This window comes from Lethenteron reissneri, chromosome 3, assembly GCF_015708825.2.
Source record: "Lethenteron reissneri isolate LAM-NWPU_2019-01 chromosome 3, ASM1570882v1, whole genome shotgun sequence".
NCBI classification, from domain to species: domain Eukaryota; kingdom Metazoa; phylum Chordata; class Hyperoartia; order Petromyzontiformes; family Petromyzontidae; genus Lethenteron; species Lethenteron reissneri.
Window position 1 is genome coordinate 5,836,384 of NC_083781.1, and position 137,571 is coordinate 5,973,954.

The 137,571-nt window shown below is 46.8% G+C and overlaps 1 protein-coding gene across 1 annotated transcript; it reads right to left on the reverse strand.

Annotated features, from left to right (window-relative positions):
- Positions 1 to 3,073: 3,073 nt before the first annotated feature.
- LOC133347817 (cytoplasmic phosphatidylinositol transfer protein 1-like) lies at positions 3,074 to 106,622 on the reverse strand. The gene is made up of 9 exons (XM_061560459.1): positions 106,585 to 106,622; positions 89,114 to 89,347; positions 65,706 to 65,794; positions 59,122 to 59,129; positions 46,929 to 47,000; positions 44,063 to 44,158; positions 34,956 to 35,111; positions 34,202 to 34,265; positions 3,074 to 13,143 (listed from the first exon to the last, which is right to left on the reverse strand). The coding sequence occupies exons 1-9, from the start codon at positions 106,620 to 106,622 to the stop codon at positions 12,875 to 12,877; spliced, it is 1,026 nt and encodes a 341-aa protein (XP_061416443.1). The 3' UTR covers positions 3,074 to 12,874.
- Positions 106,623 to 137,571: the final 30,949 nt, after the last annotated feature.

Here is a 137,571-nt window from a genome sequence, read left to right on the forward strand (position 1 = left end):
ATACGAGGCAAGGTAGTTAACATCTCGCCATCGCGGCGTCCAAGCTGTCTCTCGAACACTCTCTCTCCCAGTCTTCACTGCGAAAAATTGGGAAGATTGTTTTCTTTTGTTCCTGTTTATACTTTTATCGATGACATGTATTGCAATTGAGAGACACTCATACATGATTGTAATTTTTTTCTGCATATCTACGTGATCTATGTTTCTGTATGAAACCATCAGTTTATGAAATCTTCAGTCTCTGTACATATTCGCCGTTCTTTAACAACTGAAGTTCCGTGGGTGTCTGCTAGTTATTATTATAAAGAGGGGGGGGGGGCGGCGAGGTGGTGCAGAGTTCGCGGTGATCCAGGTGGTCCAAAAGCCCCCACCGGTGGCTGTGTGTGCGGCAGGGAGAAGGACTTTGGCTGTCTTCGTATGAGGCGGCCGCGTGGCAAATGAAATTGCTCGCCATCGCAGCTTCACCACGGAGAGCCTGGCGCACGGCGCGATGCCATTTGGAGCGTTCCCTTGAACGAAAACGACGGTTCACCACGTCACGCGCTTTCAGATGCGCTTCTGCGGCCGTCTGGAATGCTCTTCCTTGCGATATTGGGAAGCCACTGGGAGCTGTGCGCTGTTAAATCGTCTAGGTTGAAAAGCTAATTTCTTTCGAACTGCTTTTTGCGTTTAGTTTGTTGTCTTCGCACCCCCCCCCCCCCCCCACGTCTCCGATACGCAGGGTTAGCTACGTACGGTGCGAAAAAAGTTCAACATACACTATATAACACTTTTAAACTGTAAACTTTTTTTTATTTTACCAGGTAAGGCCCATTTAGTTATGTTGCTCTTTTGCAGAAGCGACCTGGCCACAAATGACAGCTCAACGAAGTGGCTCATGACGTGGACATTTATAGCAGCCAACCACTCTTAACGCGTGTTGATAAATGTGGAGGGAAAAACCCGGGAGAAGGGGCATGCAAACTCCGAAAGTACTGCAGGCGTCAGGGTCGGGATCGGGATCGAAGCCACGACCTCCTGTGTACCCGGCGAGGTGGTTAAAATCGCGCGCACTCTCCACGCTGCCACCCCCGACACGCCCGTGTGTTGACCCGAGACCTGTCCTCGCTTGCGAGACCCGCGACCTCCCGCGCCTTCAACGACTCACCCCAGGTGACGTCATCGTGAAAGCCTCCACCGCCTCCGCCCAGGGCTCGTGAAATTAAAACGCACCTCCTGCTCAGGGCTTCTTGGTGATTAGCGCCTCGCCCCGTCGCCCCCACTGATGTCCTCTCTTCTCCCCCCTCCCTCTCCCTCCACCCCCAAAGGTGGTGTGCAGCAAGGCCGTAGCCATGGAGTCAACTTTGGGGGGGGGGCAAATCTTTCAGGGGGTCTGGAGGTCCCCCCCACCCAGAAAAAATATATTAAAAAAATCACTAACCCATAGGATGGACTTTTTATTAATTTTTTCCAATAATGTCTAATAGTGTATTGTATTACATTGCTCTGTTTTTGTTCTTTTTTACCTTTTCTTGTTTTATTGTATGTAATGGCAGATATTAGGGATTAATAAAGTACAACCATAACCACAATCATATAAACAGAAATATATTTTATAGCAATATATTGGGGGGGGGGGGGGCCTTGGTGTGCAGATACTACTGACTTTTGTATGTAGGGTGCGTAGGCACCCTACCTGCAAAATATTTTTTTGGGAGGGGGAGTGACATTTTTGGGGGGGGTTCGACAATTATTGGAAACCTGTTTAACACGTAGGAGGCTTTCGCGACCAATACCATCCATGTTTAGATCGCGTAAATATATAAATGTGTCGTTAAAACCCATCACCACTCGAGACAGCCAACTAGAAAGGGTTGTCACGTAAATAAAACGTGGCCAATTCGTCACTAGTACAGCACACCCGGTGTGTTGGAGAGCCAAGCCACAACATTTACAAACTGAGTAAGACGTTTCGCCAGTAATTACAACTAGCTTCATCAGGCGATACTTTTCTTCAAACCCGAAAACTGGAGAAACTCCGAATTAAGCTGACGAAACTGTTGTCTTCACTGGCGTTCCTCACAAGATGCAGAGATTCTAAGAGCGCAGAAGGGTGGTCAACACATCTACACATCTATATAAGGAACGAAACAGTAAGATTTCTCCAGAAATCTGGCTGTCGCCTGATGAAGCTCGTTGTAATTACTGGCGAAACGTCGTACTCAGATGGTAAATGTTGTGGCTTGGCTCTCCAACATACCGGTGTGCTGTACTAGTGACGAATTGGCACGTTCTGTTTACGTGACAACCCTTACTAGTTGGCTGTGTCGGGTGGTGGCGGGTTTTAACGACACATTTATATATTTATACGCGATCTAACCCAAAAAACTCTATTTTGGATTTTGGAAACCTGTTGGATCAACTTTTTACCCCCACATTTGTGGAGGTCCCACTTTCTGTAACTTTTTGATTCAGGCCTTCCGAAAGGCTCTTACCATTTAGTTGATAGATAAACGTAACGCCGGGCTTTAATGAATAGATTTAAACACAGCTCAGTCACGCAAGCACGAGGTCAAGTGAAGTGAGAAGGTTGAGGTATGGTCAAAACAATCAGTTGCATTCATGGCCAATGGACACTTACCATTACAATCTATTCCAATTATAAGACGAACGGCCTGTTGAAGATGGGCACATGGCATTATCCACATGTATGTACAGTGTGTTGAACCTTCGCACCGTTCGCAGCCAACCGCGCTAATCGGAGGTGCAAGGGAAGGACAACAAACTAAACACAAAAAAGCAGTTCGAAATAAATTTATTTTAAATCTAGATTAAAATGTACATAGCTCCAGTGGCTTCCTAATATCTGAAGGAAGAGCTTTCCAGACGGCCAACAAAAACACATCTGTAGAAGCCGATTTCAGTTTGGCTGAAAAAGCTCCCAGCACGTGCAGCAAAACGTCGGACATCGTGCCCAAGTAGCCGCGGCACATTGTAACCGCGAAAACCTACGCAGATCGTGTCCAACCACAATTAGTTTCAGTCCCCCTGTTACAATCACATATCTCCTTCAAGAATTACGCCACACAAGATAGCATAACGTGTAAATTTTATTCACAGTATATAAGACATACGGTTTACAATATTGAAAACACAAAACTGGGTTTGTTTAAATTTTGTAAAACTTTTTTTAGAGATTCTATCTTTTTTTCTTTTCCACCTACTTTGGTTCACTTGGGTCGAGTGTCACATCTGAATGTACCATAAAATGCCGTAGGTTTTCAAAATACCGTATTTACATTTACACCGAAATGCTCTTATATACAGTCCACCATGTAGCCGTCCCCGTTAAATAGTACCATGGCGTAACCGAACTATGAACCCCCCTCCCCCCTCCTTTAACAAAATAACGATTACACTATTTACATATATGAGGTGCAAAGACGTTGGTTTACCACGTCTCAAACGATGACCTAAAGATATTCATGCAAACTTGTATCTGTACTAGGGCATGCAAAGATGCATCTCACCCACCTCTAAAGACCTAAAACCTCCGTTATTAACCTTCCATTTAAGGGATAAAATAACAAAACAAGTAACACTGAAGCATTACTCCAAACACCTTAACACTATTATTAAGTACCGTGTCTGTGTGTGTGTCCCTCAATTCAATTTGAAGACCTTTAATAAGATGTAACGGTAAAACATCATCCCAACGCGTTGGTCCTCTACAGATAAGAAACCGCTGCCATCAAATAAAACACATTCCAATATTTGTTTAACTTTTCTATGTACAAAGACAAAGATTCCCCCATATAGCCTTAACAGACTGTTGGGGCAAGTGCTGTTAGCGAGCACCTATGAAGGCCGGCACGGCACACGAGGGGGTGGGTGGCCAACACCACGCCCGGCCGCCTTTGTCTCCCCAGTAGCGATATTTACACACCGCACCAGGTACTCATTTGAGCTCGAGTCGACCTAGGGGAGGTCCAGGACCGGTTCAGATAATCGTCACTGGTGTTGGCCGCGAGAGGGAATCGAACTCGGGTCACTGGGTTCTTAGTGCAGCGCGCTAACCGCTGCACCACCGCTCCCCTTCTGTACGTACACCATCCTCAATACCTCCGCTACAATGATGATGGTAATGATAGCCAATGTAACAACAGTAAGCCAGGACGCTGAGAAGCAGATTAGTACAAGCTTCAGCGCATCCCGCGTCCAAGATACGAAACAAAAAAACAATCGCGATAAACCTCACTCGCCCCTTATGTCTTTCTTAAATCCGGAAACCAGCAAGGTAATACTTTCAATGCGAAACAAGTCAAGAGCTACCCCTGCCCTTTGACATGGGGCCTCAACACGTGTGCATATCCTGCAGAGAATGGTGTCATTGGGAAAGTGGCGAGCGCCACATTTTTTTTAATCGCTCAAAGGTAACGGGGTAATTCAACTCACAAGTGCAAAAATTCAGTGGCCGGTTGCGCGCGCAAACTTTCCTGCGCACTTCGAAGCAAAAATAAAGCAGAGCTCCCAGCCTCTTTGTTTCAACGTTTGCACACACACACACACACCTCCCCTGTGATCCTTTTTCAGCCAATCGTTGTCACGTTACGGGGAAACTGAGATTTGATCGAGTACATTCCGATCGAGCGCTGCGATTTGTCTAAAAAAAACCCATGCGGTCACCAACTCATGGGATTGGCCGCTTGCCATTAGTTTGCTTTGATGCCCCATCCAATACTTAGAAATCAATGTGTTTAACACGGGAAAATAGGTGTGGTAATTGTCCCTTATTAAAACATCTGTTACACATTTATTTATGACCACACTCTAAAGTTACACCTATTTTTATCACGCAATTTATGGCAGACTGCCAATAAAAAACTAAAATGAGACATTTTTTATTATTAAATACAATTGTTGACATTTTCCATATAAACCCAAACTTTATAACAGTCAGGAGTGGTAATAATTTGTATGCGTGTACATGTATAATAACAAATTACTTAATTATTCAAAAACATATTCGACCAATATATTAATTTTGTCCCAAATATTGCTAATTCTTTTTGGCAAAGACACGGTTTTGCTGACATTTCTCGATCGCGAGCGTGAAACTAGCAACTCCCCTTAGTACGGATGCAAATTTCTGCAATGTTTGCATGTTTAGAGGTGAGGATGATGGGGGAATCTGGGGTTTCTTGTTCTTTCTCATTCGGCGAGTGGCACGATCGCATCTAAAATAAGTTGTTTTTCAATCTGTGGCAAGGCAGGCAATATTTTTACTTTGAACGAGCTCACTTTTGCAATTTTGTGGCAATTCTGAACTTTTAAGAGACACACAAAGTTTTTTTTTGTTACACGATGTATTTCTGTGCAACTTATTTATTCTCTTGAATGGACAGAAATATCCATAGTCACGCAGACTGAGTGGCGGCTCTGCTCACAGTTGGAAAGTCAAGAGTTCAATTCCCCGATCAGGATCGATTCAGCCAATTATTATCCCTCCTTCCTGGGTCGATAAAATAAGTATGACTTCGTGTGAGAAGTCAACGGTAGTGTTATGATCGAAATAGGATGGCCCAGCTCTGACAATGTGGACATTTCCCTAACCGGTTTAGGGTTGCCAAGAGAAATTAGTCCAGAGAAAATGTGTTCTAAATTTGAAGTTTTCGTGACTGCAAGAGTTCATACTCTTTGGTTTTTTCGGTAAAGTCACGTCGGTAAAAAATAAAAATAAATAAAAATAAAATAAAAAATAAATGTATTTTAATTTTATTTTTTATCTACGTGATTTTACCGAAAAAACCAAAGAGTATAGAAAATGTGTTGTTTGAGCAAGGAGGCACTTTGTTTTTCATTATGGAGGGAGGGTTCCCATCTCTAAGCTACAAAAAGCCAGGACATATGAGACGAAGGGAGAACTACTTGTAAATGCATTGTTTTAAACAGTGTGTCGTTAATATTGTGATGCCAAAATGACAATAACAGGGACTTTTCTTTTACACAGGACGACTGATTCCCCAGGACAGATACTACCTCAAAAAAGGAACGTTCCTGGGAAACTTAGGGTAGGTGGTAACACTAAATGGGACGTAGAGTTAAAATTAAACTTTATTTTATTTTACGAAGTAAAGCCCACTTAACTATATAGCTCTTTTTCAGAAGCGGCCTGTTCACATATGATAGCTCAACAAAGTGGCTTATCACGTGGAAATGCATAGCAGCCAAATACTCTAAACGCGTGTTTCTAAATGTGGGGGGAGAAACCGGAGGACCCGGAGAAAAATCCAGGCAACCACAGGCAGAAAGACATGCAAACTCCAAATATACAGCAGGCGTCAGGGTCGGCATCGAACCCACGACCTCCTGTATACCAGGCGAGGTAATTAACATCTCGCCACCGTGGCGCTGCGGTTAACTAATTGTATACCAGCTAGGAGGCGTATATTGCTATACATAAAAACCACACGCAGTTACCTGACCTGAATATTTTGCAGCAGTGCATTCTCTGGGCACAGGGCTGCATCACAGGCAACCCAGCGGATCGTGATCAATATTCGTCAAAACAGAGGAGAGTTTGAGGAGAGGGGGGGGGGTAAAAAAACCATGCCAGCATTTACAATCGGAGTGGAAGGGTTTGGTCTCAGATTCGATCCCAGCCTGATGGGAGCGAGGGAGGCTACGTTTTTAATATGACGAGTCAGCTGTCAAATTTCTCTTTTTCTGTTGTTGCTGTTGCTCCCTACCTTGCCATGCCAACGCAAAAAATCAGATCGATAGCGATACGTTGCGGCAATGTAGCTCGCAAGATTAAAAACCGCTTAACCCTTCCCAACCCGGTGAATCGAAAACAAACAGCGCAACTCCCGAAGAGATGCCTCTCCGCTTATACGTAAGTCACTATCGATAGACTAGTGTGAAAACGATCATCATCCAAGTCCATGTGTCAATACAGAGCAAGGGAAATAAACACTTGCACTCACACACACATAGAGCAATGCATTGCACTGTAAACCCATCAGTTGATAAGTGACATTGAACATTTAAAATAGACTAAGGTACCTCTGTAATTGGGAAAACATACCTCGCAGATAAAGGCAACTTAAAGCCATCTCGTTGAATCGATTGGTTAATACTCAACTTGCAAAATGAAACTCATCAATAACTAATAGTTGGCTTTATATAACAGCAGTAAGGGAGTAAAGAAATTGCGTTTAAGTATACAGTATACATGAAATAGGAGAAATACCAAACTACTGTCGTACTGATTCATATACTGTAGTTCAACTGCCAGTGCTTTCACCCTCGAATGCAGTAACTCAAACTCTCATTCTCAAGATCTATTTCGGTCGTTCCACGCTGCACATGCCACATGATTGCTAAACAGACCCACGTAGAGCGAGGGTGCTTATTCATGAGCATGTACCTCTCTATATCAGCTAGGAGACAAACAAAGAAAAATATCCCCCATATAGACATTGCAGACTGTTGGGGCAAGTGCTTTTAGCGAGCACCTATCAAGGCCGGCACGACTCATGCAGGGGGTGGTGGTGTGGCCATGACCACACCTGGCTGCATTTGTCTCCCCAGAGCTGATGCTTAGTGCACCAGGTACTTATTTAAGGCTCAGTCGACCTATGGGGAGGCCCAGGACCGGTTTAGAATTTGGTCACGAGAATTTTCGCGTGAATCGAACTCAAGGCGACCGGGTTTGTAGCGGCGAGCACTAATCGCTGCGCCACCACTCCGTATGGCACACATACACGCTTGAGATGTCAAAGTTGATCAGAATGAGCTCTCGACATGTCTCGCATAACACAAAGACAAAAGTCCCCCTTATAACCTTCACAGATTGTTGGGGAAAGTGCTGTTAATGAGCACCTATGAAGGCCGGCACGGCACACGAGGGGGTGGGTGGCCAACACCACGCCCGGCCGCCTTTGTCTCCCCAGTGGCGATGTTTGACACACCACACCAGGTACTCATTTGAGGCTGAGTCGACCTAGGGGAGGCCCAGGGCCGGTGCAGGTAATCGTCACTGGTGTTTGGCCGTGAGCGGGAAACACACCCACGCACACACACACAGAGGGTGTCTTAATTTATCAACGCTACGTGGGACGTGTTTGGAAATCATCAGGTATGTGCCGTTTGGAACCACTGAACGTTCAAATCTGTAAATTATGAGAAAAGCCACCATCATAACAGAAAACCTGTGTTGACCAGAAGAATAAGTTTAAAATAATACGCAGAAATGTGTACAAAAAGAGTAACCAGCCATAATTGTGCATGATGCCAAAACCATGAACAACAGTTATTGAATAATGAATGTGAATTTTAATGAAGGTAAACTGGTAGTAGAATTGGAAAGACGCACTGTAGTGGGCCAGGAAAAGTTTGAGAGATAACCCTGCCCTAACCTATGAGAAGAACAGGTGCGAAGACATTATTGGATTCCCAAACTTACTCGGATCATCAGCCACCTCACGCCTGCAAAATCTGTGTGGCTCTACGTGCCAAAAAATAGATAAGATTTAAAAAAAACCCATCCACACACAACGCCGGTAATTAAGCTGAGCTTTAATTAGCAAAATTTGTGGCTGCACAACTTGCCTCCGCCCGCGTGTGTGCTGTACGGAGGGCCAAATGCATCGGACGGGGAAGGAAGCGAGTGGAGCACCATCAATCATTCCACTCGCTTTATTGGCCGCGTCCTTACAGGGTGCACCAGGGGAAAGCGCAGGCACTTGCTTGTTTTGCTAATCAAAAGTGGAAGCCAAGATTCATGGCCTTCGCGAAGTTACGCTAGTTGTGCCAGACTGTTTAAGGGAGTTGGAACAGTCGTACTATATGGGGCACCACCAGCGACATTTAAATCCCAGGGGAAATCCAATTGGGGCTCAACCAAAATGACATCAACTTGAACAAGACATTGCACTCTACTTTCTGGTTGAATTGCCAAATCCCATTTCCAACCCAGAGAGGTCATGCTAATTTAGCTCAATGCATCCGGTACTGACTGATCGATGGGCCCTTGAGCCGCGTTTTGAATTTTCCATGGAGATATCGCATCCTCAAGACTGTGCGATCTAAACACACTCCGACCTCTGTTTAACAGAATGAATCTGCACACGTTTTCATTGAGATACGATGTATAATCTCAATGTCTCCTGTATTGATCACCACGCCAGTATTATTATTATTATCGTGTCGTGCGTTATTCATGCAATCGCTGCATTTTGTGCAATGTCATATTTTTACATTTAGAATGACGGAGAGGCAGTCAAAAGGAAACGCCAGACAGGGCACCTGAACACTGCAGAGATGGAGCCGTGAAAGTACCCCGTGTGTGGGAGACAAATGGACCGTTACATTGCGAGATATAATTATGGTTCGGGCAGGATGCCATCTAGCAGTGGCTAGAACAAGGCTTTTCACCTTAACACGTTATACTCCGCTGTGCATTTACATAGAATAACATCCTGCACCACTATACACACAGTAAATGTTAGCGAATGAGCTGAGGTCAGAGTGAGTGTGTGTATACAGTCCACGTGTATACACATGCCCACGGGTGGTCGAAAAGTGTTTTTTGCAACACGAAACTAAAGGTCTTGCCAAACCAACATTAATCTTGTATTGACACCCTATTTTTACGTTTTATTTTACCCTTATTCAACTGAAAAGAAATAAACGAGTTCACAACGGGAAATATTCACACCAGCCTTTGCTCTATTGGATAATTGAACCGCGAGGTTGAACCGCGAGGTTCAATTATAATAATGCGCCTGAGTTATTTATCATTACACTTCCTCCCGTCCTGTCTTCCAAAACTTTTCGACCGCCCCTCGCGTCTATCCGTGCACACGCACAGACACACACACACGCACAGACACGCACACGCACAGACACGCACAGACACACACACGCACGCACAGACACACACACGCACAGACACACACACGCACAGACACACACGCACGCACAGACACACACACGCACAGACACACACGCACGCACAGACACACACGCACAGACACACACGCACGCACAAACACACACACGCACAGACACACACACACGCACAGACACACACACGCACAGACACACGCTCGCACAGACACACGCACGCACAGACACACGCACAGACACACACACACGCACAGACACACACACGCACAGACACACACACACGCACAGACACACACACACACGCACAAACACACACACGCACAGACACACACACGCACAGACACACACGCACGCACAGACACACACGCACAGACACACACACGCACAGACACACACACGCACAGACACACACACGCACAGACACACACACGCACAGACACACACACACAGACACACACACACGGACGATTGCTCCACTGACCGTGCACGAGCAATGGGAGAGAACGGCTGACTCGCTTACTGGTTGAGCCAGTCCAGCCTGTCACGGGGTGCAAAGCCACCACGGAACCAACGATCCAACAACGTGGGCTCGTCTTTTCCAGTCGGAATTTTCACAAGAGCAATGATTAATGCCCCCACCCCCCAACCCACGGCCTTGCCGTAAAGTTTTGCCACATTGTGATCGGCACAAAATATGACCAGCAACACGGAGATGTTGTATATGCCCCCGTCAGTGTCGCGAAGTAAGAAATGGGAAAACTCTACAACTGGTGTCACTCAACGGCGGTGGCGACGCCATCGCACGCTGCTTCCTTTCAAAATGAATTACTCCCGTGGCAATCGACGAATTGCCATGTTCATGGGCCGTGATGCGATTAAAGAATCTATTGTTTTATATTGCCTCGTTCATTTTGCCTTCATTTAGCCGCGTGTGTCCTATTTTTGTTCGGCCCCATTCACTAAAATGTACGTTGTTTCCTACGCGGTGTATACATTGGAGACACAAGTGCCAGACTGTTGGCAATTTTGGCCTTAATAGGTGCTCGCAAACCAGCACTTTCCCCCACAGCTATAGAAGGTCTCTTTTGTAGGTGGAGCACTGTGTATTTAAATCAACACGTGTCTACTAAATGTTCAAACTCGCTTCACTAAGCAAACAATCAAGCACATTACAGATGGCACGCTTCACTGTAATTTGTCTTTAAACTGAGTCACAAATTGATCGTTGGTGTCATCCCTCAAGGGCCAGAGCAGAGTCCCTATTTTTTTTTCTCTTTCAACAGTCAGCCAATCGGTGGACATTTTGCAATCAACGCTTGTTAACGAATTTACAAGTGAGAGATATGTTGAACGCGTAAATGCAGGCTGCGCCAAAGCACTATAAGCCCGGAGCGAGCTACCAAACCATGCCTGTCACGGGCACTCATTTCAAGGTTAATCATCCACCTTGAGAGACCCATCATTGGCAACTGGAGCCAAATTAAATGAGAATGATATTTTGAGTGGATCCATGGCAGGAGAGGGCAATAATAATGGGGGAAGTTTATGGCTGTTTTGGACACCAATCATGTGGATTTTGCAGGCACCCACTGTACCGTGGCTTGCAGTTAGAGCACGCCGATCGGCCAGCACTCTCGCAATATTCCAGAAAAGGTCAGCGGCCCACGGGAGGCTGCCGATGAATTACAATTCTTTGACAAAAAAAAAAAACCGCTCCTCGCTTCACCCGTTCCCTTGTCCATCATCCGAGCCGCAGAATCAATCAGGGCAACATTTCTGTGGGGTACAATTTTCCCTGCTGGTCGTTTCCGCAAAAAAAAAATTAACACGCCGCATGCGACGCGAAGCACGCACGCACGTGTGTTTTGTAATATTTAACACGGATATTTTTTTTTTGTCCTGAATGGCTTGCAGTTAATTCAACAGGGCCACCTCGCCGCTAACCCCAGACACAGCGATTGTAGCGTCCACAGGCGGCTGCGCAATATGTGAGCAACAGGGCATCGCACGGGGGGGTATTTGTTATCAATGCCTAAGCAGCAATGTCCCTTTGTGATGCGGTCCTCCAAAAAATAATAAACTCTCTCGCGGTGGCGTTCAAGTGGCCGATATTGGGCCCGTGCCGTTTACCAATGAGCACAAAAAGCGTGAAAACAAGTGGACGAGGAGCTCTTAAAACACAAGGGGGTTTCTTTTGAGCGTGAAGGAAACAATGACTCAGTATGGACACTTGGGATGCCACTCAACAATGTACAAAACACTTAGAACGCTTGCATTATGCACATAAGCTTTAGTTTCTCTTTGTCAATCAAGACAATACTCAGCCTCCACTTGAGGATTATTTTAAATGGTTTTGGTTACTTGGCCACGATTAGAAAGGACTAGACCAAACCAGTGTAAAATGACGAATCTAGTCCAAAAGCCTTAACTAGGCTTTCAACAAACTACACTACGTGCTCTTCTCATGCATGCACCAACCAACGTTTCCGTCGATAGACTACCGGTATTCCGTTTCCCTCAGTGCCTATCTTAAACGTGACCTTTCGTGCTTTGCTACAAAGTCCTGAAACCTCACTTGAGCCTCGGTCTCTCACGGGCGAGCAAGACGACGCCCCCTCGGGTGCCCGCACAGCTCTCCTCGCAACGTACCGTTTCAACGTTCAACCATCCCGCTCTCGGCTACAAAAGTGGGGGAGCGAGGGGCAAGAGAGGGGAGGATGCGTAAAGGGGACACGGGGGCCGGCCGGGCGCTACCCGTCCTCCTTGCGGAGGAGCATGCCTCAACAGCGATTGCAGCACAAAGCAGAAATAGCATCTAGCGGGGGAAAGGGATAAGGGAATTTTAAAAGGAAAAAAAAAAATGACGAAGAGCAAAAACAAAAAAGCCCCCGACGGCTCCGCAGCTCGCCGGGGTCTTCGCCTGGACCAGGAGAAGAGAGAGAGAGAGAGAGGAAAAAGCCAGCGGGCGTCTCGCGTCCACCCGCTAGGTGTTTTTCTCGCGGAGCTGGGGCAAGGTGAGGGTTTCCGGAGCGGAGCTTTTCCGGGGACGGTCACGAGGCAGGCCGAGGAAGTCGGGAGCGTCGAGCGTGAGCGGAGTGGTGGGGGCGCTGGAGGGGCCGCCCCCCCGCCCGCTGCTGGAAGAGCCGGCGCTCGCGTCGCAGATGGAGATGGCCGGGGGCACGATGCCGATCTTCCGGTTGGTGGCCGCCTGGGTGGTCCTCTCGTACTCCCGCACGTCCTCCATGCTCATATCTGCACGGGGGGCAACGCGTGAGAACGGCGCGTTAGCGACAGCCCGGAAGCGGTGGGGGCGGGGGGGCTGTGGTTTAAAGGTGAAGGTTGGGGATGGGGTTTGCGGCTTCCACGACGCGGCCAATGTTAAACAAACGTAAAATAAACGTTCAACTCCAAACAGGTTCCGCTTTGAAGAAAAACCGCAACTGCTGCTAAATGTGGTACGGACTATTTTTCTATCTTTGCTATAAGAATTTAGAAAGGGGGGTGGGGGTGTGGGGGGTTAATCCCCCTCCAGCACCCCCCCCCCCCCCGAGGATGATTGGTGCACAGGCTGTGCATATATCTCGGCGATGAGCGACCTCAGGTTCACTCAGGCAGCAATCCTCCCACACTTGGGATGAATCAAAACTGTAAAGCAAATCACATGCGCGCTAGCTGTAAAACATGTACGTGTACGATTGTTTTATTTTCATACGTATTTAACCTTCATTAATTTAAAACAGCCAAAGGTACTCCATGCCAGAGTGAGTACGAGGCTTTGCCAATCTCCTATGGCAGTCAAAAGTCAGCGGTGGAAATTCCACATTCCCATTGACGAGGCCGAGTGCGGTCTATAGGATGACGACTAGTGACTGCCCACGAAGTGGCGTTCGTTGCTTTCGGTCCGGGAGAGGTGATGACCTGGGTCTAAAATCAACCGTATTGATTGATGGGAAATGCCTTCGTGTGTCTACTGCCGTGCCGTTAGAGGCTTACTGCATTGCATGGGGAGGCAATCGCAAAGAAAACAACGAGGCTTGTTGTGGTTCGGAGGAACTGAAAGCTCAATGAGCCACTCTTTCATCTCAATGGATGCGAAAGCACATTCCTGCGGAGGGAGCTAGTAGGAACGTTGGGTTGCTCGGTCAATGGCCAGGGTCAACGGCAGCGTGGTGTATTCCGCAAATATGGCCGACTGTGAGGGCGTACACAAGCCTTCCTGAGTAGGTTAAACGTTGAGTTTTATAAGGGCACCACGGGGTGACCAGCCCCTCCCCACCCAGCCCCACCTCCCACCCAGCCCCACCCTCCCCACCCTGCCCCTCCCCACCCAGCCCCTCCCCACCCTCCCAACCCAGCCCCTCCCCACCCTCCCCTCTCCACCCAGCCCCACCCCTCCCATTCTTGGATGCACGACGGACAGGCGGACACAATAATCCCCTGTGGGCTGGTGGAACCAGGTGGTTCCTACCAGTAACAATATCCTACGACGGTGCTGCGAAGTGCAGTGACGTAGGGAGAATGCGTTTGGGAATGAGGCGGCAACTTGAGAGTGGCACTTGTTAACTCGGTGACATGAGATTGGTCACAGCACGATCTGATCAGAGCTAACGATCTTAACCAAAATGACCAGCTTCACAATGCTGAAGCGCGCTAGGAAGCTATAGGATCGGTCGTGTGACACGCGAGCTAAGATTGTACACATGGGCCAAACACCCTGACGCACGCGCAAGATGCGTGAATCGCACCGCTATAAATAAACAGAACTGAATAAATCAAAGCCCGCTATCGCTTCGACACCTACATAGAATAAATAACGTGGCGGTGACGCGGCCCGGCAGCAACGCGTTCGTCGCTTGTTGCCAAGGTTGGCGGTTCGGATTCAGTGGCCGCCCCGATTAATACTGCGGGCGGAATAGGCATAATAACACTGCCACGCACCATCTGCTCCGCAGTGGACGTGAAAGATCCCCCGATGTCATTCGCAAGAGGCAGCCACGGTTTTCTGGCGTCAGGGGTCCAACTTTTGTCAAATTTGAAAGTGACATAAAACTTTCGTGACTGCAGGAATTCCTATTCTTGGTTCTTTCGGTAAACTCACGTAGATAGGGAGGGGAGGGAGGGAGGGGAGGGAGGAGAGGGGAGGGGCAGGATGGAGGGAGGCAGGGAGGGAGGGGAGGTGAGGGGAGGGAGAGAATTCCAAACGACTGGAGCCGTGACAGAGAACTGACATTCTGCCCTGTGTGCTTCGAGAGACGGGCATTGACCAGGAGGAGGAGAGAGGCCAGCTTGAGAAGCAGCGGTGGTTGTGCTTGTGCCCCACTTGCCGAAGCGTTCCTGACGAAAGGTAACACTAATAATGATGCTCGTTTATTGGCGTGTTCCAACCGAATGTTGACTCGACGTTGCTCTATCTCCGTCGCTCATCCCAATGTGATTGCTCTCAAGAGAAAAGTCACGGAGGAACCCCGGAGGTTGGCGTGTCCTTCGGATGACGAGGGCCAAGGTTTGGACGGCAAGCCACGGACTTCACACACACATTTCACCAGTGGCGGCTCCTGCAAAATCTCTCAGGGGGGGCAAATGTCTGGATGATTGATAAGGATAAGGTCCACCCATGCAATGGATAAATTAACAGCTTAAGCATGTAAAGGCAACTTCACTTCTTTAATATTAATGAAAATAAAGTGACTCTTACAATACATCTTGTTTGTTTCTATACTCACTATTAAAACAAACCACTCAAGTTTATTTTATTAAAGATTCCACTAGGTGGCGATAAATTATATTGTTGGATGAAACGTGCTTACGTATGATGACGTAAGCACGTATGATGACGTAAGCACGTTAGGGCGAGCCCTCCCAGAAGCCATAGAGAATGCATTGGAGCGCCCGCCGTTCGAAAAAAACATCTTTCAATGTAAGTCTATGGGGCCACTCGGGGCGATTCTCAGCCGGAGTGAAATCGCCCAAAAAACGTGACATGACGCTGATTTGACTATATACAGAGGCACAGTGACGGCTAGCGTGACTCTGTGGTTCAATTACATTGGTGGTGCGTCGCCCAATCGCCCTAATGAAGAAACCGCCCCTGCATTTCACACACACACACATCTCACACGGCTTCGTGAAGTTATCCCGGCGGTGCCGTCCGGCTCTCAGATCGCGTTTTCAGGTTGCACTGCGTCGTGTTTTTTTGTTTGTTAACGCCGATGTGTTGAACAACAACAACAACAACGGGCAGAAGCGACGTGCAATCGCAACGGGGAGAACAAACTTTGACTGGCGTTGTCACCTTGCCTCAACGGCTGAAGTTACCTTTTGCGCGAATTCATCACCCGCCCATTGTTGGATTCCACGATGACCGATCTCGTCATTGTTTATTCACCAGTTCGTGTGTTGTTATACCTGCTCGTGAAACGAATGGCCACGCAGCAATTTCACGCTCAATTTGCAAACGACGCAAACCATTAATGCGATGTTTACTTTTGAATTTACTTTGTGTATAGAGGGATGGCAGTGACAGTGAGGCCTGGACCCAGCAACCTGAGAATGTAGTTAATCCAATTTCTAGTCGTGTTCATTGAACATATCAATTCGTTTGGAGCTGCAGCGCTCAACCCACGGTTGGAACACTGCGAGTCTATATTCCGGTCGGTATTTGACTAAGCCCATCATCCCACTCAGGCGGATGAAATGGAAACCGCTTCGTGGAGGTTAAAAGTGGATGCCCTGTATCGATCATAATTATCTAACCCAGCGTTCTTCGCACATTTTCAGACGGGAGGCCACTTTCGCCGATAAGACATCGTCAGTGTGCGAGGGTGGCCACATCCGCCTGCCAGGGGTGTCGTCTATTGTCGGGGGGTCCCCACGTCAGGAGCCGCACTAAAGGCCACCAGGGACCGCCAGTGACCCCGAGGGCCTTGCCGTGAAGAACACCGCTCTGACCCTTCCCTTGACAATGCAGAAGACCCCGCCGCTTGCTCAGGGGCTGTGAACATCGCTCTATTTGTGGAGGAATCTAACAATTCCACTCCCAACCACGACCGCGACAATTGGCAGGCATAACTGTGCAGCCAATGGCATAGCATTATACTTTGTAAACAGTCTCCCGCGATGAAAATGCAATTCGCCCGGTTAGCAATGTTCTGTGAGAAGATTACAGTATTTACCTTTCACTAATTAAAGCAGACATCAGAGATGTCTCCAATAATGTGTGTACACAAGAGGAATCCCGCCGGGTACTGATCTCACAGCCACATTTGAATATTTACTCTGCTTGTCGTTTTCCAATTTGCCGCTCTGTCCTTTGTGAATGCTTCCCGAGACGAAATACATCCCCATATGCTACGGCGCTTCTTTGGGATAAAACCGCTGGAAGCCAAAAGTTGCTGCATAGACACCGAGAAGAGTCCCGCGCCTCCGATGAGCATGATTGACTACGTATGGTACGAGGTAAGTTCAACATGCATACATACAATCAAGAATATATGTTTGCATGCAGTGTTCACTTTACACCCGCAGCCACTAGAGGCCATACTATTCACTGCAATGTCAAAACAACAACAATTCATTCCGTGAAATGACTTGCGACAATTCATAGAATAGCCCAAGGGTGGTCGTGGCAGTGAGGGTGGGTAGTCGGGATAGTTGCACTCAAAATATTGTAATGACAAATGCAGTTGTCTGTGCACACTTATGACCAAGATTTAAGGCATGCGCATATGCAATTGGAAGTGTGTGTGTTGTCCCTTATTAAACTAATTGAAAGCTCAAAAAGAAAATAAATGTACATGTAATTTGCAAATGGAGATGCATCCAGTTATTAGTTTTCTACAATTTGGTCACGGTCAAAATGTCAGGCCTGAGCTGTAACAATTGCACACTGCATTCTAATATTCCAATCTCACCAGAGGATATTAATTTATCACTTATAATTTCAATGACATGTTGAGGTTGACACCCATATATACGTTATATTTATTTTTCAAAAAGACTCTCCACACGTTCGAACTATATAGTAGAAGTGGCAACAGATATAATGTGCAAGGAAGAACAATATTCAATGATGGTAAATGGCTTCCACTGCTGATTGACGCTACTGCTAAGTTGCACTTAACACCGAAGAGTTCAGTGAGCTTGGCGAAAGAAGACGATAACAAGGCTGACGCGGGTTCTTTTGAGAGATAACTCTCCTCCAGGGTTTCTGCTCAATCCAATAATACCACTCGCGACAAGTCACAACAGAGATCTGTAAACGTCGAAGTTTGGAGTCGGGATGGAACGTTGCCAACTGGGAATTTGTTACGCACGCACGCACGTGGTTACTACAGTACTGTCTTTCAACAACAACAACAACAACAAAAAGAGACAGGGTTGATTTATCTCTGATGTTTTCTCGGGTTGTACCCACGTGTTGTATTTGTCTGCTATAAATTTCCGCGTGATAAGCCACTTCGTTGAGCTATCATTTGTGGTCAGGTCGCTTCTGAAAAAAAGCTATACAGCTCAGTGGGCCTTACCTGGTAAAATGCAAATAGATTATCGTTGTCTGGCACAATAACCCACCTTTCGCTCCGCTGATTCGGTTTCTGATGGAGCTATCGTCACGCAGAGACACACATCAAACATCGTAGCCAACAACACGATGGTACAATCTGCGAGACACACTAGGAGACCTCGAACACTCGTAATGGTTCGCGTGGTTTCTGTAACTGCCACAACAGCGGTTTTCCCTGTATCTCAAATATTGGTCCATTTCACAATCTTCACCTTCAAATCCTCCTCGTGCTTCGCTTCTTAACAAGCAGGCGAGGCACAATGATAGGGAGAACATCTATTTTGCTTTTCTTTTTACCAGCAGTGAGCCACTTCAAAAGTCAGAAAAAAACACATGTAACTAATTGTATGTATGCATATCTACGGGACCTTTTTGCCAGTATCAACAATTATGAAAAATAAGAATAGGTTTTACCCTATCTGGCAATGAAAAAAGGTGTTAAGATGTTCAAAACAACACATCCTTTTGCAAGGCATCAAGTCTGCATTAACCACACATATGTGTGTTAAAACATGCCAAACAAACATGCTATGATCATTTCTGCATTGCTTTTGAAACCACAGACAGCAGCTTTCAGTGTTAGACCAGAGAACGCCAAAAGGCAAACAGTATAAAGACAAAGCAAGCATTGGAACACTTATGGCTCGGATCAAGCAGTTATATCTATGGGACTTTTTTGCCAGTGTTGTCAGAAAGGGTAAAACCTATTCTTATTTTTCATCATGTAGAATTTATGTATATTGAACCTATATTCCTGCTTCTTTCAGTAAAGTCACGTAGAAGGGAAACAATAAAATAATCTATATATATAAAATCGTGCATGTCTGTCTGTCTGTGTATGTGTGTGTGGATTTCGGACCATACGCACTTTCATTGGACGGCGGTTGCCCCTGGCAACAGCTAACGACGCCTTCGCCGCTTTCATTGGACGGCGGTTGCCCCTGGCAACGAGTAGCAACTTTTCTCCGCGGGGTGGACGCCATTTTTAATAGCGCGGGGGGGGGGGGGGAGGGGGACCGGCACCCGTACCCAGCGTTCGCCGGGTGGGAAAATCAGGCAAGGCGGGAGGCTCTGCACGGTGCTAGGCCTCGACACCCAACACGCCACTCTGAGGTAAATTCATACAAATTTCACGTCCTCTACAGAGTGGCGAGGGAGGCAGAGTGGCGAGGGAGGGACTCAGCCTCAAAACGAGTAACTGGTGTGGCGTATTAACATCGCCACTGGGGAGACAAAGGCGGCCGGGCGTGGTGGATACAAGTCCCAGGCAAAGCCGGGTCATGACTATGTGTGTATGTGTTTATGTGTATGTCTGTGTGTCTGTATGTATGTGTGTATGTATGTGTCTGTATGTGTTTGTGTGTATGTATGTGTGTGTCTGTATGTATATGTGTGTGTATTGTGTATGTGTTTGTGTGTATGTATGTGTGTGTTTGTATGTATGTGTATGTCTGTGTGTATGCATGTGTGTGTATGTGTTTGTGTGTATGTGCGTGTATGTATGTGTGTGAATGTATGTGTCTGCAGCAAGCGCGTGTATGTGTACCTATGGACGCGCGCGCGTGTGTTGTGTAGGGGGAGCGGTAGTGTAGCGGTTAGCGCGCTGCGCTATGAACCTGGCGACCCGGGTTCGATTCCCGCTCACGGCTAACACCAGTGACGATTATCTGAACCGGTCCTGGGCCTCCCCTAGGTCGACTCAGCCTTAAATGAGTACCTGGTGCGGTGTGTAAACATCGCCACTAGGGAGACAAAGGCGGTCGGGCGTGGTGCTGGCCACCCACCCCCTCGTGTACCGTTCCGGCCTTCATAGGTGCTCGCTAACAGCACTTGCCCCTACAGTCTGTTCAGGCTATACGGGGGATCTTTGTCTTTGTCTTTTGTGTCTGTGTGTGTGTGTCTGTGTGTGTGTCTGTGTGTGTGCGTGTGTGGTGTGTAGGGGGAACGGTAGTGTAGTGCTTAGCGTGCTGCCTGTGTGTGTCTGTGTGTGTGTCTGTGTGTGTGCGTGTGTGGTGTGTGGGGAGCGGTAGTGTAGTGGTTAGCGTGCTGTCTGTGTGTCTGTGTGTTTGTCTGTGTCTGTCTGTGTGTTTCTGCGTGTGTCTGTGTGTGTGTCTGTGCGTCTGTGTGTGTGAGGAGCGGTGGGTGTAGTGGTTAACGCTACGCTGCGCTACCAACCCGGCGAACCGAGTTCGATTCCCGCTCATGGCCACCACCGGTCAAGATTATTTGAACCTCCCATAGGTCGACTCAGCCTCAAACGAGTAACTGGTGTGGCGTATTAACATCGCCACTGGGGAGACAAAGGCGGCCGGCCGTGGTGGATACAAGTCCCGGGCGAAGCCGGGTAGTACAGCTAGTTAAAATATAAAACAATAAATGTTCTTACTGTGGTTTTCACACCTGGTGATGATTGCTTGTGTTGCAATCGAAACGTCGTGAGAATTTTTTTTATTTTATTGTTTCCCTTCTACGTGACTTTACCGAAAGAACCAAGAATATGAATCCCTGCTGTCACGAAAGCTTTATATATTGAACTTATTTCGGACCGTACAGAGACAACCCTGCTAATCGGAGGTGCCGGGAAAGGACAACAGAAATTACATCTCACTCCGCTGAAATAAACTCCCCAATGTGAGAACAAGGAGGTGCACGTGCAAGACGTGTAATGACACCTGCCCTTACAAAATGGCAAGAAGTGTGTTCCCAGTGTTGGTGTTTCTCTGCCGTTAGAAGGGTATGTGGGAGACTATACATCTCCTAAGCATGTGGATGAAAAAAGGTTGGGTCTATTTTTCTTTCATTCTGCCACACATTAAAACTCATTACATTCCCCGGTAACTTGTAGAATTGTGCAGCATACACAACCGGAGTGTTTGTGTACGTGTTTGCTTTCTGGGACTTAATCCCAACAGTTCATCGCTAGTCCCAAACGTAAACTCAATACAAGTCCCTTCGTTGTATATTTACTGCAATAAAAATTCTATACTCGATAAGCCTCAGAGTCCTTTTTTTTAACCAAATGCCAAATTCAAGTGTGAGTAATAATCTGATGGCCCAAGTCTTTTACAAATAAGTAAACAAGGTGATGAAATATCCATCATGTAAAGTAATTATTACCCCCCCATCACATCGTAAATCACAGCATGCCCACTGCAAATGCCACCTTATTTGTACAAACAAGGAGACAGCAGGGACGATTTGCTAAATTGCACAAACATTGACAGAGCACCCATTGAGTGAGTCAAAGTTTTCTCCAACCTGCATTTCAGCAATAACACGAAGCAATAACACGAAAATCTCAACTTTTGACATATAAAATGCTGTTCCCACTTAAAATTCAATTTTCTTTACAGAATACTGAACTGTCATTAGACTAAACTTTGCATCAAATGTCACATCCTTTCAGTTTGTGTGGTGAGATGCTGGCATTTTGAAATAAGCATTATAGTCGATTCTGTCCATCCAAGTCATGTACGTTTAACATGTGGGCTTTCACGACCAACATTATTCACAATCGAGGCTTTTTTGGTTCTATCGAGTAAATATAAATGTGTCGTTAAACCCGCCACCACAAGACACAGCCATTTAGCCAGGTTTGTCACGTAAACAAAACGTGACAATTAGTTACTAGTCCAGCACACCGCTTGTGTGTTTAAGAGTAAACCCACAACATTTACAATTCGAGTACGACGTTCCGCTGCTAATTACAACCAGCCTCGTCAGGCGACGGCCAGGATTGTGGATAAATCCTACTCCTCTGTTGGTCTCTATCGTGAGTGATGTATGTGTGGATATAAAAAAAAACACACCAAGAAAACCAAGTCACATCCAAGCGGGATTTGCCACCTGTCAAACGTGCGGAATATAACGTTGCATCGGATCGACAGGCACGGGCGGCTTTACAAAGAATGACAGCGAAAAGGATCAACGACCTCCTAAACCGTGACCCCTAACCTTTTTAGACACTCCTGCTCAGACCGCCCCAGAACAACGTCAAGGGACGAACCAAATCCACATCCCCGTGCTCTGGCAGCAGGGTGACAAGCAGGGCCCAGGGCTGACGGCCTATTGCGACTGCGATCCTGAACGTCGCTGTGACCGGGTTTTTTTTTTTTTACGCCACCGACTACATTATAGACTGCCAGTGTAGAGGATTACCGCGAGGACCGGACGAGGGGCGAGCGCGGGAAGGGGGACGGAAAAGTAGGAGCCCTGAAGAAGGGGGACCGGAAGAGGAGAGGAGGAGAGAGAGGAGAGCGAGAGAGAGAGTGAGCGAGAGGTGGGGGTTTACATAAAGCAAAGTTATATTTGTTTTAAATTACGAAATGATGAACGAAGCAATGTGCCGACTACACCGAGCATCTTCTTGTTTCCACTGATCGTAAAAATAAAAAAGGAGAAAGAGGAGAGAGCACTTGTCGAAAAAGAAACATTACCATAGAAAACAGGGGGAACATAGACATAGAGAAGGGAGAGAGGGGGTACAGAGAGAGGGAAGGGGTAAGAAGGAGGAGAGCAGAGCGTAAAATCTTTCGTGAAATCTTTCATTTAAAAAAAGGGGGGGGGCACATAAAGCAAAGCATTGAAAAAAACTAAAATAAAAACCTAAATGATGAATGAAGCAAAGTGCCGACTACACCGAGCATCTTCTTGTTTCCTCTGATCGTAAAAAAAAGAGAGGAGAGAAAGTTGGAGAAAGACGTCCCATAGGGAGCGGGGAAAAGGGGGGCTGTAGCGGAGACATGCGGGGTAGCTTGGAGAGAGAGAGGGAGTGAGGAGGGAGAATGGGACGTGTGGGGGTAGCGAGTGCCCGTGACGAGAGGAAGTGTGGAGACAGAGAGAAGGAATAAACGGCGGGCAGCCCTGAACAGAATCTGATCTCCGTGTGATCCTTGATACGCGGGGACGAAGTCCTGCTCTACACCAGCACGCTCACCGAGGTTAAGAACCAGGCTACAGTCTACATTATAGACTGGCAGTACACTCACCCAGCTTAATAACCAGGCTACAGTCTACGTTATAGACTGGCAGTACACTCACCCAGCTTAATAACCAGGCTACAGTATAGATTATAGACTGGCAGTACACTCAAACAGCTTAATAACCAGGCTACAGTCTACGTTACAGACTGGTAGTACGCTCACCCAGCTTAATAACCAGGCTACAGTCTACGTTAGTGTTTTTTTGTTTTTTATTATTTGTATTTTATTTTTATTATTTCTATTCACTTTATTTATTATTATTATTATTTTTCTATCTACGTGACTTCATCGAAAAAAACAAAGAATATGAATTCCTGCAGTCACGAACGTTTTAATCCAAAATTTAAAAACGTTACTTTTGATATCACTGTGACATGCGATTCAAGTTCATATTATACTCCTAAATGAAAAAGGATATTTCGATTTAAAGCTTTCGTGACTGCAGGGATTCATCTTCTTGGTTCTTTCGGTAAAGTCACGTAGAAGGGAAGTAATAAAATAATACAAATAAAACATAATAAAATAATTCTCTGGCCGAAACGTCGTGAGAATAATTTTATTATGTTTTATTTTTATTATTTTATTACTTCCCTTCTACGTGACTTTACCGAAAGAACCAAGAAGATAAAAGGATATTCTTTGATTATTGAAAAACAAGCAACAGTACATCATTGCAGGCCACATGCACAGCAAAGCCTGGATTATATCTGTTCTCAAAGTCGTAACTACATAATGTTATAAGACGTTGACAATTGCGACTTATCCTTCGTGTATCATTGACTGCCATAGCCATGACTTTGACCAAATCCATACTCTTCGGTTCTTTCGGTAAAGTCACGTAGGTGAAAACATAATAATAATAAAATAATAATAAAATTGTATTCTTCTATTTTTTTTCACCTATGTGACTTTATCGAAAGAACCAAAGAGTATGGATCCTTGCAGTCACGAAAACTTCAAATCTAGAATTTGACCAAATCACCGTGATGCTAAGCAGCGTTTGAGCCTGGGTAGTGCATGGATGGGGAGCCACCACCACCACCATGCGCAAGAGACGGGTGCAGTAGGCGTTATGGGCAGTAGAGAGCATCGCAGCAGAATCCACTCTGATTCTGCACTCCCACCACCTTCGCCAACCCGCACTGACCAGCGTGGTGAAGTATGGTTGAACAACTCTCTCACGACTGGGCATTGCATGAGAGGGCCCTCATCCGGCAGTGGACTGACAGAATTTTCAGATTTCGATTTAAAGCTTTCGTGACTGCAGGGATTCATCTTCTTGATTCTTTCGGCTGCTTGCGTTGTGGTCGAAACGTCGTGAGAATTATTTTATTAAGTTTTATTTTAATTATTGTATTATTTCCATTCTACGTGACTTTACCGAAAGAACCAAGAAGAATTTTCAGACTTTTCTTTTGCTATCCGTTGCACACGGTTGCACTTTATTTTTCGCTCGGTTGCAATTTACTTTGCCCAGTCGGTGTTGGCTGCTGAGGACGTGACATGTTTATTTTTTCATTCCTATTTCTCCGTGGCCCTCCCTTCCCCCCCATGTACCGCTCCCGGTTCTGCTGTAATGGTGCACCGATGCACACTTACTTGAGGGCGATATTGGCACGTAAAACAAAGATGGATTGCTTGATTGAATGTTATTGAAATACTGCAACCAATTCAGTGCAATTAACCTTTTTGCTAAAGATAAAGTCACAGAATACTTAAAAGTGTCATTACATCAAAGAGTTCAGTTAACTAAAAGTCACATAATTTTCCCTGCAGCGTGATAATGTATTTTCTGGTCATTAAACATTGCTCAAAGAGAGACTGCTGCTGGATTAGACGGACCAGTGTCTAATAATGCCACAAGTCATAGGGAATGATTGTAAGTTTACTATTCAATCACCCCGATTCGTAGGAAAATTAAGCAATAGTCGTTCATTCGAATGTTGGTTTGCAGATATTATCTATCAATTTTCGACGACGAACTTTAATTATAGTCCTTGCAAGTCAACACATGCTGGCTTTAGAACGTCAAGGCAACACAAATAACACGGATGTGCATTTGATTGTGAAAACAAAGGTGGTAATGTTGCTAGACACATCGTCGTGCGGAGACACATTTTGCGACTGTGTAAATACCTGCTACAATAAAGGATACCGGTATTATTATCTGCTGGGCAAAATTGAATTATCTCGGTAAACAAAGGCCAACATTACATTCACTGTATCAGTGCTCTGCAAAATCTCAGATGAAAAATAACACCCACATTGAGACACGTGCCCTTATCCGGCCCTTTGAGAGATAAATGCAACAAAGTCATCTCCACCACTGATGAATAAAGAAGTTGCTTCACCTTTTCCAGCAACAATACAGGTGTTAAGATGTTCACACACCAAAATAGACACCTATTACAAAAAAGAAAAAAGTCTGTATTAACCACACGCGCTTGTGGTAAGAAAATTCAAACAGACCCTAACCCTAATTGTCCTTGAAACAAAAAGGGCCTACACCAGACACGGCCTCCTTTCTGGCCGTGTCTCACAGGTATTAGACCAGAGAACGCTAAACGGCGAACAGCACAAAGGCAAAGCTAATATCAGGGTACCACGGCTAAGCCAGCACTCTCTCACGTCAACGAGCATGTTTAAATAAGAGCTGGCATAGCTGGTGGTTGAGAGAGAGCCAGGGAGGGCATTGAGAAAAGGGGGGGGTGGGACGTGGCAGATCCAACAATTTAAGAGCATGTGACAAGGTGAACAGCTGAAAAGGTCGAAATACGCCTTGCGCAAAAACGCTGGCGTCATCATGCCCTCGTTTGGAGAGGCCAGGACATTAGGCGTTTTCCCACAAAGGTGCCCATTCTAAACATTGGCAATGCCCCATTGAAATAGCTAAATATATAACTCCCCTTCTGATGTCTGTCTCCACGTACAAATAAACGTAATGTCTTCAACTTGCCGTCGGCCACACAAAAGTATTGTCTTCAACGTTCCATCGGCCACACGGCATTCCGATCAGCAGCATTAGTTCAACACAAACACATTCTGAAGTGGTTTCGACATTCAATGTCTCATCGGCAGGACCAGGCTCGCTTAAATCAATGCCTGTGAGCTGCCCCGCTGTTTATAGACAAAGTCCCTTTTATATTAGTTCGTGTTATTTACACAGTGAACGGCAACATTTTTTTCAGAAACTAGTCACGCAAAGGCTGTCGACACACAGGAAGGAAATAGAACGGTGAGAGCACGAGCGCGAATCACAATTTACTGAACGGAAGCAAAAGGTCAGCAATAGGACGAGGAAGAAGAAGGAGGGAGGAGGAGGAGGTCGTCCTGGATTTTCCGACAGCGCAACGGAGACGCCGGCAACGTACATTGTTCTTCTGCGTCTCGCGGCCGTCACTGCTGTCGATCAGCTCGGCCTGGCTCTCGACGGGAGAGACCTGAACTCCGATTTTGAGATTGGTTTTCTCGTGCATGTTCCGCTCGTACTCACGGACGTCCTCCAGACTCATGTCTGCAAAAAAGTATGTTCCAGAGTGTCCAACAAAATGCAGACTTCGCCTTTTTTTTTTTTAACTCCCGCGCCGCCACGGTGGACGCTGATGTCCAAGAGGAGGAGGAGGAGGGGGGGTTGTGGAGCCATTCGGTTTCCGAGTGCTCGGAGCATCGAAGGAAGGGAAAATAGGGCCACCAAAGCGTCGGCAAGAACCGTGCGAGAAAGGAGGAAAGGCAAGCAAGCCAAGGTAGTTAGTCCGGCCCACTACCACCCCCCGAAGCAGCTTCTTGCTTAGCGCTTAGGAACAAAGCTTTCGGACAAGACGAGGGGGGGTGAAGGAGCAGAGTCAGGGTTGGAGGTAGCCTTGCGTTCATCCAACGTAAAACAGGAGGAGCCATCGCCAAGGGTAAGAGTGCAGGGAATCGTTGCGGCGTTGCAGGAAAGTGCTTCTACGGTTCCATTGCGTCCAGGAAGGGAGTAGGAAACAGCCTCGTTGCAGACCAAGAAAAGCTTTTCGGAAAAGTCGTTATTGGAAGCGAAGGATCACTGCTGCGCTGCAGGCCTGCGGGGCGCACCCACGTGCGCCCGTCGAGGTTACGAAGAACGCATCTTGCTCGTGTCGTCGTCCGCGGCGGAGGGGGGGAGCGGGCGGGGGGCGGGAGCGTTTTACAGCACGCGCCTCATGCCAGTGGTGGCTGCTTTCCGGTGGTCGTACATCAACGACGTCACCACGGCGCTCGTGCCAGGCTAGGTGCACGTTAAGGTCACGTGAAGTGTCGAACGCCCGCCGGCAGGTCACAGGGCAGACCCAGCAAGTGCCACATGGGTCGACTGACTGAGATGACTGCTGGCCGATGCGCCATCTGTGCCCCCCCCCTTACTGGCACCCTTACAAGGCACCACCTCACGGCCGCAGCAACGCAGCCGCTTCTCCCCCCCCACGTGGTACTCGGAACGGCGGGGTGCGGTTTTTTGGGGGAAAAGCCCCCGGGCGTGCGAGAGTTCACGTTGCAAGTGACCACGGGCAAATTAAATCGATAGGAAGAGATTTCAATTGGCCGAGGCGGCATGGAACGTGAGTTGAGAAGTTATTGCCGCAGAGATTGATCTCGCTCATTGTTTGATACCCCCCCCCCTTTTCCATCCTTTCCTCCTCCACCACGAAATTGCTCCTGAATATGTTCTCAATGAGTCCAAGCTGCCGATGAGAACAATCTCTGCAGAGCAAGCGGATTTTTATTTATTTTGGGGGCCGCTCAGCCGTCGTGTTTAATTAAATGGGGCCGAAATCGATGAATAGAAATCGATGGGACGAAATCAGTCAACCACGACGACAGTGCCGCGAGGAACGAATCGTTAAATAAATGGCATCGATGACCGCCCTCCACACCCGCCAGCCCGTTGTCCCCCCCACTTTGAGTTGTCAATTCCGGAGCAGTCAGGCACTCTGGGTCCAAGCCTTGCAAGCCACACACCGTCGGTCCATTGTATAATTACGAGCAATAATCCAGAGGCAGCCTAAGAGGTGTTAATGCTTGTGTTTTTAGAAGAAGAAGAAAAAGAAAAAGGGGCATTAGGAGCCCTTTCTCTGCAGCCAGACAGGCGTTAATGGGAAATTCAAATGCGATAGACGGAGCTCAGTCCTAATAAGCCTTTGTCAAGTCGTGCATGCATTATGCATGGGGCAAAGCAGAAGGGAAATGAATATCTCATTAAGGAAAGACAATAACTGTCACAACCGCCGTTACACGACTGTGCAATACATTTCCGCGCAAACACAAAATAAACTTTGCACGCATTTCGCTTTTCGCCGTAACCGCGCTGACGTTCGACGCTTGCGCGCGAGTGTGAAACGCCTGGCGGGTGAGCGAATGAAAAGTTTCGTTTTGTTCTTGGGGTTTTATCTTTCGTGAAGCGCCTCCCACCCAACTTCCCCGTTCTCCATTCAGCTGGGCCCTGACGCACGCGCTAGTCCAAAACGCAAGAGGTAACAGCCACGTGTAGTTCGCCAGCATCCCACCTGCACCCTGCGTACGGGATCCATCGGTGGCTTTCTGGGGGTGTGCGAGACGTGGCCAGATTTGTTTTTTTTTTAGAAGGTAAATCGTCGAAAGCAGGTTGAGCACGGCCCACGTAAGTACAACTACATTGTTTCACCAAACCGACGGACCTGTTCTTCACCTGAGGACGGCTGCTTGCGTTGTGGCCAAAACGTCGTGAGAATTATTCTATTATGTTTTATTTTTATCATTTTATTATTTCCCTTCTACGTGACTTTACCGAAAGAACCAATAAGATATGTATTTGTTAACATTATATTTTTTTTACAAAAATACTATTGAGAATCCAAGGAGTGCCGGCTGCAGTTAAGGTTAAGAACCACTCGCTGCCTCATGCAATCAATATGCCGGACCTTTGTATGAAATTTCGAAATGCAGGTGTTTTCACGTTTCTTTCCGCGATGCTCATCGCCCGCTTGATAACTTCAGAATGCTGATGCTGATTAAAGTTTTGTTTCTATTCAACCCCCCCCCCCCCATTACTTACGGATTGGTGTTATTTTACAGGTGCACAACGACGCGTCTCGTTAAAATATATTAAAACCCTTCACAATGATGCACCCGTCTAATCGCGTGCGAGCCGAGAATTCTTTTTTTGACGTCACATCATTTAGACCCGCCGTGGAGCGAGCGCGCGCCGTGCACACTAACGAGTGAATGCAAAACAAGGCGGTACAGGGCGAGACAGAAATGGAATCGACGATTGCATTTTTCGACCCTGACACCGCGGCCACAATTTCGTCGAATCGTCGGGGTTTTAGTGAATCGTTACAATCTCTGGCGCGGTTTGTAAATGGAAATATGCGGCCATCCTAAGCAAAATCGTTGCTTATATGTAAGTCGTAAAAAAAAAAACATTTACGGAACAACAACAAAAAAATGCACTGCTGTGCCTGTCACAAGCAGCAGGAATTCTGAGCTCAGATAACAAGGTCAATGACATCACACGTGACACCTCGATAAAAAATCCATAGCCCTGACTTTGCTCGCTCTCCGCTACGGAAACGAGCACGTGTTCCATTGGAAACTTCATTACTCATGCTCCAATTAACATCGCCGTCTTGTTTAACCCGTAGTTCACCAATTGAGCAATTTAATGTTACAATTCGCCACTCGCTGCTATCCGAACAAAAGTGATTTTTGTTTTTTCTTGATTTGAAGCTTTCGTGACTGCAGGAATCCATACTCTTTGGTTCTTTCGGTAAAGTCACGTAGGGATAATTTTGTTTATTTTTTTGTTTGTTTTATTTTTCTACCTACGTGACTTTACCGAAAGAACCAAATAGCATGATTTTTGTTGTTGTTGTTGTAAACATTCAATTGTTTTTCTTAATTATTATCCGACACCACATTAGGGTTAGGCACCGGTGATGTAACAGCGTGTGAACTAATATGGCAGATCATATTATCCATGCGGTTATCCAAGAATGCTTATCCCGTGAGAACAAGTGCGGATAACAGGATATATTTACTGAAGAACTCTTACTTGCCAAAGAAAAATGCGTAAAATAAGGAGTTCTCCTGTATCATGCTAAATTCGGCATCTCGTTAATTTCATCCAAATTTATGATCCTGATTGCAGTGATGAAAATTCCACATTCCTATGCTGGGGGGGGGGGGGTAGGTGGGGTGGTCAGTCTCGTCGCAAGACAACCACTGTTAACTTATCATAAAGCGGTCCTACTTTTATCGACCTCGAGATGGATGATGGGCAAAGGCAACCCACAAGTGGAATAAAAGCGTTGTCACTTTTTCAATTGTGGACCCTTAGCCCCCGTCGCGCTACGGCACCACTGTCGCAGACGACAGCACGCAGGAGAATTTAATTGGGAGGAGAATAACATTGCACGACCACTCTCGAAAAGTTGCATTTTATTCTTGCAAACATTGAAAACATTTAAATGTCAGAATCTAGTATATTTGAGCGCGCGCATCCCCGGGCGCGGCTATCACAACGCTGGGACTCGCGAATCGAGCTCCCAAACGGCGGTGGAAACGATGCCAATTTGCGCCGCGCTCCCCAATTAACTCAAACGACTTCGGTTCAATTTCTCCACGAGTGGCGTTGCGGGCGAAGATTTCCAAAACTACCCCCCACTGACCCGCGTACGAGAGTGCGTGCGTTGTGTTCGTGAAATGCCACCGACAAGGGCGCGATAGACAAAACTCTGCCAGTGACTGCCACATCACGGAATGCTCGCCGATGCATTTGACCTTTTTCACGTGCGGGCACAGGCCAAAGTCATTTGCAACAAGGTCGTTGATCCGGGCTCTAAAAATTGATGCGAAATTATGCGTCGATACAGCGGGTTTTTTTTCTTTCTTTCTCCGAATGGCAGGTCATGAATACTGCACTAAGTTTCGTCGGCAATGATGTTCCCAATATTCTAATGACATTGGTAACGTTTTGGTTTCCGAATGCTACATGTTCATTTGCATGTGCGCGTGTGTTTATTTTATACGTGTGTATGTTGTGAAGTCTCACTGAATATTTACCGTCACTGGAGTAGGCACGTAACTGGCACCCACAGCCAGAGGTTACACTCGATCTGACGAGCCGGGTACAGAGACAGCTTCCTGACCTGACCCCGTGCGTTCATGCACATGTACACACATGTTGGTTCGCACGCAACATGAACGTGCTATCGATTTCACCTACGGCACTCGACAAAAGTGGCGAGAAGGAAGTGGAGGAGGAGGGGAGGGGCAGCTTGCCTCCGCAAGTGCCGAGGAGCCCCCGAAGCAGAGGGTTAGACTTCAAGGAGGCTTCACTTAAGAAGCACATAACATGGGTTCGACTTCCCGGCTCAGGCCAAAGGGGAATAAAATGAAGTCAATTGGCTCCTGCTCACCTGCCCGCAGGAATTTCGGTGTAGGAGGATACACGCCATTGTTCTCACCTGTAGGCAGCCAGGTAAAAGTTGGGGTGGCGGAAGGGAGGGTCAGGGTAGCGATAGCACCCTTACCACTGTGGCCATATGTGGCCTACGCATTGCCCACATTTGACAAAGTTCAGCTGTGATGCTTTGAACATCGAAAAGCCATCGTTGTTTTGATTCCCAAAAGATGCTTTCCAGTGAACTGAAATGATTTTTTTTTGTGATCGTCAGTAGTGCGGGGAAGTTCAGTCACGCGAGTGACGCAGCTTTTGGCAAAGTGTCGCACATGAGACCGACAGTCTCTGCAGGAACACGCAGCCTGGGTCAGAGCTCAAGACGGCAACGTTTTTTGAATGGAGGCCAGAGGGAAGGAAGCTGGTGTGAGCGAAGCGAGCGATCTCTCTGTTCACAGACAGCGGCAGGGCCCAGCCACGGGACGATCCAGCCGGTCGGGATGAAGTTCCTGACCTTGTGAGCCCTTGGAACGGAATTGCTCACGCGAGCGGTGCTCCATCCCAGGAGGCGGATGACGAGACGACGGCGCCCATCCAAATTAATTGTGGTTGCTGTGTTGGCGAAGCGTGCGTGGAGATGTAGGTGTCTGGGACGGTGGTGGCAGTGGGGCCGTTCGACCAATTTGAACAGCATGGAGTGCACCGCCCGAACAGCGTTTAAACCGCAACATTGGCTGCGGACATGAGCTGCCGATTGCCCCTTCTGTTGCAGACTCTTCGTCAGAATTTGTGACCTTTTCTAATATTATTCAAAAAATGTCACCCTTGCAAAATAGAGGCTACAGTCTCATTGGGCCATCTCCTGGTTGTAAGTCACAATCATGTATGTAAGTGTGTGTGTTGATCTTTCTTCGCAACAAACATAGCCAATCATGCTCTTCAGAGGTGCGCGGGAATGACAACAAAGTAAATATGAAAAGCAGTTCTAAAGAAATTAGTTTTCAATCCAGATCATTTAGAAGTGCACAGCTTCAGTGGCTTCCTAACATGATAAGGAAGAGCGTTCCAGACGGCCGCAAAAGCGCACAATGCAGTGACCCTCTTTGTTCGATAGCTCGCCAAAAGCCACCGCGAGGATGACCAGAGTTGGTGCGATTTTTTTTTCTTCGTGACCAGACAAGCAAGACACTTCTTCTTGGTTATTTCGGTAAAGTCACGTAGAAGGGAAGTAATAAAATAATAAAAATAAAACATAACATTCTTCACCTGAAGACGGCTGCTTGCGTTGTAGCCGAAACGTCGTGAGAATTATTTTATTTTATTATGTTTTATTTTTATTATTTTATTACTTCCCTTCTACGTGACTTTACCGAAAGAACCAAGAAGATGAATCCCTGCAGTCACGAAAGCTTTAAATCGAAATTTAAAAGCAAGACACTGTCATTCATTTGTGGCCAAGCACTTCGAGTGTAATGAGTGCGACCTCATGATGAATTCCTTCGGCAACCGAAAGCCAATGCAGCTCGGTGGAGACTGGACGGACACGGTCGAATGTTGTACATGCAGCAGCTTGGTAAAACAATTTTTTGCCAGACATCCCATAGAGTAGTGAGTTGCAATTATCCCTATCAACCATGGTCAATCCACTGCTGGAAGAAGGCCTTGCCAAGAAGGCACCACAACCACCAACTCTCATTATCCTGTGATGTGCTCATTCACCTTGCACCTGCACGTGAACTGACTTGGCTTATATATCATTTTTATTATTTTAATTACCAGCGAAACGTCGTATTCAAATTGTAAATGTTGTGGATTTACTTTTCAACACACCGGTGGGCTGAAGTAGCAACTAATTGCCGCGGTGTTTACGTGACAAACCTTACTGGCCGTGTCGGGTGGTGGAGGGTTACGACACATTTATACTTACGCGATCTAACCCAAAATACTTTCATAATGAATAACATTGGTCGCGAAAGCCCGCTACATCTTAAACCTACAACCTTCTCACTAAATCGACCGGGCAGCGCGCCCCCCCCCCCCCCCCCCGCTCAGCCCCACATGATATCAATGCGGGAGTGAACAATAACATCACGTGTTCAAACTAGCTCGTGCGTTTCCTCAGCCACTTGCAATCCAAGCGCGGACGTTCGCGAAGGGCCATGCAACCCCCGGGAATCGAAAACCCCGTCGCTAGCTCGTGGCGAAAAGCTTCGACCGGAGGAAAGCTCAACGCTGGGAAGCCCAGACCCCGGGGCCTCCGTGTTCCGCCATCGGCACGCGCTGGGGGCTCCCTCCGTCTTGGGTCACGAATGTTGAATTCTTTGTTGAACGTCTCCCACGGGGTGGGGGAGGGGGGGATCCGGTGCGCAGCGGACTCACCGTACCACTCGTCGATCCAGGCAAACGCCTGCCTGTGCCCCACCATCAGCACATCCCGCACCACCTGCTTGCGGGGCGCACACACACCAGCACGCGTTGTGAGCATGCACGCTTGCGCGCGGGTACGCGGCACAGAACCAAAGGCAAAGATTCACCCCCCCCACCCCCCCCCCGTATAGCCTGAACAGACTGTTGGGGCAAAGTGCTGTTAGGGAGCACCTATGAAGGCCGGAACGGCACACGAGGGGGTGGGTGGCCAGCACCACGCCCGGCTGTCATTGACTCCCCAGCGGTGATGATTTTACACACCGCACCAGGTTCTCATTTGAGGCTGAGTTGACCTAGGGAAGGTCCCGGTTCAGATAATCGTCACTGGTCGTTGCCATGAGTGGGAATTGAACCCGGTTCGCCGTGTTTGTAGCGCAGTACACTAACTACCAGAGGTGTGGACTCGAGTCATGTGACTTGGACTCGAGTCAGACTCGAGTCATGAATTTGATGACTTCAGACTCGACTTGGACTTGCATAACAATGACTTTGTCCCACCTCTGCTAACTACTACACTACCGCTCCCCATGCGGCACACCGAAAACAAAGATCGCCCATATAGCCTTAACAGACTGTTGGGGCAAGTGCTGTTAGCCCGCCGGCAGGAGGTCACGGGACAGACCCAGGTGCCATGGGTTGACTGACACACACATTGCACACACGCGTGCACACCACGCGTGTTACGGAGCAGCGGGGGATTTCTCACCTTGTGCACGAACTGCTCCACGCGCGTCTGCAGGCCCCACACCTCGAACTTGACGGTGACGAGCTTGTAGGAGCACATGATGGGCCCCAGCGTGTCCCTCCAGCCCTCGGCCAGGGGGCCCCGTCCCGTCTTGAGAGACTTGAACTGCCTCACATCCTGCGGGTGTGGGAAGCGCGCAACAGTGGGGGAGGGGGGGGGGCGCAGTGGGGGGGAGGTGGGGGTCATACAACTCAGCCCTTCGATCGCCGCTCGGAAGAGGGAGAATTCTAGTGGCGTTCGTGATCCGGCAGATCGTTCAAGCCGCGCGATCAATTCGTGATTTTGAGGTCATCACGCCCATTCGTGTACCCGAGTGGGAAAACAACGGAGGAGCAGCATCGTTTCCCTGCTATGAACTGCTGCAGATCGCATCCGTCCATGAAACAGGGCGCGTTTCCGCGATAGCCTTGCGCCGTATGAACAGCGCCACTACCAAATGAACGAATGGTTGGATTTGATATCACGATCGTGGTGGTAAGTTGCTTCTCCGTGGCGGGGCTAACAGCAGTTCTGACCGAAGGGTCTCGCCCTGTGCGTCGGAGGTTTGAAAACCGATGGAGTGCAGCCACAGGGAACCACTTTTCACGCGACTCAATGGATAGAAAAAGCGCTGGGGCCTTCGTGCGTTGTGCAAAGGACATCAACAGTTCCTGAAGAACTGCATTGTGGTCCTCTTGTCTTAGATCACCTCCATGAAGTAAACATTTGAGCAGATGCGACCAACTCTCGGCAGCATTGGCTGACATGCAGTTATTCAGGAACTGTTGATGAGTTTTGCACAAGCCAGCAAAAAGCATGTTTCTGGTGGTTGTATGAAACTTGGTGCTTCAGCCCGAACTGATTTTTCTGTCATGGTGATGGGTTTGCTTGTCATTTACATATTTGAATTACTCTGTGGGTGCAGCAAGGGAATGTGTACAACGTTTTTCCAGCTAATTGGATGTAATGCCTTTCGTAGGAATGATTAATAACAATGCATTTTGTACCACACAAAAGGAACCGCACAGATCTCTGCAATTAGTTAATAAATGTACGAGTACAGCAATGAGCTGAACAAGACGAATGTGATGAGAAAATTGCAGGACAGTGAAATTGATTTATTGACCGTAGATCTTTGATGAGTCGAAATGTTTTATTGGAATTTGCCGGGTTTTAAGCGACTTCCGAGAAAACAATAGAACCATTGGTGGGCCCCAGGTGGTGACATTTTAAGTCACTCAACAGATCGTCATATATTTTTCATTACCTAGAGTACTCTGGTTTTCCATTATGGATGACTTCGCCTCTGCTGGGAGGGTCTCCGTACGAGCATGCAACACGAATTACACACATGCTATTTATAGCTATTGGACATCAGCGAACAAGAGCTTTGTATCCATAATACGGGTTTTTTTTTTGGGTTAAATCACGTAAAAATATAAATGTGTCGTTAAACCCGCCACCACTCGACACAGCCAATAAGAAAGGTTTGTCATGTAAAGAGAACGTGACAATTCGTTATTAGTACAGCACACCGGTGTGTTGGAGGGCAAAGCCACAACATTTACAATCTAAGTACGACGTTTCACCAGTAATTACAATTAGCTTCATCAGGCGACAGCCAGATTTCTGGAGAAATCCTCCTGTTTCGTTCCTTATTTAGAGGGGTAGATGTGATGATGACAAGACTCGTGTGGTCATTTTGCACAAAGTGGGGGGGGGGGGGGGAGGGATTCATGAATGCATATGACTATGGGTATCCATTGCCTTTTGGGTTATGTATAGGGTAATCAACGTACATTATGCATGCGCATTATGCAAGCCCATTGTTCTTGTACTTCCTGTCGATTATATTCTTGGGTCTTTCGGTAAAGTCACGTAGATAGGTTAAAAGAAAATAACAAAAAATAACAAAAAACTACGACGTTTCGATTGCAACATAAACGGTCGTCTTCAGGAAAAGAGGGTTTAGCTTCCAAGGCAAATTGTTTATAAGGGTTTGAAATGGGCGTAGCCCAAATGTCAGCAGCCAATGATAATGTAAGTGGTGGGCAGCCAACCCAATGGTGGTTGGTTTTCCACCAATCAAAGGGCTGCCAGGTGAAAATTGGCATGTTAAAGAGAGATTAGCATGTTAATGGGAGATCGCAGAGCCCAAGAATATAAATTCCTGCATTCACGAAAGCTTTATGTCAATATTTCTCCCGTCAATTATTTGTACTAAAATAGCCTACCAACGGTAATCCTTATGGAAATATGGTGACCTGTATAGGCATGTATTTAAATAATGTATTATTTGATGATTTGCTTCCATGCAGCACTAAGTATGTAGTTATCTGAATGGTTAAAATTATTTTAAATTCTCTAAATTTCGATAGATTCTCGAATTAGTTTTGGCCAGTAGTAACTAGTTTCCAACAGAACTTCAACATTATCAAAATCAATTGAGTGTCCTTGTTGGCACGCTTGTTCTGCCACTGCCGACAGTTGTATTTGGGAGTGTTTAATATTTATTTGGTGTCCTTTAGTCTCGTGCTGATCATCCGACCTGTCTGCCCAACATAGCATTTGCCACACGTGCAATTAATCCAGTACACACCTTCTGTTGATAGCTTCGGTAATACATCTTTTGTACTAGAAAAACATTTCTGTATTTTATGTACCATGCCAAATCTGATTCGGATGTTTTGTTTTACCAAACATCTGGCCAGTTTATCAGTTACTCCCACAATGTATGGTATTTTAATAGTGTTAATTACTTGGTCAGTTTCAACTCTTGTGTTATATGATTTGGTTTTGTTGATTTGTGCATCATTGTAACCATTCAATTGCAGCACTGCTTTAACATTTTTAACATGTTTAATTTCACTTCTCAGACTATCGCCATCTGACACTTTCTAAGCTCGATGTATGAGCGTCTTCATGAGAGCGGATTTCTGTGCGGGGTGGTGGTGTGACTGCATTCAGATTGGTGTCAGTATGCATTTTCTTTCGGTAAACGCGGTGTGCTATTTTACCATTTCGACCGTGGCTGGTCGGATTCCTCCAGTATAATAGAAAAAAATAAGTCTGAACCTTTGCCCCCTTTGTTGAAATTCAAGGATTTCTTTGTGGCTCCCGGCTGTGTATTCGCTTTGTGCCGCTCGTTGTTCGGCACGATGTCCAACGTTTCGTTCCACATGCTCAAAGCTGTATTGAGCTTCTCAATTTTTTCTTCGATCAGTTCCTGAAGAAGCTCCCAGCACGTGAGGCGAAACGTCGGACGTAGTGCCAAACAACCACACAGCAGTACAACCCAAAAAACGCATCGGACCACTTTACGGCACGACCACGAACACCTTCGAAAGCGGCACGTCCTCCTCCTTCGTTCGCCTGATTCTGAAAGGGCCTAAAATATTCCTTTAAAAACCCAACTACGATTCATGCAGGATAAAAAAAAACATAAACTACGTACGGGATGTTATGCAACGTCAAATTCATATATAAAACGTACTTTTTGCCTAAATAATATATTTTTTCAAACCACAATGGTCAAAGGAGCCAACGATCGACCGCAATTTTCCATTCAATATTTTTCTATCCGTGTCGCGAATTTTGCTGCCAGCAGCTCGTTTCCGGATCACTGGCTGCGCCGCGTACCGTGATTATTACAGCGTCGCGCGCCCGACTCCGGGCAGGGTTTAATTACGCGAGAATTAGGGCCAGTGACTATTTTTTGTTTGTTTATTGATTTTTCCACTAAGGGGGTCGGGAAAGAAATTAGATATGTATTTTTTTGTAACGAAAAAGACTCTGGTAACGCCACGAAACGATCGCGGCATCACGGATAAAGACCATGCCAGCCCAAAATCATTTTTATTTCAGCAACAACAACGTAAAAAAGACACGCGCCAACACTCTTTGGCACTCACTGGAAAACAGTTTTCTCGGCACACTATTTTTTGCCGCCGACCGTAATTGGGCACTCTTGTGCGACTCCCTCCTAAATAGCTGTTGGCAAAAACGAGAGAAGAAAATATTACCCCGGTTACTCGGCAACGTACCCCACGCCTTTTACGTAACGAGGGAGGGCTGGTGAAGCAATTGGTATTCAGCGCTGGGGCGTAAATACGTTGCAGGCAACGGGTCACCGTCACCAGACGCTGAGAAGTGGGCTGGCGTTAGTAATCCCATTACGTTACTGCGCTTTTAAGCGCTTATCTGATTTTAGAGACACTCGGCACCTCGGGTTAAAGTGAGTGCAGCCGATGAGAATGGACGTGGGGTTATATACTTCAACGCCACACGGATAAGAGGCAAAGGTGCAGCCCTGCAATGCCTCGTGCTTAGGCCTGCAATGGTCTAGCTTGCTAACTGTTACACAGACAGAAAGCATCCTACGACTGCACGAAGAAGAGCGTTTAGCAAAGTATCTGCCCGTGGATGAAATTGAATATTATTTAACTTCTGGCTAAGGAAACTGACAGGGCTCGTATGCACGTGCGTGCTGGGTTCATATTATTATTTTTATAATTATCACTTTGCAGGATCGTGAGAGATGATAACTTGGGGCAGGCCTTCATCCAGAAGTGGATGAAATGGCTCATGATGACGGCGATGATGATACAGAACCCCTCATTATTTATTTAATGATTCGCCCACAATCCACAAGATAGATTGCCACGTGATCTTATATTGCAGTGATGCTGTTTCAGACGTAAGATGAACGCAATGTAATCATGATAATGATACATTGACAGCCCCTGTCAATCCACTGCTGGATGAAGGCCCTCCCTATGGCATGCCAATCCTTGGGATTGTTTCACGATACTCCACCACGCCGGGAGTGTGGGTTGAAGGCAGGAGATGGGGGGAAAGACCAGAATTGGTGCAGATGTAATACCGTTGACGACTCTTGACGCCGGAGTTGGAGGCACACGGGTTTATTTCACAGCACAACAGTGGGCATATAACACTCGAGGGGGTATCGGCCCCCTCACCCGGCTAGCTGGAAAATACACACGCTAGCTACCCTAGCCTGCCTCTTAGTCCTCCTTCTAACGGGCTAGGGGAGGCTATCTGGCCCGATACTGGTAAGTCGGGCCCGGTACCCGGAGTCCCAGACCTGCTCTGACAAGAGCACCGGCTCTGGCTCTCGGAACCACGCCGCTGGCTCGATCCTGTTCGGCCCTGATAAGGACGTCGAACTAGGGGAGTCCAGGGCTTCTAGCTAAGATGTCTTCAGTCTTCTCGTTAGCTTAACATTTCTCCTCGAGCCCTCTGACACATCCCCTTTTATACTCAACCCCCGCTGAGGGGTGGGGCCCCGGGCTGCCTGGTGCGGACGTCGTTGAGAGCACCACCCCCCCCGTGCACTCATGTAGCCCCGCCCACTGTGTTTGTTTCCCATAAGCTGCCATGCATAACGGCTCTCTCTCTAACACCCCTACACAGGTATCACTCACGACTGATGTTAGCTTTGGCGGGGAATCAAACTCAGGTTTGCTTGGTTCACAATGCAGTGCGCTAGAACGCTGCGCTACCGCTCCACCCCCGGCAGAATGTGCTCCACATTTATTTTAACAAAAAAGCAATTACAAAAAGTATGAAGTTAATCAGATTACATTATTTTTTTTGTCGAGACTAAATGTCCCATTCCGTTTCATTACTTTCGTGACATTGAATAATTACTCCGACATAAGAGGCTGAGCTTGAAAAGGAACCCTCCAACGGCTGCTCGTATTTTGCAAAATGCAGCTTTGATTATAGGCGATGTAGTGCAGTTTCTTCCAGCTGTCTAAGTAGAGTACACTATTTATATTTTAATTATTATTATATAACCAGGTAAGGTCCACTGAGCTATATATATTTTTTTCAGAAGCGACCTGGCCACAAATGATAGCTCAACGAAGTGGTCTATGTGGACGTGTACAGCAGGCAAAAAACTCTAACCGCGTGTTTTTAAATGTGGAGGGAAAGACCTGAAGACCCGGAGAAAAATCCACGTGACCACAGGGAGAGAGACACGCAAACTCCAAATATACAGCAGGCATCAGGGTCAGGATCGAACCCACGATCTCCAGCATATATATTGATATAAATTCTCTGAATACGTATTCTCCTTGGGGTTCGGATTCGCTCATGAAATCATGAATGGATCATAAACGTGGCAAAGGTGCAGCCCTGCAATTAATTCTTCACGCCACTGCTGACGGAAGGGTCTCCCCGCTGGAGGGAGCTAAAAAATAATTCCTCTCGAGCGCCTTCTGTTCCATGCTGGCCAGATGTCTTTTAACCGGTGGGAGCACGCACACTTTACTCCATGAAATGTGACATGACGATCGTCGAACTGTAGTGTAGCCATGAATAGCAAAGCCGCCGGCGATACTTATGATTCATTATTGTATTAAAATGTCTATTTCTCTGCGGCACGTTAAATAATGTTCTGCAAATGCAATACGTCGACAGAAGTTAGTACCCTACTGCTGCACGTCACTCACCAACACCAAAGATTACATTCGTTTCGGATTCTGCATCTCTGATTAACGTCGTTGGCTACGTATGGTGTGAAAGAAGTTCAACATACATACATATAAATTGAATTTCATAGACGGCCGGTCACTAGAGCAAGCACTGTCATGCGCAGTTGACAATTTTGCCGGCACATTACCGCACACAAGGCCACTTTCGCGAGAGAGGGATGCGGAAGGTTTAAGGTGTGGGATCTTTAAATCCGGCAAGTGGATAAGACAGGGCGACTTAATGTTCTTCGTGCAGGACAACCCGGAGCATCATGCTTCAGTCGCCATGCAGCTCGGAAGCAGAATTTTGTTTCAAACTCCGCAACCCGCGTCTGCAGAGGTGTGAGCTCTCATAAATGCAAAAAATGCTCATAAATGCCATTTCTTTATTTTTAGCCATGAAAATAACATTAATTAAAATTGTTAACAAAACTCGGGTAAAAAAAAAATCACCTCCCACTGCGATCCACAATGCATAATTGTTTTCTTTGGATTCAACGCACAGGGTGCCATGGTGGCGAGATATTAATTAACTACCTTGCCTGGTATATACACGAGAGGTCGTGGGTTCGATCCAGACCCTGATACCTGTATATTTGGAATTTGCGTGTTCTCCACCGCGGTCATGTGTTTTTTTTTGTCTCTGAGTCCTTTGGTTTTTTTCTCCACATTTAGAAACATGCGTTGAGAGCATTTGGCTGCCATCCGTTTTCACGTGATAAACCACTTCGTTGAGCGATCATTTGTGGCCATGTCGCTTCTGAAACACAGCTCACTGGTAAAACAAAAAACATGTACGTATATATATCACGTGTGCGTGGCAGCCATTTGTATGGAAATACCACAACATTTACAGTTTCACGCTTCAACACACCGGTGGGCTAAAGCAGTGAACTATTTGTCTTTTGTCAACGTGACACTTTTTTACTGATTGGCCGTGTCTGGTGGTGGAGGGTTACGACACATTTATAAATAACGCGATCTAAACCCAAAAACGTTGATTATGAATAATATTGGTCGCGAAAGCCTACGTGTTAAACTGGAAATAATAATGATGAAAAGACGAGAGAGCAAGTGTGGCTGATTGCCCAATCCATGTGTGGGTTGTTAGATCCAGTTCTGTGAAGGTGCTTATTTTCAATAGAAAATGTAGTATTCACCCATAAACCTAAATACTTAAGAAGGACTTGTCCTAAAATCTCCAAACCCCCATTGAGCCTTTGATAAATAAATGAAAAAAATAAAATTGACGTAAATGAATGCTCCAGTGAAAACCCAAACGAACATTATCGACAATTCATTTGGCAATCCGGTACCAATGACACGCAGAGCAAATGAATCTCGCGTTATCGCAGCCATCGCCCACCAGCAAAGCAATCAGTGGGAGACCTGTGGCTTTTCACTTGGGTGAGTGAGTGAGTGAGTGACACACTCACGTCCACCTTGGGTTTCCCGGTTTCAAGAGTCGCGTTGCAGGCGGCTCAATTGATTGAACGTAATGGGAGAGCAGCGACGTTGCTCGAGCTGTACAATGCCACACAGAACTAAGGGAATCCAAGCATTGGTACTGGGTAGATAGAACATTATCCACCCGGTGCCAATGACATTCGAAGGAATTAAATCTCCCGTTATCGCATCCATCGCCCACCAGCAAAGCAATCAGAGGGAGACCTGTGGCTTTCACTTGGGTGAGTGAGTGACACACTCAAGTCCACTTCAAGTGATTGAACGCAATAGGAGAGCGGCGACATTGCCAGAGCTGTACAATACCAAACAGAACTAAGGAAATCCACGCAGTTTTTTCCACGAGGTACCAATCACAGTGCTTAGGTGCATCACACGCCATCTTCTCGTTCCGGACGTTCAGTTCAACCACCTGTCCACGTAACCCGCAATTGGAAAAAGAAACTCCCGAGACAGAGTATACATTGGCCAACGAGGCATTGCTGAAAGCAGCCCGTCCTGGCTGGACACATCCCTGAAAGAAAGCTCGTCTTAGACCTATCCGTCGTGTCACAATCGATAAACGCTCGCTCCTTCTCTGCAGACGGGCAAGCGCTGCGTTTGCAGAAGTTAGCGGCGGGGTTTCCTGTTGCTTCTCACAGAGTTGTTGTTTTTATCGTCTCTTGTTGCCAGCGTTGTTCATAGCCCGGGCGTGGAACTGGGCAAAATACAACGCGAGGATATATTTCTTGTTCCTTTGTTTGTTTGGCTAACACGTCAAGAAATGACGGCACCTTGCTCGCGTACTTTGATGGTAAGCAACTGGACTCAATCTTCCTGGTTCGGCGGTTGAAGCAGGCAAGTTGTGTAAATCCCTTCCCCCCCTCCTCCGCCAACCGCCTCTCTGTACGCCGGTTCATCGATCGGCGGGTTACGTGTGGTGGGCTAAAGTGAGGGGTACTTGCAAGTCTTCACAAAGAAGCCTGTCCAGTGTGGAAGAGTAGGCAAAATACCCTTTAAGAGGTGTTCTCCGAAGCTCTGTTCATGGTGGAGGCCCATCGCCCCCCCCCCCCCCCCCCACCAGCAGTGTTGTGAATACGACATTTCAGGGCTGCACCTTTATCTTGTTGAATAATGAGACCTCACCTCAGATTCCTTGTAGTAGCGCTCCGGAAGTTCATCGTACGCAATGTCCACCTTGCAAGTTTCTCTCTCCATGTTATTTGTCTCGCTGTCGAACACCTACGGACAAAAAGGGGAGAGAAATCGACACCGCGGCATTTGCTGTCCGCTCCGGACGAGGGGTAATTGCTAAACACAGAAGTTTTGTTGAATCGCCGCGATAAAACGTTTGCTCCTCGAGTCTCGTGCAAACCTTGCCTTTTGTAAGTCTCGTGTGTGCGGTGCAAGTTTTCTTGAAAGGCACTTAAAAGATGATGCCGGACAAACACATTCGTAACATTACAATAACAATGCGCATTGTTTATCGTGAAACAATCCCAAGGATTGGCATGCCATAGGGAGGGCCTTCATCCAGCAGTGGATTAACAGGGGCTGTCAATGCCCCACTGAATCTTAAGAGTAATTCATGAGGGTCTTGTTTTATGAAATTTGGGCATCGCAGTACTCGGAGGAAACACGACAGATGTGAGGGGACAATTTGATGCACTTGCCGTACTGCCACCTCACAAGCCAAGCAGGTTTAAGATCGAAACCGGAGCGTTTCACCACTAATCTGGCTGTCGCCTGATGAGGCTGGTTGTAATTAGCAGCGAAACGTCGTACTCGAACTGTAAATGTTGTGGGTTTACTCTCCAACACACCGCGCTGTTCTGAACGAGGAACGAAATTGGCACGTTTTGTTTACGTGACAAACCTTAGTAAGTGGCTGTGTCGGGTGGTGACGGGTTTAACGACGCATTTATATTCACGCGATCTAACCCACAAACCTCTATCATGGATAATGTTGGTCGCGAAAGCCTACTAGGTGGTAAACAGGTTTGGGAGTTTCACAGCATTCGTGTGATCCACCAATCCTAGCTTCCAAAGTGCTGGATCGTCAGCACGTGTTACCGTGGCACGCTCATCAGCGTTCAACTTTTGTGTACGAAAAAAAACAGGTGAAGGTTCAGCCCGTGAAAGTTATTTTCAAGCCACTGCTGGTGGAATGACCTCCACTAAAGGCAGCTCCAGAGATCCCCTCGACAAGGTCAATTGGCCTACTCTTCCACGCTGACCAGACATCTTGGGAGGAGGTGAAAGCGCCGACATTTTACTCCGTGATCTGCCGATTGACCAATTGTAGTGGGCACATTTACACCGTTGGTTGGACGGAGACAGGGGGCATCATCGGTCATTGGTTCAACTGCCGTGCCAGGAGAACGAATCAAATTGCATGACCTCTGGAGTGCGAGTACAATGTGCTGACCATTACACCATGGCACGATATTATAATTAATATGCATATCGAAATCATACATATTATTGGGAGCTTTGGCAAGACGTGGGCCAATGTGCACATGGTCGTATGTGTTTATCGTGATCATGGAAAAGCACAAATATGGTTGCATGCACTGAAGCTGTCATTTCAGCAATTTATAACGAATTGAGCAAGCGAGTCCCAACACACGTCACATGTATATGTGACGATCTTCCGTTTAAAATAAAAATAACAGCCATTCCACTTTGTGAACTATGATCCAAACGCTTGCTTTGTTTGGATGCCGTATTTCATGGACCCCGTGATGTAATAACCTTGATAAACAAACAAAAAAATAGATAAAGTGCCTCTCTCTCGACACGAGCACGCGGTGACCCTCGCCTCAGTTAGTGGCCCTGAGTCAGCGGCTCACATTCCACAGTCCTCAGGCGAGAACAGGTCTCTGTGTGACAACCGCTGCCGATTCCCCAGAAAAAAAATGGGGTACTCGCGTTCTTGGCCGCAGCGGGACGATAGGCTGGATAGAGCCCCGAATGAGTCTAGCGCTATGCGCCACTGTGCCACGTGGCTGGTTAACGAATGCGCCTTTTCAGGAGAGAGACACATCTCACTTTCTTTTGTTTATGAAGGTCATTAAAGGCCCTCATGGTGGCAGGATGTTGACTACCTTCCCTGGTTGTATAGGAATGTATGGGTTCGATCCTGACCCTTACACGTGTATATGTTTGGAGTTTGAATGTTTTCTTTCCATGGTTGTGTGGATTTTTCTCCGGGTGCTCCGGTTTTTTCCCTCCACATTTAGAATCAACGTGCGTTTAAAGTATTTGGCGGCTATAAATTGTCCACATGATGAAACGCCACTTTGTTGAGCTATCATTTTTGGCCAGGTCGCTTCTGAAAAAGAGCTACATAGTTCAGTGGGGCCTTAACCTGGTAAAATAATATTTTTGGGGGTTTTACACCTTATTAATGGGTACATATCGATTTAAAGCTTTCGTGACACCTCTGTTCTTCACCTGAGGACGGCTGCTTGTGTTGTGGCCGAAATGTCGTGAGAATTTTATAATGTAGTATTTTTATTATTTTATAATTTCTCTTCTACGTGAAATTACCGAAAGATACAAAAATATAATGGGTACATACATTATCAGCCATTGTCAATCCGCTACTGGGTGAAGGCCCACCCACCACCCCCAAAGCCGTCGCCGTCCCTCACGATCCTGCAACGTAACAAATCCACCTGGCACCTGCGCGTACGAGAGCCCGACGCCCATCGCTCTGTCTCCGCGGAGGATGCCCTCTCAGACGCGGCCCTATTCCTCGACTGCCACCCCGCCCATGTCCTTGACCGTCGGCCAGGGTGCGCGCGCGCGACGACGCGATGTTGACGAGCGACGCGATGTCGCTCAGTACCGCAAAAGTGTCCCTCTTCCTGACCTCTCGAAAACCCTCGCGAAAAAATTATCTCGCGATGCCACTACCGCTGGTCAGGTCACCGGGGAGATGCGACTCAACGTGCCCACAGCGGCAGCAGCAGAAGGGGCGGCACTTTACGCGCTGCCGCTAACGTACGTGGTCGTTGCAGCCGTTGTTGTCCTCGTACTTGGTCTCGATGTAGATGGAGAACTTGGGCAGGAACGAGCACTGGAGGAACGGAGAGGGGAGACGAGGAAAGTGAGAAAGCACGCGGCCCATTTGTCAACTCGAACGGCACCCTGTGCGCCGGGATTGCGCCAACGCAGCCCGCCGGGTGAGACTCGACGATTTATCCAAAACTGAATCCAAACCTTGCGTGAGAAACTGACCAAATCCTCGGGTCAATAATAATAATTCCTCTTTGGGGATAAGTGGCTTTGTCGGACGCGTGCGCGTGCCCGTGCCTGCGCGCGCGTACGTTTTTCGTTTCCCCTTCCCTTGCCGCGAGTGCCTCCACCGTCGCTTGACGCAATTCGGCGTTCCTCCCTTGCTCCTCTGCCTTCGAGCGGGAGGTGATTGTTTATTGGCTTTCGTGGGTAATATATCCAGGCTCGCTTCCTTGCCTCTTCTCATCAGGCCTTTCCAACCTCCCCCCCCCCCCCCTCGCGGGCAGCCCTTTCATCCCTAATGATCCTGACCATTTCGGTTACGGGAAAACGTGACAGCCACGTGCAGGACACGTTCTTACCCAGCAGGAAGGGCTGACACTCACCCCAACACACAACCCACAAGTCAGTGCTTCATTTCAACTGGAGCCGTCCGGAACGCTGTTCCAGAATCTACTGTGGCCATGTCCCATCCAGCTCAGCTAATTTTGTCCTCATTGTACCCTAAATTCCTATAAACATGTTCATGTGATTCTAGGAATATAGAGTACAATAACAATATACGACAATCATAAATAGGTGCACCTTGCACTCCAGTGGTAGCGCCTCGTGCCGATAATCCCTACTCCCTACTCCAAGCCAGGCATCAGCAGCGTTCAGGGAAAATATCGAGCGACAAATCAAGCCCTGCGTACAGCACAATGTTGCGTATCCAACCAGTGCGCGTATCCGCCCCGATCAATTAACCACTCCCACCCAGTGTGCAGAATGTGTGCGTGGTGTTACTGTCATAATTCTACTCTATCTCACATCTGCCTATACGTTGGTCCCCAGCAAACCAGCACGGTTATTAAAGTCACGAACACGGCCAAGGGGAGGTAATGTATTTACCGCTCACTGCAGAGGTTTACCAATCAAGTCCCCGGGTGCCCTGGTAAACACTGTGGGTGAATTAACCGTACATTTGCGCCATCTGCTTTAGCAGTGGATGTCAAAAATCTCGTGTTCCACCGTTCGACAAAGAGCAGGCCTCGCGTAAGCTGAGGCAATTTTTGTTAAATTTTACGGCAAATGACTTGATTGGAATATCACGTAGCAACATCGCCCCCCTACTGACAACACCGATGTCCACCTGCAGGCCAATGCTGCGTGCACATCGCGCCGCACAGGGGCAGCTGTGAAGATCAGGGGGTCACCTAGGCTAAAGGAATATATAACTATACAGCTTGGCATTGGAATGTACGTTGAACATCTTTTTTACCGTACGTAGCCAACAGTGCAATCAAGAGGTCACAAATTTGACTCGTTCACCTGGCACGGCGGTTGAACCAATATTCCGATGCCCCCCCCCCCAACCACCCTCCCTGCCTCTGTCCTACCAACAGTGTCAATTTATGCACCACAATTAAAAACGAGACGTGATGTAAGGCGCTTCTATTAGTTGCTGGCGGGTTTAAGCTGGCAATGAAAGCAAGCACAAATTTCCTTAACAGACGATGGCAAATGCATTTTCCAAGGCCGCCTGTCCCAAACAGACCAAGCATATGGCCCACAATAGGTGAGTTACGCCACGTTCCCGCGACAGCCGCTCTCGGCAATGTGCTCGCGCGTTGCAATTAGACACGCACCGAAATTCTCCAAAAGCCCGTCATTATTTTCATACAGATGGTTTGCACCATAACATCAATTAGGGAAAATGTCAGTCGGCTTTGCCAGCGGCTTGCACCTGCATGAGAGCTTGTCACATTGTATCCATCTCCAGAGCAGGACAAATGTTTTTTTTACGATTTAGCATTTTGAGTTCGTCTACAAACAACAATACCACCAGCTGGGCGTGGTGGTGGTTGTTGTTGTTGTTGTTCGTGTTGTTGTCGTATCCTCTACTTAAACTGGAGATGCAAGACAACCCATCGAGACAATTGATAAACCATCCCTTGTTTTGCAAGGGCGACCTGCGTTACACCAATAACAAGCGGCGGCGCACGCCCGTTCCGGCTTCGTGTGGCGGGCTGATTAGCAACGCGAGCTGCGTCGATGTCGAGGCTGCTGAGTCGGTTGAGGGCTGCGGGAGCGACGTTGTTAATTGATTATCTGAAAAGTCGACGGTCAACGAGCGACGCGTCGGGCGCCGTTGGACGATGTGTGTTCCACGTCTTGGTTTCGATAGCCGCAGTCGCAATGCAGGGGAGGAGTGGGGGGGTGCGACTACGTTCCGATGCGGATCAAAGCAGACCGTGTCTTCTTTGGCGGGGCCATCCCAACAGGTTTCCCCGCGATGGGATTGATCGGTGACGAGGCTCTTGTCCAGGGCGTTGGCTTTGTCTCGTGCCGCTCTCCACTCCGACTCGACATTAAAGGAGGGCGCAGTATCGAGAGCTTTCACCTGGTCCCAGAAGTGCTTTGCCGGATGTCAGGTTCCGCTTGATTTAGAAGGCTCTGATTTGCCGCCGTGATGCTGTGGAAAGCGAGCGTAGTTTGTGCTCCTCTTCTGACCTTCGGGGGGTGCGGTGTGGGCTAGAGTAGATAGCCATTCCGTCGGAACACGCCTGTATACAGAGCTCCGGAAGGTGGGTTGATGGATCATGAGAAGATCATCGGCGTGTGACTTCCGTGTGCAGGCCTGCAATGTGGCCCGTAGATTGCGGTGTACCGATTCGATCGTCGGTCTGTGAGTGGATCATTGAGTGCTGTCACCTCATGCGCGTGGGTTTTATTCTGAGCTCTCTCGCGGCATCCCACGTGCGAAATACTCAATGGAGAATTGGCGAAACGTCTTAAGCAGGACCCTCCGCAAATAAACTCTTCAGAAGCGTTGAGATGTTGCCACGTAAACGGACTACTTTACAGCCCTCTGTCAATCGACTGCTGGATGAATGTCTTCGCACACCATGTCAGTCATGAGGATGTAAACTATACTTCGCCACGCTGGTCAATGCGGGGTGGTGATGGCAGTCCCCAGCAGTGGCCAGGAATCAAACTGAGATCACCGGTGTAATGGTGCATTGCGCTAACCACTGCTACCACCACTACCCCCCAGAAACATATCTCCTCGGTCTAAAAAAAAAAAAGACTTATTTTTTTTATAGAAAAATCATTAATTAAAGATTGAATAAAAAAACTCGCAACCCAATAAAATATAAAGAAAAATATTAATTCTGTTTAATGTCTCATCATCAATAAAGTGCATGATTAATATGCCAGCATATCGGTTTTCCATACCAGTCACATGCGGTTGCATTTGTTTTAGGGTGCAACCCCTGGACTGGTTTTGATCTTCTGGCTCTCAACGGCAGAGTCAGTCTTGTAAAGCAAAATGCTGCTGGATTGTCAGACGTTATAAGCACGAGCACTCCATATAAACAATGGGGCCCTGTTCAATACAGACATCTATTCTCTGTAATAACTTCATTCTGTATCTATGGGACCATATTTGGCAGTATCAAACGAATTAAGAATAGGTTTTACCCTTTCTGGCAATAAAATAGGCATACATGTTTGTGTGGTTAACATCTTAACACTTAAATCTTGACTTAAAATTTTCGTGACTGCAGGAATTCATATTCTTTGGGTCTTTCGGTAAAGTCACGTAGATAGGTTGAAATTTATATATTTTTAAATTAATTTGAACCTATCTACGTGACTTTACCCAAAGACTATCTTAACACTTGTTTTATTTCTAGATTTGAAGCTTTTGTGACTGCAAGGATTCATACTATTTGTTTTTTTTCGGTAAAGTCACGTAGGTAAAAAATTAAACGGTCTGCATCAGCAGTAGGCCATGCTTTCCCACCTGAAGACGGACGCACGTGTTGCGCCCGAAACGTCGTGATTTAATTTAGTTGTTTTCATTTATTTAATTATATTTTTTACCTACGTGACTTGTTTTATTGCCAGAAAGGGTAAATATTCTTAGGTTTTTCGGTAAAGTCACGTAGGTAAAAAATTAAAATTAATAAAAGTAAAATAAAAAATAAAATAAAAATCACGACGTTTCGGAGGCAACACAAGCTTCCGTCTTCAGGTGGAACCGTCACTCTCACTTGATACAGCTATCGTGCTGTGACGGTTCCACCTGAAGACGGAAGCTTGTGTAGCCTCCAAAACGTCGTGATTTTTATTTTATTTTTAATTTACTAATTTTAATTTGTATTTTTTACCTAAGTGACTTTACCGAAAAACCTAAGAATATGAATCCTTGCAGTCACGAAAGCTTCAAATCTAGAATTAAAAGAAAGGGTAAAACCTATTTTTAAATCCTTTATATTAAGTTCACTAGCTTGCTTGCTTGCGCGCTTACGACCGTGCAAACCTTTCGGTCGTTTTTTAACCCACTTCCCGTGATCCAATCGAGCTGACATTTTGCACACAGACTCGTTGTGCGAGACAATTAATGTGCGTGAAATTTTTTTCCCAAAATGTTACACTGTTTAGGGAAAACAAATAAAATATTTAATTACGAATTGTTTAATACTGCAGACAATCATCTGACCCATAGGTGGCAGCCATCTCAAGCCAGAGGACGAGAGGATTCTAGCCGCCACGCATATAAAGGATTTAGAGTGAAAAACTTTGTTTTTACGGGTTATACTTATTTGTAGTTCATTGTGTGTCGCTTTTGAACATTGTGTGGGTAAAAGCTTCTCCAAAGCACATCTTCTGCTGTCCGTCTCTACACGTTGGCTTTTGCAGACTAAAAAATTCTGCAGCGGAATAGAACACAGAGTGGGCCTCTGTCTCGGTGCTGCATAGGAATATCTCCATTCACGATTGCGGTGCGCGACAGTTAGTGCCCTCATTAGAGAGAGCATGGCAACACTCACAGAGGAATGCGTGCAGAGATTCCTGCCTTCGCTTTGCATGAAGCATCATGGAGCCCCCACAGAGGGTTCAACAATGGTGCAGGGGGGGTAAAATTTAAATTATATTTGTAAACATGCCGAGTTTTTTATTTATTCCATTCATAGATAAAAAATATATATTTTCCTTCACGTTATATTTTTTTGCATCAAATAAATTTTGCATTTCATTTGCAACCCTGACTTGCCGTTGCCATATCGGATTTGAATGTGTGCCCTATTATACATTTTTTCTGGCACGTTTTAAACAAATATGCCACGTGGGACTCAGTTATTTGGATGACACCAGGATTCCGTCCAATAACAAATCATGTGAAATATAATGGAAACCGAGGAATTAATGAAAAATAAATGTCTGCCTTGATGTTGATTCATCTCCATCATCATCAGAAGCCATGATCAAACCACTGCTGTACGAAGATCTTCCCAATGCGTTGTCATCTCTCGTGCTTCTTTCATGTAACAATCCACTTCTTCCCTGCACTTGAGCTCATTTGAAGTTGGCTGCTTTCAGCCAATATCTGGAATTTGTATTTATTGCAGGTCTGAGGTCCACCATTCCAGTGGTATTGTCCTGAATTCTTCTGACAGTGGTTTTAGCGCAAATGCGATAATGTTTGACCATTGAGAACCTATTTGGCCAGTTCAGTACGAGCAGATGTGTGCAGGCATACATACACACACACAAATACAAAGATCCCTCATATGGCCTTAACAAACTATTTGGGCAAGTGTTGTGAGTGAGCACCTATGAAGGCCGGCACAGCTCACAAAGGGGTGAGTGACCAACACCACGCCCGGCCGCCTTTGTCTCCCCCAATGTTTGACACACCACACCAGGTACTCATTTGAGTCGACCTAGGGGAGGCCCAGGACCGGTTTAGATCAATCGTCACCGGTGTTGGCCGTGACCGGGAATCGAACTTGGGTCGCCAGGTTCGTAGTGCAGTGCGCTAATCCCCTACACTATCCGCTCCTGACATACACACACAGACACTGGGCAGACAGTCGTTTTATATATATATAAATATACAAACAAATAAAGCCAGCGACTGTTAAGGAAAGAAATTGCTACATGTGAAAAACATAAATCAACAAGTGAAAGGACTAGCAGACTATTTTTTTAACCAAACCACTTTCATTCACGTCACTTTGTGCCGGGTGCTTTTGAAGCCTGTTTACAATGTTTACAACACTGCACGGTTATTCGATAATTTAACAGCAAAACGCTTTGGTGGATCACGTCAGAGCAAAAACAATAAAATGCGGAGTGTAGAGGGGGGGGGTAGCAAAAGCGGCATTAAACAGATGTGACGTGAAACCAAAAAGTGCACACTTTTTTGCGCGCAGCGAGCTTTTTCACTTTTTTTGCGCGCAAACGACGTGGCCCCGGCCCCACCCCCCACCCCACCCCCCACATCGCCAGGCTCCCATCGCCGTCGGCACACACTGTGCGCGGTGATTTCTTTTCCCTGGCCCGAATCGAGGGTCACACCGACCTCCACGTGGACACAGCTCACAGGTCACACGCCGGCGTCTGCTGCTCACGGAGCCGTGCGCACGTGCCATCATCAGACGCAATAATATTTCGAAACCCCCCCCCCGCCCCAAAAAAAAAAATTACGCTTAAAATATTAGCGGCGTTTTAAAGCAGTTAATGGAATTGTTTTCTTTCAAAGTGTCCGTGCCTTGCCTTTATATAATTTCGGTTAGTTTGCGCCGTGCTCTTTATGAATCGGCACCTACAATTTGTGTCAATTAAAATGTGCCGCCTAATTCACGCTCGGTCGATCTGAATTGAAAATGCTTTTGACCATCGCCTCGAACCAAGCATCAATTTGGGCCTTGCATACTTTATATTTTTGCGATTACGTTTATAACTGTTCAAAACGTTCAAGTGAAAATCTCACGCTAAATCGGCGCCCTACTGGCATAATATACCAATTCACAGGCTGGTGCTTGTGTACACCTTGACCCACGTGGGGACAGCTGCCACTCGGGGTCCCCTTGACTAGACTTTCCACAGGCCAATAGAATGGCCGAGATGAGATGTGATGCAAAGTACTCCGAGATACCAAGGCATTTAAGTGAGAGCCACTATCCATGCAGATGTTTAACTGTTATCCTTAAAGTAGGGGTTTATTTATTTTACCATTGATGGGATTTTTTTCCAGCATCTGCCTTTGCATTTGCCTTTCTAAGCAAGACTTGTAGTCTCAATGGGCTCCCAAATTGATGTAAATAGCTTTCCTACAGGGCTTTTAGTGACAGCATTGACGAGCAGAAACGATCATGTTCGGGTATCGTATGCATGTAAATTTGATCCACATGTAACAATATTGATCCAGTATACCGATGAGGAATTGATAAATATCCCCAAGGGGTGACTACAAACATATCTGGGGCCTGTTCCTTTGTTTACATGGCCCCTACCCTGCGGAATTCCCTACTTCATAAAAAAAATGCCTTACCTGTTTAACCTGGCTTCTACAGGCAAAAATCACATTTCTTCCGCAGATTGTAAGGTTGTAGATAAATACCGAGGTCGCGGTCTGCTAGCCACAACAGGGCTTCAGGAGAGATTTGGTGTAGGTGTTGCTATCCCTCCTCCATTGCAGACGACAGTGGTTCACGATTTGGCCCAGTGCTTTACTATGTTGATGGTATGGTTGTCAATTAACCTGATTATAATGATTATAATTGGATGGTTTTACAGTTTTAATAATAATTTACACACAGTGGCCTTGGTTTTATGAAAGGCACCTTCAAATAAAGCAAGTTTGACCGATTGGGGATTGATTAATAGGCGTGGCACAGGAGGAACATTTCTAAAATAATTAGTGTGAGGTGACCGGGGTGGCTCAGGGTGTCAGAACGGTGAGCCGGAATAACCGAGATGATGGGACACAAATCCAGAGAGCCACCGCTGTTATATGACGTTAGTATGTTGAACTTCTTTCATGCCGTACGTAGCCAAACATGCTAATTGAAGGTAAGGGTAAAGGACAACAAACTAAACACAAAAAAGCAGTTCGAAAGAAATTAGTTTTCAATCTAGATTTTTTAAATGCATAGAGCTCCAGTGGCTTCCGCATATCGGAACAGCATTCCAGACGGCCGCAGAAGCGCACCTGAAAGCGTGCGACGCAGTGACCGCCCTTGTTCGACGGTCAGCCAAAAGCCGCTGCTGCAAGGCTAAACAGCTGCAGCGAGTCAATCGACTTAGGACAGTCACCAAGACTACACAAACGTATTTATAATTCGTTCAGCACTTAATTTTAATAAATTGTATTTATCTTTCCGACTCTATTCCACTGTTTTGAGACTGCCAGCGAGGATGAGGGTCTATCCAATGCTTGAATGCAATTTTTAAATCCTTTATATTAAGTTCACTTGCTTGCTTGCATGCTTGCGTGCTTGCTTGCGCGCTTACGACCGTGCAAATCTTTCGGTCGTTTTTTTAACCCACTTCCCGTGATCCAATCGAGCTGACATTTTGCACACAGACTCGTTGTGCTTGACAATTATGTTTATTGAAAATTTTTTCCAAAATTTGACACTGTTTAGGGAAAAAAAATATTTAATTACCAATTGCTTAATTGTGGCAGACAATCATTTGACCCATAGGTGGCAGCCATCTCAAGCCAGAGGACGAGAGGACTGTAGCCGCCCGTTTCATGATGACGCAAATGTTGACTAACCACATGGCATGAAATCCCTGCCCCCACTGTACAATGGAGACTATTTATAGAGCAGTTAAATTGAAGCCGCCAGGTTCTTGAAAGTGGTAAAACGGGTCAATGCTAGTGCCCTCGGGAATATACGGGGCATGTCAAGAGGTGATCTTTGATTTTTAAATCCTTTATATTAACTTCACTTGCTTGCTTGCTTACTCAAGAAAAACAGAAATGAATAATAAAATGAAACCGACACCACGCATATAAAGGATTTATAGTGAAAAACTTTGTTTTTACGGGTTAATTTTTATACCAATTGGTATATTTACAAAAAAAGGTGTTGTGTGCGGGTAAACGCTTGTCTATTGAACCAATGCCACGATCCACAGAATGTTAACATTTAGTACAGGTAGTTGTATAATGTGATAAATGTTAAGAATAAGAACATCTGCGGATGATGGCACTGAAGTATAAAGATCCACCGGTGTGCACCTTGATTTATAAACATGTTCCTTCGGAGTGGGCAGGTAGGAACTTGGTTGGACAGCACATTCGTGCACGACAGAAAACTCGCGGTCACGTGACGCACTTCAACCAATCCGGGAGCGTACATGTTTGGGAGGGGCTATGCACGACAGATAGACAGACAAATAATCCCTGGTGGGCAGCGTGGAACTGTTGTTTCTACCTGTATTAACAATTAAAGTCTGACGTCTGTTGATTTTCGTCCACGTCTTGCAGGATATCAGCGTTAGGTTTATACAGTAAAAGTGGAAAATGTATTTATTTTCCTTTCAAATGCTTGATATTATGGTTGCCCAGTCTTAATCCCTGAGGCTGTTCGGATATAATTGTGATTTGAAAAAAATCACGGCATTTTCATTTTATTCAGGAATTCAAATACGCACGCAGCCATACAAACACAACAGTGATCCGTGTTGCCAGTAGTCAGTGTTCATGCCACTGCTGCTGTGAGTCAGCTTCTTCACGTTGCATTTCTGCCAGAGGTCACAATCGGTTACCTGATACCCTACCCGATACCTGGCTACCCGTACCCGGCCGGGTACGGGTATGGGTACCCGTTTGCGACCCTGGTGCGGCCGGGTACGGATACGGGTAGGCCGTGAGTCACTGGTGAGTAACTGTTTGTCACTCATTTCCCAACGTCTTGTCTCTTCTAACAATTAAAGTTCCTAGAATCAACCCACCTGCGCCTGCAACATGGCTTCATCCCAGAGGTCGCAATCGGGTACCCGATATCCGTACCCTACCCGATACCCGGCTACCCGTACCCGGCCGGGTAGTGGGTAGCCGGGTACGGGTACCCGTTTGCGACCCTGGTGCGGCCGGGTACGGGTACGGGTAAGGAATCAAAACTCGTTTGCGACCTCTGATTTCTGCATGACGAGCGATCACTGTGCGGACACCCGGGTCTACCAATTGTGTCTACATGGGTGCACGCGTATTTGAATTCCTAAGTAAAATTAAAACGCTGTGATTTATTTAAAATCACAATTATACCCGAACAGCCTCAGGGCTTAGACTGGACAACTATTACATCAAGCATGTAAGAGGAAAATAAATGTATTTTCCAGTAAAATGTTCGTTTTCCTGTATGTTCTGTATAAACCTAACGCTGAGACACAGACAAATATCACGCTTGCTATCTTCCAGCAGAAGTCAGAGTTTAAAATTGACTAAGCGTGTGGACGTGTTCATGGCATTTATTTATTTATTGCACCACCGCCCAATACCAGTGGTGCCACTAGCCCGCTTTGGGGATAAGAAGAAATATGCTTTATTTGGGGATTTGACATCTGACGGCAACAAATATTTTATTCTGGATGAATTTCACAATTTTCTTACATCACAGTTAGGTGAAATAAGCAAGTCAATAGACTGATAACAGTAAAACAAATATTTATACTCTCATCAGAAAAATGTGCCCTTTTAGATTTGTAGGATTCGATTTCCAGCTGGAACAGTATTTGGCGCGACGCTAATTTTTTTGTCACGACTCCAGCGCCTCTTGGAGCTTCATTGGGCCCATCACTTTGTCTTGGATTTTACTCTTGCCTAGCACTACCACTGCCCCACACCTTTTCCGTTCGGAGATAAGCACGTGGCCGTGTTTGACCTTGGAGCATTTCCTGAGGGTTTTCTAAGCTCACGTTGGTCCAACGTTCACGTGGCAACCAGCGGTCAAGGGAGCACGGGTTTGTGACTAAGCGTGCGGGCGTGGAACTCTCACTAAATATGACAAGGGTTGTTAACTGGCACTTTTAGTTGCAGAAAATCTGATTATTAAAGCGGAGTGAATAAATCTTACAGTGTTTGTCAAGGTGTTCCTACATTACACACATGAATTTGTCCCATCGGTGATGTAACACTTCAATATCCCAAGCACGACATTCTTCATGACATGTATATGCACATTTTATGAGCTTTCACATCGTCGTCACTTTATACCAACTCACTTCAGTTTTTCGTTTTACATTCTTAAGCAAAAACGGTCTCCGGAGCATGAGAGACGTGTCACAAAATCATGCAGTTGAACTCAGAAATTGCAGTTATTTTATTTAAAATTTTCCTTCGTAAAAAAAAACTTCGCAATGGAACAATGTCCACCTTCCCAGAGCATGCACTGAGATTACTAAGAGTATTTGGCTACTAGAAATGTCCAAATAATGGGCCACTCTGTTGAGCTATTATTTGTGGCCAAGTCGCTTCTGAAAAATAAGTTCATACCTCAGTGGGCTTTGCCTGGTAGGATGGGGATGGTTTAGTTTCATTTGTATGTGTTTGGGTGATTTGTTTACCTGTCTTGTACTTTGCACTACCATCATGTTTTTGTACTGTTTGTTGCTGGAACGATGTTAACCGCTCCTACCGGACATCTGTGAAAAATAACTTTATCGCCCATCGGATTCCTCCAGGAGAAATAATATGATTCTGATTCTGTGTGACACACTGTTCACTGCCATCTTGGAAATACCCAGACTGCTTTGCACAGCTGTGATACCACTTCACACCAGGCAAGAAGCGGTTAATATTGTTGTGGTGGCTGTGGGTGTTAATAATGTGATTCATAACAGGTACGGAATATCTTGATTTGAAGCTTTCGTGGCTGCAGGAATCCATATTCTTTGGTAAAATTACGACCGCTTGTGTAGCGATCGAAATGTCGTGATTTGTTTAATTTTATTTTATTTCTAACTACGTGACTTTACCGAAAGAACCAAAGAGTATGGGTACGGAATATGAAACTATATACCACGAGTGTCAATATAAAACAGACCGCACCCACGTGACGTTTTATGTCCGTGGTGGACGCTACTCGTGGTGGACGCAAGTGGCATTTGCCACTCCCAGGTGACATCTCACGAACCCCCTTGGCTCTGTTTGGCACAAGAACTCCTTGAGTACTTACCGTGTACTCTGTTGTTTCCACCAGCAGGCAGCACCAGCGGCAGGTTTGAACGCGAGGAACATCCGAGAACAAACACGGCATGAAAAGACAAAGAGAAATTGCAATTATTAACATCATTGTTGCTGCTGCTGCCGCGTATGAACGTGCAATCAATTCACGGCGTTATATACACCGCAGCCGCTCCGATATAATTACATTTGTTTAACCTCTCTAGCCTCTTAATAGCGCTCGATAAATGAACACGTTACGTTGTTGTGTCGAGGCTATTTTATTGTTGCTTCAAACGAACAGCAAAGAAGGTAAACATGTCAAAATAACACGGGGAGGTGTGTGAACGCAGCAGCGAGTAGACGGTGCGTGCGTACGACGATTGGAGTGATGCCTATCGGCGGATACCTGGGAGAGATCCGATAACACGGCAAAGAGATTGGAATTAAATTACACAAGCTGCCTTACCGTACAAACAGTTCGTTGTCATCCCCCCCCCCCCCCGCTCGCACCCTCGATGAGCACGGATGGCCACGTACGGTGCGAAAGAAGTTCAACATACGTACGTAATAATTGTATGCGCCGTACAATTATTGGCGTTCGAAATATTAACCCTTCCACCAAGTGGCCAAAGTAGGTTGACGCATATATTAAGATCAAAGGGCTCGCATAAAGCGCATGCATAATGTACGTTGACTCACTAATCCCCCCTCCACTTTGCGCAAGAGTGCAGAAGAGCGGTCACCACATCTACGCCTCTATATATAAGGAACGAAACAGGTGGACTTCTCCACGAATCTGGCTGTCGCCTGATGAAGCTAGTTGTAATTACTGGCGAAACGTCGTATTCGGATTGTAAATGTTGTGGCTTGGCTCTCCAACACACCGGTGTGCTGTACTAGTACACTACACTATACACTACACTATACAATACACGACTATACACTACACTATACAATACACTATACAATACACAACTATACACTACACTACTACACTATACACTAGTGTTGTACTAGTGACAAATTGGCCACGTTCTGTTTACGTGACAACCCTTACTAGTTGGCTGTGTCGGGCGGTGGCGGGTTTAACGATACATTTATATATTTACGCGATCTAACCCAAAAACACCTCTATAATAGATTATCAATGCTGATACAGTTAGTAATTTATTTTCCCTTCACTAAATACATTCGTAAACTGTACCCATCCTCCCCCCCCTCCCAACACATCATCAGCCAGCCGAGGTCATTCCACTACTGGATAGAAGGCCTGCGCAATGCACAACCATCCCCCGCGATCCAGCGATGTCACACAATCCATCCAGCAGCTGCACACGAGCTGATTTCATCACTCTATCTCCTCCGCCATCACATGCGGAAATTATATTTTCATTTGCTGATATGGTCTAATGGAATATTTTCCACTCAGGTGGCTGTAACATGAGAACTCGCCAAAGCAACGTTGTCGTTGTAATTCGATAGACGTTGAGGTAAAAGTTAAATACGAAACGCATTTGTCACGACATTTATGAAATTCGGGCTGAAAACGAATATTCATTCTTGCAAAAAGTTGCTCGCGAAATGTGAACTCGAGGCGATGTATTTCGATTTAAAGCTTTCGTGACTGCAGGGATTCATCTTCTTGGTTCTTTCGGTAAAGTCACGTAGAATGGAAGTAATAAAATAATACAAATAAAACATCATAAAATAATTCTCACGACGTTTCGGCCACAACGCAAGCAGCCGTCCTCAGGTGAAGAAATTCATTCTTCTTGAAGAAATTCATTCTTCACCTGAGGACGGCTGCTTGCGTTGTGGCCGAAACGTCGTGAGAATTATTTTATGATGTTTTATTTTTATTATTTTATTACTTCCATTCTACGTGACTTTACCGAAAGAACCAAGAAGATCGAGTCGATGTTTTGAGCGGCGTAATAAACGGGACGAAAAGTTAATTCGTATTCCCTTCGTTGCTCTTCTCTTTATCTCTTCCTTCTTGCTGTTGCGATTTTTGCTGTCCCACTCTTGCGCATGAGAAGTCATCCTTGCCACCTTTGAGAACTCAACCGGTTAAACCAAACACGAGTAAATCTTTATACTATTGTCTTTGAAGAGCTCAACTTATTGAACACGTCCCCAAGCCCGTATCTCGTCATTCTGAACACAAACCACGGACTCAAGCGCAATTGCCCGCCGTCTTCGCCGCGAGCGCTCAACTTGCTGCCGAAAGCCTACGAGTTAAAAGTCAAATGCAGGGTTGGCTCAAGCCGAAATCGAAGTTCGCATGGTCAATAAATGTAGAACCACTTCGTGGAATGTCTGCCAGCAGTGGCTCATAGCTAAGGCTTGATGAGACTAACCACTCGGGGTTCACAGTCTCCGTGGCTCACCCGTACATGTGGAATGATAAGAGATTTGGAATGGCTGGCAGTGGATTCTCACGCAGAGACCCACTGACTCGTGCTTAAGAGATTTATGTATTTCTGAGCATACCCATTCTCCTTTCAAATACAAATTAAGTCATTACATCCTGTGCTTGCCTCATGATTGCTAAACATGTTCCACATGATGCACAGAGCACAAATTCATTTGAAACAGCCCACGCAACAATGACAAATATCCCCCGTATAGCCTCAACAGACTATTAGGGCAAGTGCTGTTGGCGAGCACCTATGAAGGCTAGCACCACACTCGGCCGCTTTTGTCCCCCTAGTGGCAATGTTTACACACCACACCAGGTACTCATTTGAGGCTGAGTCGACCTTGAGGAGGCCCAGGACGGGTTCAGATAATCGTCACTGGTTTTGGCCGTGAGTGGGAATCGAATTCGGGTCCCCGTAGCGCTAACCGCTACACTACCGCACACACACACACACATTGAAGACCTCTCCGTCTTCATTTGAATTTGGCATCTCCACATTACGTGACGTGTTTGGCAAGCATCGGCCACGTGCAGCATGTAAGAACTCAATTTGTATTTGAACAGAGGTCTGTACCGTGGTGGGTCACAAGGGATGTGATTTGGAGAAACCGCGTCCGATGGAGAGACAAGTCGCTAACCATGAGAATGGAATCGTATCTGCACGTTTGCACCGTTGCAACGAACGCTCATTTGAACGCAGGGACACTAACTTTAGACTTGAAAATGTGTTCCGTCATGACTCTGTAATCAAGAATTATAACAGTTTGCCCTCCCAGAAACCTGCCACAGCCCCCCCGCCCCCCCTCTCTCTCTCTCGAGCTGTCACCCAATTTGTATTCTCGGAAACTGAATCTAGCACGAACATGATTTGCCGAGCAGAGGGGGCACGGGGTGCGGGGGGATGGGGTTAAATATTATTTCTCAGTCGCTTGATGACTGGGAATAGTCGTCGAATGTTTGTGTGCATGTCCGAATAATTTCCGACAAAAATTTAATTGCGATATTGTTTGCCTCCTCTTTCATTCTATTTTTATTTCGCTCGCAGCGCACGCGATGTTGCCGCGATGAAAAATCCAAACATTGTTGCACCATTAGCAAAGCCAATTTATTTATTCTAAATTTTCTTACAGAGCAATTGCATGTAGCCGCTTTCTTAATTCATATTTCAAAATAATTAAAGTACCCTGATGCATAATACAATATTCATTCGTTTATTATCCCTAAGCCAAAACAAATTGGTTTCTGACAGTGTGGCATTACATGTAATACATTTAATGTAACATTTTAAATTCAGCCTCTTGCCTACATTACAGTCATTCGGCATTCAGCGGCGAGCTTCTGCAGAAATAAAAATAGCAACGCGGCTGATCCATGTAGCGCCGTCTGAAATCCCACGCAAGGTCAACCTCATCCCTGACCTGGCCAAATTTTCACAAAACCTGGATATTGCTTTTCCATTACTGAAGCGCGCCCCGGCCGTGCACTACATTATTATTGAATCAATACGTTATCGATACCGGCAGCCCCTTTCATCAGCCACAGGGGTCGAAGTGTGGTCAGGATTACGATTAGAGCAATGCTTCTGCAATGGGGGCGAAGGCAATCGTCTCAATTTTGAATGTGGGGGGGGGGGTCTAAAGCAACAGTGGAATGGGATGAAAGCGACCGTCGGCAGTCATGGTCTCGGCCTAGTTCAGGGTCGGCAAGCTGCGGCTCCGGAACTTGCTGAGGAACCGCTTTGCGACAGTTATTTATTAAGGGTCCACTGTCTCCCGTATTCATGACATGCATTGCCGCTCTTAAAACATTGAGGTTTTTTTTGACAGTTATATTGGTTGGCGACCCCTGGTCTAGTTGGTGACGACCCCGTGTAATTCTAGTCGAGCCTCGGTCTGAGGAGTTCCTCTGGCGGTTCTCTTTGTCTAAGTCGGATGATGAAGCCAAACATTTAGTCCGCTCTCTCCCCACCCATCCTCCAGAATATTATCAGGTCAGCCAATCAGTAAAAATGTAAATGCGTACGATATATCTAGCCAATTGCCATTTTTGGTCTTCCTCAATAATAATGATCATTTGAACTTGTAAGACGCCGCTGCACGGCATTCGCTCAGTCTTAAAGATAGAGAACAACTCAGAGGATGCAGGGACAAGTGGGAAAGTGAGCCATGCGGTGGGCAGGGGAAAAATTCCCTCCCCTCCAAGCTCTGTGGTCCTCTCACATGAAGGTGTTATTGGCCAATTGATGTGTGTTTACATATTGGAGGGAAACCAGAGCAGTCGAGAGGAAATGCATGCGTACGAGGGTGCAAACACGCCATCTCATACAGATGGAACAAATGTGGTCCACCTATTTGCTGTGCTGCCTTCTCCTGGCAAGCCAGAGTATGGTATCTCCTCGACACCCACGAGCTGGGAGTTTTTTCACAACACCATTTGTGCGGTGATCCACCGACACTCGCTGCCTCCACAGTGCTGGAATTACACGTCTGCATAGCCACCGCCATTTTAGTTTTCTCGTTCAAGGCCGCAGTGTTGTTGAACAATGTGTTGAGTTTGTTTCGTTCGTTTTGCTTGTGCACCACTGCCAATGCAGCAGCAGTAGCAAATAGAGGTAGAACCCCTCTTAACGACGGTAATTGGTTCCACGAAACCGGTCATTAAATGATTTGGTCGTTAAGCGAATATAGGAAACAGAAGTTAAAGGCTTAAATTCGTTCCGATAGCATCGTAAAAATTTTCATCCAAAAAGTGCACTTAATAAAAAAAATAAACAATGGGTATTAAAACATAAATATACTAAAAACATGATAAACACATACTATTAAAAGAAACATGGTTAATTAATGCATTAATTCATATTTACTGTACTTATAACAGCATGTTGTTAACAGGAGAATGGTCGGTAAGCGGACATATTGGGCTCTATGGAGGAACTACACTACTATACCCTACACTATACACTACACTATACACTACACTATTATACACTACACTACTATACACTACACTATACACTACACTATTATACACTACACTACTATACACTACACTATACACTACACTACTATACACTACTATACACTACACTACTATACACTACACTACTATACACTACACTACTATACACTACTATACACTACACTACTATACACTACACTATACACTACACATTGGGCTCTATGGAGGCCCGTCGTTAATCAATTAGTCATTCACAGGGGTGGTCGTTAAGTGGGGTTCTACTCTACAATACTATACACTACTATTCACTACACAATACATTACAGTACTATACACTACACACTACATATTGGGCTCTATAGAGACCCCGTCGTTAAGCGACTAGTCCTTCACAGGGGTGCTCAGTGTAGATGGTGCTCTGCTGTGATGACTAAATAACAGCATCAGCAATCGGATTGTCAATGCTGTCGCATGGCCTACACATGCATTGACAGCTGCTATCCTTGCATTAACCTGAGCAGCCAACAATGACCGCCCCCACACCCCCGCGCCCCATCCCCCTCCTTTTTTGTCCCGAACGCTTAAAAAAAAGAACATCCCAATGTATTTTTAGGAAAGTATTCTTGGCAAAAAATAAATGTTGAACAGACGAAAATCTTATTCAGGCACCGAATGCGCGTTAATGTCATGGAACATCTCACTGGAACCCGGCTTTTAGCATGATAATGCAAGTATCGTGCAAAGTAACTTAGCAAAGTGCCCCATGGATTTAAAAGGTTTTCATTCATTGTGGACACTCGTGAATAAAATTGGACAAACGCTAAAAGGTTTGCAAAGAAGCGTGCAGAGATGCGTACTCAGAATTCAAGTGAGAGAAAGAAAGAAAGAGGAGGTGTGTGGAGTATAGAACGTGTGGAGGTGAACACGAATTTTAAAGGAAGAGGGTTTTTGGCAGGACACATCGCGACGATGGCCGTTGGTCACCAATAATGACAGCCGAGGAAGGAAACGCGTCCGAAAGGATGCCCACAAAAGGAGAGAGATGGAGCAACGAATTCAGTTCTTGTGCAGGTGCTAGCTTCACTGTTGCATCATAGGACCGTGGGAGGACGGTGATGGCTTTGGGGAGGCCTTGACCCAGCAGCAGATTGACCACGGCCCATGGTGGAGATGATGTTTCGAACAGCGGCGTGGAGATGGCAGCGGGCACTGACCTGTGATGGTGTACGGGTAGTAGTTCCATGCCTTCTCCGTCACGTAGAATATCCTGGGCACAACCGCCTGGGCCCAGCTCGGCAATTTACTGTCAACGTACAAAGACAAAGACGCAGAGAGACAAACACACACATACACACGGATATTGCAGTTAGCCCTCCAGAAAACGGACGAAAAGCGCCGTTCGCAAGTGCCTTCTCAGGCCAGCAAAGCCATATGAGAGTGGTGGTGTGGCCAATGCCAAACGCGACCACCTTTGTCTCTCTAGTGCTGATGTTTGCAATGCTGCAGCAGGTACCCATTTAAGGCTGAGTCAACCAAGGGGAGGTCCGGGGCACACAGTATTCAGATTTCACTTGCCAGTAATGTTTGTCCACGCCTTTGGAATCGAACACAGGCTCGTGGCAAATTGCACGAATCGTTGTGCAGGTGCTACGCACATACAAAGACAGGGATCCCTTATGTAGCCTCTAGAGGCTGTTGGGGCAAGTACTGTTAGCTAAAACCTATGAGGGCCAACACAATACGTGAGGGGGTGGTGAGGCCAGGACCATGCCAATCACCATACCTGGCTGCATTTGTCTCCCCAGCGCTGATGATCACGCACCATACCTGGTACTAAATTCAAGGCTGAGTCGACCTAGGCAGGGCCCAGGACCGGTTCAGATATTCGTCAATGGTGTTCGGCGTGAGCGGGAAGCGAACTCGGGTTACCGGATTCGTAGCGCACTCCACGAAGGTCTGAGGTCCACTATTCCAGTGGCGTTGACCTGTTTCCTTTTGGCAGTTGTTTTGGCGCAAATGAGACCATGTTTGACCATTGAGACCAAATTTTGGTCAGTTCAGTAGAGGCATGCGTGCATGCATACATACACACACAAAGACAAAGATCTCCTATATAGCCTTAACAGACTGTGGAGGCAAGTGTTGTTAGCGAGCACCTATGAAGGCCGGAACGGCACGCGAGGGGGTGGGTGGCCAGCACCACACCTGGCCGCCTTTGTCTCCCCAGTGGCGATATTTACATACCACACCAGGTACCCATTTGAGGCTGAGTCGACCTAAGGGAGGAGGCCCCCAGGACTGGTTCAGATACTCGTTACCGGTGTTGGCCATGAACGGGAATCGAACTCGGGTCGCCGGCTTCGTAGGGCAGTCGCGCTAACCGCGACGCCACCGCTCCCCGCTGACGCACGTGCATAAACACACGCGTGCGTGCGCGCCTTGCACACACTGAGCAGAGTCGTACCATAAACACAAGAGTCTCGTAGAAAATTACAAACGATAATGGCGAGTGCTGTCATCCCTCCCACGTTTCGGTTTTAATTGTCCAATTTCGCTGCATTTTAGCGTTGATCTGCTACAGGATAGCCCTGGGCTCGAGCTTGCCACTGACACATATAGGTCAGAGCTGCCGAGAGCTACATGATAGGCAAAGGTTTTTTTTTGTCTCTCGCATTTATGTTCAACATTGGAATCTTTACACAAATAGATCGTTGACATTTTTGCATTGGGCCGTTTCGCCCCCCAACCACCACCCACCACCCACCACCCCCCAAGCCCACGCCCGCCACCTCCTCCACACAAAAAAAACCACCCAAATTGGCATGCAAGGTTTCACAAAGTAAGCCATTCTACGTCGACGAGAGCGTCGAAGAGAAGCGAGGGCACGCCGACTCACAAACACGCCCGACGCATCGCGAACAGCAATGGCGAACGCGTCTCCGGAGCGGCACGAGCGCTGCTCGCAAAAACAGGGGGCCCGGGGATGCGTTCTCAGCCGAGTGCCGAATATCGTGAGCGCGTGCGTTTTCGCACTTCTCATTCGACCATTGCTAAAAGGTGCGCGCCCTTTCCGCGTGGTCGCCGCGCTCCAGAAAATGTTGTTGTATTTTTGATGGAGGCGCGGAGGTGGTGGTGGGTGTGCAAGGAAAGATATTCACTGCAAGGCCCTCTCACCGCACGCTGCGGTGCTGGGGTCTTGCTTCACGACCACTGCGAACAATAACAATGCGGATTCATACGGTGTCCAAATGCCACCACATTTCAACATGGTGAAACGGAACACATTAAAATCCAACGCTTTCTCTAAATGATGAAGAAACCCGCAGAGTAACAGGGAAATGCATACGGGCTAGAAATCTTACTACAATTAAAAAAATAATCTACGCCTCCAGTTTCCTGGCTGGCTGCTGGCTGGGCTCCTCTCCACCCCAACAATGTTAGTAGCCGTGGGTCGTTACCACGGAAACCAGCTGGGTAACTGGCTTCCGTTTAACACGTAAACATTGAAACGGGGGAGGAAGTAGTTTGGAAGACAAAGGCTGTGGAATGGCTTACACAATTAAACGTAAAATTGTAGCCTGCTGATTTTTTGTCAAACACCATACGAAAGAATACGATGCACAGAATCTTGAAATGTGGTCAGAAAGTGTGAAATTCTGGTCGAGAAATAACATTTTGGATGATCCGAAAAAGCTCGCGTTTCGTATTGATCTGAAAGTACGACGTCACGGGAGATCGCATCACGTATTACATGGCGTCGGGTCATTTCACTGTTAGCACGAATACATATATTGCATCCTATAAATTATCGGACAATTTGAAGGGAAAAAAATTAAATCTGCAGTTGTCACTCAAAAATGTGAAAATCTGAAGGCCTACATTTTCATGTTTAAAATTCATCCCTGGTCTGCTTTGACCCTGGCCAGGATTTAAAATCGTGGCCTAGTGGCCTTGAGCCCACCGCTCCACCAGCCACAGACCCCCAGCTGCAAATGCGTGTTTCACATTCCAGGAATAGCATCGTTGTCAGTGCAAGTGGTAGGGCTGCATCTCGAATCAAATCAGCTGATTTGTATTTCTCCACCGCAAATCCCTTGCCCTTCCGGTGTGATAAATCGGTCTGAAAATCCAGGGGGAACTGAATCGGAATCACAACCGCTTTCCCCCCCCCTAACGCACACCGGAATTTTGCATACGGCCAAACTTGCGGCGAGGTCAATCTCTGTTGTCACCGAGGGTATTTTATCCACTAATCTCCCACGGATGTCTTCCCGATGGGTAATTGTTATTCAAAACGAACCACGCTATTTCCAGCTCAGCCTTGAGATTATGTACAAGTGAAGGAGATGCAAATAATGCCACAAAGCTGGCTTTTGTGCCGAACCTATCTCTAACAAATCTTGCTTATTTTTGATTTGTAGTTCACGATGTGCAATAATAATAATAAGGTATTGTCATTTCCCCCCCCCCCCCAATTAATTCCAATTATGCTATTAGCATCGTGCTCTTGAGATGGTGAAATAATTTTGGATCTGTCACAGAGCCCTTGTCAACCATTGCGTCGGGAAACAGCTGCAAAAGTGGTTTATTTGTTTTCTTCCCACGGGACTTCTGCCCCCAAAAAAGTCCTTCAGGTGGCTTTTGTTTCTACATATATAACCACCAATGTTTTAATTTCAGGCATTCTACTCCGATCTCGTGTCACCGTGCCTCTTTTGTCCAGCTAACGTCCTGGTGTGTTACGAGTGACAGGGTTTATAAACAAGGTGCGGTCTTGTGCCAGCTTAGCCAAAGAGAGAACCCTCACAACTCTCTCCCCCTGTTTGCTTTCATTCTTGGACTCACATCCAGAGATGATGTTTAGCTAAATAAGTAATATTAAAGAAAACTTTTTTTTAAACACGCTTTTATGAAATGTACTAGTAATGGCAGAACTCCACGACCCCAGGACGTGGCCCCGAAGCTTGCCATAACGTAAGGGACCGTGGCCAATTACAGCCAACGTCAGTTGACCGTGGACAATTAGACCCAAGCCGAAACATAACACATAAAAAATAATATTAAAAAGCATATATTTTTTAATGATAGAATATAGTATTGTCATCTGTATGACATAAGTATACCAAGTTTGCAGTCGATACCACATTGGGAAGTGGGTTAAAATTGAGTTACAAGATTTGAGGATACAACAACGACAACAACAGAGTGAGTTAAAAGAAAGCGTGTAAAAAAAATAAACATTTTAGAATGACAATTCAACACGGCGAGTGAAGGCCAAAAAAAGTATTGCCTTTTTTTTTTTAGATGACTTTTTGTTCGTATTGAAACGACAGGAGAGTTTTGATATTCATTCATGGGGAATGTCACAAGTGCTGTTCATCAACACCGTCTGCATCGCTTTTCTATTCACTTGCGCCAACAGGGAACCTGGGCCAACGCTCCATCACGGTAAAAAGATCGATCAAATGTCAAGCAGCCATTAGCAAACAGAACCCTGCCTGCGCAAAGTGGGGTCATTTACAAAATGTTGCCTACGTAGCCATCCCTGAAAGAGGGTGAAGAGATTGAATTGTGAGAGGTCCTGGGTTTGCACCGTGGTTCGGACAGCGTAAGTCCAATGGCATGGCCTCGGATTTTCACAGGCTTCGGAATGAATGTCTTGATACATGTTGCGAATACGGACTTTCAACTGCTTCGTCGTACAATACTCAATGACGCAATGCCCGATCCAGAAATACGAAGGAGACATCGTGGCGGTATTCTCAGCTCGCTACTTTTGATGTGGTCACCTGGCTTGACCACCTGAATGCGAAATTGTAATTGTCGCTCTGCATCTACATCAGCTGTACGAAAGAAAAATAAGTATAACCCGTAAAAACAAAGTTTTTCACTATAAATCCTTTATATGCGTGGCAGCTAGAGTCATCTCCTCCTCTGGCTTGAGATGGCTGCCACCTATGGGTCAGATGATTGTCTGCCAGTATTAAGCAATTGGTAATTAAATATTTAATTTGTTTTCCCTAAACAGTGTAAAATTTTGGAATGTTTTTTTCACGAACATTAATTGTCTCGCACAACGAGTCTGTGTGCAAAATGTCAGCTCGATTGGATCACGGGAAGTAAGTTAAAAAACGACCGAAAGATTTGCACGGTCGTAAGCAAGCAAGCAAGCACGCAAGCACGCAAGCAAGCAAGCGAACTTAATATAAAGGATTTAATAAAGGATTTAAGAAGAAGAATTTCTTGATCGTGTCCAATAATTGTGCGCGTAACATTTCATAATAAAACCAAACAAGTTACGGGGGAAATCTGGAGGCATCACTTTTGGGTTTTACTCATTGTAATCTCTGGATCCACCCCCCCCCCCCCGTTCACCCACCCAAATGATGAGCTCTCTGGCTGCTACCGGTTTACTCCTAGATGAAGCAAAAACGTGGCCTGGCTGACGAACAGAGAGGACTGAGCCAATCAATGCACAAGAACCCACAACAACCCACAACAACCGACAGCAACCGACAACGCGATGTGATCGAGGGAGAGAGAGGGAGCGAGTTGCTTCATTCACATTCCCGAAGAGAAGGACTCCTAACACGTGCACCTAAAACGTCGGACATCGTGCCGAGCAAAGCGCAAGCGGTACAACAGGAAAGTTTATCGGGCGGGGGGAGGGGGGGCGGGGGGGGGGGGGTGGAGAACCGTGCGGCACAACCGCGAGAACCTGAGCGGCGGTATCCAATGGCCTTGTTTTTTTTCTCTCCTCACGACGAACACTCCCACTGGATATTTTAAATCCGCGCAATAATTAGCAGCTGGTGCGTTCACGTTGCGGCGGGTGTCCCCAGAGCGCGCGAAACGTAATTGCTCCCGTTTGAAGCGTGCGCACAATCTCGAGACGCCACCTCCGAGAAACAAACGGGCGCAGTCTGACAGCTGCTCGCTCTGCGACTGAGCGCGGTTTTCAAACCAACCAACAAGCGCCTTGGGCTTCGGGCTCGGGAGATATTCTTCTTCACCATCGGGCTAAGTGGAGGCAGCCGGCTCTCCCCGGGGCCGCGGAATCCCCAATCCCCGCCGGCGCTAGAGGGCCCGCATGGCGCGGCTCCCGAGAGACGCTGGGTGGCCACGCGAAGCTAAAACTCTTCACGAAGCGCCTATCTCTCTCTCTCTGTCTCAGTCTTTTGTGCGTGTGCGCGTTCAGCCCGAGACCGCGAGCCAGCCAACTTCGGCGCGCTCAGGGAGGCTGTTTGTCGTGTGCGGGCCGGGACGACGCCCTCGCGTCTCTCGCCTACAACTCCGGACTCGCTATCGGAGAACTCAACGTCTTTGTGTATTCATCGCCCCAATGTCGGGGACGGCATTGGCAGCATCCGATGAGTTTTGGCAGCGCCACGTTGAGACCCGTAATAGTGTTGTTGAGAGTGCTAATGTGGTCGGGGTTCAACTCAGCCAACCGGCGTGCTGCTTTTTCACGGGTTTTTGCCGTATAGGTCCCCGATGTGTTGCCCGTGTTGTATCGCGCGCTGCTCGGCACGATGAGGCCGCCTATGGTTTTTTTTGCTTCGCGTCCTGAAGGAGCCCCTACAGGGTGTGCAGCAGTGTCAAGCGTCGGACTCCACGCCGAACAACGTGCGGCCAGAAAATACAAGCCGAGAAGACGCCGGAGAGGTGACTCGGCCAGTCGTCACCCTGCGATCGTCGCATTGCATTTCGCTTAGTGTAAGGTCAACAAACAGCCATTACAACGAGAGAGGCAGAACATCTGCGACAAGGAAGAAGGAAAAATCCATGACCGGCTCAGGGCCACCAACGAAGTTAGCGAAATATTTGAAGTATTTTTGTTTTCCCCCTGCGCCGACCTACGAACCCAAAACCGTTCCAGTGTTCTAAAATAGGCGGAGCGAAACCGCACCGTGCGAATCAAAATGAACGTGGCGGGGTTTGGGCCCGTGTTTCCGGGCGCTGGTGTTTCGTTCCCGAGACACCTCAAGTGCCACCGGTTACGTTCCCGTCAAGCCTCCTCCTGGTCGAGTCGATCTCGTCAAACTTGGTCCGAAACGAGCAAAAAAAATAGAAACGACAGACCCTCAAACACTTTCGTGCCGCTGATCCCCGCTCCGCCCCCACCCTCACCCCGGCCTGAAAGAATCCGTGTTGTTCTGGAAGCTTCAGAAGCGGTGCGTGAAATTCTAAAGCGTTTGATCCGTAAATTCGGCAAAACGCGTAGTGGTTTAGACCGGCCCTTAGCTCAAAGCACGCCTCCGCAAGTACTTTTGAACCCAAAACGCGAGCAGATTGTAATTTGTACGCCCGTAATTTTACACGCAGTGCATATAATGTGTATGTAGTGTATGAAATTACTATGCGCCGTTGCTGCAGATGCTCCCGTCAATTTATTACCGCTCTCGTTGAGAACCTGTTTTTTTTTTCCTTCTTCACAAACGTGTTATTGCAGCCAATTCAGATACACGAATGGATAATAAAATACCCTCGTGCCGGCGGATATAACCAAATGTGTCATACTGCGGAAAAATAAACCCAATTTTACAATTCGGTTGGGACACTCTTAAGCCAACGCAACGTCAGTTGGATCAAGATCATATTTTACGTGCAAATGATGTCAAGTAAATTACTATGGAATGACAGATATGACAAGTATTTATCTTAAACTACTTAAAACTATTTTTTCCTTTGGCAGGCAAGGCCCCACTGAGCTTTATCACCCTTTTTTAGAAGCGGCCTGGCCACAAATTATAGCTCAACAAAGTGGCTCATCATGTGGAAACGTGTAGCAGCCAAATAATCTCAACGCATGTTTATAAATGTGGAGGGAAAACCGGAATACCAGGAGAAAAATCCACACGACCACGGGAAGAGAGAGAGAGAACACACAAACTGCAACCATACAGGGGTCATGGTCGGGTTGAAACCCACGACCTCCTGTATACCAGGCGAGGTAGTTAACACCTCGCCACCGTGGCGAAATGTTAACGAAATCTGGGGGGAGTGATAGGGGTTAGCGCACCGCGCTATGAACCTGGCGACCCGCATTCGATTATTCCCAGCCACAGCCAACATCAGTAGGGAGAGAAATGTACACGCGCTCTCTCTCCCCACGCCTCACCCCCCCCACCGCCACCGCCCCCAACTTCACCGACCCACACTGATCAACGTTGTGCAGAATCGTCAGACAAACTCGAACGTAGAGAGCCCACGTCTTCATACAGCAGCGCATCGACAAAGGAGCTGCAAATTATTATTATTATTATCATTATTTTCAATATCGTCCAACAATGGAGTAAATGCGCACATTGCACAGTGTTGCAGTTGTGGAAGCGTGCGTCGGCACCATTTGTCACAATTGAAAAGGGGAAGAAAAACCCGTGGGCAGCTTTGCCCCACGCCATGTCTACCGCACCTCCAACCAAGACAATGAGTTGATGCCCATAATTGCGGATGACAATGGCACCTATTCACCAGGATAAGTGGTTCCTCATTTCCGTGGCCTATCTCTGTTTTGCAGACGGGCCGCGATTACGCGCACAACCACTGTCATTACCAAAACGATTCATAGTTTCACGATGAGATTTGCATTAATTACATTTGAACCTGGCGCACGGCACAACGTAATAATAATAATTTGCATTTGCAAAGGGGCATTATCATCCGTAGATTCCCAATGCACGCCGTGTATGGACTGCAGGAGAAACTCTGCAGGTTAACCTGCCAGAGGTGGGGAGTGAAGGCCAACTTAAAGAGTTTTCAAGACGTGAAAATAAGAAATCAGATGCAATTCTTCAAACGATACATTTTTAGCGCACTTTACAAACTAATATACTTATCATGCAAGCAGTACAGAAGCGATGGTTCAGTGGTTAGCAGACTTTGCGACTAACTAGGGCGACCCGAGTTGAGTTCCCAGTTATGGCGCCACTGTGGTGAGATATTAACTACCTCTCTTGGTATACAGGAGGTCGTGAGTTTCATCCCGAACCATGAACACCCTGTTTATTTGGAGTCTACGTGTCTCTCTCCCCATGGTCACGTAGATTTTTCTCCGGGCCGTCCGGTTTTTCACTCCACATTTAGTAACGTGCATTTAGAGTTATCTGGCTGCTATAGATGTCCACTTGATAAGCCACTTCGTTGAGCTATCATCTGCGGCCAGGTCGCTTCTGAAAAAAGAGCTATACAGTTTATACTCTTAAATAGTTCGCATCACTCCGATTGTCTTCATCACCAAAGGCAACGCGTTCCATAGTCTGAGAGCTGCACTGTCAAAAGCCCCATCACCCCAGGAACAGAGCCTTGGCCTCAAGAGTACTGAGAATAATACGATCGGAATATCTCAGGGACATCGTTGGAGAATAAACATGCATCAGTTCCTGCAGATATTGTGAGGCTAACCCATTGAAAGCCGTGTAAGTCAGCAGTCAGATCTTATAGTCCACACGATACTTGACTGGCAGCCAATGCAGAGGCAAGAGAACGAGGCGTGATGTTTGAAATGGTGTGCGCGTAATACACTGTGGGCCGCTGCATTCTGAACAAACCGGAGTCTACCCAGCACCTTACTCGGGATCCCGAAGTTGGCTAGGGCACGTGTAGGGAGCCAGGGATTTCAAATAAGTTCAACCAAAGAGAGGTGACCGCATGGCTCAGAGGTCAGGGTGCCGATTTGGCACCGCCGTGATCCTGGGTTCGAATACAGGCAGTTCAACTGTGGTTAAGCCGGCTTCTCAAATGCAGAGATCTCAGCCTAGTCACCAGTGAATGGACAGCAAACCGCGACATGAACTTAGATTTGTCACTTATTTGGATAAGTTCCAGCACTATATTTTGAAAATATATCAGTTTCACTATTATGCGATGGACATTTGTTCTCAGTGGCAGAGCGAGTGGGAAAGTGCTGCCCCCTATTGTGCAGACCAGAGGGTGGCTGAATGAATCTTAGCAGTAGCCCTGTGACATCCGGTTCCGTGGGCTTGCACCGCTTTGTGAGTTCTGAATTGGGTTCCATGACACTGACAGCAAAATTGGGATGAAAGCGGGAAAAACACATACAACAGCTATAACAAGCAGAGTAAGATGTACCAACATGGAGGACGGGAGGCGGGAGGCGATGGCAACACTCACTCAATCAATATTTATTCTACGTGCCAATATCGGCGCCAGCGAAGTAGGCACCGGTGCACATTAGAGCAGAACGGGAACGGAACAGGAGTGCAGCACTCAGTGACACAGCGCAGACAGATGCCACTTTGCAGCGGCGCTCCGCTCAATTGTTCTTTATTTATTGACGAGCGTGCTACCCGGCGTTTTGCGAACGCAAATAAAGCGCGCTCGTGAATTACCGCGATGAGAAATGTCATTGTTGCGTTTCATATTCAAACCGACCGTCGCAGAGCGTCATGGCAATTTCCGCACCGTAAACACGCGCCGCTCCCTAATTACATTTACGAGGTGCCCTATTAGAGAAATTGCTCTCCCGTTTTGAAAGGCTTCTTGTTGTTCTCTGGCAGGACGATTAAACAAAAACACCAGAATAATTTTGTTATTATTATCATCATCATCATTGGTTTCATTAGTAATACTTAAATATATTTGTTATCAATTACAGGAGACTGTCCGTTGTCTGCGCTAATGACTGGGAGGATGACCGTGGATAACTAAAAATTACGGATAATACAAACGTAGAAATTTTCCACGGATCTCTATGCCAAAAACCACTAATACTGTATAGGTATACTACAGATCGACCGATCGATGCGCGTGCTCAGTGATAACACTTTCCTGCTCCCGCACAGAAGACTTTGCCCACTAAGTGGATAGCAGAGCCACGCCAATCCAAATCTAGCAAACTCCGCCCAATGTTGTAAAGATATGCAACTACTGTACTGTAGAGGTGATCACGAAGATTTCAAATTAAGCGCAGCAACATTTTTGGTCGGTTTAAGTACGTGACTTGTAATACACATTAAAAAAAATTACAATGTAGAACTGTTTTCGATTATTAATTTGGGCTTAAGGGAAAATCCACGACTTATTAATTCATGTCAAAATCTCAGGTGTCTGGTTAATCAACAAATCGGATAAACCGCTCGCGGAAAATCGAGAGTCTACTGTATAAAAAAACACTAATATATCATTTTAAATTAAAACATGGACATTATTTAAAATATGTATTTTGCCCCAAAAACAAACTTTGACTTAATTTGCTGAACAAGTCACACATCGACATTCGATTTTGATCAATTATTCGGAAACTTAAAAAGTATACTTCAAGTGTCCTGCAGGTTTTCTAACCAGAGACACCAAAAGTCGGTGTCTCCCTGCCTCCCAACACGCAATGCGAAAGCGATCATCTCCACCGGTGGTTTCTCAGCAAGTACTGGAAATTTCACGTTGCCATGGCAGGCACTCAGTCTTTCCATAGCAGGGTTGGCTACGTATGGTACGAAAGTGGTTCAACATGAATATGTACACCGGAAGGGCACTTTGAACGTCTCACAAAGTGGCACCTCTATCGAACCACGAGGTGTGATGACAGTCCATTCCTGACTGGGAGTTGAACTCCTTCCCTCGTGAGAATGTGAGTCGATTACTCGGACCGCAGCACCACCACATCACGCAGATTATTTAGACAACCATGATGTTTGTTTAAACAGACGAAATAAATATCCCCCAAAAAGCATTAACAGACTGTTTGGGCAAGTGCTGTTAGCGAGCACCTATGAAGGCCGGCACAGCACACGAGGGGGTGGGTGGCCAACACCACGCCCGGCTGCCTTTGTCTTCCCAGTGGTGGTGTTTACACACTCATTTGAAGCTAAGTCGGCCTAGGGGAGGCCTATAACGGTTCGGATAATCGTCACTGGTGTTGGCCATGAGAGGGAATCGAACTCGGGTTTCATAGTGCAGTGCGCTAACATGCTCACACACACACATTCTCACATACATGCTCACACACACAAGCAAATGCTCACACACACACATGCTCACACACACATGCCCACACACACACACATGCTCACACACACACACATGCTCACAAAGACATGCTCACACACACACACGCTCACACACACATGCTCACACACACATGCTGACACACACACACATGCTCACACACGCACACATGCTCACACACACACACACGTGACTTGATGGTGGGGCACGATGGAACGGCATTCCACAAGGCCAATCTCTCCCCCACGTGTTTCTATGCTGTGGTTCTAGCATCGTGGGTCCCCGGCAAACTCAGGTTCGGGACACCGATCTCGCGCGAGTGGCTGTGTATGTACGCAAGTTATGTTGAACTTAAATTTCGATGTAAAGCTTTCGTGACTGCAGGGATTCATCTTCTTGGTTCTTTCGGTAAAGTCACGTAGAAGGGAAATAATAAAATAATAAAAATAAAACATAATAAAATAATTCTCACGACGTATCGGCCACAACGCAAGCAGCCGTCCTCAGGTGAAGACCAGGTCTGTCGGGGAGACAGCGTCTGAACTTCTTTCGCACCGTACGTAGCCAACCGTGCCAATCGGAGGTGCGGGGAAGGACAATAAACTGAACGCAAAAAGCCATTAAAAATGTAATTAGTTTTCAATCTAGATTTAAAAGTGTACAGCTCCAGTGGCTTCCTAATATCGGAGAGGAAGAGCGTTCCAGACGGCCGCAGAAGCGCATCTGATAGTGCGCAATGCGGTGGCCGTCTTTGCTACGAGGATGACCGGAGCTCCTTGACGAAATCAGCGAGGTTTTGTGGTTCATTTGCGTGTGGCACGAGGCCTTGCGCCTGTGCATGCGGCGTTCAATCGGCGAGTGCGTTCGTTTTCAGTGGTTATTATTATTATTTGTCTAAGTATTATGACGCTTGTCTTTCCAGGGAAGCCTCACTCAGTCTCGTGACTCCTTTTACCAGGAGGGTCCTGCCAAGTTTTCGCGTGGAGGGAAAGCGACGATTGCTGCTACGGCGTAAAATCCCATTCGAGAGTCATTTATTTCGGGTGATTAAAAAACGAATGCGTCAAATGTTTGATCACGATTGTACGTCGGCGCACAATTGGCCTGTCCTTGCGAAGGACGTCAAGGGATCTTTGAAGTCCACCGTGAAGGAGACGGCGCGTGTTCGCCTAACGAAACACCCGCAGCGGTGCTGGCACACACACCACGTTACGAACCCGCCCACCGGAGTTCAAATCCTACCCGCGACCAACTCGCATGATCGACACGGCAAGAGCGGGGGCCTTAATCCAGCAGTGGATTAACAAAGCGCCGCGAAGCACGAAGTCCCAACGGTTCTCCCTTTATACGCCACGGCAAATTGTCGACCGCTTGCGCGAAGTGCGCACCTCCTCCGCGAGTGGTTGCTGTAACAACGGGCAGCAGATCCTGTCAGCCGTCGCTCGTCCGCGGACGGGCGGGCGGGCGATCTGAGAGAGATCCCACAAGCCTTTGGCAAGCCGCATCGACGGCAACGGTCGTTGCTATGCAATTCCTTCACAAAGGTTCACGCAGGGACAATCTACCCAAAAGTCCCCCTCCTCCTCTTCTCCCCTCACGCGCTTCCTCCATTGCCTCCTCCTCCTCATCCTCATCCACCAACACCCACCCCTTCTCCCTTCTTTCTTCTGCCCCATCCTCCCCTCCCTTGTACTGCTTGCCGCTCACCCCCCTCCCCACACCCAGCTCGTCCGCCCCCCTCATCCCCAACGCATGCCACACCGAGATGAATAATTCATGCCGGTGCGAGTCTTGCATTGCGGCTCTGACATCTGCCTTGCGCGCAGCTTTGCATTTAGATACACGGCGCCCTCAACAGAGGGCCGCGCGCGCGAGCGATGCCTTCGCTCGTGTCCCACGACAAACAAACGAAACGAGTCGAGGAGATTTCCTGACGTATCGAGCGTCAAATTGCCGCTCATTTTGCAAATGTTTATGACCCTTAAGCCGGTGATGGAAATTCTACCTTCTCGCAAAGGTGGTTGCTCATTGCATCGACGACCCTCCGAGGAATGATGGGCTCAAGTTAACACCTGAAGCAGGATTTGAACTCGCAGACTTCAGATTGCGAGCCTCTCGCGCCCTGCCGCTTGAGGCTCAGAGCGAGGACTTGCTGCGGAGTGCTCAGCCCAAGGCGCTCCGGCCACAGCACCACGGCCACACCGCTTCTTGGTCACACCGCTCCTTGGCCACAGCGCTCTGGTCACAGCGGTTTCGACCACAGCTCCCGAGCTACAATTCCCCAGCCACAGCTCGCTGGCCACAGCGCGCCTGCCACATCGTTCCTTCTTTCTAGATTTGAAGTTTTCGTGACTGCAAGGATCCATACTTTTTGTTTTTTTCGGTTAAGGTTCCATCTGAAGACGGAGGCTTGTGTTGCTTCCGAAACGTCGTGATTGAATTTAGTTGTTTTCATTTTAATTTATTTCATTTTTTATCTACGTCACTTTAAATTTCGATTTAAAGCTTTTGTGACTGCAGGGATTCATCTTCTTGGTTCTTTTGGTAAAGTCACGTAGAAGGGAAATAATAAAATAATAAAATATAACATAATAAAATAATAAAATAATATAGTAAAATAATATTATTTTATTATTTCCCTTCTACGTGACTTAACGTCACTTTACTGAAAAAAAAAATAGCTCAGCGTGCCTGCCACAGCGTGCCTGCCACATCGTTCCGGCCGCAGCGCACCGACCACAGCGCGACGGCGCTGATCGTGCGAGCCGCGAGCAAAGCGAGCCGAGCGGCGTACGTGGACACGCGCCGACCCCGCGGGGCACGGGCGTCGCGCCCGAGAGTTCCAGAGCGTTCACCTCGGTGCTACACAATCACAAAATGAAATTCCAATTTCATTATCAGGGCAGCGCATTCATTCGCTCGCTTCCCTTTGAAAAAAAACCCGTAAAATTGTCGCCAGAGGTCAAGACAGCACGCGAATAATTGCAACTCCGGCGTGGTTCAGGCCCTTTGCTAACATCAGTGGCCAGAGAAGATTCAAACCGACTGGCTTCTCCAAACGCGCGATGATCAGCGTAGTGAGGTATTGGTCCAACAACCCCCGTGACCAACACGGTCTGTGTGTGTCTGTGTGGGGGGGGGGGGGGGGCAGTTCCCCATCGGGCAGTGGATTGCCGCAGAGCTGTATTCCATCATCATTATCATCATCATTATTTAAAACGTGACATTTCGCGACACGTGAAGCACGCGTGTTGTCCAGGCCCTCGCCAGCATCATGTTTTCGAGTTACGAGGGTAATCGGTGCTGCTCGCAATTTCCGAGAGAGGGGAGGACAAGGCGCGCGCGTGTCACTACCGTTGGAGAGCGCATGGAGCATGCGTACGCGCATCGAGACGTAAATTCGCCGCGAATCACGAGGTCACCCGGCGCTCGACGCAGACACACGCGCGTTCAAAAGTCCCACGACGCCCGAAACGCGACGCATCCTCGCACCCAAATCAGCCCGCGCGATAAATACGTTGAGGGGCGAATAGTTTACAGGCCCCGTCGCCAATCCACCCGTGAATGAGGCCTCTCTCTCTCCTCTCTCTCTCCTCTCTCTCCTCTCTCTCCTCTCTCTCCACACCACGTGGGTCGTGCGAGTTGTTGGCCATACTTCGCCGTTGTTGTCACTGCAGATTTGTAAAGGGATTGGCTAAGGGTGAGGGGGTTGTACCAGCAAATGTTATTGTTGTTGTTGTAGTGTTCTTTACAAAATCCACTGCTGGACGGAGGCCTCATCGCACCGTGCCAAATCATACTTCACCACCGCGGTCAGTGCGGGGTTTGGCGAGTGGGGGGGGGGGGGGTGCGGTGTTCAGGACCTGTTTGGATATCGCTCGCCGCCACTGACGTTGGCCGTGGAACGGGAATCCAACTCGCGACGTCGCCGGGTTTGTTCGCAGCGCAGCGCGCTATTCACTGGGCCAGCGCTGGCACGCGATCCGTGTTATTAATTCTTAGAATTTGCAACGCCGGCCCCCTGCCAGTTGACGATGATGTCAAAGCAAACCGCGCGCTCGCAAACGCAACGCCCGCGTGGCAAGGTGTCGCAAAATGTTCGTGCTCAAGCGAAGAAAATTGCGAGCCAAGGAAGACGTAATGAAATATCAGGATTTAATAGTCGCGTTTCCTGAGTAATGGTGTGAAAAAGAATATCAATCATTTGAAGGAATAATTTGAAAAATGTTAATGTCTCATCGGTGCTAGCTTTTCAATCTTCCCATAAAGGAGAAATCATCTTACTCTTTGTTTTTTTTTTGGTAAAGTCACGTAGGTAATTTTTTTAAATGAAAAAACAACTAAATTAAATCACGACGTTTCGGAGGCAACGCAAGCTTCCGTCTTCAGGTGGAACCGTCGCAGCAAAATTACTGTATCAAGTGAAGAGAGCTCTAAGAGACACGACATCTTATCCATCCGCAGTGCTGCGAACATCGCAGATCCCATTGTTTGCTCCTATTACCATCGCAGATCCTGTTATCTGCGATGTTAGCCAGAAAATGTCCTCCAATCCTCCACGAAAAAATTGCGGATACTAGGATGAATTTCGACCAATAAACTCCTCATTACCACAATTGTTTTTTGCAGACGAAAGGCGGCTGTTCCTGCAAATCACGATTCGAAAAGCTTCACAAATAATAGGTGTTTTTTTTTCGCAGACTCTAAAGCTCACACGGATAATAAAATCAAATATTTGTGTATAATAGGCAGGGCTTCTATGAGTCGCAGGTAATTGGGGTCACAGAAAAGAGGAATTTATCCTGTGATTATTTTGCAATGGACGCATACAGCACGGATAACAAGACGGCATTTGGTCGCGTATGTGAACATTCGCTTCGCACGTTCATTTTTGCGAGATCGGCCGAACAAACATTACCCTCGTTCGGGGTTGCCAAAAAACCCAAGCGGAGCTCGAGTGAAAGTGAAACACGTAAATATAAACAACCAACAACAAAAACCACGCAGAATGTCCCCTTTTCGACAGCTCTTCCAATGTGCTGATTGCATATTATCCGACGATTTCAGAGCACCATTTGCAACACTGCCACAGCGGAAAGGGGGATAAGCTCGTCATTGAAAGCCTGTCAATGTCAGGCGGGCTCCGTTCCAGCCACTTATCTAAACAGTTTAGGCATTTCCACTGAATCCCAAGTGGTTTCCCATATAAATCAATAGCGTGGTGCCGGGGGGATGGGTGGGGCGGGGGAGCCATCTCACACGCTGAACCTTTGCAGTGCACCAGAAGGAAAACCGTGGCTATTTCCAGACCAAATCACTCGGGAGAGGCGGGCATGGCGCATTCGCTCACTCGGGCGGTGGTGAGTTATTTGCTTTTTTAGGTGTTTTTTTTTTACACATTTGCCGAGAAAGGGCCAAGCAGAGGCCCACAGCGTCAAATGGCCAGCAATAAATATCAACGCCGCGGTTGTAGCGGCATAAGAGGTTGTTTTTTTTTTCTTTCAGATAAGTAATAAGAGCTTGGTAATGAGAGATGACAGGAGGGAGAATCAAAAGTCAAAAGGCAGCGCAAGGGGGAAGAAGCAGAAATAGAAGTGTTGTGACTGGCGGTGTAGGGATTGAGCGAGTGGGTAAGTGAACGAGTGAGCGGATAAGTGGGGTAGCGGTGGCGAAGAGGTTAGCGCGCTGCGCTAAGAAGCCCGCCGGCCCGGGTTCGATTCCTCGCTCACGCCCAAATCCAGTGACGATTATTTGAACCCGTGCTGGGCCTCCCCTAGGTCTACTCAGCCTCAAATGAGTACCTGGTGCGGTGTGTAAACATCACCACTGGGGAGACAAAGGCGGTCGGGCGTGATGCTAGCAAACCCGCCCTCTCGTGTGCCGTGCTGTCCTTTTATAGGTGCTCGCTAACAGCACTTGCCCCAAAAGTGTGTTAAGGCTATACGGGGGATCTTTGTCTTTAAAGTATGTGTGTGGGTGAGTGGGTGGATAGAGGGAGGTAAACGGGCGCGGCACGGGCTAGATAGGAAATGGAGTGATGTGATACAAGAGGACGTGGAGCTAAGTGGACTTGCTGATGACTGGTACCAGCGGTGATGTCAAGATCAGCCTCTCTGGAGGAGGCCCGTGAAGAATGCTACTGGGCAGTTGGAGGCCACTACTTAATGGCGAATGGCGGTTGTTTTGAGTGGGTGTGCGTGTGTGGGGAGCGGTGGTGTAGCGGTTAACGCACTGCACTATGGGAGACAAAGGCGGTCGGGCGTGGTGCTGGCCACCGACCCCCTCGTGTGCCGTTGCGGCCTTCATAGGTGCTCGCTAACAGCACTTGCCCCTACAGTCTGTTAAGGCTATACGGGAAATATTTGTCTTTGTGTATGTGAGTGTGTGAGTGGGTGAGTGTGTGAGTGAGTGGAAGAGTGCATTGTTTAACCTGCAGTGTGGTGGTGGCTGAACACAGTGTGGATGAGACGAAGTCTGGTCTACACCCAACTTGAGTCCTCGAGTGAAGAGACGGAGGAATCACCGAGCAATGCTCGCGGGGAACACCAACGACGCTCGTAGCGATAGAACAGCGACGAGGAGGCGGAAGACCGCCGGCGGTGGCGAGATGTGCAAGCGGAGCAAAACAAAACAACCCGAGCACGCGATTTGAAACGCTTTTCGTCGCGCGAGCCACCAGTGAAACGAAACTTGCAGGGCACCGACCCCCCCCCCCCCCCCACCAGCCGACCTCCCGAGAACCGAGAACGAGGCGGCGCTTGGTCGTCGTTTGCACGTTGCCACCGCGCCGGAAGAGAGAGAGAGAGAAATAAAATGCAACGTGAAAGCATTTCACATTCAATTCCTCGCCGCTGCACTTTTTGCGCAAATATCTGGCGGGGGTGGATTACACAAGTGTCTAAAACTAAAGTAAACTATTTTTCTTTTCTTTACCAGGTAAGACTGACTGAGCAATGTAGCTCTTTCTCAGAAGCGACCTTCAAATGATAACCCAGCAAAGTGGCTTTATGATCTAGAAATGTATAGCAGCCAAATACTTCACGTGTTTCTAAATGTGGAGTGGGAAAAAAACGGAGGAAAAATCTACGCATACATGGGAAGAGAGACAAGCAAACTCCAAATATACAGCAGGCGTCAGGGTCGGGATCGAACCCACGACCTCCTGTATACCAGGCGAGGTGGTTGACATCTCCGAGCCACCGTGATGATGATGATGAGAGAGAGAGAGACATGCAAACTCCAAATATACAGCAGGCGTCAGGGTCGGGATCGAACCCACGACCTCCTGCATACCAGGCGAGGGAGTTAACATCTCCTAGCCACCGTGGCGAAAATATTCCTGCGGAGCTGGCGTGTGTGGGAGGACGTGACACCACGTTCCTGGCAAGGGGTGGTATTGACAGCGCGCGGTTTCTCCGCGTCCCAGATGATGCCCCGTTTCACCCGCAAACGCCTCTTTTGCTTGGCCATCTTCGAGACGCAAAGGCGGAGCACGGCGATTGTAAAGTCGGAAAGAGATCGGGTGACCATCGCGTCTTCATTTCAGGACGTACGGCTGCGCGCGCGCGAATATATTTTCACACGTTCCATATATAAACGTCGAAAAATTCCTGCTCATGCCGATCATATGGGTTTGGTGAGGGTTGAAGAGATGCGCTCCTGCGATCCGTCAACTCTGATGCGAAATAACTAAGGTGGCAATATGCCTCATCCTCCTCTGATTTTTGTCTCTGCGCATAGTGTGCACGAGTAACCTTCACACATCCCTTTGGTCGCACGGCCACCTGGGAATACGTAATTTCAGCATTATTGCTTCGAGTTTAATTCCAGCAAACTCCTGGGGACGTCGTCCATTGTCTCATCAGCAGAGTCATGCTTGCTTAACCCCAATGCTGCTGACCTATAAACCAGATTTATAGTCTCGTGCAAGGACCCTCTCTCTTTGAGAAATGACCCAAGAATCCATACACAAGGAACTCGTGGAAACCCGAGTATCGGGACTTAGTATGACTTCACCGATTGAAAAAAAAATCTACATTCTTTTCTCATTTCCGTGCCTCCGTCGCGGCTTATTGCGCGCAATAAAGGCACCTTTTACATGTCGCGTTGAGTCTCATTGTTGTGATCGGACATACGTAGGGCATATTGTAAAGCAGCGCTGCCATGTGTTAAGGGCGCAATGAGCCCCGCGTTCAGCGACTCCGTTCGACCAGCCCACGCATTGCTGATGAAATCACCAAAGGGCATTCATAATTGAACACATCTTTAGTCAATCGACCACTGAATAAAAGAATCACCCATTCATGCGGTGGTTTGACCGTACTTCACCACATTTGGTCAGCGCGAATTGGTGAAGCAGAAACTTTCACTGGAGGCGCGCTCCATTTTTATTCGAGTGCACGCACGTATGCCACATGTAACATGTAGACTACTACAACAACTGCTCACAAAGCGGCAAGTATTGTACATCGTCACTTCTGAGTTACAAATGTGACTAGGTAACCGAGAAACAAAAACAAGAACCTAACGTCCCTCTGAAATCATCAGATTTTTAAAAAAATCAGAATCTCTATTTAGACTGAAGGAGGAATACAATAAGCAATGAAGCTCTTGTTCACAGATGTCCAGTTTGGAGCGGGTCATCAAGTTGCAACAACAATAAAAAAAACGATGGGAGTGCAAAGTATAGGAAAGTTAAGCAAGTCACTATAAAGAAAGTAAATATGAGTGGAAATTGCTAAGGTATATCAATTCCTGCCGATTTTTCAAGAATAACATGCAAGTTTGGGCAAGGCAGCAAAACAACAATAACAACAGTCCCAGACTACAGCAAGACAACACAGAGTAAATAAACAAAACTGCACATTAAAATCGAGCTATCCATAGTACACGTGTATCGATAGTTGAAATAAAAGATGAAGGCGCAGCCCCGCAATTGCTCGCTCACACCACTGCCGACAGAAGGGCCTCTACTAGAGGGAGCTCTACAGAGTACCGGGGTTCCTCTACTTACGAACATTCGACTTACGAACTTTCAGAGATACGAACAAACTTGTCTGTTTCGGACCGAGAGTCGTAAGTTAAACTGCCGCGCTATAGATGGCGGTGGTGGCATTTACATCCGCAGAACGTGAAGAACCAGTGGCATCTTCATCTACAGGAGACTAGACAACGTCTAAAGCCACTCCCCTGTGGTTAGTGTACATGCAATACAACGTGTTTGGAATCTACAGGCATAAAGTTTGTCTTACAAATAAATCGACTGACGAACAGACCTCTGGAACCTAACTCGTTCGTAAAGGAGAGGAGTCCCTGTATTTGGCCGAATTAAATCTTCCACGCTGACCGCATATCTTGGAAGAGGTGGGAATAGCCACACCCCACCACACGTGACCTGCTGACCTAGCAAACTGTGCAGAATACATTTACGCAGCTGTGTGGACAGAGGCGTTCGGATAAATAACAAAAACACGTGCACAGTCGTTTAAATGGAATTAAACCGACGCCCTTTCCATTGCAAGTCCAGCGCGCGAACCATGAACACCATGGCAGTCCCATTCTCACATTTGTGGAAATATTGAATAAAAAAATATAAGCTAACCAGGTGGCCCAGTGAGCCGATGGGCCCAGAACACGCATCAAGTCAAGAATGCAAAAGCACGAGGCTCTCAGGACGATGGAACCAGTGCAGCTCTGCGCTGTCCCCCCCGCCACCACTGCCCATCTGTGCACCTGGGCTCAATTAGTCGGCAGCCAGGGTAGACAGCAGTCTAGCGGCTCGTGGGGCTTCCAGGGGAGTGGAATGACAGTCGAGCCACGTGCAGCGGGAGAGCAGGAGAAGCACAACGCTAAACGATTCGGTGGTGTGGATTCGTACGGCGGCATCTCAAATTGCGACGGCGTCTCAAGACACCGCGCAGAAACGGAGCGCGTTACGCGTCGCGTCTGGGGAGGTTTTGCCAGTCGCAGGCCGCGGAGAAGGGAAAGGTCCCAAGCGTGGACTGAGAGTCGATGGCAAAGATGGCTGGGCATTGCAGACCTCGGGGGGGGGGGTAGCAGCAGAGGGGAATGAGTTGGCCCCTCATTCAACGAAGGTTGACTGGAGACGAGGACGGAGATGCCTTGGTTGCTGGAGCGGAGATTGGATGGAGGGGGGGGTAGAGCGAGGTGAGATGGGGAGAGGTAGGCGAGTGGCGGGGAGGGCATTGGATTTATCTGAGAAGAGGAGGAGGGGGGAGGGGGAATGTGGGCGGAGGTGAGTCTACTGAAGATTCCGAAGACGGATGATTGTGAGCTTGAAATCGATCCGGCATTCGATTGGGAGTCGGCGGAGCGATCTGAGCAACGGAATGAGTTGGTCTCGTTTACAGGGGAGGTGTTGTGGGATCATCTGGGGTTTGGAGATGGGCGCTTAGGGGAGGTGGGGGGAAGGGGGCAGAGGAAGGAGCTGCAGTGGTCGAGTGCGGGGTTGTTGGTGAAGGCACGGGGATGAGGGATGTCCCGACAGGACAGCAGGCTGGGCGAGGCGATAACAGATGCGGGGGGAGAGGTCGCGCGACGCACGCGTACTCTGTACGTGTGTATGTTGGACTTCTCTCGCGCCGGACGTAGCCAACCGTGCTCATCGGAGGACGACAAACTGAATACAAAAGCAGTTCTAAAGAAATTAGTTTTCAATCTAGATGATGATGTTTTAAATGTGCACAGCTCCAGTGGCTTCCTAATATCGGAAGGAAGAGCGTTCCAGGCGGCCGCAGAAGCGCATCTAAAAGCACGCGATGCGGTGATTGTATTTGTTCGATGACTCGCCAAAAGTGTAGTGTATAGCGTAGTGTATAGTGTTTAGTGTAGTGTATAGTGGTGTATCGTGTAGTGTATAGTGTAGTGTGTTTAGTATATAGTGTAGTGTATAGTAATGTATCATGTAGTGTATTGTGTTTAGTATATAGTGTAGTGTATAGTAATGTATCATGTAGTGTATAGTGTGTAGTGTATAGTATGTAGTTTATAGTGTGTAGTGTATACTGTAGTGTATAGTGCAGTGTATATTAGTGTAGTGCATTGTAGTGCATAGCAGTGCAGAGTAGAACCCCTCTCAAAGACCACCGCTGTTAACGACTCATCGCTTAACGACGGGCCTCCATAGAGCCCAATATGTAGTGTATAGTGTAGTGTATAGTGTAGTATAAAGCATAGTGTATAGCGTAGTGTATAATGTATAGTGTGTAGTGTATAGTAGTATATAGTGTAGTATATAGTGTAGTATAAAGCACAGTGTATAGCGTAGTGTATAAAGTATAGTGTGTAGTGTATAGTAGTATATAGTGTAGTATATAGTGTAGTATAAAGCATAGTGTATAGCGTAGTGTATAATGTATAGTGTGTAGTGTATAGTAGTATATAGTGTAGTGTATAGTGTGTAGTGTATAGTGTAGTGTATCGTGTGTAGTGTATAGTGTAGTATATAGTGTATAGTAGTGTATAGTAGTGTATAATGTATAGTGTATAGTATATAGTAGTATATAGTGTAGTGTATAGTGTATAAAGCATCTGAAAGCGCTCGACGCGGCGATCATCTTTGTTCGACGACCGGCCAAAAGCCGCCGCCGTCGCTGCCGTGACGACCGCAGTTCGCTCTCCCACCGCCGCCACTCACCTGGAGAGATGAACGCGTTTCTCCGTGTACTGTCCCGTGCCGTGCACCGGGTCCTCGTATGGCTTGTTGTGCACCACCTCCACGCCCTCGCCCTTCTCGCTCTGCTCGTGGCTGTGCTTGCTGATCATGTAGAGCTGCCCGATGCGGTACTGCACGCCGGAGAGAGGAGTTGGGGTGGGGGGCGCAAAGGGGGCCACATGACGGCTGTCATTAAACCGAGGTGTCCACTCCCCCCTTTGAGATCACAAGAGACGCACGCCGGAGGGCGAGGACGCGATGCTTCGAGGCGTTCGCTTCGAGACAAAGGATGGGGGGGGGGGGAAATGTTCATAGACGGCCACTGTGTGCCGATTGATATAACGATGATAACAATGACGACCACAAAAAATTAACCCGTAAAAACTAAGTTTTTCACTATAAATCCTTTATATGCGTGGCATCGGTTTTATTTTATTATTCATTTCTGTGTTTCTTGAGTAAGAGTTTCATTTATATCACATTGGTATTTTAAATTAAATATATTTATTTTTTCCTAAAAAGTGGAAAATTTTGGAAAAAAAATTTCACGAAAATAAATTGTCACGCACAACGAGTCTGTGTGCAAAATGTCAGCTCGATTGGATCACGGTAAGTGGGTTAAAAAACGACCGAAAAATTTGCACGGTCGTAAGAGCGCAAGCAAGTGAACTTAATATAAAGGATAAAAAAACCCTCATACGGCCGTAACTTTAATTAGGTGTCCGTTGCAAGCTATCGTCTCTCGGGGTTCTTTCTCAAAAAGAAAATGTATATTTGTATATAAAGGTACGAATCACGACTCTCGCAAGGTAAAATGAATCATCCTCGTCTGATGTTATATATTGTTAAATGGTAACTTCATCATTAGACCTCCGTTGCCAGTACTAGAATATAATAATAGGGGTTTTCCCCTTTTTTCTGGCAACAAAACTGAAACACTTTTACAAGGATTCATGTCTGCATTAACCACAATACTTGTGGTCAAAATGCAAAAAAAACACACTCTGATCAATATATGCATTGTCCTTGAAACTGATTGGTCCACACCAGAGACGGCTGTCTTTTGAGCCTCGTCTCAATTAGTGCTCGACCAGAGGACGCCAAAACTTCACTTCAGCATCACCATCACCATCCATTTGATGTATTCTCCCGGCTATAAGGGCCTCGGGAAAGTAAGACGCACCCGCCCAGAACTTGTGTCAATCAAGTTACAAACGTGTGGTGTCACACAAATACAAAGATCCCCCATATAGCCTTAACAGACTGTAGGGACAAGTGCTGTTAGCGAGCACCTATAAAGGCCGGCACGGCACACGAGGGGGTGGGTGGCCAACATCACGCCCGGCCGCCTTTGTCTCACTAGCAGAGATGTTCACACATTGCACCAGGTACTAATTTGCGGCTGAATCGACCTAGGGGAGGCCCAGGACCGGTTCAGATAATCGTCACTGGTGTTTGCTGTGAGCGGAAATCGAACCCTGGTCGCCAGGTTCGTAGTGCAGCGCACTAACCGCTGCACTACCGCTCTCCCCACACACACACACACACCACCGACCCGATATGAGACGCATCCAACAACTTTTGCGTTACAATACTGGGGATGGGGGAGGGAAGTGCATCCTATGACCGGCAGAATACGGTAAATCAATGTGCAGGACCGTTTTTTTGGGCAATCTGTGTGTGTTGAACTTCTTTCGCACCGCACGTAGCCAACCGTGCCAATCGGAGGTGCGGGCAGAGGTTCCGTGATGCTAGCGCGTCCTCATTAATTTGTTTGTCGCGTTGTTTAATCCAGTCTCGGTGCTGCTGCCGGTCGGCACTTGACTTGCAGCCTGAAGGCTGCGTGAGGTGAAATCCCAATCAAGCTCAGTTCATCATCATCAGCCCACTACAGTATGTCCAAAAATAAAATCGATTCTCACTGTGTGAAGTCAAGCAATGTTACATATAAGCCACGCATCCCTGAATGTTACGATACATCAAAAGAAATACGTGCACATCGCTCCGAGATATGAAACTTCGGACGATGAGTAATATATCTTTAGAGAATGATCCGAATGTGATGGCACGTGATTGCCTCCCTTGCTGCACCTCCCAACACAATTGGTGACACGTGGCATCGGATCACATCACTGTTGTGCGAGCACGGAAGCAACGTACGTTAACGGATTGCAAATTATTGTTTTTTTTTTAAACGATTTGAAAATCTGGAGAGAAAGAGAGAAAAAAAAAGATCAGAAATTGCCTTTAAAAATCTGAAACCCTAAATGCACCCCTCGCTATAGGATACACGAACTCCAACCGTGGGATTGTGGAGTTCCCCCCCCCTCAACCCCAGGGGCCACCAGTGGAGTTAATCGCTGCTCCGTGCTCGTTACCGAGGGGAAACACTTTACTTGATTTCCTCGTTTTGCTCAACGGTTGACGTCAACGGCGCTCGAGTAAGAAGACAGTCGGCCTGCCAAGATTGGCTCCGCTCACGATTCGGTGAATCGGGGGGGGGGGGGGGGAGTTGAGATTTGACTCGAGAATATTTTTTGTTGATTTTTTTTACATCCTCAGCCCGATTACAACGGTAGAGACGAGGGCTTTTCTTTTTTTGTTATTAAGTAACGATTATTGCCACCAAAATTCTAAAAAGTCCAAGTGTTCCTTCGCTCATGCAAAGAGGCGGCACTCCGTGCGGCCAGTTGGTGGAAGTTCCACGTTCTTGTGGAGAGGACCGGTACATCCATACCCTCGCCACTTGCTTATTTCTCAGAAAGTGGTAGCACAATGTATTACCCCCCCCCCCCCCGCTGCCCTCCTCTCATTCAACGATAGGCTGAGCCAACCACCTGAAAGGCATTTGACTACGTACGGCGCGAAAGAAATTCAACGTACACATACATACACGGCGAGCAGCTCGCTCTGACCACGGAGTTAGGCGGCTGGCCAGAAACAATGTCAATGGAGAATGTTAACAAGAATAAAGCGCTCGTCTCGTCGACAAACATGAGCTGACATGGGACACAGCTGATGAATGGAATTGTGATTAAGCATTCCGTGAAGCGCGTAAATAAATCCCGACGTTTAACTTGTTTAATCAAATGCAGCGCTATGATGCAGAGCTGGAAGCCGAAAGGTAGGGGCCAGGGTGCGCCACACACGAGGAAGTACAGCACGTTCTGTTTCTCTCCTGCGAACTCGCGAAACGCGTCCGTGAACACTGCCCCTTGAAACCTTTTAAAACATTCAAAACCTGGTGTGTTGATTGCTCGTACGTGAGGTGCCACCGCCACATCCGGTCGTGGGAGCGGCCGCCGCGGTTCAATTACGACGTTTGTTTACGCGAAGCTCACGCCACGGTATTTATAAAAAAAATACCCGTAAAAACAAAGTTTTTCACTATAATTCCTTTATATGCGTGGCATCGGTTTTCATTTAATTATTCATTTCTGTTTTTTCTTGAGTAAGAGTTTCATTTTTATCACATTGGTATTTTAAATTAAACATGAAATTTTTTATTTCCTAAAAAGTGGAACATTTTTTTTTTTATTTTCACGAAAACAAATTGTCACGCACAACGAGTCTGTGTGCAAAATGTCAGCTCGATTGGATCACGGGAAGTGGGTTAAAAACGACAGAAAGATTTGCACGGTCGTAAGCGCGCAAGCAAGCGAGCAAGTGAACTTAATACAAAGGATTTAAAAACACGCGCGATAAATCAACGAACGAACGAACGAAAGAGTACGCGCGCGTGCGTGCGTGCGTTCGTTGCGTCCATTGCTCCGCCCGAACGATCAGTGCGTGTGAACGGTGCTTCGAGGGCACCCTGCGAACCCATCGCTTGCGTGTCTCTTCGTCTTCGGGTGGCTCTGCGTCGGTCAAGGCGGGCAAGCGATGAGAACACTCGTCGCGGCGATCATAACGTGACAATAGGACAGGGCTGGAAGGCCGAATGGTTTCCAACAGCGCGCAGATATGCGGTGCCGCTCAACCTTTGTGCATTGAACTGGTGATGTTTGCAGGGACTGTTGTTGTTGGGGTTTTTTTTTTTTAATCCTTTATATTAAGTTCACTTGCTTGCTTGCTTGCTTACGACCGTGCAAATATTTCGGTCGTTTTTTAACCCACTTCCCGTGATCCAATCGAGCTGACATTTTCCACACAGACTCGTTGTGCGTGACAATTAATTTTCGTGAAATTTTTTTCCCAAAATTTGACACTGTTTAGGGAATTTTTTAAAAAATATTTCATTACCAAATGCTTAATGCTGGCAGACAATCATCTGACCCATAGGTGGCAGCCATCTCAAGCCAGAGGACGAGAGGACTCTAGCCGCCACGCATATAAAGGATTTAGAGTGAAAAAAATTGTTTTTACGGGTTCATTTTTTTGTTACACGATGCAGAAAATTTTGAGCGATTTTTTTTCTTTCTTTTGGGGACACGTGTTGTTCGAAACGGGATTTTCTGGCGTGCACTATTTTTCTGTTCCCACGACGGGATTTTCGAGTTTTTTTACAGATTAGATTCATGGCGCCCATTAGCCAAGCTTATGTCCTCGTGTCCGCTAATGGGCGCCCCGCGCATAGCGTGGAAGTGGGGCACTGCACATATATGGTTCCCTGAGGCAGACTTTTCAAAAGTGAGCATATGGTGACTTGAGTGTGATCACGAGTCCGAATAAGGCGGTGGTTCTTCTTATTCTTCTTCACCTGGGGTGCACGCAACTCCCTGGGGGTACGAAATGCCCTTTCTGGGGGTGCGAGACGTGGCCAGATTAATTTAGAAGGTAAATCATCGAAAACACAAATTGAGCACGGACATGTAAGTTACAACTTACTTTGTTTTTATCAAAACCCCTGTGTATTTATTAACATTGGAATTTTTGTTGAACTATTGAGAACTGGGGTTCAAAGGCTGCAGGAAAGATTAAAAACCACTGGAATAAGTTCTGGAGTTGTCTCTGTTCCTCTGGTGACTGACCACAAGACGACAACGATGCGATTCTTCTGTTAGGCTGAAAACAAGGTGCTACACCGATGCTATACCCACTGAATCAAGCCAAATGTTTCAAGTGTGGGGGGTTAAGTGTGGGGGTTTAAGTGTGGGGGGTTTAAGTGTGTACCTAAGCTCAAGAAAATCCCATCGACGCTTACTTCCCTCAGAGGCACCGAGCTAGTGAGGGTAAGTCCACATTCCTATGACAGGTAGCAATCCACCCATTATATATATTTTTTAAAAACACAGTGTAGTATGTAGTGTTTAAAAATCCTGTCTATTTCAGCTCAAACTGTGGTCATGCCATGGCTCAGTCTGTTACACCCCATCCCCCGCCCCTGATGCATTCAATTGTGGTATTGACACCTTGTCATTGACATCTTGTGGTATCGAAACCTTGTCATGAGATAAAATCTCGTGTAACCCCAGCTCGCCCCGCCCTCCGCTCCCCACCAATGCCACCTTCCACGCCCGTGTGGTGGGAGCACGCCTGCGGAGGCGATTCCTGACAGCATTTTTTCCTGTCAAAACCTTCAGGTGCCATTAACAAAAACCCTTGTCACAGTAGGGGGCGCACCTTCCCATATACAGCAAGCAGGAATTCATATTCTTTGGGTCTTTCGGTAAAGTCACGTAGATAGGTCCAAAGAAAAGAACAAACATTTTTTTGTTATTTAAACCTGTCTACGTGACTTTACCGAAAGACCCAAAGAATATGCTATAGGATTGTCGATTGACGGGTGAAATTGACGTTTGTAATTCTCAGCGTTGGAGTTTCGCAACAACAACAAAAAACGAAGTGAATGGTGTAATGGATTTTTGTTGTGGTGTAATCATTGGTTACCGGGGCTCAGATCAACAGCTCAGGGACACATGCGAACCTGGCTTGACACCTTGTCATTGACAAGTCGCCCGCTAATTGATGATGATCACAGGTGACTGAAACTGCCAGCTCCCGGTGCTGGACCCTCTGAGGCTCCTGCTCCTTATTCTTTGGTTCTTTCGGTAAAATCACGTAGATAGAATAAAAAGGAATAAAAAATAAAGTACAAAAATAAAAAATATATAGTCACGTAGATACAAAAAAAAAATTAAGTGAATAAAAATATATTTGTGTTAACTTAAAGAACCAAATAATATGAATTCCTGCAGTCACCAAAATCTTAAGTCAAAATTTAATCCCCTGCACCTATCGGGGAACGGTGCTTGAGCACAAATTACTGACCGAGATAAGGACGCGCCAAATGCGCCACTCTTGTCAATGCACCACGTGAACTTTGCCTTAGAAAAGGAATTTTTAACAATGGGTCTGACATGTTTTTTTTTATCAAGGCGTCTCGAGCAACAAGGTGGCAGCCCTTCGGATTTACAATGCCCTTCGTAAGACGTGGCAAAATGCAGTTAACAAAGTGAATTTATTTGATTATTCTTTTTGCAAATTATCGTCTCCCACTCCATTTGCAACTGCCTGGCAATTTCAAACGCCTGCCAGGGCATTTGCACATCCACTTTGGCAGAGTGCACACGGCAGCGCGCTGATTCCCTGCACAAAGTATTGGGCAACAGCGGTGAATTGAACTGTCAACTCCGTGCAAACTGGCCGGGTGGCGAGCGCTCTTACTGCTGAGTTATCGGCTGCGTCGTTAAGTCACCCACTAATGCAGCATAACGGGACGATGTTAACTACCTCGTCTGGTGTACAGGAGGTCGTGGGTTCGAACCCGACCCTGACGACGCCTGCTGTATATTTGGAGTTTGCGTGTTCTATCTCCCCGCGGTCGCCTGAATTTTTCTCTGGGTCGTCCGGTTTTTCCCTCCACATTTAGAAACACATGTTTAGAGTATTTGGCTGCTACACATGTCCACGTGATAAGCCACTTCATTGGGCTATCATTTGTGAGAGCCAGGTGGCTTCTGAAAGAGAGCTATATAGCTCAGTGGGCCTTTCCTGGTAAAATAAAAATGAGTTTTAGTATAATTTTAATCCAGCATGACTATCGCGAGAATTAACAGTCCTGTCTTCCGGAGTTTTAACGGGCACGCACAATTAAGGTACAGGCACTAGTCCACTGAAGCCATTAAAATCCGCCTCCGTCCGCGCACAATTAAAATTAATTTCTGGCATTTAAGTGGCTCATTAAATTAATTGCACTCAACGGCCTCTTGGTTTAGCGTGTCTGCCTCAGGTTAACTTGGGTGACGAGTCAATACATTTTGCTTGTATTCACCTGCCCGACCGCTGAACATTCCACCCAATGATGCGTGCGGCAGCACACATGTGGCTTTCAGACACGGGTGGGAAAAAAAATCACTCGGCCTTTGCGCGTTTTGACAAAAACCACCAGCGGTTCCTGCAGAAGTGAATTGTGGCCCTTTTGCGTAATACACAAAGTCTGCGTGCTTGTTACACGCTTTTGCGTGTTGTTTGAAACTCGTGTTTTTTCGGGCCTGCTCTATTTCGTACCTCTTATGACTGGGTGTTTCTATTATATTAAAGATCTGATCGCAGATGTGAACTAGCAAAACCAGGCGGGCACTTCTTTTTAGAACCCTCAACTCAACAACCAGAAGGTCACGAGTTCGAGTCCTGCTCCCGGTCGATAAAAACAGGTACCACTTTTATAAACACCGGCCTCCACAATGGCACTGTGGGAATGTCTCACGATTGAATCAGTGCTACCAAAGGAGAGAGATGGGTCCGACACCGTTGCCCCCTGATCCGAAGTTTTAAAAAAGAGACTCATGAGACCATAAAAAACAAGCAACTGCAGCGGCGGGCGTGCATAGACACTCCCAATGAAACTGGTCGAGGTGCAGCCCTGCAATTGCTCGCCCACACCACTGCTGGCGGAAGGACCTCCACGAGTCGGCGCTCTTAGAGAGAACTGGGGAGGGCATTCGGCTAAGGTAAATCTTCCACGCTGGCCGCTCGTCTGGGAAAAAGGTGGGAATGCCCACGTGGTGTTTGGCCCACGCTCCACCCCGCCACACGTGACCTGCCGAGCGACTAGTCGTGCTGTACCCACTTAGGGGGCCGTCCATAAATGACGTCACGCGATTTTGGACGATTTTTTTTATCCTCCCCACCCCTCGTCACACGGCGTCACAAAAAGTCAGACCCCCCACCTCAAATATGACGTCACAAAGCTCTGCCCCCCCCTCCCCAAAAAATTAAACATGCTTCAAATCGCTTTAAACTATTGTCATTGTAGTGCGTATTTAACGTGGCGCTGCACTCTGATGTTGTAGGAGAAAACATTTATTTAAAAAGTCAATTTAATTAAGTAGAACGTGTTGTCTATATTTATTGAAAGTTGAGCATTTTGACGTGACGTCACATTTCTCAACCCCCCCCCCTCGTCACACATCGTCACAAATGTCTGACCCTCCCCTCCCCCCAGGTGCGTGACGTCATGTATGGACGGCCCCTTAAGCAGCTGGGTGGATAAAAAGTTGCAACCACTATTTCAATCCAATAAAAGAGCCCCTGGAGAGGGCTATTTTGGCCTACTCTTCCACGCTGTCCAGACGTCTCGGAAGAGGTGGAAGTATCCACACTTGACCCCAGCACACACAACGACCCGCCAAGCGGCCCAACTTGTTCCGTTGTTTTGACTGCCACGCCGGGAGATTGAATCGAACTGGCGACCTCTGAAGTCCAGTGTGCTGACCGTTACGCAAAGGAAGCGTGTCTATTCAGCCGCTCACAATAACGACGTTTAAATCGCACTGCTGTAAGACAAACTACTAAACTATGTTTTTATATTAGCAGGTAAGGCCCGCATGTTTCTAAATGTGGAGGGAAAAACCGAAAGACCTGGAGAAAAATTAACGCGACCAGGGGGAGAACACGCATACTCCAAATATACAGGAATCAGTGTGGTGATCGAACTCACGACTATCCTGTATACCAGGCGAGGTAGTTAACATCTCGCCACAGTGGCGCCCCGGATGATATGCACGAGGCTGATGTTTTGGGCAGTGGACCCCCGTCAACGGCAGTGGTCCTCATTGGAAAATAAGTATAACCCGTGAAAACAAAGTTTTTCACTATAAATCCTTTATATGCGTGGCGGCTAGAGTCCTCTCGTCCTCTGGCTTGAAATGGCTGCCACCTATGGGTCAGATGATTGGCTGCCAGTATTAAGCAATTGGTAATTAAATATTTAATTTGTTTTCCCTAAACAGCGTAAAATTTTGAAAAAAAATTTTTACGAACATTAATTGTCTCGCACAACGAGTCTGTGTGCAAAATGTCAGCTCGATTGGATCACGGGAAGTGGGTTAAAAAACGACCGAAAGATTTGCACGGTCGTAAGCAAGCAAGCAAGCACGCAAGCACGCAAGCAAGCAAGCAAACTTAATATAAAGGATTTAAAAACAAAAGACGGCGGACCCCGACGATTCAAAACGTGCGAGCGCTCGCGATGTGCGTTTGTCGCCGCCCGTTGCAGACAGACGCATGCCCATGGCCATTAGCAGCCACGACACCCGTGCCAATTAAACCCGAGGAACGGCGCTGCACTCGCCCGGCGTCTTGTTATTTCCCTTCCTCGGGGTTAAACAGAGCCACAAGTCAGCCACTTGATAGACGGGCCACGCTCTACTCCCACACACACACGCACGCGCGCGCGTGCTCGCAGCAACAACCACCACAAGGCACGCGCGCGCGGCGAACACAACCGAGCGGAGGGTAACGGGTGAACCGCGGCGAAATCGCTGTCGCCACAAACATGCCGGCGATGTATTCACATTTCCATTGTCGGTGGGATTCTGCGTTAACTCAAGGGGATGCTTGCCGCTTGAGCACCAATTCAAGGGGGGTGGGGGTGGGGTGGTCCTCGTCGTCGAGCGAGATGAAACCTTGGCCACGTTTTCAAACCATGAATCATCTTCAGACGCTGTCTTTCCGACAGACCTGTTCTTCACCTGAGGACGGCTGCTTGCGTTGTGGCCGAAACGTCGTGAGAATTATGTTATTATGTTTTATTTTTATTATTTTATTATTTCCCTTCTACATGACTTTACCGAAAGAACCAAGAAGAAGAACATCTTTGTTCAGTTTAACACGTAGGCTTTCGCGACAAATATTGTCCATGAACTAAACAATTTTTTATTTTATTTTACCAGGTAAGGCCCACTGAGCTATATAGCTCTTTTCAGAAGCCACCTGGCCACAAACAATAGCTCGCCGAAGTGGCTTATCGCGTGGAAATTTAAAGCATCCAAATACTTCGACCACGGGGAAAACATGCAAACTCCACACACAGGAGGTGTCAGGGTCGGGATCTAACCCAATGCCTTCTATATATATATAAGCAGACCAAGTATAAGCAGAACTCCATTTCGTGTCTCAACATGTAAACAGAAATTATTGTTTTAGTCCATCGGCCTATTTGCCTTCCAGACCAAACACCATCAAGCAGCACTGATTTTAAGCAATCAAAATCTGGACCGGCCTTCGTCCCGTTGGGTCTCACTGGCGGATGTTGGCCTGTTAAACAAACATCGCTGGAATACCGGGTGCCACTGGTAAGAGTGCTCCACGGAAAATATGGGAAGCCAGTGCAAAAAGAGCGATGAGTTTCTATGCTGTCCATTCGTAAAATAACTATTAACGTTTTATTGATGACACGAAAGCTTCCGATAGAGTGAAGCGTGACGAATTCATGATAATGAATGTATGATTTCGATGGAAGAGGCCTGATAGTAAAATGGAATTGATATTGGGAGCAAACAGCAGCCGTGGTATTATATGGGGGGGAGGGGGGGGGCTTAGTGAGTGTCTGTGCATAAGGAGAGGAGTCAGACAAGGCCGTGTTATCACCGGATTTGTTTTCTACATCTCAAGAGAGGCACAGGAGTTACATGCAGCAGCAGCAGCAGAGGTTGGTGGTTTTAAAATATAAATAGCTTGAGATATTACTGACGGGCATTGTATCAATAGCATCACCTGAGAGCGATTGGGGACAAAGAACGTGCCAGATAAAATAATGTTAGGTTCGAAAGAGAGGATTTGGGATCAAGTGTGAAAATAACACAAAGCAGAAAATTATTCCTGAACGTCAAGTACAAAGCAGTGACACCAGCGTTACGCACGTGGAGCATTGCGACTATTTGGGCAGTGTGCTAACGGCAGATGGAAGGTGCGTCACGGAGAGGCGAACGCACACGAATAGCACTTGCGGACAATATATGTCAGAGAATGTGATCCGTAATTTAAAAATAAGAATTTGTGAATGACAACAATAAGTGGAATATTGCGGCGTTGCATACGGCCCTGTTATTACTGGTAGGAACCTCCTGGTTACTACAGCCCACAGGGGATTATTGTGTCCGTCCGTCCTGCATCCAAAAATGGGAGGAGTGGGGCTGGGTGGAAAGGGGAGGGTGGGGAGGGGCTGGGTGGGGAGGGTGGTGAGGGGCTGGGTGGGGAGGGTGGGGCTGGGTGGGGGGTGGGAGGGGTGGGGCTGGGTGGGGAGGGGCTGGTCACCCCGTGGTGTCCTTATAAAACTCAACGTTTAACCTACTCACGCCGGCTTGTGCCCTCCCTCACAGTCGGCCATATTTGCGGAATACACCACGCCGCCGTTGACCCTGGCCATTGACCGAGCAACCCAACGTTCCTACCAGCTCCCTCCGCAGGAATGTGTTCCCATACGGATGTGAAAGCTGGACAATTACAAATACTCTACAGAGCAAACTGAAAGCAAAAGAGTTGTGGTGTGGAAGGAGGGTGTTACAAATGTCATATATAGACAAGATGAGTAACTTACATCCGTTAAGGATAGCAGCTGGGTACATAAAAAAATATGAATATAAAAATTTATTAGAGAAAGGCACGTTAGATTTCTTGGACATGTAATGAGAAAACAAGAGATTGAATATGAATGTGTGTCGACTGGGAAAAGGGGAAGACAACGAATGATATACGTGAGCAATTTGAATAATCGAATGCAGCTGGGAGGAGTATCCACTGCAACGTGATATCATGGACAGAGTCAAATGGAAAGAAGGCCACGATCGCCAACGTCTTTGAAAAAGGACACGGGACACACAGGGAGAGAGAGAGAGCATTAACTCAAAGCACATCACCTCTTAAATTATTCAATTCCTGGCTGAGGGTGGGGGCTCAGCCCGTCGTTCCGGATGAAATGGATTCCACTGCACGGGGTGTCCGTAGTGGCATTGTGACGGAGATACTAGGACCTGCCACATGAATGTAGAATTTCCACCAGTGCCTCAGGGCCAGCGGTGGAGTCGAGAATGGTTCCATAGCTTGTTTGAACAGCGAGACACTTTGACCGTTTACATCAACATTTGTAATCGCAATAACCTGTATGCGTTGTCACAGCAAAACAATAATAATTGGTGTGGGATTGGCCAAATGTAGCCTTGCTGTTTCCCCATTTCCCTTACCGATGCCTTATCTGCCGAGCTGAAGCCTGCACTCGCTGCTAATTCAATTCCAGATATCGCTGATAAAATCGTTAGCATTATTCATTTCTAGTTACAAGTCAATTTCACGTCCCGAGTACGAGCTTGTGACTGATGGCCCCCGAGTACGAAGGGAATCCGCCAGTTGCCTTCCAATGTCGACCTGGGAACGTGTGAATGACACGCACAGAAACTCACACAGAGATACACACACAGAGACAAAGATCCCCCGTATAGCCTTAACAGACTGTAGGGGCAAGTGCTGTTAGCGAGCACCTATGAAGGCCGGAACGGTACACGAGGGGGTGGGTGGCCAGCACCACGCCCGACCGCCTTTGTCTCCCCAGTGGCGATGTTTACACACCGCACCAGGTACTCATTTAAGGCTGAGTCGACCTAGGGGAGGCCCAGGACCGGTTCAGATAATCGTCACTGGTGTTGGCCGTGAGCGGGAATCGAACCCGGGTCGCCAGGTTCATAGCGCAGCGCGCTAACCGCTACACTACCTTTCCCCACACACAGAGACACACACAGAGAGACACACACACAGACACAAACACACACACACACACCGTGTACTCTGTCACATGAAAACGCACGCACGCTCGTGGAGGAACGTGCGTGTTGCCCGGTAGGCTCCGCAGTGTTCTCGGCACTCGATGTCTTCCCGATAAAAGCAGACGAGCAGCGACAGCGCGCTCTGCCACATGCAACAACATCGCCACCGTCAAAGCTAAGCCACGGGTGTGCGGGTTCCACTGGCAGTTCAATATTTAAAGACAGTGGTAACGGTGCCGGATGAAGCGAGTGCGGGGCGTGTGGCATATGTTGTTATAAAGGGGCCATAATAAATAAAAAAAAACACGTAAATATTAAAACACAAATTTGTAACTTGCATAGTAAACTCATTGTTATTTTTGTATTTGCTATACAGCCAGATAATACGATAAATAGCTAGCCTTAAACACCCAGTCGTTCACAAAAGTTGAAGGCGTTATAGTACTATAGCAATAGAGCAAGTGCAGAATCACTGAACCGGAATTGATAGCTTGAAAGCATTTAGCGCGGGGACCCTTGAGAGTGCTGCGACCGTAGCAACATGTGTAGCTACTTTTGCTACGAGGATAATCCGACACCGAGTGGTAACACGTTCCGTCGTATTTGCTTTGGGTTAATTCGACCTCTCTTTCGTTCACGTGGGGTTCGCAGAGCCAGTTACGCAAGAGCAACGAGGGGAAACGCAGACTGACGTTGACCACCCAACCGTACTGGTTTATAGTTTCAGGCTGAGGTGACCCAGGGGAGGCTCGAGCCAGGTTTCCATATCAGCCGCCACGAGTGATGATGATGTTTTATTTTTTTAAATCGTGGATTGGAATCAAGGTCGTGCACGACTGTGATTGGTGTACTGTGCGTGCGAACCACTCCACGGAAATAGACGCAATTATACACTCACGTTGTACACACCCACGCCAACAAAGACAGCAGGTACCTATTTAAGGCTAAGTCAACCCAAGGGAGATCCAGGACACAGAGGACATCGCGTCTCACTAATGTTGACCATGACCGGGAATCAGAAGCCAAGCTAGTGGCATTGTGGAAAATTGCACGAATCAATTTTGGTGCTCCACACATACAAAGACAAAGAACCCCTGTGTAGCCCACACAGGCTGTCGGGGGCAAGTGCTGTGGGCAGGCACATATAAAAGCCGGCACGGTGCAAGGTGCGGGATGCTGTGGCCAGAACCATCCAAACACAATCATACGGTACACTCACAAGTGCACAATCATGTGTCGTTGTTCATGCACGGCATCTTGAAATGCGGTTGCGTTTAGACGTGGCTATGTAAGTCCAAATTGAACTGCATTGTGCTCGAGTATTGCGCCTTGATTCAAACCAAAAGGAGAGATACGCAGCACACCTCGTTCTGCTTGTTGTTCATTCTCAGGCTGTGATCATGGCACTGAATGAACACTTCCTCTGGAAGTGTAGTTCGTAGTTTCTCAACTCTGGAGTTACATTACTCTTGCTGGATTTGTACGCACCGGACATTCACCAGTCTCGCCCATGGCAGCATCATGCATTGACAGAAACCTTTGTGCATTTGTAATGCTTTGTGGCTGGTAGGCTGTGGCTGTAATGCATTATGGCTGTCAGAAGAACAAATCAATGGATTTGAGCGAAATATTTCCGATAATGCTTTTGATAAAGTGCGTAGATTTGTCAATTTCACGAGCCCAGTGCTCCAACTTATAATGCGTCCGAAATTTCGACGAGTTCAGGATGGCTTCATAATGAAATATATTTTCCCCTCTGCAATGTTTAATAACCGAACAATACGAGTCAAAAGTCGAAGCGATTCCTTCGCCAAACGAGAGGGGCGGGTGGTCATCTCAAATTGGCAGCACTAAGCCCGTGCGGAAAAATCCACATTCCATTGCTGGAGGGATGATGGGACCACGTCAATCCCCAACCAGGGTTAGAACTCGCACACAACCTGTCGACTGCAAGCCCGCTCGCTCTTCCGCTGAGCCACTGGGCCACTGGGCAAGTTCTTTAAATATATATTAGAACCCTTTGTAACGATGGCAATTGGTTCCGCGAAACCCGTCGTTAAGCGAGTATAGGAAATACACGTTAAAGGCTTAATTCCTTCCAATAGCATCAAAAGTTACCCCTTTTCACCCAAAAAAGTACTTTTTAACATTGAAACACTGGATATTAATGCATAAATATACTATCAAAATCATAAACATGGTTAAACAATGCAGTAATTAATATTTACTGTACCTTCAACAGCCACATTGGGCTCTATGGAGGCACTACACTGCTATACACTACACTATACACTACACATTGGGTTCTATGGAGGCACTACACTGCTATACACTACACTATACACTACACATTGGGCTCTATGGAGGCCCGTCGTTAAGCGATTAGTCGTTAGCAGGGGTGGTCGTTGAGAGGGGTTCTACTCTACACTACTATACACTACACTACTATACACTGCACTATACACTACACTACTATGCAATGCACTATACACTACACTACTATACACTGCACTATACACTACACTACTATACACTGCACTATACACTATACTACTATACACTGCACTATACACTATACTACTATACACTGCACTATACACTACACTACTATACACTACACGCTACACTACACTATACACTACACTATACAGAACCTGTTGCAATACACGCGAGGTTGTAAGGGTGAATTTACCACAGAGGCACACCGAATTGAATGCTTGTTGTCCACGTGAACTCTCCATGATTGAGTTCAAGGCTTCTGATAAACTTTGGTGATTTTTTTTTTAAATTTCCATATCACACAATTTCAGTATCAGATAGCAGTGTCAGAGGTCCCTTTCATAAGAAACCAGAGAGAGAAAAATAAAGTGGATTTGTCCACTGCTCAAATGAGCAGTGTGGATATACTGGCTTGCCTTGACGGGCAATCAGTGGTGGTGCTAGGCATGAATAAGCTAAGCAAAGGCTTTAGGCCTCCAAGTAGCTCACCAAATAACAGCTCAAACTTGAGATCGTCATAAAAGAAACAAAAAATGAAGCTAATCAGGTTATAACAACGCTTTAAAAAATAATTGTACATTATTGCTGTTAAAGTATTTTACGCAACTGTTATAAAAGGCGACTCAGCCAAATATATACGGCGTTTTTTTAAGCCCCATGCATGGCTGGCAGCATGGCTGCAAGGGGATTCCTTTGCTCAATGGAGATAGGGGAAGCCGATTAAGAATCAAACTCCGCATCAGATGACTCCAATTCGTTACCGCGCTGGGATAATTTTGTGGACAGGCACTTCTGTTTCGTTCGGCCTTCGGTGACAACTTTCTACAGTTGGTGTACTGCTGCCCCGTGTTGCTACCGCTACTGTCAGTCGCAAAAGCTGATTTTAAAAAAAAACTGTCTCGGATCAGCCATAGGACAACAACACTGCCTTGTCTTCCCTTGCACGTGCTCTCTATTGTGAATACAAATTGTGAGAAAAAACACCATCTGAAGATGCCATTGCTAATTTTGCGATGAAAATAATCTCGAAAAGTTAATCACCGGTGTTAATTTCTCTCACCTTATGACAAAAAAACGATTCACACGACTCCGTCTCTTTGTATAAACACTGTGCCTCGCCTTGCTATATAACTATATTTATTCAAGAAGATATTTTGGTTACATTCTTCATCATACAAACAAAAAAAAATTCATTATTTTGTTTTCATAGGCCCTTTAGTTTTCGTAGGCCCGAGGCACAATGCCTACTGTGGCCTAATAGTTTAATAGCGCCCTGTTTGTGGCTGGGTGAAAGCTGAAGAAGATGATGATGAAACTGGACGGGCAGAATTGCTTTGGCAGAGCATTCGAATCAAATCCCCCAGTCAAGGTTTTGTTGACTCAGCCCAATCGTCCCTCTGGGTCAATAAACTGAGAAGCCAACAGTTGTCACGGTATGGAGAGGCTGGCCCCTGCGCAAGATAGCGTGGAATTCTACCACTGGCTGGCACAGGGCCTCCTACAGATATTAGCAGCGTTCCATGCTCACTTGAGCAGGGATAGACTTCCACCTCTTCTTGACTGTGTGACGGTAATGATGATGATGATGACGACAACGATGTTGACTATCACGAAGTTTGTGACAGCGCTGTCGTTATTCTGACCTTATAAAGCCACGAGCCTTGGCAGAGTGTCATTGCAATAGAATTGCAAAATAACAGCGGAGGAAATAAATGAGTGTGCCACCTTAGTTATTGCAATCCAGAACAATTGCAAAACTAATTAAAAGCAGAATTCTGCTAAGTTAAATGTTAAGGTGGATCACAAGGATTTTCGAGTATAATTAAGAAATTTTAAGTGGGGAATATTTACTGTGATCACAGTACATCACTAAAGGGAGCTGTAATCAAAAGACTTATGCAAAGTGCGGCTTGAACTACAGCACTCCAATTCAAAGTGATGTTTTGCCCAAATGAGCATTGGGGTGGTGCTCACCTGTTTAGAGCCATGAGCCACTGGCAGAAATTCTTCATTCTTATGGCAAGGGCAAGCCTCTCCCTAGGACAACCACTCTTGACTTTCACACAAAGCAGCACTTATTTTAGCTAACTCTGGGGAAATGAATGCCTGGGTCAACCAGTCCAAACCAGGAATTGAACTCCATCACCTCCTAATCGCAAGCCGCTCACTCTAACGCCGAACCTATGTTTTTAAATTTGCAATTGATGTATTCGCTGAACGGAAGGCCAAACAAAACAGAAAAAGAAATCTAAATTATGGATCACAATCACGCAGACGGAGGCTGTAAAATTATTGAAAGCCCGTATTGTCAAGAGACTATTCCTTTTTGAATCGAGGGGGAGCAACGTCAATTTTAGCCGGAGCCAATCTTGCAACTCGAGCACATGCTCCCTGATTATTTTGTTCTTTTCTGTCGCCGTTAATCAATCCCTGTTGCCCAACCCCGCGATCATCTCGCGTGATTGCCTCGGTTAAAACCTCACCGCTCACAACATTGACGGGGCAATTTTTTCGCTGATTAGGGTCTCCGTGTGGATTATATGTAGACAAAAAAAATCTCCGTAACTTGTGACCGCAAGATGTTCTCCAATAACCCTCTTTTTTTTGGCAATCAAAAATACTTTTGAATAATATTGGGGAAGCAAAGGTCTGTGCAACCAGTTCCGTGAGCAATGGACACTGCTCCTACACGGCAACTGTTTTTGCTGCAAGTCGCTCCGGTGTATTTGCATCAGGATTGTTTTGTTATTTTAAAATAAAAACATCATTTTCGTGATTACCATATGCGGCGTTCCACGATTAAATGAATCCACGCTACTCGTTGCCGTACATTATATAATTATTTTGTTCGGGTCCTGTCAATTTAATTGGGACCAGAATTGAGGTTACACACTTTCGCATAAAATCCCAACACAGCCAGGTAATGGGCCGCGTGTCATGAATGTGTGTATGTTGTATGTGTGTATGTTGTATGTTTCAATTTAGATGTAAATTTGCATAGCTCCAGTGGCTTCCTAATATTGGAAGGAAGAGCATTCCAGACGGCCGCAAAAGTGCATCTAAAAGCACGCGATGCGGTAACCTCATTTGTTTGATGGTTGTTACACAAAGACATTATTAAACCTAAATAATAATACTGTGTTAATGCCCCATACCCATGACCACCGATCCAGTAAGCATGCCAACGTTGGGCCAAGTTGCCTCTTGACTTTGTGAGAGTAATGATGATGATAATGCTGGGCCAACCATGCCCTGTGGTCAGAACCACTGGACCAACATTATTCCAACATTGGCCCAGCGTTCATTTGTTTACCGCAGAGTCATCCAGGCTTTATTTTTACGAAGTGCTTTTGGAAATAATTGGATATACATTATTTCGATGAATTTCACGGCAACGTTGCATTACGCAATGCGGAACGCCAAAAAGAGAACACAGCAGGTGAGTGATTTCGATACGCTCGGGCAAATAATATTGCGCTGGGTGAGACGCGTGCGTCGGACGCAAGAGGGCTGCATACCGAAACAGGCATTGGAGTGGTCTCCGCCAGTCCCACGACCGAGGGGAAGACGAACAGCAGACTGCGGCATGCTGTCAGGGCAGGTCTCTGGCACACGTGTGGCTAACGTGTGCCAGCTGTGGGTTCTGGCAAAGGGGCAGGCAGCGGTGGGTGCTGGGCGGTCGCATCAAGAGCTTTCGCTGCGATGACATTTTTTTTGCTTCATGTGCTCTCGTCTACTGTAGGGATATTGGCTTGCAAAGGAAATCCAAGAGAACTCCCCTCCCCCCCCAACCGACCTGTGTGGCTAATGCTCACAAAATATGCACAGGTACGGTGACGTCCTACTTGATGTACTGCCTCTCAGAAGAAGCTAATTGCACTACAAGTGGGTAACTTGGAAAAATTACACGAGTAAGATCAACTGAGTCAAAGTCTGAAGCACGGGATTAGAGGTGTGTGTGTGTGTGATTGTGTAGCGGTTAGCGCGCTGCGCTATGAACCCGGCGACACAAGTTCGATTCCCGCTCACGGACAACACCGGTGACGATTATCTGAACTGGTCCCGGGCCTCCCCTAGGTCGACTCAGCCTCAAATGAGTACCTGGTGCGGTGTGTAAACATCACCACTAGGGAGACAAAGGCGGTCGGGCGTGGTGCTGGCCACCCACCCCCTCGTGTACCGTTCTGGCCTTCATAGGTGCTCGCTAACAGCACTTGCCCCTACAGTCTGTTAAGGCTATACGGGGGATCTTTGTCTTTGCCACACAAAAAGACCCGGCATTGGCACAAGAAGAGGCAGTCAATGGCAAGCGCAAATCACACAGCACCCTGCACTATAAGGACGTTATTATCATCAGCGGAGATGCTTGTGTTAAATGACTGAAGGATTAGTGTGCTTATTGACTTACTTGCTAATATTGGGGCACGACTGTGGTGAGATGTTAACTACCTCTCCTGGTATACAGGAGGTCGCGTGGATTTTTATCTCCGGGTCCTCTCGTTGTTTTCCCTCCACATTTAGAAACTCGCGTTTAGAATACTTGGGTGCCATAAACGTCCACACGATGAGCCACTTCGCTGAGCTATAATTTGTGATCGCCAAGTAGCTTTTGAAAAAGAGCTAAATAGCAAAGTGAGCCTTAAATCTAGATTTGAAGTTTCCGTGACTGCAGCGATCCATACTCTTTGGTTCTTTCGGTAAAGTCACGTAGGTATAAAATAAAATAAATTCACGACGTTTAGATTTCAACACAAGCAATCATCATCAGGTGGGAAACCCACAGCAAGAAAATGTTTTGCTGAAGTGGGAGCGAGAGTTGCCGTGGTAAGAGGTTATACGGGCAAGGAAGGGGGAGGAGCAGGGGGGGGGGAGAGGGAAAATAAAAAATATGGTTTGGCTTTAGTTTAATCTTGCGTGAAACCGCAAGCACAAGACGGGACTCAGACACCTAAGTGCTCTGTCATTACCTTCACCCCTCTCTCTGCCACCCTAAACCCCCCCATGCCCCCTCCTCACTGCCTCCCCCACAGTCTTCAAGTTTTAATGTTAACAAAAAAATAGTTCGGCCAGATATTCAAATATGATGCGAGTGAACAATCCGACGGTGTTGTCACGGGCAGACGCGGCACATGCGATGCTGTGTAAAAGCAAAGAAAAAAAAATCTAAAAATCACTCAAAACAGGTTTATTCACAACCGGCCAATGCCAGGGTTCGCGTGACGTCGTTGCGTTAACGTCAAAGACATTTCTTTTCAAACGGCTCCGAACGCGATCTTATCCGGGCGTGCTTTTGTGCCAACATTTCAAAAAATGTGCGTCAGATCGAATGGTGCAGAGAGAGAGAGACAAAGCGGAGGGGGAGCTTTTGTGCAGTCGGCACAAAGAGACAATCACGCGCGCGCGCACCATCCCTTCGAGAATTACGAATTCAACGTTGAATGACAAATCGTCGAGGCTCGGGCCGTTGAGAAAAGCACGAACTGGAAATGCGCTGTGTGCACAGCTCTCCTGTGCGTTTTCGCGTCGTGCCACGTGCTCTCCGGCACGACGTACATAGGTACGCGCGTGTGTGTGTGTGAAGAGCGGTAGTGTAGAAGATGTTAGCGCTATGCTGTGCTGCAGTCGAAACGTCATGATAATTGTATTTCGATTTAAAGCTTTCGTGACTGCAGGGATTCATCTTCTTGGTTCTTTCGGTAAAGTCACGTAGAAGGGAAGTAATAAAATAATAAAAATAAAATATAATAAAATAATTCTCCACCTGAGGACGGCTACATGCGCTGTGGCCGAAACGTCGTGAGAATTATTTTATTATGTTTTATTTTTATTATTTTATTACTTCCCTTCTACGTGACTTTACCGAAAGAACCAAGAAGATACTTTTATTGTTTCATATATTTTTTATTCTATTGTTTCCCTTCTACGTGACTTTACCGAAAGAACCAAGAACATTGTGAAATTAGTAACACGATGCAAAACGGCCCTTTGTTGTGCTCACGCACACGCTGTGCATTTGCTGACAATCGGTGGTTCTATGCGCACCGCAAAAAAATGTGGAAGAACTGCCAGCAAAGCAAGTGCCGTATTACGAAAGCAAACACGTATCGTTGTCGTTTTATTTAAAATCACGCACGAGGCTCGGGTGAGTGAGCGGTGCATTCATATGATGCACAATGAGATCGCTGGGCGAACGCGTGGCTCAATTACCGGCGACCTTCGACACGGCCTCAACCCGCCGCGATCCAGCACGACACGATGCCTCCTCCAGGGCCGTGTCGCGTCATCTTCCCACGTTGACCCAGCGGTGCTCGCACTCAACAAACCGCACGTAGGCACTCTTCTTGTTGTTGTTGTGTTCGCCTTCCCAACCACTTTCGGTCGCTACTTCCTTCGTGAACCCAAAACGAACTGCGCCCTATTCAAAACGCAAAACGCAGTCGAGCGCAAATTCCCAGCAAACGGCTGTGCAGTGTGTCCAGTGACAATAAACACCTACGTTGCTTTTAAGCGCGCGATGACGCAGCGATACATGCAATGAATCGATCACTGCGCAAATATTCCCATCTGTATGATTCGTACGAGGTAGGGCCGTAGAGCATCGCTAAGTGCACTGTGCCTGAACCTGGTGCCCCTGAGTTTCCTTCCTGGCCACGGCGAGCATTGGTGGCGAGTAATTTCTGAACAGGATCTGAGCTCCTTCGCCAATTCACCAGACCGGCGCGTGCGGCAAAGTATGGTCAAATCAACCCGCATGACTGACATACCTGAACGCAGCCCCATCGCCATCAGCAGATACTTGGCACAGTAAGATGGTCTCCTCTGCACAGCTGCCGTTCCGTGCTCGTGTCAGAAGCGTAAACGCAAAAGCGCGGCAATTGCCCGGGGAACTTTTGAAGACAATCTCGAATTGAATCCACTGCTGGATTGAGTCACTCCTCCCACCCACGCCACGTCAGTTATAGGGAATCGTTTGGCCATACTTCGGCGCAACATTCGGCGCAGGTTGGTCGAGCGAACAGGGGACCAGGGTTGCATCAGACATCACGCGTAACCGATGGTCGGCGGAATTTATCTCAGCTCTCCGGGTTCAGAGTGGAGTGGCCTCACCCTTGAGGCATTGCTACACTGCTCCACCCGGATATGTGAATAGATGATAAAAAAAAATAAAAAATAAAGAGGTAGTTAAAAATGTATTTCGCACGCTGCTTCACTCGGGGTAACGTCACAAGCCCTCGCAGCCCTGACCCTTGGATAATTGAGGAAACGCCGGGGACATTTGGCAGGCAGACGAGCTTCCGTTCAAGCGACAGCCTTCACCAACGCTCATTGTTTTCACGTGGCCTCTATTTTCTCACGAAGCAATGTCACACACGCTCAAGGCGTTTTAGTAATCTGCCGATGAATAGCCGGACAGCCGTTGCTTGCGGCTGCCGTTAAATAAAAAAGAAACACGAGCTGGGAAGGGGAGCACGGGGCAAGCGTGGGCAGAGGAGAGTATGCATAAAGCAATAGCGCTTTCTTTATTCTCTACGTTACAGGTGTGGGGGCTGTCACCTGAACATTTATGGGGTTGATTCTCCCCCTCCAAACTATACGAACGTGAATTCCGTGAGAGGTGTGCTTCCGACCATCCCACGAAACGTAAAAAAAGGAAAACGGCTGCCAGCGCCCGAGTGCCGGTGCTGAGAATATTTACGCTCGCGTCCGTAAACCGCACCGCTGCCCCACCGCACGGACGTAAACATGCGCTGATCGAAGAAAAAAAAATCCAATGCCATTTAAATCGCACGAGCCCATAACGACAATTTTGCACGGTGGCACGAGAGTCAGCCGCGCGCGCACGCACGCACGCTCTATGAATCCGAATTGCATTTCCAGTGTCGGTAGGATTCTGCGTTAACTCAAGGGGATGCTTGCCCCTTGAGCAGCAATTCAAGCGGGGGGGGGGGGTGGGTCCTCGTCGTCGAGCGATATGAAACCTTGGCCACGATTCGAACAATGACTCATCTTTGTTCGGTTTAACACGTAGGCTTTCGCGACAAATATTGTCCATGAACTAAACTATTTTTGTTATATTTTAGCAGGTAAGGCCCGCTGAGCTGTATAGATATTTTTCAGAAGCGACCTGGCCCTCACAAATGAAGTGGATTATCATGCGGAAATTGACAGCAGCCAATTAACCGAAACGCATGTTGATTCTAAATGTGGATGGAAACATTGGAGGACCCGGAGAAAAATCGACGCGGCCAAGGGGAGAACATGCAAACTCCAAATATCGAGGCATCGCCAAGGTTGGGATCGAACCCACGACCTCCTGTATACCAGGCGAGAGAGTTAGCATCTCGCCACCGTGTTGCCATTATAACGTTTGTTTGTAAATGTTGTGGGTTTAATCTTCAACACACCGGCGTGCTGAAGTAGCATCGAATTGTCACGTTAAGTTCACGTAACAAATCTGACTAATTTGCTGTGTCGGGTGGTGGCGGGGTTAACGACACATTTATTACGCCATCTCTGTTCAGACAACCTGTGACGAGGCTACCCCCTCCCCCCCAATATGAAGGTCGTCAACCATGACCGATCCACTGCTGGATGGAGCCGCCCCTCCTCAAAGTCGTCACCGCCACTCGCCTCTGTCCAGTGACCTGAACGACCCACCACCTCGCGCACGAGGAGCTGATTGGGATAACTTATGGCGGGGTAAAAATGTGCGCGACTCACAGTGTCAAAATCCGAGATGAACAGTAAGTAAGCAACATGCGTCGATAATAATCGGCATTTGCACTGAGAAAGGCACCTTCCACCGTGCAAGGAAAGGGGCGAACGTTATCACATCGGAATCTTTAGATCTCGTGGAGAAATCCGATGAGCTGTTAAGCTCTTTTCCACAGATGTGCCAGTGGTTTGTGTTGGCAAAAATAATGAAGAAACCAGGTGGCGCAATAAGAGCCAGGGAGGCACAAACGGTGATTTGAAGAAAGCGTTTTAAACGGTTGTGTTTTGCATCGGGAACCTAAAGAACGCAGAGCACACCTTTATTACCCTGACGCTTTTTCACTTGTGAAGGTTTATTGACAGTTAAACGTGCATTAGGGAAATCGAAAGACGTTCCCACGGATCTCGAAAAGGATTTACAGTTGTTGATTTATTCCTTTTTACAGAATCGGTGGAACTGTGCGTACACCGTTTACCGACGTAAAAATAAAAACTATAACGGCATCGCAAACGAATGTGCTGTTTGTAATGTTTTTCCTTCATGCCGTAGAGTACGTTGCTTCTCATATTGTGTGCCGAGCTGACAAATCACCGTCAGTAAGCCGGGCCTCAGCAGATCTCAGAAGCTCAGCAAGGCTGGAGCCTGGATAGAGCTTTCTTTGCTTGCGTGTCATGTATTGCTAGCGTGGATCTGTGAGGTGGCCAAAGGATGGCCAGTGCCAAGTCTGATCCCCCAGTATGCATGTCCGGTTTTCCCCGGGAACTTCTGTGTCCAAGCCAAACCCTCATTCACTGGTATAGGCAAAGCATCCCCGATGCAAGACGCTCGTCAACAAGTCTTGAGATTCACTGGTGCCACGCTGGCTAGGAGATGTTAACTACCTCGCCTGGGTATACATGAGGTCGTGGGTTTGATCCCGGCCCTGACGCCTGCTGGATGCATTTGGAGTTTGCGTGTCTCTCTCCCCGTGGCTGCGTTTCGAGGATTTGTCTGCTATAAATGTCCACGTGATAAGCCACTTGGCTGAGCTATCATTTGAGTCCAGGTCGCTTCTAAAAAGCGCTATATAGCTATGTGAGCCTTACCTGGTAACATAAAATAATTAATTGGCATTACAGTAAATAATCACGTTTGCATCCGTGACTTTTTGACCATACATGAGTTATTTTTTGCGTGTTATATATCACACGCTCCTGTGTATACAGCGTTATAGTATTGTCTGGGAAACCTGTTGCGATTCTAGGTCCATGTATTGCTAGCGATGCGCACAATGCTCTCTTTAACTGTGGCGCGATTATTAAGCAATACATGATAATGAGGATGATGATGGGTTTTTTTTTTCCATTAGCACGAATTTGTAAGGTTACCCCAGAAATGTTCTCTCTGGAGCGAGGCGTGCCGTAGTTGACCAAGGATTACATGAAACACCGTGTGCGCTGAACTTATTCAGTGCAATGGAAACGATCCTTGTGTGGCGAGCGCGTACGTCAATGCTTTTCCACTGCGGTCAGCTGATCTGGCGCCTGGATCACAAGAAAGTGGAAAACAAACTCAGTCCCATGTTCACGTCGGCTCTGGTGGGGGGGACCCCATATGCACAAGTTAGTGAGCACCTATGAAGACAGGCACGGCACACAAGGGGGTGGGTGGCCAGCACCACGCCCGGCCACCTTTATCTCCCAAGTGACGCTGTGCTCATGTGAGGCAGAATCGACCTAGGGGAGGCCCAGATAGTGGATCGGATAATCGTCACTGGTGGGACACACACACACGCGCATGCATCGGCATACAACAGACACACACGGGCACTAGGCGTCGTGTCGGTAACAATTCCCCACCTTCGCGATTCTATAACCCTGACTGCCGCGATTGAGAGTCACTATTCGAAAACACTGCAAGTAACATTTTAAGCGCCTCGAGTGGCTGCAGGAGTACAAACTGCGCGCCGCTGTGCAAGTTGAAGATCTGTGCGTGCGTGACATCAGTTGCGTCTGTGTGGCAGGAACGGATCTTGCCCCGGGGGGCCCTCCCTCGGGGGTCTAAATTGCATGAAATGAATGTCGACACGAGAGAGACAAAGGCAGTCGGTCGGGGGTTGTTCTGGAGGCCCCCGGCTCTGCGTGTGCCCGTTGTTGGCTTTAACGAGTGCGGTAGCATCACGCGGATGGGGCGCGGAAGCACCGTGATTCAGCGGCTCTCGCACTGCTGGATGAGTCTAGCGACTCGCACGCTTGATTCGATCCGTGTATTGCGCGAACAAGAAGTGACTGTTATTGTTGATCTGTTGCACCGGTACACCGCTAACACGAATGCTGACAGCTCGACAACATTTATCAATAGCACCGCGTGGCGTTAAAAGAAAAAATATTATACAATATAAGTGCTATCATTATATATATACATTATAAATATGATAGCACGTAAAAGTGTACTATGTAGAAGAGACATTGCCCAAAACGTTGCCTATGATGTGTTTTCTTTTAATGCCAGTGTTATTGATGAATGTGTTGGGGTTTTTTGTTGTTGTTATTTGTGACTTTTAACTATTGCCAATGCAGCAGCAGCAGCATCACCAAATAAAATATTATAAATGCTGGATCATGGGGATTGACCATAGTTCAGCATGATGGTCAGTGCGGGTTCGTAAGGGGGAGCCAAGAGCTGATTCGGATGTGACTTGCCACTGATGTTAGCTGCGCATGGCAACTAAACTAGATTCATCCGGCAGTGTGAGAGCCACTGAACCAAGGTGCTTCTGCGCCCCATCCGTGTGATGCTACCGTACTCGTTAAAGCCAACAGCCTTTGTCTGTCTCATGTCGGCATTCGCATGGACGCCCCTGAACTCATTTGTTGCAGTAAAAGTCACGTAGACATTATTTTCTCTTTCTACGTGACTTTACCGAAAGAACCAAAGAGTCATTCCTGCAGTCACGAAAGCTCCAAATCAAGTTTCATGTCATGCATTGTCGAGGCCCCCCGGGGGCAAGATTCGCACCTGCCACACAGACGCAACAGATGTCACGCACGCACAGAGAAGCCAAGACCGCGTGGGCTCGTGCCTGACTCAAACGTCGGGATCCGCGACGCGTCGCTTGTCCACCGCAAGCGAGTACACGCACACACACACGGAGTTGGCAGAGATCGGCGCGGAGCGTAAAGTACTGGTGGGGATGCTTCATTATTGCAACTCACTCACTCGAATGGGACGTCTGGAAAAAAACTAAAACGTTACCAAGCTGCAGCGTGTAACGAAATTTCACCGGTGCGTGTCGTGACCGGGTAACTGCAAGATCCCGAGCTGCGTTGCCTTCCGGTTGTCGAACGAACACGTTTTAAGGTCGAGCTCATTACACACAAAGTGCTTGCCACTAATGAAGCCCAATACCTTGCTGATCTCGTCAAGGAGCATAAACCATCATCACGCGAGCTCCGGTCAACCTCGCAGCAGCAGCGGCTTTTGACTCAGCCATCGAACAAAGCCGGTCACCGCATCGCATGGCGCTTTCAGATGCGCTTCTGCGGGCCGTCTGGAACGCTCCCCCTTCCGATATTAGGAAGCCACAGGAGAGCAGTGTGCTTTCATTTTCATATTGAAAACTCATTTCTTTACAACTGATTTTTGTGTTAGCTTGTTGTGCTTCCCCCGCATCTCCGAAAAGCACATTGCCTACGTACGGTGTGATAGAAGTCCAATATACTTCCATGCATTAAGGGCACGAAGCACAAACGCGGGCTCCAAGCAGCTGAAGGGGGACGCGGATTGATGAAAGACTGAAAGCTAACCAAATATCAGTTTGAATTAAGATGCAAAATAACATGAAAGGTGAATTAACATTTTAAAAACCCCCACAATGAACTTCTATCATCTCTTTTTTTCCTGTAGCTCTCTTCTCTTGCACTCTCTCCATCTCAGCAAGCTGCATTTCATCTCACTCGCGTACATATTCATCTCGTGCCTATATCTCTTCTGTCGTCTCGCGATCCAACCCAAAAAAAACACCCTCTATTATAAACCTTACATTGTTAGCGCAGTATACAAACAAATATACTTTCAATGCACGCAGTACAGAAGCGATGGTTCAGTGGTTATCAAACTCTGCGATGAACAAGGGTGACTCCAGATGAGTTCCCAGTTATGGGGCCACGATGGCGAGGTGTTAACTACCTCTCCTGGTATACAGGAGGTTGTGGGTTCGATCCCGACCCTGGCGCCTGGATATTTGGACTTTGCATGTTCTCCCCGCATTGATTTTTCTCCGGGTCCTCCGGATGTTCCGTCCACATTCAGAATCGACAGGCGTTTACAGTATTTGGCTGATGCTAAACATTCAAAACTTTGGGCAGGGGGAGGGTGGGCTGGACAGGGGAAAGGAGGGAAAAAGCGATTTGTGCACCCATTTGTACAGCTGTGAGGACTAACGGCTAAAGGAGGAGGGGAGTAGGAGGGGGGGGGATTTTACAAGTTTTGCCCATTGTTTCAAATGCTGCCGTGCCGGGAGATCGAACCGGCGACCTCCGGATTGCGACGAGGCAACAGCACAACACCCACGGCCACAAGTTACTCCCAAGAGCTGTGGGTTTTCCAACCAAAACCGATCCCCTTTAAAAAAAAACACACACACACGCCACACACAACTTGTGGAGATGAGCGCGCTAAAGTATTTGTGCACATCCTGATGAGATTGTTTCCAACTGCTTCTCAGACGGCTCCCCTCCAACTCCTCGTGGGGTGTTGTTCTTTTTTGGGGTCCGGACAAATGTTGCCGAAGCCAAAAGGCCGCCCCGTGGTGACGAGGCGCTGGTAATTGAAACCGGAGCTGGGAAAGGCAGAGACTCACCCTCAAAGCGCGGTTCCCATAAGCCGAGAAAACACCAGGAGCCACCTTCTTCTGTGCGCACCATTAAAACTGACAAATAAGTTGCGTAACGCCTCTTCGGGAGCGGACACATGTGAAAGGAGCCTTTGGCTTATTTTAAGTGGCTTTTAGTAAGACTACAAAAAAGCCCCAACTACTATAAACACGTGAAAAGCAGTTCCACAACAGAACATATGAGTGTTAAAAAGAGGGCATTCTGTTCACAGTTGTTGCCAAAGTTTAAGGAAACAACAGTCTTCTTGTGTGTGGCATTGTACGGCAAAACTCATGAAGTTCATGTCCATGTGTGATGGCCGGAGCGTGGCCTCGAAGGATGCTGAATCGATGGCTTCAATGGCTCCGCTGAAATTGCGAAGCTTCCACAATGGTTCACGTTGTGGATCACATGGTCTCGCTCAGAGGAAGGTCAAGAACGGGTAGCCATTCCTGTATTGGATTGGTTAAAATTCAAATCTGTCAGTGGCGAGAAAGGCCATCAGAGCAGAATAGTTTTGCGCAGGTTGGGAAATGAACAGACCTAACAACACGCAACGTTTTGCAGCGTTGCTGGTACAAAAGCTCATGTGCAGGCAACGCTGCACATCTTTTGTATGTCGTTAATACGCCGAGAGGTTTGGGTATGCTGCGCATGTGTTTATGTAACAGAATCAGAATATTTATTTAGACTGGACGTATCCGATGAGCTAGAAAGATCTTTTTCACAGATGTCCAGTATGGGCAGGTCAGCATCTGAATGCTTCACAGGAGAGAAACATAATTGAAAAAAATAATAGCCGTACGCACACAATCAAGGGCAGCAACGTGTCAACCAACCACATGATGTTGAGAGGAAAATAATTCCAGGGACCGGGAGTTGAAACCGAGATGAATCGACCTCCCCTGGAGCCAGGGTTTAAATCTGTGAAAAAGAGCTTGTATGTATGTATGTTGTATGTATGTTGTATGTATGTTGTATGTATGTTGTATGTATGTTGTAAGTATGTTGTATGTATGTTGTAAGTATGTTGTATGTATGTTGTATGTATGTTGTATGTATGTTGTATGTATGTACGTTGAACTTTTCTCGCACCATACATAGCCAACCGTGCCAATCGGAGGCGCGGGGGAAGAACAACAAACTGAACACAAAAAGCAGTTCGGAAGAAATGATTCATATTCTTAGGTTTTTTCGGTAAAGTATACGGCCCTTGCCCCACCACCTTCTCCAACCATTATATAAACGGAGTGGTAGCTCCTGCAATCTCTCATTTACTTGCAATCTCTCATTTACTTGATACAGCTGTCGTGGCTGTGACGGTACCACCTGAAGACGGAAGCTTGTGTTGCCTCCGAAACGTCGTGATTTTTATATTATTTTACTTTTTAATGTTTTTACCTACGTGACTTTACCGAAAAAACCTAAGAATATGAATCATTGCAGTCACGAAAGCTTCAAATCTAGATCGAAAGAAATGAGTTTTCAATCACAGATTTAAAAGTGCAGCTTCATAGCTCATCGGATTCCTCCAGTCTAAATAAAGATTCCGATTCTTTATTTCTCAAGTGGAGCCAACGTGTCTGTAATGAGTACCGAGAGAGAGGGGAGCTGGGAATTTTCCCCTGCTGCCCCTCCGCTATAGAGAGACGGAGCGATACAATCGGCTCGTGTGCAGGACCCCAATGGACCATTGTCTTGCGGTATCGTGAGAATGCCGCTACGGAGTGATTATGCCTTCATTGATCATGGCGGACGATGAGCATTGTTTTTTTTTAATGTATTATAGTAATCGCTTTGTCTTGATAGCCTGAAGATGTTTACAAGTGCTAGGGTACTTTAGCTCAGATTATCGTTTAATATTGGACGTATTCCGGACCAGAGCGAATATGCCCCTTATTGAGTATTCATCGGGTTTCCGTTAATATACAGCAGAAATAATTGCATTGATTTAAAAAAATGCCTGTTATTGGCTATTGCCTGATGAGGCTGGTTGCAATCATCGGCGAAACGTCATACTCAAATTGTAAAAGTTTTACTCTCCAACACACTGCTGTGTGCTGAACCAGTAACTAATTGGCACGTTCTGTTTACGTGACAAACCTTACTAATTGTCTGTGTCGGGTGGTGGCGGGTTTAACGACACATTGCTGTGGTTTTCACACCTGATGATGATTGCTTGTGTTGCAATCGAAACGTCGTGAGAATTTTATTGTTTCATTTTTATAATTTTTTCCCTTCTACGTGACATTACCGAAAGAACGAAGAATATGACACATTTATAGTCACGTGATCTAAACCCCCAAAAAACCTTCTATCGTGGGAAAATATTGTTTGCGAAAGCCGACTACGTTTCGATTTAAAGCTTTCGTGACTGCAGGGATTCATCTTCTTGGTTCTTTCGGTAAAGTCACGTAGAAGGGAAGTAATAAAATAATAAAAATAAAACATAATAAAACAATTCTCACGACGTTTCGGCCACAACGCCCACCTCCTACGCATTTTCCATGTATATGCTAAATTCCTCTTCATATGCACATTCTTTTGTTAAGGCGCTCTTTCTTCCACCTCCAACGCAGCTTATATATAAGCTCCTAGCTTGGCATTGTCTCATTCTTCACCTGAGGACGGCTGCTTGCGTTGTGGCCGAAACGTCGTGAGAATTGTTTTATTATGTTTTATTTTTATTATTTTATTACTTCCCTTCTACGTGACTTTACCGAAAGAACCAAGAAGATGAAGCCGACTACGTGTTACACTGTTTTCGTCCAATGTTGTTTATGTTTGCTTTTAAATTTTATTATTATTTTTCTATCTACGTGACTTCCCCGAAAGAACCAAAGACTGTTCATTCAACGTGTTGAGTAACTTGGCGTGTCACAAAAACAGAAACGCGTCTCGTTCGCAGGCACCACTGGCGCCGCGCTATATTGTGATTCAGGCGTTGCTTTACCAGTGGCGCCCTGATTACAATTGATTGCGTATGTCTGTAAATAGATGGAGCTGGTCACGCGTGGCTTATTTTGACTTAAAAACGTATCCACTGGCAAGTGAGGAAAGCGTTTACTTGGCGAGATAAAACGGGCGTATCTACGTCTTGTAGCGCTGCTCAAAAGCAAGAGTGTTATTTATGGGAACAGGCATGAGTCTGCATGCATCCCATCGACGTGCCGTGTTACTTTTTCGTCGAATAAAGGCGAAGGTGCAGATATTCTTAGGTTTTGTCGTTAAAGTCACGTAGGTAAAACATTAAAATTAATAAAAGTAAAATAAAATAAAAAATCACGACAGCTGTATCTTGATACAGCTGTCGTGGCTGTGACGGTTCCACCTGAAGACGGAAGCTTGTGTTGCCTCCGAAACGTCGTGATTTTTTTTATTTTATTTTACTTTTATTAATTTTAATGTTTTACCTACGTGACTTTACCGAAAACACCTAAGAATATGAATCCTTGCAGTCACGAAAGCTTCAAATCTAGCGAAGGTGCAGCCCTGCGATTGTTCTCTCAGACCACTGCAGGCAGAGGGCGCCTCCAGTGGAGGAAGCACTGTAGGGCCCCTCTAGGAGGGTACTTGTGGCCTACTCTTCCACACTGACCAGACGTCTTATGTAAAAACTAGCTTGACTACGCGGCTTGTATTCTTGTCTTGGATTAACACACGGCCTACGCGGAGGTGGGGGGGGGATGCGTGACGTCAGCAGGCACACTGCGTGACGTCAGCAGGCACACTGCGTGACGCTGCCGCATGCGGGTGACATCACAGATGTGACGTCACCGCTCACTTGCCGTGCAAAATATATCCATTATTGCGCCCCCCCCCCTCCCTCAAAATACAAAAGTCTATTTTTATACTTTTTGCATGTTGGACAGTCTGGAAGCTACCCACATGCCAAATTTCAAGTTTGTTGCATGTTGGGAAGTATGCTAAACATTTCGAACAGACACACATATTCACAAATTTCCCTTTCATATATATAGAGATGTGCTAGCACTCCCACACTTCAACGCACCACACTTGACCGGCCGTGTGGACAGAGGTGGTAATCGGAGGTGAGCGGAGGGGGATGTAAGATCTTTGCCCATTGTTTCAACTGCCGCGCCAGGAGATCGAGCCGGGCGAACTCTGGATTGCAAGTCCAGGGTGCTGCTGACCCATTACACAGCGGCAGCTCCAAAAAGATTGCTGTGCGTCTTGCGAAGGTCTATATTGTGACTGAGAGCTTTAAGAGCGACGTTCGGCCTCCGTTTAGCCGGCGTTCATCGTCGTCGTACACGGTGGATCGCACAACTCGACATTTTTATTTAAAAGCGCGCTGCTTAATGAACGCACGCTCAACATGGAGGACCACGTGAAGGTTACCAACATCTCTCCTGGTATACTGGCTTCGCAATATGCCGGCGGCAGTGAGTGATCCTAAACTGCATGGGGCGATGCACATCATATCTGATGCACGAGTGGCGACTAAAAGACAACCGCCGCTGCAGCTGATGTGCAATTTAAGTGAAATCTTGGGGTTTTTTTATATTTATTTTCGCTCAATATGTGCGTACGATGCCCTTGCAACTGAGCAGCAAAACGTGTTGGAAGAATGTAGACGGACGGAATGTAGGAGAGTCAAAACCGCCTAGTAGGGCGCTGTTTGTATCGCTCTATTTCATTCCTTCAGAAGACACAGCTTGAGCACATCGTTCTATCACAGTTAGCGGCGGCGAAGTCACCAACACGGAACGGAAGTTTGTGTAAAATGTCCCAGCAACAGCAAACTTTTTTTCGAAGGCTAAAACAGTTGGTTGAAGTTTAGGTATATATATATAAAAAAGGGACCACTTTCATGAAAAAAAGAAATCATATTTAATTATTTAAACGTTACATTCTAACACGTAGGCTTTCGCGACCAATGTCATCCATAATAGATGTTTTTTTTGGGTTACATCACGATCTAACCCAAAAAAAACTACAATATAAACGTTACATTGTTAGCGCAGTATACAAACAAATATACTTTCAATGCACGCAGTACAGAAGCGATAGTTCAGTGGTTATAAAACTTTGCGATGAACAAGGGTGACTCGAGATGAGTTCCCAGTTATGGGGCCATGATAGCGAGGTGTTAATTACCTCTCCTGGTATACAGGAGGTTGTGGGTTCGATCCCGACCCTGGCACCTGAGTATTTGGACTTTGCATGTTCTCCCTGCATGGATTTTTCTCCGGGTCCTCCGGTTTTTCCGTTCACATTAAGAATCGACAGGCGTTTAGAGTATTTGGCTGATGTGAATTTCCCCATGATAAGCCACTTCGTTGAGCTATCATTTGTGAGAGCCAGGTCGCTCTTGAAAAATAGCTATATATCATCTTGGTTCTTTCGGTAAAGTCACATAGAAGTGAAGTAATAAAATAATACAAATAAAACATAATAAAATAATTCTCACGACGTTTCGGCCACAACGCAAGCAGCCGTCCTCAGGTGAAGAATGAGACAATGCCAAGCTAGGAGCTTATATATAAGCTGCGTTGGAGGTGGAAGAGAGAGCGCCTTAACAAAAGAATGTGCATATGAAGAGGAATTTAGCATATACATGGAAAATGCGTAGGAGGTGGGCGGGGGGGTTTCAAAGTCATATTATGCCCATGCATTATGCAGGATCAACAGCACCAAGGGGGGGGGGGGTGCAGGGATTAGCAGTAACAGAGGAAAGGAATGTTAATGATATGTAGCTGCAGTTACTCAACAACCACGTAGAAAACTAAAGTATAAACTACATAAAAAACTAAAGTATAAATTGCATAGCACCATCAGTATACTTACTATACTCTACACTAAGCTGAGTTACTAACAGCAAGTAATACATTACAATTCTACGTCGTAAAAATTATATAATATGCTTCCATCTAAACTTTATTCTATTGTATCACACGAGCATATACCGTACTATATACTGCCAACATTAAATTATATACTGTATTGCTGTAAACCAACCTATACCTTATACATTTAATATAACACTATGTATTATTCTACCCACCCTAATGTGTGTCGAAATGGTTTATTACGTCCTTCCAATGATTGCTAAACCAGAATCCATCTTCTCGGTTAAAATTGTCTCTGTGTTTGTATATGTGGATCGCCTCATGAACGAATCTCTCATGATAGCCAGATGGCTTGCAGAGAACCTCTGTCTTGGAGAAGTCAATATCATGTGAGCCCACTGAGTTGTAACAGTGATCTGCCACGGCTGAGGTGTTTGTCCTACCGTGTTTCAGGTCAGCTTTATGTTCACGGATGCGGTCTGAGACATGTCGTTTGGTTTCCCCAATGTAACTGCTACCACAGAGGAAACTTAGTTTGTAGACGCCAGGGTACTGTATGTCTGGAACCACATCTTTTACAGACGGTACCAGATCACGGATTTTATGTACTGTGTTGAATCGGACCTGGATCTTGTGTTTACGTGACTTTACCGAAAGAACCAAGATGATGAATCCCTGCAGTCACGAAAGCTTTAAATCGAAAAATAGCTATATAGCTCGGTGGGCCTTACCTGGTAAAATCAAATATAAATTGAGAGAAATAGTCAGTTTGTGACGAAATGATTAGATGTTTGAAAGCATCCAGGGTCCCATTCTACCTTCACCAAGCAAGGCTGACCAGTGTGAACAAGTCTGGTCAAATGACCTCCATGGCCGACATGGCAAGGGGAGACCAGCAAGTGCAATGACAAAGGCCTATATAAATAATACATAATTGTCAAATACATAATCAAATATCATCAAATACAAAATTGCATCTTCCCAGCACGTATAGACATCTACGGTTCAGTGCATGTTATTATCGCTCAATTCATATTCATAATAAGACTGCTTTAAGGATGTGTTTAACCAGCTGATTAAGGAATTATAAGCTGCAATAAGTACCGCATATGAAGATAGGTGGACTGTATCCAGGGCTCAATGTCTGGAATAGGCATGCAACGTGCTTGTCGCTTTGGCCCGATCATGTCTGTATGCATGTGGAACTTGGCCAACCTTGGCAATCGGAGGTGCGGGGGAAGGACAATAAACTACACACACAAAGAGTAGTTCTGAAGAGAAGAGTTTTCAATCTAGATTTAAACGTCTATAGATCCAGTGGCTTCTTAATATCAGAAGGAAGAGCGTTCCAGATGATGCGCGATGCGGTGATCGTCTTTGTCCGATGGCCAGCCAAAAGCTGCTGCTAGGATGACCGGAGTTCGCGTGATGGTTTATGGTCCTTGAAGAGTCCCACTTTATGCGACAAGATAACAGTGCCCCACCATAGCAATGTGGAGTTTCCAACACCGGCTCAGGGTCGTTGGGAGATCTCACCACATGCCCAACGCTTACACTGGAGAGGAGATGCTTCAACTTCACTATGCCGTTGACGGTGATGAAGGGAGGACTCAAGGGTGGTTTAGGGGAAGAGGAAAATCACAATCTGGCCAGATTTCAAACGTCAACCACTGGACGGGATTGGAGGCTATCTCGGTTGATAGAAGCAGCGTCGGAGAGCGAGAAGGGGACAGACCGCTGCAAGGAGATGCCAGTCAAGGAAGCGGTCACGCCCCGATTGGCCAAAAAAAGCAAAAGAGACCGAGAAGCAGAGCCGTGCTACTTTGGGTGAGCAATCCAAAGGAGATCAATGAACTGATCTCACATTCTATCCAGCCACTAAAATAATTCCCATGACCTGGCAGGGACCGTGCCATACACCGGATGGTGTTTTGCATGGTTTGGGCACGCAGGTAGCGGAGTGGCTCACACCAGCCAACATTGGTCTTGGGAACCAGATTTTACAGGTGCCTGATAAGATGACACCTGCGGGTATTGACAAAGCAAAGCACGCAAGTAAATAAATAAGAAAACAAGCACCACGCCAGACTATGCACGGCACACGGACAAGCGATGCGATGCACAGATGCACGGCGGCACTGGGTGAGACGTTGACTTTGGTGCCGACAGGGAAGCATGGCCGCTACAGAGGATGCATACCCGCCAAGATTCGAGCCCGAGTGGGACCAGAGTGAGCTGCCACGAGCGTCCTGACATTCCGCACACAGCACCCTCACCGCATCCAATGTTACTCATTCAGCTGGGCCCCCGCCGGCACATACCGGGGTCGTTGCTCTGAATTTTGGCAGCGAAACTCCGCGGCTGAAACGTAACACGTGTCACTCGCACCTGCGAGCACCAACTTTAACCCAAATGTACGCGGACGATAAAGGGAACGGTGTAAATTTCGATTTAAAGCTTTCGTGACTGCAGGGATTCATCTTCTTGGTTCTTTCGGTAAAGTCACGTAGAAGAAAAATACCTGAAGACGGCTGCTTGCGTTGTGGCCGAAACGTCGTGAGAATTATTTTATTATGTTTTATTTTTATTATTTTATTATTTTTATTCTACGTGACTTTACCGAAAGAACCAAAAAGAAAAAGGGAACGGTATGTTAAGTTTCCGTTTGGGCTAATGGAGCGGATGACAACTGTGCAACATGAGACACACAAACACAACTGAAAAGTGACATAAATGAGATGGTAAGAATGAGACAAACTGAGAAGGGGCTCCCGCATCTCGACAATCCGTGGGTACCGTTGTGAAGCTTGCGCACGTATTGTCCACGTGCAGCACCGGTTACGGGAGTAAAAGTCAAAAGGTCTCTGCGCTCAAGTGACGCATGAGGTGCTGCTAAGGTCTACGGGCTGACTTAAGCAAGTTGTGGGAATTCCACATTAATTTGGAAAATGCCAGTCTACCCAGAGAACACTACTGCTGCACCTCCGATAAGCACGATTGGCTACGCACGGTGCGAAAGAGGTTCAACGTGCACGTGGAAAGAAACAACGCCATACTCTATGAGACATCTCCTTTACCAGTGGCAAAATATATTAATGGGTTTTTACCCTTTCAACTGGTACAAAAACTGACACCTTTATACAAGGCATCATGTTTGCAATAACCACAACACAAGCAGTCAAAATGCAACAAAAAGAAACAACTCTGATGATGATAATGATATGCACTGGCCTTGAAGTTGATTGGTCCACACCCGAGACAGCTTTTCTTAGAGCCTAGTCTCCATTGGTGTTGGACCAGATGACGCCTAAAGGAGTTGTTTATTTTTGTTTGCATTTTGACTGCTTGTGTTGTGGTTATTGCAAACATGATGCCTTGTATAAAGGTGTCAGTTTTTGTACCAGTTGAAAGGGTAAAAACCTATTACTAAACAACGCCATGTTGACACTTTTAGCCCAAAAAAGTTAATTCCTCGGGAATGTCTGCGGTAATGCTGGGTAACTCAATGGCGACGCCATTGACACTTAAAGAGGAAGTAACTCGGAGAGCAGCGTGCAAGATGGGGGGAGAGACAGGACGGGGGGCTCACTGCAAGCTCATGCCTACCGCGTGCGCAATTCTTCATGGACCAGCTTGCGCGCTCTCCACGTGGTCGCATGGATTTTTTTCTCCAGCAGCGTGCGTTTGGAGTATTTGGCCGCTATAAATGTCCACGTGACAAGCCACTTCGTTGAGCTATCATTTGTGGCCAGGTCGCTTCTGAAAAAAGACCTATATAGCTCAAATGGAACGTATCTGGTAAAATAAAAAGTTTAGTATAATTTAGTTCGCACACGGCTAACACCAAGTGATGCGTTCTGGACAAATTACCCTCCTTTACCAACCCACACTGACCAGCGTGGTGAAGTATAGTCAAGCGATGCGAATCACCGACACGGCATGGGGAGACCTTGGTTCAGCAGTATAAATTACGTTGATTTTTTTATTCCACACAACGTTCACACACCGACTAAAGTGTTCAATCGGCGATGAGCAGAGTGAAATTGAATTCGCCTGGTGACAGGTTTTCATTTCCACGATCGTGGAGGCATTCATCGCCGGCGAGAAATTATCTTCAAGAGCGGACGTCACATTCCTCGGTGTATCCACGCCACGGGGATGCCACGATCTTGTAAGATGCCCTCGTGGTGCGGCACAAAAAAATATTACAAGACAAAAAAAATCTTAAGAAAACTTCCACGAGTTACCGCACAGGCAGCTCCCACCAGCAGCCGCAGCACGGTCGCCAAACGAGAGAATGATTCATTGCACAGCGACGTACACTCATATCGACCGTGCAAATGGCATCAGCAGTCACTCCCAGTGGAAGACGCTGCCGGGCACTGCGCTTGGGCTGTTGGTCTGTGCATGCCGCAACAGTCAGTGTCATGACTTGCCATCAACGGCTTATATAACAATTTATAGTAATGGGTAAACTTAAAGTAGATTTTTTTTTATCAAACAGCGTTGTAGAAGTAACCCTAAATGAGCAAATACATATATGATCACTGAAAAGCGCATAATTTGAAAGTATATATTACACATATTCTTGGTTCTTTCGGTAAAGTCACGTAGAAGGGAAATAATAAAGTAATATAAATATATTGTTTTTATTGTTTTATACTTATATTATTTTATTATTTCTCTTCTACGTGACTTTACCGAAAGAACCAAGAATATGAATCCCTGCGGTCACGAAAGCTTTAAATCAAAATGTATATATTACACATTAATTTATCAATCACTTCTGTCATCATCATCTTCATCAGTCACGATCTTTTCACTTTTGGATGAATGCCTCCCCAAGCAATCACCATCTCCCAATGTCTTGCCATGCAACAATCCATATCGCTCCTGCGCACGAGCTGATATCACCGCTCCATCTCCGAGGTGGACGTTCTCTCGAACGTGTTCCCTCTGTTGGCTGCTACTCAAAATACATAGCGCAGTGCTACAGTACGCTGAGTTCTACTCAGCGTATCTGTGTAGCTGATAACTCTAAGCCAATAAATAATATCAATGTCTTTATTAAAAAAAAACTTCTCTCTCTTTACTCTTTGGTTCTTTCGGTAAAGTCACGTAGAAATATAAAATAATAAATGAAATATTTTTTTCTATTTATTATTATTTTCTCTTTCTACGTGACTTTACCGAAATAACCAAAGAGTAATTCCTGCAGTCACGAAAGCGCCAAATCAAGTTTGCTCTCCCTTTCTCTCATTACTTGACTGGCGATTTACATTATTGCACCTGTGTACGAGCATGGAGTTGAGTTTAACACCCATGCAAAACCCAACAAGGCAGGTATTCATTCAACAGACGCACACAGCACAACTGCGCTCTTGCACAAAACTAAGCGAACCAATCGCATGCCCCAGTTTGTTTCCATTTCAGCTACAAGTCTGGGCAATGGCAGGTGCCGGGTTTTGCTACATTGTGTTCCATGTGCATTTGAGAGGAGCGCTGAAAACACGCCTCGATGTGCCTGAGACAAGGCAGAGTGCTGCCAGGGTGAAGCGGTTTCTGGCAGAGATCCTCGCTGGCGCGTCTGAACCGTCGCCGCCCTTCAAAGTGGCATGCTGGCATCAAAATGAGAACGGCGGCGGCGGCCAGGAAAGGTGGTACACATCGTGCGCACGCCCCGAGGCACGCCTGCGAGAACGATCAGACATGCCCGTTAATCGGCAAGCGGCTCGCTGGCAACAAAAAAGGGTCCCTGTGGCTCTTCCATTGACTCGTTGGAACTCGATGGGATGCCGCGACATCGAACCAACTGGGAAAAAATCCGAGGGAGCATAGACTTCCCGTGAACTATTCCTAGTTTTGAAACATTTATTTATTTCACAGATAAGGTCCCACTGTGCTACACAGCTCTTTTTCAGAAGCGAACGACGTGGCTCATCACGTGGACATTTGTAGCAGCCAAACACTCTAAACGCGTGTTTCTAAACGTGGAGGGGAAAACCGGAGGACCCGGAGAAAAATCCACGCGACCACGGGAAGAGAGACATGCAGATTCCAAATATACAGCAGGCGTCAGGGTCGATATCGAACCCACGATCTCCTCAATACCAAGCAAGGTAGTTAACATCTCGCCACCGTGGCGCGTCTTGGTAACACCGAGACCACCTGCCCGACCGTCCACGAACTCGTCTGAGATCCCAGAAACCAATCTGGGATCGCCTGCGTGAGACAATTGGATGAAGCGGAGGTCAACTGATGACCAATGGGGAACGTCGCGGGGATCCTAATCACAGCCTCATCGAGGGCGCCACCGCTGCTCCGCATGGCTTTGTTCTCTCAAGTTCGCTGTGGTGGTGGCTCCACCGACCGCTTCAGAACACCGACCACTCGCTCGATGCTGCACACGCTTCTTCCATACGTGGGACATTGAAGATGGTTCTAGATTTGAAGCTTTCGTGACTGCAAGGATTCATAATCTTAGTTCTTTCGGGTAAAGTCTGGCTGTTACGGTCCCACCTGATGACGGAGACCTGTGTTGCCTCCGAAATGTCATGATTTTTTTTACCTACGTGACTTTACCGAAAGAACTAAGAGTATTGAAGATGGTCCACGGCACGGAGACTGCGGCCACCCGAACCAAATAATGGAGCACATCGCCAACAACTGCATCAGTCTCCTCGGCCCGCTCTCCGGCGGACTGGACAGCGTTAGTCGCGCTACTCCCGAAGCCACCGCATGGCTCACAAACGTAAACCTGGATGAAAAATTTACGTCTGCTTGTCGCAGGCTGAAGGAAGTTTGGGCACATTTGACCATTGTGCAAAAAAAAAAAATGCAACGGTCCATTTATCTGCTGCGAAGATCTACGGGGGAAAAAAAAACGTGCTTTCCCACAGAGCAGGCTGATTGCCTCCTCCAAAAGCACAGAGTGATATTAATTTTTAACTTCGCAAACAGCAAATAAGTAGAAGAGCAAATACCGGAGGCAGAAATAGGGGTAACAAATTGCCAAACGGTGAACATGGAAGGTATTTTAATACTCGTGTTTTCAAAAGTTTCATTTCTCGTATCAAATTATTTCATTGCCTGACAGTTTACCACTCCGTAGGTTTCCGCGGTATTTTTTTCCCGATGCGTTTTGCAGGTTGTGCTGCGTGTTGTTCGGCGTGATGTCCGCCGTTGTGTTCCAGGCGGCTGTCCGGCTAATCTTCCTGCACCTGCGGGCCATCTTCCCGCACCTCCGATTTGCACGGTTGGCTACGTACGGCGTGAAAGAAGTTCAACGTACACAAATCTGTACCTATTCTCAGGACATTATAAGTCCGAGTTTATTGTCAGTTGCGTGGCATTAATAATTAATTATTATTATTAATAATTAATCATTATTAATACGCCACTCAAGACATGATGCATTCACGTGCAGTTTCCCTCCTCTTGCGGCATCACGAGATGCCCTTCCCCCCACGATGTGTCAGGGATTTGTTTCGCACTCCGCAACGCCGGGAGAAAAACAATTTCGGCCAACGTTGCCGAAATTGCCAACGTCAGCTGTGCCCAAATCGGCCCTGTCGTACATTGCACTGCGCGACGATTAAAACGAATCCTTTCCACGGGGCAGAGTAAATACGGGACCCACTACTCAGAGACCGGTGGGCCATTGCGCCCTGCGTTCTTGCGGCGGCAGGACAAAATAACGCTCGATAACGAGGCACGTGCGTGCACCCAGGGTGCACCGTTCGTGGTTCCATAAAAAAAGCAGGCACGGGGCCCTATATACGGTGACGGCCTAGTCATTCGCACACCGGTGTTTTGTGACGTGAAAACTTCTGCATGCTAAAAATGTTAAGTGGAGGCAAAAAAAAACGTCGTCAAAAATCATGCATGCGTCATGTTTTTTTTTAAATAAAGGGCATTTGATTTATTTGGAACGATCATGCAATTCCAACGTAGACAAGTGAATCATTAACAGCGATGATCAATCATGTCCAAACTTCACCATGTTGGTCAGCGTGGATTGGCGAATGGGGGGGGGGCGGTCCCGTGACCGGTCCACACATCACACAGCACTGATGCCAGCCATGGACAGGAATCAAAGTTAGGTTCGTGGCACGGTGCTCTAACCATCGCACCACCACCACCCCCGGGGTTGCACCGTGTGTTTGTTCAGCACGGTGTCCGACGCTTCACTCCACGCCTTGTTGTAAGGAGCTTCTTCATGAAAATGAATTACAGGGCTATCATTTATCGCTTCATTTTTCAGCATGTGTGTATGTTGGACTTCTTTTGCACCGCGCGCAACCAACCGCGCTCATCGGAGGCGCGGGGCAAAGACAACCAACCGAGCACACGAATCAGTGAGAACGAGATGAGTTTTCGATCAAGATTGGAAAGTGCATAGCTCCAAGTGGCTTCCTAACATCGCAAGGAACGGGCGCCCCAGACGGCCGTAAATGTCCATTGGAAAGCGCGCGACGCGGCAATTTCGCACAGCGCAGTTCCACCAAAGTGGCTCCCAGCAGGCGGAGTGAAGCATCGGCTGCTGCGCGGAATGACGACCCGACAATACGTCGGCAGCGCGACCGCGTATACCCTACGCGGTAGACGCACTGCCATAGCAGCATCCCCCCCATATTTAAAAGTCCCACCACCAGCAAAGATTCCTGTCATGCTCACGTAAATCGCTCGTTCTTAAGGACGCCCATATCCAAAGACAGGTTTATTGTTGTCCAGGAGACCTCAAACGGAACACCCTCCCCTACCCCCAACCGCCTTCCGTCCTCCCGCCACCATGATGCATGGTACATATAAGACGTCTGGAAACCCCTTAATGCAATAAATCAATACGAACCCCTCTGCTTCCCCGTCGCGCTATTTATAACCCCTCTGTGGTGTCCATCTCTCCCTGAGGTTCTCCTGCCGCTCCGCGTGCAACCCCAGCGCCTTTGTGTCGTCCCTGCCCGCCCGAACTGGACGTATGTGGAAGAATAGCTTCACAGCTCATCGGATTTTCCTGCGGTACAATTATTCTGTTCCCGATTTTTAAAGAGCTCCAGAACTAATGCGAACGCGGGCGACGCAGTCGGTGATGCGTCATCTGGCGATCGGTGGAGGATATCTTCGAAAGTGTACCCCGAAGGGGAAGCACGGCTGTGAATTAGGCACCGGCGTTTCATTTCAGCCAGGGCAGTGCGGGAACGCCGAATTCTTTTTGGCACAGCACGTCCATCTCCCCTTAATTTAACCCTTTGTTTTATATATATATAAATATAAACCTGTTCATAGGATGATGGAAATATGGGGTACAATAATTTGTAGGATTATTATGGATAGGCAACGATAGCGTGGAGAGACTCGTGCTCGGAATTGCATTGTGGGACAGAAAGAGGGACACAGAATTGGTGTGCCATGAGAGCGACATTCTTCCTCATAACCGAGCTGTTGACGAGACAAGAGAATCTGGGAGTGGCAAACCCAGCTTATTATTCACATTTATCTACGCTTGTTCACAAAGGTAACAAGGAAGTTAAGTGTGCGGGTAATGTTGGACAACAGCAGTGCGGATGAGCGGATTTTCATTCTTAATTGATCCTGGGACACAAATCTAATTTCTTTCGTAAATGGAAATTGCTTTGGTCACAGATATGGATGAGGAAACCCCTTTTATGTAAGCCCTCTTTATTTTTAGCTGTTTATCTAGATGACATCATCTAGGATGTATTTTTTTACAATCTTTTGTGCCACGTTATGCATGCGGTCCACCTCTGAGAAAAAATTGATTGGAAGAAGGGTGAACTCCATGTGACTTAAAATTTTTACTGAGACTCTGGGACGGCTTACATATTTTTCAAGTCACTTCCAACGCATTCCATGAACCTGGTTTTATTAAATTCCCTGACTGGAAGCATTTCTGGAGATCAACTGAACGTAAACCTGAGGGCACAGATGCATTCCTTTACTGCGAAACCAAATTATAGTTTTTTTCATGCTTGTTTATTAAATAACCTGGTACCGTATTTTCTGGATTAGACACACCCCCCCCCCCCCCCCCACCGCTTTATTTTAAATCAAAAGTTGGGGTTGCATATTTTTGTTATCTACTTGGTGCTTGCGTGTTTTTTTTTTTTTACCAGAATAGTACAACTGTATTTAAACGGGGCAAACGTTTGCGGGTGTGTCTTACTTTCCAGAGCATCCTATAATCTGGAGAATGTGGTAGAGAGATGACAAGCAATTATGAATGTGCAGTCTTAGATATTATGAGTGGGATGATCAATGTAACCGTGTGAGAATCATGATTGATTACTTTTTTATTAGAAGAGACCTGAGAGATGGTGGTTTGACAACAGACATCTAATTAATGTGCTAGCAGTGTTTTTAATTTAATAGGGGTTAAAAAAGGCTGTTGATGCACGCCAATTGGCCCATTCTGGATGAAGAGGCCTATGAATCATGAATGTGAAAGAAAAATAAAGCCTACTTTTTAATACGTGGCCTGAATTTGTAGATTTGTATCTGTACAACCTAGCAAGGTAATGGGACTGTTTTTAATATTTAGTTATTATTGCGCTTGGAATGAAAATTCACACCCCTCAAGCAACTTGCTCATGCCACTGCTATCAGAAGGGACCTCCACTCCTGCACCTCCGATTAGCACGGTTGGCTATACACGGTGCAAAAGAAGTTCAACATACATACACTAAAGCAGCGGTCGGGAACCTATGCCTCGCGAGCCATATATGGCTCTTCCGGTGACGGTATATGGCTCCCAGACAATTTTGAGTTGAAAAAAATAAAAATAAAATCAGTTTGGAACTGATTTTAAAATACTTGTGATATTGCTTAATAATACTGTGTCATTTTAAAGTAAACAGAAATTAGTTTTGAAGATACATTTCACGGGTCACGGGTCCCGTGACCAGAAGTCGCATTAAAAGTAAGACATATTTAATTTATTATACGTTAAAAATACTATATGGCTCTCAATGAAAGATATTTAGAAATATTTGGCTTTTATGGCTCTCCCAGTCAAAAGGTTCCCAACCCCTGCACTACAGGGAGCTTAGACAGCTCCGAGAGGAAGATCGAGAGACCCTCTGAAGGGTATTTGAACGTAATTCTTCACGGTGGACTTGGAAGGGGGAGGGACTACCCACACTTTACACATGCGACCCGCCGATCGACGAACTATCGTGCACCAATCTATACTGCCTCGTGAACAGTTATCCATTTTATTTTTTACTGCCACGGCAGGAAATTACATCGGTGACCTCTGGAATGCCACTCCAGTGCGCTGACCATTGCACCACGGCAGGAGGGCACTCAAAGAAAGAATAAAACGCCACGTTTGCAAAGGGATTACCGCTCCGAAATCTGCACGCAAACAGGTCGGCGAACGGCTTGTTGTACTGCTATCTACTGGCCACTCCGTAGCTCTCTCCAGCTTGGGGGCAAACTGACGAACATCATTCACGATGAATTTAAACGTGGGCTGTGCGCGGCGATGCAAACCGCTCCTGCACTCTTCAGAACGCCGGCGTGTTGAAGATGACGCGTAAAAAAAGAAATCAAAGAGTCAAACTAATTCCATAATTAAGAGAGTCAAACTAACTTTCCCTTCCTTTTCAAATCAACAAACCCCGCCAAAAATTTAAGTAACGATCTGACAGGAAGATCAATCAAATTGTTCGTGGTCAAAGCCTTGTGTCACGTGGGCCTGGGGTCAGGGATAGGTATGGTACATTTGTGGGGGGTGGGCAGCCAGCATAATTCATTTGCAGAGCTAAATTGTGCCTCCCGTTGTCCACTGGCGGTCTGTTGTTAGCAGCAGTCAGAGTTGGTGAAGGAAGCTGCCCAGGACCGATTCAGATATCACTCACCACTCGTGTTAATTATTACCAGAAATCATATATTAGGCCGCTAGATTCATAGCACGGTGCGATAACCACTGCGCCACCACTCACCGAGTTGAAAAGGGTGAATGAATTATGCAATGACTCAGATATAATTGCTGCACTTTCAGTCGTGTGATCTCAACTGTAAAGTATGTCACGCTGGTTTATAGTGTTGCCAACGGTCCTGATTTACCCAGGATCGTCCTCTATTCGAAGTGGCTACTCTGGCAAATCTGTAAGCCTTCTTGGTACGTATACATGCGGAAAGCCCACTCAATTTCACATGTAGTTCTCCCTCTCTTCCGGTATTGTGAGATATTCTTTCCATAATGTCTCAATTTATTCACTCAGACGTGGAATTCCTCTTGGTTACTGTGGTTACACACTATGCAATAAACAGCTTATCAAATTATTTTGGATCTTAGGGCCAACTCGTCCAATGGAAAAGCACTATTCGGTTTCCTCACCGAAGGCGGTTGGATCCAACTGTGGTCCGCCCGCTGAGAAAAAAAGTGAATTCCTGAAAATTCCCAATTCCACATTCTCAAGGTTCATTGCAATTCACTTGAGGGCAATTGTCAGTGGTGCTGACCGTGTGGGGTCTAATGGACACATATATGACCCTCGATCGCAGGGTCTCAGGAATCCACTGGGGGTCCTGTTCTATTGATTGCATCTCCTGCTGTGCCTCAGTGATCTTCTACAGTGAACCGTGCGGCTATGAAGGGAATCGGTCATGTGGCACACTCATTGACACCGCCGCTTCTGCCCATGGTCGTGTTCCATTAGGGCCCTTCAGCAGAAACTGCCCGGCTAATGTGTCTGCGTTTATAGCTGATGCATAGGGTTTTTATAGTTAAAGGGAGGAGAACAACAGGAAATCGATAGTTGCTGAGCAAGGCAATACAATCAGCACTTTGGATGAACAAGCACCATGTCTGGACTGGAATTTGGAATCGGATATTTCTCCAGAATGTTCTCAATGCTTGTGTTTCTCATTTCTCTAAACAGTGTCTCGTCTGGTGATTTGAATAAAATGCATACGATCGGATAATGTACTTAACAAAAACCAACACCAATCACATCAACACATCCTGTGAATTGAATAGCAAACAATGTCTAACTAGCAATGAACAATTCTAAAATAGAATGGTTATTAAAATGACAATTGACTAGAAACATGATATCAGCCCAATCTAAAGGGCTTATCTTTGTTCTTGCCCCATGTGCACATAACCACTTACGTTAAATATAATCAGAATCTTTATTTTTCCTGGAGAAATCTGACGAGCTATGAAGCTCTTTTTCACGGGATGTCCTAGTAGGGGTACGGTGTCAGAACGTTGAACACCAAACAATACTAACAACGAATCATTTCAAGATTTGAAGTTTTCGTGACTTCAAGGATGTATTACTCTTTGGTTTTTTCGGTAAAGTCACGTATGTAAAAAGAGTAAAATTAATTTCAAATAAATTTATTTATTTTACTTTTTTTAAATACGTGACTTTACCGAAAAAAACAAAGAGTAACAACGAATCAGGCTGAGGTGACTTAGGCACGACAATACCAAAATAACTGGGAATAGTAAATTAGCAAAAAAAACAAATATGACCTTGACCGAGGGCAAAAGCTTGAAGAGAATTGAGATCAAACAAAGAAATTCCAATTTTAGTTGCTGACAAAT

Bases quoted from the DNA above. Each gene is read 5' to 3' on its own strand.
- LOC133347817 (XM_061560459.1), bottom strand. From the start codon at position 106,622: ATGAAGAATTTCTGCCAGTGGCTCATGGCTCTAAACAG. The intron at 44,159-46,928 runs GTACGTTAGCGG...TTTTGTCCGTAG, and splicing joins ACAACGGCTGCAACGACCAC to GTGTTCGACAGCGAGACAAA. The intron at 35,112-44,062 runs GTGAGGTCTCAT...CCACACCCGCAG, and splicing joins GCTACTACAAGGAATCTGAG to GATGTGAGGCAGTTCAAGTC.